We start from the raw sequence: 141,869 nt of genomic DNA, 5'->3' as shown, positions 1-141,869 counted from the left end.
TAATTCACTGCAGGAAGAACCAGTGAACGGGAACGTCCTGAAGTGTACGGCACTGCTAAATATCGTACTGCGATGTTCATATCATCAGCACTGCGTTGCTGCCACACCTAACGCTGACACGTGCTCCGTGCATCCGTACGGTGCCCATGCGCAGAGTCAGTGATGCAGTGCTCCATTTAAGGGTGAGAGAGAGAGAGGAGGGGGGAGAGAGAGAGTGAGAAAGACAGGGGAGAGAGAGAGGAAGAGAGCGAGAGAGAAAGAGAGAGAGGGGAGGGTGAGAGAGAGGGAGAGGAAGAGAGAGAGAGAGAGAGAGAGACACATTCTATATACACTATATGTGTGTATTATATATGTGTGGATATATATGTGTGTCTTTAATTATATAATGTATATTTGTATAATTTACTTACAGTATTATAATTAATGTTTATTATTATACACTAATATACATTTTATGTCTGTTATATTTTAATCTTCATATTCGCTGATATTGTTATTCTTCTGTCATTGTTGTTATAATTCTGATCAATACGTATTTGAAAATATGTCATGCCAATAAAGCATTTTGAATTTTGAATTTTTGAGAGAGAGAAAAGGGGGGGGGGGGAGAAAATGCCAAACCATCAAGCTCTGCTTTCACAAGATGGCTTCCCATCTCATGAAATAAATTCTCTCGTTTTTACTGTCTCCAAGACAAATCAATGCATGATTCGTATGTTCCCATGAAGAAAGCATAACACAGTTTTGTTAACATTTAATAAAAGGCAAGTCTTTGAAATATTAATTGCATGTTTAATTTTTTTTTTTTAATTATGCCTCCTCTGTGATATCAATACTGGTGAAACATACACCTACAGCTAAGTAGAAGCCCAAATTGATACTGTTTTCATTGCAGCTACTGCCATCCCCATTGCTGAATTAAATAAGCACAGTTTTTAAAGATGATTGTAAATGTCTGCAGCCACTAAATTCATAATGTTGATGGAGGAAAACAGGATGGCTTAATATCCCAAAATTATCAATAATAACGAGGTCATTTTTAGCAATACAACAACACACCATATTTGTTGTTCTGAAAACACATTTTAAAAAGCTTTAATGAATGTGATGTGCACTCTTCTTGAATGGTCTCTCTCTCTCTCTCCACATCTCTCTCCCCCCTCCTGTACCTCCCTCTCTCTCAGTGTATTTTGGCCAGATCACAGTTAACATCTTTATACAAAATCTATTAACATACAGCACATGCAATTACATATTCCTTATTCAGCAGAATCCAGAGACGGATTCTGATTTGTAATTATATTTTTCATTCAGGGAAACTTACCTCACTCTCCTGTGTCTTGCACTAATTATACCGCTAGACTGCTGTTTCACATATGAGCTAGGTACCTTCATTACGGGGACAAGATGGGTGGACGATCAGGGTTTTCCATTATTAAATATTAGCACCTGTTCCCTGGAATATCAGCCATGGGATATATTCCTGTGGAAATACTTTCAAATTTAAAAACCAGCACACGAGTTCACACGTGCAAATGGATCTTAATAATTCTGCAAAGCCTGCACTTAGTAAGGTGAATACAATGATTCAGAAAAAATGTAGATACATAACACAGAATTTACAGTGCATTACTGTTCTGTGTATTTTATTTGGTGTGGAAAGAGAGTTACACAATGAGAAAAAAAATAGCTTCTCCTGTATGCATTTTTAAAAATACATATATTTTCATTTTAAAAATGATTCACAGGATATTTTACTGGCTGAATACAAGACTAATGTATGATTTGATATAATCACCACAGCACAACATTTCTGCTTACAATGCATAAAAAGCTTTATATACTAGAGACTTTCCTTTTTATCTATAGAGCAAAACATGAAATTAAAACAGCTATGGCTTCTAAAACATCTGATTAAAGTAATCACTGCATGGATAACAAAATAATTTATTCAATAATTGTTGTCCCAGTTTCTAGAGTGACATAATTAATTTAACAGCTTAGAATTTGAAGCTTTTTTTCTGATACTTAAAAAAAAAAAAATCAATTATCAGGGCAATGCTCTGGCATGCCATTTTTATACACCTGAAATTGCTCTGTCTCTTAAAAATAAATATATGCTCAATGCAAATCAATCATCTATCATATAGGATTTAACTGAAATGTGATCTCTTAAACCTGTACAACCTGCAGGTAGTATCCAACAATTTTAAGCTCTCAAAATAAAAACAATATAGTCTACCTCCAAGTTGCTATGAATACAACCATAATTACTACTACTACATTGTTGCAGATGCTACTACTACAACTGCAGCACTTCTACTACAGCTAATGTTACTTATAATATGAGAAATGTGCATTTTCATGTTAAGCATTTATTTTCAGTTGATTTGCTGTTAATGGAAATTATGAAGGCGGTGTTGATGATGATTAGAATAACAATAAGGAGGATGTTAGTGATGATGGTGACTACTGAAACAGCATTTTCTTCAAAATGCTTTTTTAAAATGTCAGTTTAATTTAGGCCTTTCACACGATTTCCGTACTTATTTAAAATGAATGTATATACCGTACATTTATTCTAGCATAATCCAAATTTCTGGGGAAACCACAGTCAACTCTCAAATATAACGTTTCCTAAAACAAGTTAAAGACGTGAGGCCTATCGTTTACAAGTAGACCAAACCACATTTCCTCTTCATCGGTTTCTGCCCCAATTTCAATCCTTAGTTTTAGATGTATTTGCAGAGATAAATATGAAATATGGAATCAAGCGGATGAGAGACAGCAATGATAGGGTCGACTGTGCGTGTGTCTATTTTAAAACTTGCAGATTAAAATACTGACAGCTTTATGCTGCAGAAAATTGCATGCAAAAAAAAAAACTGTGATAGAAGCAGTACTGGTAGTGAGCTGGTTAGGCAAATAGGTTTGGACCTCGGGTGAAGGGTGCAAATCTGACAAACAGCCGTTGTACCCCTGAGCAAGGTACCCAGCCTCAAACGTTTCAGTAAACATCCAGCTGTATCTGTGAAAAAAATATTTCAAATCAGCCAATTCTGTTAATTACTATGGGTTAAGACGCATGACCATGAATAGGCAATATTAATGGAGTTCTGTTATATCTAAAATTTGTGTCTTTTGAGGTACTGACAAGGGGGGAAAAGCTACATTTAATATTTTATTGAAATATTTTGTAATATTTTTTGAAAAATAATATTTGAATTCCAAAAAATAAAATTGAATAACACAAAAAATCGGCAAACCTCTGTCAAAACAGCCACATACTTATTTCACAGGGAAGTACTGTTCAGAGTCTTTAAGAACAATACAGGATTATTCTTAATTTAAACAAAAAAATAAAATAAAATAAAAATACCCAGACATTTGACTGTTTAAATACTAAAAATGTGTCATGACATGCTTGAATACACGATAACTTTACTCAGAATTTAAAAAGTTAGGTGAGATTGGGTTTCAATTTGGGTTTGTCTGCCTGCACAGACTCGTTTGCTACTACAACTATGCCCCCCTCTGCCCCCCACCACAGAGAAACTGTATACATGCTGATGTGATCCCACACTAGCGAGGATCTGTATCGAAACAGTGTTTTGAAACCAACCCTCCGACGAGGGACATAAAGAGAAGTGAACCGCTATTGTCATTGCCAAATTTTCTGTTTCAGTCGCCGATTTGCATCTGAGAAATCGGCAGAATGCGGATTGAGCGAACTAAGGTAGAACAATAGGCCAAATTTCACACAAGCAAAGATTAACAGATTGTGTGAGGCTATTTCCATGCACACACACACACACACACACACACTCGCACAGAAAAACAACAGTACAGAGACAAAAAAGCCTCATGAAAACACAAAGAGTTTAGAACACAAAGGTCCTTATGAAATTCAGCATAGAACGAGAAACATTTTAAGGGTAACACTGAAGAATCACAACCAATAAAAACTGGCCCTGCTATCATAGGTGGGAAGGCGTGGCCAATGACATCAATACAACGCTACAGCATCACCCCACCCCCCCACCCCCCCACCCCCCCCCACTCCCCTTCTCCAGTGTAACCCGAGCGACGCCGCGGCAACCAAACAAGGCGCAATAATCTTTTAAACAGATACGCCGGAGTCAAGGGCATAAGGCGCTAAGGAGCGCCGCTCTATTCCGACAGATGGAAAACATAATCAGTTCAGTTAATCCTCTCTCGATAGATGAGCTCGCGCAACAAAAAAAAAAAAACAGAGCTTTTTTTCATCTCTCCGGGCCCGTGCTCAATTCAAATCATCCTCCGACAAGCCCCCCCCAAACGCGCCCCCCCACCCCCTCCCCCCCCGGACGCTATCCCTGCTATAGCACCACCCTAAGTGGCACTGACAGGTATTTAGATGCCATACCTCACGTACCCTCGTTGAGCGACGATACGGGGCCCTGCATCTGCCCGAGCGAGCGAGCGAGCGAGCGAGCGAGCGGGCAGCCGGGGTACGGTGTGTCACCGATAACGAACTCCGAAATCCTGGCGCGCCCACAAATTCCGCCATTTACATTAATTGATGGTGACAACGGACAACAATAAGGGCCTCGCTGAAACTTTAATATATCGGTGCGCTGGAGTCGAGGTGGACCTGGATCCCTCAGCTTCTGATTCATCTTCTGGGTGTTTTTTAAAAAAAAATGTATTTATTTTAATCTCCCCATCCCCAATCCCGTTAGTAATGCGGTGGTATTAACTGTGGAGTAAGTAGCCTTAGCGATATATTTGTGGTGCTTATTAGCGTCCAATTGAGCTTGAATCAGATTTGCCCCCGGGCATTTCTCGGCGAAAACAACATTAAATCTGTTTCTCGGGTCTACCCAGCCCATCCGTGATGCATCCACTGCTGCGACTGCATTTGTATTTTAATCGAAGGCAAATGAGAGCACTCAAAAAACACGAGGGCCGTCAAAATCACTTCTCCGCCGCTTCACAGAAAAAACTGTAGATACAATAAAGCAAATGCATTTTTTTATTTTTTTTTTGAGAAGTTTTTTTTTCTAAGGTCCTGCAATTACAATGCAAAAAATTACAATAGGAGTGAGCTGTGGTTTTGTTTTTAAGGCAAAAAAATAAAGAACTTAATGTTAGGGGCATGATGGTCCTCAAAATAAACAAAACATATATACAGATGGAGAACCTGAAGGCTAATTTAAATTGGTAAAGGGACCAAAAAATTTTCACTGCGTATAAAATTAGGCCAAAAACAAAAACAGACGATGGCTGACTTCACAGAATGATTAAGACAGTTAAGGAATCTCCAATCTTTAATGACAATCTTTACCACAACATACAACCAAAATGTGAAATCGTATCCGAGTACGTTTTATTTTTTAAAACATTTATGGCAAGGATATTTTCTCAGAAATACAGTAAATGAGAATGCTCTGTCATAACAATAATAATAATAATAATAATAATAATAATAATCCCATAGATTTGTTATTTATATTTAAGGCTATAACACTTTATGGCTGGTAATATCAATTGGTTCAGGTGAAATAATTACTGATGTTATGTTTATACCTTTGTGTTGCAAATGACCTGCTTTTAAAATGGCTTATTTTCCTAAATAAATAGGCCTTGTGACTAAGTACTACACTTCTGGAGAGAATTAATTCAACACGATTTGCTGTTAATGCATATAATAACTTAACGTAAAAATTTCTCCTTTCTTAGGAAAACACAACAGGAGCTTGACTATATTCAATAATTAAATATCTAGAAAATGGCCTTTTGTACTTCCAATGAAATATCTTCAATATGTAACACTGTACATTTCAGGAAATAATTCCTGAGTAAATGAAATTAAGAATAGTAATGAGAGACATCCATTATATAGCAAAATTAGTTTGGTTGTTTGACTCATTTTTTACCATAATTTTTAAACATATACATTTTTCCTAATCAAAAATTGAGACTACATAATTCCAGAATGTACTTTTTAAAAGATCCAGATATCAAATCAAAAACTGAAAATAAAAAATTAGGAAATCTAAAATTTCCCTGGTTATTTTCAATTACACGGGAAATGGTTGATGGCCAGAAAATTAATAATTGAGGGAAGAAAAGAAAATCAGAATAAGCCCGTAAAAATACAGTGATAAAAAAAAAAAAAAAATCTTCCTTTCAGGCTGGCAGCCATAAAGTGACCTCATGCAAATGAATGGAATTTACTCCAATCAGTCTGAAAATGCGTCGTTTCCTCCTGAGAGAAAGCCTAATGTCTGCGTGCAGAAGACAAGATGGAAGTTTCTGGCGACCTCTGAAGCACTTCCGGGTCACCTGTGTTTGTACGCGGCCTGGCTGGACAAAACCCGCACTCCACTGACTCCCGTTACGTACGTTTCCATAGAGACAGACCAAGGAGCATGTGCTCAACCCAACTCTAAAAGCTAGAATTTTCTGGAATCCAGTCTTTCAGCTGAGAAAAAAAAAGGGTGGGGGGGGGGGGGGGGGTTGCGGAGGGGGGGGGATGTTGGGAGGGCATATGATTGGAGGGTTGCGTAAACTGACTGACATTGGCAGCGCGGTCGACGATATCGCATCGAAAATGAAGCGAATCAACGCGGCGACGAAGCCGTCTTGACAAGTACTCAGTGCACAAAAGACAATAAAGATGGGGGGGGGGGGGGGGGGGGGGGGGGGGGGGGGGGGGGGGGGGGGAACAATAAATGGGGAAGGGTTCTCCAAACAAAACAATACAAAAAAAAAATCTGACCGAATGAAATTTTTTTTTTGCGGTGCGTGATGCACGCGGAGGCAAACAATGACAGCACAGCCATCTTAGTGCACAGGCACACGGACTTAACCTTCCCAATCAAATGGTGTCAGCGCCTGTTGCCGTGTCTGATAAGGGGATCGTTCCCGAGGCAATGTCACTCCCTCTCACAGTGGACACGGGACAAAAAAAGTCACCACGGGGGAAGGAAGGGGCGACGAATGAAAATCTCTCCCGTAAGAATCGTACGAGACTCTCGGACGGAGGGGATCCAGCCTACGCTTCGACGCAAATTTCACCGAAAGAGAAAAAATTGTTTCTGTTCCGTAGTAAAAAAACACAAAAAAAAGCGGCCGAATGACCTCAGCAGTGAAAAAGGGATGCTGCCCCCATGTTTTCATAAGATATTTAAGAAGGGGGAGGGGGAGGCGTACTCGGAGGTAGGAAATGGGCAACCATTTTTGGGGGGTAATGTCTTTGCTGATTAATCATAATTGCCCCTCAGCACGCCAAAAAAAAAATAAAAATCTCCTGCCTGAACAGTATCCTTGTTGCATTATTGATCTAATTTTATTTGTATTCATTTTTATTCTTTTTGGTTTGTGCCCCTCCCCCCTCCCCCCCCCCCCCATTTTTTTTTCTTTTTTTTTTTGCAGTGATCAACATCACAGGTCTCCATCACCTCTCCGTCCCTCTGTTCATCCATCACCTGCACGTCCGTTCGTTTTTTCTTTCTCCCCCAGAAATACATTCCAAACGCCCGTTTTTCTTTCCTCTGTCTTCCCCGGCTCGGTTTCTTTCCCACTCCCTCTCTTTCTCTCTCGCCTTGCGCACACACCCTACCCACTCTCGCCCATCGGTCACCCCCCTTTCTCACACCAATTTGTTTTCCCCCCGACAAAAAATACATTTTTTCAAATAAAATGATTGATTCATTGCGCAGGTTGGTTTTTATTTTTTTATTTATTTATTTTTTATTTTATTTAGAATTAGAGGTTGCTCTCCTTTATATTCCGTCAAAAGAAATGCAGAAAAATCTGTTTTCCAGCGAGCGTGTGGATGGCAGTGATAAGGGATGAGCTGGCCACTGGCTTTATTCTTTCCTACCCCAGGTCTTTCAGGGCTTTAATGATATTGGCCATGAGCAAAGGGGGGTTTAAAAAGGAAGAAAAGACAGCCCCCTGTCTTTTTTATTTTTCTTAATAGGTTAGCTGGGCCAATGCGAGCCTGTACACACATATCTGCGCCCCGCACCCAGCACATTACACCTCTATGCTCATTTGTCCTTAGCTGTATTTTTTAATTAGTGTTATTATTTGGAATGCTTTCCTTGAAAGCTTGTGGTCTTTTTAATATTCATTCACATTAATACTAAACTACTGGTGTATTTGTTGAATTGTGCCATTGCTTTTAATTCACTATGCACAGGTACATATTTGGATATCAAGGGGAGCCTATAAAAATGCAATTAACTACATTTAAATGTAATCTGTTGAATGACATATATTAATGTCAAATAAATGTGAATTTTTTGGGAGGAATACGTGCCCCTGGTGTGCACTGGGTAGCAGTGCTATAGGGTTGCATTGCTTTTGGGTGGTTTAAAATCAGTTTGCATAAAAGCAGCCATACATTTCTAGCCGTGTTCCACATTCATACGTTCACGGTCCTAATTTGTGAATACACAGATTAGGAAAGGTCTGTGTGTGTGTGTGTGTGTGTGTGTGTGTGTCACTCAGGGTCTTCACAATCAAATGGTATCACGAGAGATGAGAGGATTAAAGTCAACAAGCGAAAGTTTATTGTTATTAAACGGGGTTGGCAAAATAATAATAATTAGGCAGTAAACCGAAAGGTCACATCTATAAATACTTTATCAGGCCACTTAACAAAATACAGCCCATTCATCTTCCTTGGGATAAAAATATTGAAAATGTAGATAGCCTATCCTCGATTAATTTAAGAACGCTCATTAAATGTAACACGGCGTGCTATATATAATACAGAGAGAACACGCAGCTAAACGCAGATAAGGCCTAATATGTGACGAGGTAAGCTAGTTTAAACGATTACAGCGCAATTCCAGACCCCCCCCCCCCCCCCCCCCCCCCCCCCAGAAAATGACATACAGCAGCAACAGAAAATAAGGGTATAACATGCAACCTAGAGCTACCCCTTCTAGCCTTCATCAGTAACTGAAATAACGATTACATTTTAACTGAGCACGCTCAAGTATCATTTCAACTTTAAAATGAATAAATGATAAAACTCACCATTCAAGATGCTCTGGAAAAAGAGAATAGCCAATATCCACATGCCCCGCTCCTTTCAATCCCCGAGCTATGCCGTTTTCTTCTTTCTCCCTACTTTCTCCTGTATCCTTTTTTTAATGTTCTTCAGTTTGTCAGTTGCAAGGCTAGAACGTTGTAAAGCCAGGAGAAAGGCGTTCCAGTTTTCCACTGCCAACGTTCGTGCTGTCTTTCTGTCCCCTCCTCTCTCTCGCGCGCGCTCTCTCTCTGATCCCTCTTTGGAGGTCGTGTGTGCTCCCGTGATTGTCTTCGTTAAAGCTGTGATCCTACTCTTGCGCAGCTCCCGGTGCAGCTCCGCCGCTGGTTACAGCGTTGCCTGCGTTTCAAAGGCGCAGGAGAGCTTCGCTGGTAAGAGCGGCAGGCCAGGTGTGATGCTGAGTCAGACCGGTGCTCGAACAAAAAAAAAAAGAAAGGAAAAAAAAACGCCCGCACACATAAAAAACAAACAACAAAAAACGCATAGGCCTACAGGTGGGAATATGTGTAAAATGAAATATGTGTGTATAAACCGCAATAATATTTAATCAAAATGAAATATCAAATAAATGGATTCAAACAAAACAAAATAATTACATGAATAAATATTTTAATTAAAATAAGCAACGCAAAAGAAAGGAGAAAAAATGTATTCAGGAACAATTCAATAAGAGTGTGAGCCCAACCCAGATGATCTGAAGCTGCAGGAATAATTATTAGACTCCAAAGCCCGAGCCTCTTCGCCACCTCTCCGCATCCAGCAAGCAGCAAGCACGCGCATCTTCCCGTTGCTGGTCTAATCACATTGGTCCCTGCGCGAGCCCTCTCCGCCTCAGAGCATTACGGAATAACCCTCTGCTCCGCTCCTGCAGCCGCTTAAATTCTTCATTGCCTTAAAGGTGCAGAGGCGCACTAGCTCGCGAGGTGTGAAAACCAGAGAAAGGCGCATCAACCGAATGACAGAATAATGCTAATTATACTAATAACGCACTAAAATATATGTGCGGGCTACACACAGAAATGTCGCCAAGAGTAGTATTTATGTATCTAGTAAGACAGCAAGTAGACAAATACAGTATGAAATACAGCTATGGTGTATATAACGACACACACAGGCTGCATGCACACCATATTCATGTGAAACTACAGTTACACAAGTACACAGACACTGACACGAGAATCATCTTTGTGTGTGCGTGTATCTGTGTGTGAGTGTGTCTGTGCGCTTGTGTGTATGTGTGTGTGTTTGTGTGTGTGTGTGTGTGTGTGTGTGCGTGTGTGTTTAATAGGCCCTAGGACGTGTGTCATCAAGCTCTTGCAGGGATCAATTGATTGACCTTGACAAATTAGGGCAATAACCTCCACCACTGTAAGGACCAAGGCCACTGAATGGACAGCTATGGCATCTTTGTCCTCACGCTCATACAGAGAATAATACAGAGAATAATATATATAATACAATTGCAATATTAGCTCTCCAAATAAATTTACAAAAAAAAATCCTCTTATTTTCTGATGAAACTAACCCCCAACCACACACTTTTTTCCTGGAGGCTATTCAGAATGAATGTAAACATGCTTAGAGTCAGGAAGCCAAGGCCATGAAACAAAGTGCTGCATCTTCATTGTTAATTTAGTATTGCAAAGCAAGATGCAGCCGCACCATGTTAATTAAATGCGACTGAATTATCTTAAAGAACTGAAGATGTGGCGGCAAAGAAAGGAAGCAATGCAGTCCATGTGGTGAACCAGTATTATCTTAGATACTATACATGTGTTATTATTATTATTATATTATTTTTATAATTATTATTATGGCCTAGGTTCAAAGAAGATTGACCGAGTGCAAATTTTAATGCTGCATTAGCCTATTTATACAACCTGCTCCAGTCAGACAATTGTTAAGCTATTCTGTACTAGTATTATTAGACTTATAATTAGCTTATTAATGGTGTTTTAAAAAAAGAATTTAAAACAAAGCAGAAATGTTCCCATCATGCGTGCGGCTGCGGTGACAGATTGGAGAGGACGCTAAGCCGCGCGGGGCTAATTTAATCTGGCCCGGCCTGCTTTGTTTTTGCCTCTGGCCCGGCGAACGGCCGGCCTTCCAGCCTGTGAGAAAGCGCTGTCGCGCAGGCTTAGCGTCTGCGCCAGACCCCGCAACACGCACACGCCGCGTTCCAGAGGAGAAGACCCGTCACTGCTCGCCGCCGCTCGCCTTGTCCGAGGCGGTCAGGCCCCGCCCACCCGTCAACCAGCACAACCATAACCGTCGCGGCTCTGCGTTCCAGGAGATGAGCGGTTAAAGCATTTTTTTTTTGTTGTTGTTTTTTTTCATTTTCATTTGACAAGGACAGGAAGCGCAGCGCTTTCCGGAAAATGCTGAAATTGTTATTGAATACGTGCAGCCTTCTGTTAGTTCTGTTCTTCCCCTTTTGATTTCCCTTCGCATTAAACAGACCTACCTCACATTGAATGAAGGTAGCTTTCCCCCCGCATTTAGTCAAAGTGTAAAATTTTGTACTGTAACTCAACACATTCTCTATGGTCCTTTTGTATTGTACTATTTTTGTTGTTAATCGTGTCACTAATAGAATATGCTATCTGATGACGATGATATGTCACACAGGGTGAAAAACAGTGTTTGCTCATCCAGCAGAAGGAAGGAGGAGGATTCACCCTCTGCTGCTGAGGATTGCGTGAAAAAAAGTCTGGTCACATGATCACTCGTGAGAGGTGGCGCAACCAGGAAGGCTGGTCACCGCATGTGAGGGACAGTACGCTCTTCTCCTGGTTTCACCATCTGACCCGAGATGCCTCTCTCAATTTCCTCTTATTGAAATACACCAGGGACTGGACGTAAAAAACAAATAAGCCTGCTCATAGTATATGCTTATGGACTTTGCATAGGGCTGTTGGTTGTATAATACCATACTTTTGCAAAACGTATGCCTTTCACAGTTGCATTGATGTTTCAGAATTTAGATGTAATGCTACTTAATGTCGTCCAGCCTTTAAATGTGTTACATTACAGTACTGACATTTAGCAGATGCTGTTGTCCAGACCTAAACCAACTTTTTTTGCAATTTTACTGGTTTCCATGGTTAGACACTGTTAACACATTAACATATTCATTGCATTTTTAACAGGGGTGATGAGGTATGGCATCTCATGATCTCAAGGTACTTTATGTGCAGGGGAAAAACTCACCACCAACTACCGCCAACTTGTAGCACCCGCCTAGGGGTGTGGGTTTACTCCAATCAGCTTCTTGCACTGGCGTGGTTCTACTCCAATCAGCTTCTTGCACTGGTGTGGTTCCAAGAGTCTCTTCATCAGGGCAGCACCATCACCTCCATCTGCCACCCCGAACATCCTGCCCCGCCTCCGCCGGCCCCTCATTTGGCAGCTCCCTCCCATTAGGCGGGACCAATCGCAGGGGGTCCACCAGATCTTCTGGCTTATGAGATTTGAGGGCTGGGGGCACCCCATGGACAACTGGGGAATCAACCAGTGAAACCCAATCTCACGCTCCAACCTAAAAACAGTCAAGTAAACACAGAATCATCAACAGAATCGACAGCATTACTCGTAGTATACATAACTTACATGCACTTGTCGCTGCCCAGAATGACTTTCATACCTTGTGTTCACACAGGCCTCATTTACACAGCTTCCTACGTAATGGTAGATTGAGGTTATATACCTGCATATACATGTACAGCTGGTACAGCAGCACATGGGGCATGAGCCCAGAACCCCCTGGTTCCCAGCGGTAGGCCCGTTACCCAGTTTACACCAACTGATGAGTGGGTATCTGGTGAAAATATTCATGACACTCTGCTGCAATTTATCAGGTATAACGAACAGGTATGACTGGTCATAATATCAGGAAGTGCTGATGAAGACATCACAGACCAGAGTTGCAAAGTAGGGTGCGAGTTAACAGATCATCTGAACCAGTTTGGCCTGTCTCTCATTTCCATCCATGCAAACGCTCTATGTAAATGACTCCATTTCAAATTTCTTCTGAAAGCAAGCTGGGCCTTTCCACGTTTTACCGTGTGTGTTTTTGTTGCATGTCAAGCCCAACTGATAATGTACTAGGCCTTCATATATTTGTATTGAAGGCCAGTGAGGACATGGGAACACTGTAAAAAATAATTCAGCGGTCTTGTAAATTTGACAATAATATAAGATACACTGTCTGAATAAAAATGACTGAATATCACTGAAGAGATTATTTGAGTTGGCCATACCCATATGGTCATTTATTTACAAATACATAAATAAATGACCATAAGTCCAACAAGCAATTTTGTTATATAATGAAATTTACTTACTTGGAATGTATTTCATTATTAAGGTATAGATGGCCAGGTTTACAATTTGATTTAAGAACTTAAAGTTCTTATTAATTCCAAATCAAGATTATTTGTCATGTAGAACAACTTGAGAAAAATAAGTAAGATGTCTGCCGCTGCTCTAAAGTTACCACCACCCACTTTCCCAGAGTTCCATGTGGCACAGCGAGATTCCGACTGATTTTGCAAAACAAATGTTATTACAGTTCCATGAAAATGTTTTACAGTGTTACAGTAGTAAAGTCTGCTTAGTAACAGCGTCGGTGTAGACAGTTATTGAACTGCAGGTGAATTCACACCATGTCAGAGTCCACTGTGTGTGGGGATGGCTCCCCTTGCGTTGTGCTTGTTGAAAACGTTTCTCTCACCGCTAAAAGACGCAGTACTTAAGCAAGTGAACTTTGTCAGAACTGTCACAATCTTACGTATCATAAACCTATGGACTTTGAGTATTTAAAGATGTTTCACATAAATCTCAGGTACTCTAGTGAATTGAGCAGTTTACACTGATAAGATTGAGTAAGTTTTACTTTGTTTACATACTTATCTGTAACAACAATTCCAGTTGTACTTACTCCAATATTGAAAGTATAGAATACTCTTATTATTTTGTTTACAAACTCAAATGGATCAAGATAATAAGCTTCCTTAAACCATTTGAGTACTCTTATTAGGTTTAGGCTTGGCAATGGAAATGGTAGCTTTCTTCTCTCATTTTAAATAGAAACACCCAGGGTCTCATTTGTATCAGAAATGCCAGTTCTTTTTTTTCTTTGGTTGCCTCTCCTTCACACTTGATTGCTTGCATGTTTGACGGCAAACAGACAGAAGGGCAATGTCAGAGGAACACTGAAAACACATCAACGCTCCCTCTATTAACATCCAGAAAAAAAACCCAGGGCTAACGGAAGGGCTAACGAAAGAGGATAAAGACAGGCTGTGATACATCGACTATGTTGGTGCCAAACTGGAAGTACTGTAAAGGAGCCAATTAAAAGCTACTTGGAAGCACCAATCTTTACAGATGGTTTGCACAAGACAGGCCAACTTGGAATAACTGATTTTCCAACTTAAGAGTGCCATGCAGGGCAACATCTGGGAGACAGCATTTTGGTGGCAGAGGGAAAAAGGATGAATGGGGGGGGGGGGTGTGAGGTGGAGGGGTACAAGTGCTATCAGAGTGGGAGGGGGCTACAGTGAACACTGCGGTATAAGAGAGATCTACCATTATGGCAGACTGTGTACACCAGTCTTTCCTGAGCTTTCAATAAAACAGACATGGTTTAACAAACCATATGATAGCGATCCATTTCTGGGAAACTTTACATGGTTTTCCAAAGAGTGTGATCTTCTAGGCTGCCTCCACTGGCAAAACCGATCACTTAAGTGCTCCATGGTAAATTTGCTTCCAGATCATATTGACACTGTAGCTAGTCTGAGCTGCACATGTGTGGTCTTTGGGGTTAAATACAACATTGTTACAAATTTCAAGTAGTATTTCTGAAAATAAATAAATAAATAAATAAATAAATAAATAAATATATATTTTTTTTTTTTTTCAGGGGAAGTGAATCAGGTGCTTGTTATTAAGGGAAAGGGTTTAAGCTTTAAAATATGACAAGGCTCAAACTGACATGTTAAACACACATACTTCAGTTCTGTTCCCCAGTATTCACATTCATAAGAATTTAAACACTAGTGATACCCCTTTCATATTCCGGTTTCCTCACACAGTCCAAGGACAGGCAGGTAGGCTGACTGGAGACTCTAAATTATCCATAGGCAGGAGTGTGTGAGTGAATGGTGTGTGTGCCCTGCAATAGATTTGGCAACCTGTCCAGGGTGTATTCCTGCCTCTCGCCCAGTGCATGCTGGGATGGGCTCCAGCATCCCCGCGACGCTGATTAGGAATATGCGGGTATAGATAATGGATGGATGGATGGATGGATGGCATTCGTTTCATGAATTGTAATAAGAGTATTCAAGACTTCAGCACTTGAAATCTTGTGATTAATCTCCTCTCGGGGACAATCTCCAGGAGTTAATTTCTACATAGATAACTACAGATTACTGAATAATTACTGATTACTGGATAATTGGACTCCAGTGTACAGATGCATAAGTCATAAGACAGGGAAGTGGAATGGAGTTTAGAGTCAGCATTGATGTTTTATGTGTTAAAAGCAATGACAAAATTCTATTGGGAGACAGGTGTTTTGACTTGTCATAGTCCCTTTTCTGTGTTACAGCTGCACAATGTCTATGATTAAATTATACTGTGAAATTCAATACAAACAACCTCAATCAAACATTTAAGGCTTATGTTCCTGGCTGTAAGTGATATTCCGGTGAACTCATTCAAGGTGTAACTCAGACTATGCACAGGAGGACTTTTAGAAAGTGGTATAATACAAAATAATAATTATCAGGACCGTTTCCAAAAAAATGTGCATTTGGAACGCAGGAGAAGTAACACAGTTTTTCTCATCAAATATTTTTTCCAGCTGAAAAAAACATAATCCCTGCTTCCAGACTTTGATGTGACTATGGCTGGGTGTTTGTCATGGAAGTCACGGGTGTCACAGATTCCACGATTTTTGCATTTTGAGACAGTTTCATGACTTTCCCTATTTTTTTGTACATTTCCCTGATTTTTTTTGGCTGTTTGGGATGGTAACTTTCAACCTTACTGTAGCCTAGAGTGTGATTGTGAGTGTGATTTGTAAAGGCTTAAGCATTTTAACCATAATGCCAAATGCAGAAACAAAGAGTGACAATGCGTACAGATTCTGGGATCAGAATTCCTGTGTCAGTTGTTTGACGGCCCCTGGCAACAAGCTGAGCGTTCCTTCCGGGTTATGGTCACGTTGTCAGTGTCAACAGGCACTCCATCAAAACTACAAAAATAGCAAAGTACAACAGGTACCAAAACAAACTCTAATGAAATGAAAATGGGCACAAGGTAACCTTGTTTTATTATTTTAGTAATGCAATTTGAGCACGCTCTGTTTTCAATAACAGTGCTCTTACTTTCCATGCAGGACCGAAGCGAATGAAATGCCCCAGCCTAATGCATTCTGCTCGTATTTGTTCCTTGTAGCAACTGCCTGCTGATTTTTAACTTCATGCATGTTGTACAGTTGCGCATGTTATTTCGAATTTTTCCCAAAAAAGCTACAAATTAATTTAATAAATGAATGCTTTTTAAAACACAATTTTAAAACATGATTTATGCCACTCTTTTCTGTTTTCCGTGATTTTCAACAACTTTGCCGTGACTGCTCCATCACTTTAGCCAATATTTTCTGTGACAAACACCCTGCCTTAATTACAACCAATTTAAAAAATAAAAGATCTTGCCCCACAACAAAAAAATATGTTTCACTGGGTTTAATCGTAACATTGGCTAATTTTGATACATTTTTCCTTCAGTGTGAGTTGAGTGAGTTCATTTTTGTGTTCAATAAGTTGTTAATTAATGATAAGTAAGGCAATTAATGAGGCAGATGCTAAACCTTCAGAGGAAGCTTATAGACACTCCATATCTGATCTCTGTCAAGCTGTTCTGGAGAGACCTGGGTTGTGCAGCGTCACGCAATGCGTATGCCGTGTTGCGTTCCACGCGGTGGATTTCGCATGGTTTGGTTAACTCAACCGCTGTCTGAACAGGGTGGCTAAATACCGCTAAATGCTTCTGAAAGGGAGATCCCTGTCTCCTGCGGATTGGCTGCCGTTTGCATGGGGGTGGGGTTTCCAAGGGCACTTCCAGCTCCAGTCCTCGCCTGGAAGGTCAAAGCCGTACCCTTGGACTTTCGGCCACACGATTCAATAAATAAAGAACCCCACATGAAGGCCTTCAGTCGTCTTTAGCCATGAACTAGGAGTTGGGGGGTGGGGGGGGGTTCTGTAGGCATCGGGAGCCACAAACTGAGGATAGTGGGCGGGGCGGGTGGGTTTCATTTCACTGTCCTTTCTCTCTGAGGATGATGAAGGGGCTCTGCCGGAAGAACAGTCCTAACTGCCATCCGCTTCCCCTGAGCCTCCTCCACTATGGGGGAAGATCCAAAATTTTAAAGAGTTTTTATACGAACCCCTCTTATTTCTGGCCCTTGCCCCCTTTTCTCTGGGCTGCGCTTGATTCTGCGCCTGCCGGTGTAACTAAGCGCCCGTGCTCGCCTGCACGGACAGTCCGGGGAGGCAATTCCCCCCAGGCCGCGTGACCTCCTTATTTTGACAACTCTTCGTCTGAAGCGAGGTGTCTCTTACAACAAAAGCCCACCCTCCCCACCCCCACCCCCCCGCCCCCGCTGCACCCGGCGCGGTGTCAGACGGCCTCCTCCTCCTCCTCCTCCTCCACCCGCGCCGCTCTCAGGTTCCCCTCCGCCGCGCGGGCCGCGGGCCCAGAATAGCACGGCCCGGGGAGGGAGCCGGCGGTAAAGCGATCCCCTCTGTTGCCCCCAAAACAATGGCGCTAATGAGGACAAACAGTGCGGGCTGGTCAAAGTGCGGCGGCGTGTCGAGTTTCGGGGGGGGGGGGGGTGCGGGGCGTCCGTCCCGTCCCGACGCGGCACGGCACTTAAGGGCACGCCCGTGTCGCGTTACCGCCGGGGTCGCGTTACCGCCCGCCGCGCGCCGGAGCGATCCGCGGTCGGACCCCGCTCGATGGGAGGACACGCGAGCGCCCTATAAACACCGCCCTCTCGGCCGTGACAAGCGCTCGGCCTGCCGATACGCCGATACCCCTGCGCCATCGAGCACCAGAAACATGAAACGACTGTCTGCCTGAGGGCAGGCTCTGTATCAGTGCCCAGGTTCCGTACATTGAGTTTGCGAGGTCCGCCCATCTTGGAAACATGGGGATTCCCCATTCCCCCATTTGACAAGAAAGTGTCACGTAAATTCATTTTAGGTGTTCCAAGATGACGTTCGTTAATGGCTCAGTTCCACATGGCCTCTGATGCTAAGGGAAACTCCCCTAACAGATTCAGCCCTCAGCAGCGACTACGTCACTAATGATTAGGAATCCACGGCACGGGGACTAGCCTCATCCCACCAGCGGTAGGCCAAGCTTTATGAAAGCAACCCCAATGAGATCAGTCTTTCGTCTAAACTGAAAGAAATCTGATTCATCAGGCACAGATGTGTACAGTGCCAGATATTAGCAAACTGTCACTATGTTAAAAAATAGTGAGAGCCTTGCCTGACCAGAAGCAGAATAAAGATGGCCGACTTTTATGGTTCTGCAGACTAAGGTCTTGCTCAACTGCCTTGCCAAGTCATGGCATCACTGTGGCTACAAATGTAATCAATTAAGTGAAATCAGTGCATCTACATGGTGTGTCCACTGATCTCTAATCCGAGGTGGGGGGGGTGGGGGTGGTTTATTTCCCAGGTGCTACACACTACAGCATGACTCCCAAGAGCAGCGCATCACTGAATTAAGTTTTCGGTGCAGGGCCAGTTTTAATGATGAAGCTAGCCGCTGGTGTCTCTGTGACAGGTTTTAAATCAGCGTGGTGCATGGGACCACCTATCCCGGGGAGGGGGGGGGGGGGTGGTGAGGTGAACTGTAACCCCCCACCCCCCAAAAAAAAACTACACAGGGGCACCCAGATTTCACCAGAGGGAGAGGGAGTTCACGGTGGCAGGCAGAAGACAAATGACACGTTACAAAATCAACTGCTTCTTCTGTCAGTCATTAGCAGCCAACATCACACAAAATTGCGCTTGATACCTCATCGGGACACTCGGATCTTATTGCTGCTGCATTATTTAAGCCTGAAAGCCATACAAGGAAGGAAGAACCTCCAGAATTTAATAAGAATTAGAGCCTGTTAGGGAGAGTACAAGGAGACTTGCAGATCATAGACGTTCGAAATGGACACGTGGTCATTTGGTCTGTTATTTGATGATGCTGATGATGACAATTATGATTATTATTTTTAAATTATTTTTCTCTAAATTATTTTTTTCTCAGATTCTCATATTAAATGTGTCTCAAAGACCCACAAAGTCCACCATATTGGATTTTTTTCAAATTCTAATTTTTTGGAACTTCAAATGCCTCTTATGCTACAATAATCGACCGATTTGCTCAAAATGTGAAACACATGTTTGTGAAACACAGGCTCCATCAATATTCTATACAGAATTATATATACAGAATATTGATATGTTAAAATAAGGATTAATAAACAGCCAATAAATCTTGATGTGGGTGTGGTTTATCACAAACAAGAATTCTAATAACTTTTGAACACAAAGTCAGGTCGTCATGAAACTGGATATATTTCTTTGGCATATCAAACCAAGGACACATGTACAATTTGGTGTCACTCAGTCAATAGGTTGTGCTATTGCAGAGAAAATGTGAAAATGGCCATAACTCATGAACCAAATGACCCAATAACTTGAATTTGTTTATGCTGTGTCTTGATCTCAAGGCTAGACTGTTGCTGCATAAACATTCAGAAAACATGGCCACCATAAGCCAATCAAAATTCAACACTCATTAGCAGAATCAGATGAGGTCCAATCATCTCGAAATTTGGTAGATAAATACTACTAGTAATCGCGTACTAGCATGCAAAACTTGATGAGAATTGGGAGCTCCAGTAATTCATTAAACCTCTGAGTATTTCATCAAGCTTTTTTCTCACTCTGCACTACTGTTACAAGCTTTATTTCTCCATACATGTCTCGGTCTGGAGAACAAATTTGCCTGAGTTAGCCACCATGTCCACCATATTGATTTTTGGCAGATTTTTGGCAGTTTCGTATTTTTTCTTCACCGATTCTTCAAAAAAAAATTGTATACCCTCTTGGATCAAGCTCCATAAAAACCTGCACAGAATTTTCATATGTTCAAATATTCATAAATTCAAAAAATTCATAAATTCATGAAAAATCCTTTTAAATCTTGCTCAAGTGATCCATTACTTGCTCCAGTGATCAATTTCCTCATCTGGACCATATATCTGTATGTTATTTGTTGCCGCCATCTTGGACTGCTACCATTTTGGAAATGTCATTGGCCATTTTCATCTGTCCCCAGTTTTGGCCTAGCCACGAGGGTCAGACCTATTAAACTGGGCACAATGGTACAGGCTACTTTCCTTTCGCCACCGCATGATTTCCCCACTGGTTGGGTGCATGCTAAATGGCATAACATTGGCCATATAGAATGCTTGGATGTCATGCATTGGTGCTATATTTATTATTATTATTGTTATTATTATTATTATTATTTATTATCTGATGAAAGCCTGGGTGGATGAAATTTATTTTTCTAGATATGTTGGACACATTGCATTTTTTAAATGTAGCCTTTTAATGGCTGTAGATTTCACAAGCACTTTAGGACCAACACAGATTCATTTTCAAACAATAACTGAATTAATTTTACTATTTATTCTTTTAAATAATTTATTCAGTCTTTCTCTTTTTGATTACTGATTCAAAGTGCATATTCACATTCAGCAAGAATTTGTGCTTCTAAATTATGGAGGCAATCTCAGCTAACCCAGGGTAGATATATTTACTCTGGTGCAAATTATATAACATTTAAATTTAATGATGCACTACAAGCTGTGTGCAAAAAAATTAGCTCAGGTATTTTACTGCTATACCTTAAAAGTCTCCTGGAGCACCCACAGGTACCAGGTACCAGGTACCAGTGATAAGATCTGTATCTCCTTAAATCAATGCCAGCTCTCCTGTAGAATTGTGTGGCCTATAGGGTGTAAAAATGGTTACTGGCTCTCCTGTAGTACTGTGTGGCCTGTAGGGTGTAAAATAGTCACTGGCTCTCCTGTAGTACTGTGTGGCCTGTAGGGTGTAAAATAGTCACTGGCTCTCCTGTAGTACTGCGTGGCCTATAGGGTGTAAAATAGTCACTGTCTCTCCTGTAGTACTGTGTGGCCTATAGGGTGTAAAATAGTCACTGGCTCTTCTGTAGTACTGTGTGGCCTATAGGATGTAAAATAGTCACTGGCTCTCCTGTGGTACTGTGTGGCCTATAGGGTGTAAAATAGTCACTGGCTCTCCTGTGGTACTGTGTGGCCTATAGGATTTAAAATAGTCACTGGCTCTCCTGTGGTACTGTGTGGCCTGTAGGGTGTAAAATAGTCACTGGCTCTTCTGTAGTACTGTGTGGCCTATAGGATGTAAAATAGTCACTGGCTCTCCTGTAGTACTGTGTGGCCTGTAGGGTGTAAAATAGTCACTGGCTCTTCTGTAGTACTGTGTGGCCTATAGGATGTAAAATAGTCACTGGCTCTCCTGTGGTACTGTGTGGTCTATAGGGTGTAAAATAGTCACTGGCTCTCCTGTAGTACTGTGTGGCCTGTAGGGTGTAAAATAGTCACTGGCTCTCCTGTAGTACTGCGTGGCCTATAGGGTGTAAAATAGTCACTGTCTCTCCTGTAGTACTGTGTGGCCTATAGGGTGTAAAATAGTCACTGGCTCTCCTGTAGTACTGCGTGGCCTATAGGGTGTAAAATAGTCACTGTCTCTCCTGTAGTACTGTGTGGCCTATAGGGTGTAAAATAGTCACTGGCTCTTCTGTAGTACTGTGTGGCCTATAGGATGTAAAATAGTCACTGGCTCTCCTGTGGTACTGTGTGGCCTATAGGGTGTAAAATAGTCACTGGCTCTCCTGTGGTACTGTGTGGCCTATAGGATTTAAAATAGTCACTGTCTCTCCTGTGGTACTGTGTGGCCTATAGGGTGTAAAATAGTCACTGGCTCTCCTGTAGTACTGTGTGGCCTGTAGGGTGTAAAATAGTCACTGGCTCTCCTGTAGCACTGTGTGGACTGTAGAGTGTAAAATAGTCACTGGCTCTCCTGTAGCACTGTGGGGCCTGTAGAGTGTAAAATAGTCACTGGCTCATCGGTGAGTGTTCCTGGTTTGTGTGTGGCACAGCGGTGACTGGAGACACAGTTCTGTGATCACAAATCACAGGGAAATTAAAAAGGGAAAATTCGTCCTTTCTACAATGCGGCTCCACCGCAACGCTTTACACAGACTCATAATAAACAGAACAAGGTGCCGTTGAATAACAAAGGCTTATTTCAAATCAAGGTCACACGCTTTATCCTTTTAAAAATGTTGTTTTCACCCCCCCCCCCTTTGTAAAGGGACACCCCGGGGCCCGGCCCGTTCACGCGGTGAGTTATCGCCGCGTCACACGCGGCCGTGTCGGAGAATATTGAGCCCGCGCGACGGGAGGCGATATTTCACCGCTGCCCTTGAGAAGGGCTCCTCCGGCGTGACATTGGAAACAAGGAGACGGCGGACACGCCGCCCGCCCGCCCGCCTTAAAGGGGAAGCCCAGCCAGAAACGGCCCGTTCGCTCTCCCCCGCCGGCTATTCCTTCTGAAAAAAACGTCGCGTTCCCCCCCTTTTTCCTTTTCTCTCTCTCTCTCTCTCTCGGATTACGCGCTCTCTCCACGCGACCGAAGGACGGCCCCTTTCCTGCGACACCTTCCGTCAATTAGCGAACACCTCCGCCGAAACGCGCGGCTAGCCGGCGACGTTTTGCGATCGCGCAGCTCGGAAGTGTGATAACCCTGCGACAGCGCCGAGGCACAGAAACAGTGTTTTTACAGCTCGCGGGAGTGACACACAGTGTGTATCCAAACATATGAAATTACTCATTCTGAGCAGTAATTTAAGCAACATGCCAGCAGTGCGCATACAGCCCTCCCACCATCCTTCCATGTGTTCAGTGCAGGGGGACGGAAATGGGAACCCTCCTCTTGTTATTAGGTTTAGGTGCAACGAAAGGAAAATGTATTTTTAGATTTTATTTATTGCTGCTTTTGTATTTTTGTTGAGCTTTTTTTTTTCTCCTTTCTTTTTTTTCTTTTTGGTTGGGGGGGGGTGGTTGCCTTGCAGTGGTTCTCATTTCTGTCTCGTCTTGCGATCAACATCCCCTCACGTCTCTTTCCTTGGCTGACCTGACAGCTCCTCCCCCCTTCCCCCTCTTCCACAGCCCCGTCTCCCGGAGCAATCCAATTTCGTGACACCCCACCTTGCAGCCCGCAACCGCTGCCTGCCTTCTATTGGCTGGCCCGAAGGCAGGGAGCTACACGTCTGTAGCCAACCTTGAAGTGCTAAACTAGGGCGCTAAGGGGATGAGGGGAGGAGAGGATAGTGGGGGGGGGGAGAAAACGACAGGGAGAAGAATGAGGGAGAGGGAGAGAGAAAGAGAGAGAGAGAGAGAGAGAGAACATGGCAGGAACAAAAGCAGCTAAAAGCAAAAAGCTGTTTGATGCTAGTACCTGAGTCCGCCACCACCCCCACCCCTTCAACAGGCCGATTCACCCTGAACGCTGAGCAATAACGGCACTTCTTGCTCTTCTGTGCACCTTTATGTGCAAAGCATCAAATGGGGGGGGGGCATTTTCAGTAATAATAATAATAATAATAATTTTCAGTCCTGTAACTTCTCTCGGCTGTGGCTGAGACAGTTACAGTTTAAATACTGTACTGTACGTGTGTGATGTCACAGCCTTTTGTGATGTCACTCCCCTCCACCATTGAACAGCCCTGGAGCAGCAATCAAAGAGGCCACGAGCTCATGCCAGATGTACCTGCACGGCCACGATGATAATCTCGTGTTTGACTTCTCGGGTTCCCAAAACTCGGTCCGGATGCGGGGGTCGCGGCGTTGCCAGGCAACGGCGGTGCACAGCTGACCTTATCTGTGCAGTCATAAAAATGCATGAAGCCCCCCTCTGCCCCCACCCTTTTTCTGCCCCCACCCCCCAGCCCCCCCACCTCCCACCCCTCAGCCCCCACCTGCCCCTACCCCCACTTTACCCCACCACCCACCCCCCAGCCCCCACCCTTCAGTCCCCACCTGCCCCCTACCCCCCTGTGTGTGTGTGTGTGTGTGTGTGTGTGTGTGAGAGAGAGCGAGAGAAAGACAGAGAGCATATACAGCGTGTGTATTTGTGTCTCTGCATGTATGTTTGTGATATTTATTTTTTGCATTTCTGCAAGCGTGTGTGTGTGTGTGTGTTTGTGTGTCTCTTGTCATACATACATGCCTGTATTTCTGTGCGTGTCTTTTTTAAATTCCACATATCAATATTCATAATGTTAGACGTCTCAATCACTAACTGCCCTAGGACACAGCATTCCAGCGCGGCTCTCCCCAGCCTCAGAAAGATGCTCGCCAGCGTTCCGACTCAGCCAAGGACAATGCAGCAAGGGCTGCTGGGAAAATATCCTTTTTACACACAATGACCTGAAAAACTGCAACAAACAGACAATGCTGATTTCATATTTGACAGATGTATTAGGGATGCTCACAGATTGCACTGCTAGTACATTCTGCACTAGATTTTTGGCCAATATTCTACCGGCGACATTGGCACACATGGAAATATGAATTCCTAACCATAATATTTAACCCTAACTCTGACAATTAACCTCTGGCCATAACCATAATCTTAAGCCCTAGTCTCAGCTCTATAACCCAAATGGCACTTTTTTTGTTGACCGTCTTCAAACCTGTTTGTTGAAAGATTCAAATCAGAAAGAGAATCTTGTGGGACTCCAGTGGAGGTGAAATAGCTGACTGGGGCAAAATAAAGGGGCGTGACTGTAGGTAAGGGTTGCTAAGCTACGGCTGGTTGACGGGCAGCATGGACTCTCACTGTGAGAAAGCGGCAGCGACCGTAAGGAGACGCGGTCCGTGCCGTTCTGGGCGCGGCGCTTTTTAAATTCGGCGTCTTCGGCACGAACCGCAAGCGCCGCAGAGCCGTGCCTGCAGGGGGCGCAGACGCCGCCCCGCTGCCGTGGCAACATTCGCGCAGCCGCGCACATCTGTTCGAGCAGGTGCGGGTGGCGCGCGCGCGGCTAAGGGCTAACCGTAGCGCCAGCTGGGCCGCAGAGCAGGTGCTCCTAACCCTGGCCCTGGTGAGCCAGCTGGGCCGTAGAGCAGGTGCTCCTAACCCTGGCCCTGGTGAGCCGCAGGGTCTGCAGAGCAGGTGCTCCTAACCCTGGCCCTGGTGAGCCAGCTGGGCCGCAGAGCAGGTGCTCCTAGCCCTGGCCCTGGTGAGCCAGCTGGGCTGCAGAGCAGGTGCTCCTAACCCTGGCCCTGGTGAGCCAGCTGGGCCGCAGAGCAGGTGCTCCTAACCCTGGCCCTGATCACTCTCTCCTCACCTGGCTTCTCGGCTCTTGGTTTTAAGGTGGAAATGAAAGCCACCAGTCCGTACGACCCTATAGAACGAGGATGGGAGAGGGGGACTTCCTTAAGAACCGGGGGCCTTTGGAAGACCCGGACATTGGCCGAGAGGTCGCAGGCCCAACCGATCAGACGCCAGACAGTATGTTGCCATGCAAAGAGCACAAATGCTTTGCTTAAGACTGCTCTTGGTTTGTTTTCACACCGGGGAATTACAGCTTTGCCTGTCGAGGGCTGCACGAATGAAAGGATCCTGCAGTTCATTTTTCCTGCGCATTAATGCGATTCAGACGTGGGACTCAGGTGTCTTCTGTCACATCCACAGGGATCAGTCGAAAAAACAGAAAGCTGCCGCAGGGTTTGAGCCGATCATGAAAATCATTTGCATAGCAAGGCGTTTAAGCAAAATTTTCACATCGCAACCTCCACGGGACATGAAAAGCAGCCAAACGGGTCTGTCGGAGTCGACCTCCGCTCGCGACGCATCTTCTCGACAGAGATCGGCTTTTGATTGAAACAGTGTCGTGCAGCGGGACATGGTACCGAGGCGATTCATGTTGGGCCCGGACGCTGGTGGTGAGACAGGAGGGCTGCCGGCTGGTGGCGGTGTACCGGCTGTGCGTTTCTGAGGAGTTTCTACCGCAGCGGTCCTTCAGCGGGTGAAGGTGGCACAGGCCTGACGTGAGAGTGCTATAACTAGAGGTTAAAAACTGACGACAAATTGAGAGGGAATTTTAAAAAAATATATGAAAATACGTAGTTCAACGCAAACCAAAAGAGTAGGGGGGAAATGAAAGAGTAGAGAGGAACAGAAAGAATCATGACTGCTCAGCAGGCCTGGGTCAAATACGTATTTGTTTTGGATTCAAATACTTTTCGGTGCTCTATTGATCTTGCCTGGTGTAACTGAGCCTGTCTATAAGACCAGAAGGCGGGGTTTGCACTTTTTGAGAGTATTTCATTGGTTCCAATGCACCAGACAAGATCAGTAAAGCGTAGAAAAGGATTTTAATCCCAAACAAATACGTGTTTGACCCAGGTCTGCTGCTCAGCTTTGCTCCCGGGGTTAGGGGGCGGACAATGCGCCTCTGGAGGGGGGTGCTGTAAACACAGCGATCCTAAAGCAGGGGGGTGGAACTCCAGCGCTGGAAGGCCGATGTCTCTACGGGGCTCTGTGATTCCCTCCTGACCAGCAGCCCGTTCTGACCTCGGGGACGAGGTGTGCAGACACTTCAGCCAATCAGTGACTTAAATTAAGCACTTAAGTGCAGGAAGGCATGAAGAACCAGGAGACACAGCGGCCCTCCAGAACCCGAGATTGAGATCCCCGTCTCAAAGCAAGACCTCCCTCACTCAAAGTGAAATCTTGAACCGTTAACCCCACACAGACCCCCCCTCCCCCCCCCCCCATACTGAATCTAGAGGCTATGGCGGCATTTGCCTCACTATGTGGGGAAGACCTCCGTCATGTGTGGTTCTCTGTGTTCCGCTGCCCGGTGCGACAGGATCCGGGGCAGTAGTACTGCCACACCCGGCCCCGGCCCACGGACAGGCAGGTAGCCGGCGGCGGCGTGGGACCCACGAGGGAAGGTTAGGGGGCGGCGGCCGGGCGCAGAACGAGATTTGCGCGGGGCGCCATGTGCCGGGGTCATTACCGCGCGCGCGCGCCCTTAATCCCAGGCTGCCCGGCCGCTCCCGGGGCGTAATTACGGCGTATCCAGTATCCAGGGGAAACGGCGGCAGACGCGGAGCCGTCTAAGACCCGCATTAAGCGCTCAGAGACCTCAGAGTCCCGGTAATCCCACCCCTACAAACGGCCCCGCGATTACGGGGGGGGCACGCCCACAACAGGTGGAAGCCTGGGGGGGGGGGGGGGGGCAATGGAAAACAAGGTACCTGGACCCCCCCCCCCCCCCCAGTATGCCCGCACACACACACAACACACACGCACACATAACATACACTCATACATGCATGCATGCACGCACACACACACACACATATACACACACAAATACACTCACAGATGGATGCATTAGCACAAAGACACACACACTCACACACACACAGGCACACACGCACACATACACTCACTCACACGCATGCACACACACACAAATATACTCACACGTGGATGCACTAACACAGACACACTCACACACACACACGCACGCACACACACAGGCACACACGCACACATACACTCACTCGCACAGACACACATACGCTCACGCACACACACACAGGCACACAAAACACACAGACACACACACACACACGCACGCACGCATACACACACACAGGCACACTCAAAGTTAAGGGACGAAGTGCCACAACAGCTCAATCGAAGGCCCCCCAATCTGCTTCTGAGACAATGGAGAGAGAGAATTTCACCTGTGAGTACAACTGTGTCTCGCCCACACTCGTATTTCTGCAAGGCCGGGGTGACATACTCTACAGCTAATCCACTCTGAGACAAAACTGTGTGGGCCACCAATTGAAAGCTGTTCGCACGATTAAAAGGGTCTCCACGATTCTGTGTTTCTGCAAGTGCATTCCTGTAACTCGTACGTTTCCCTTAATAGTCAATTTACGTGTTTAGAAGAAAACATCAGGGAAACACATCGTTGTGGTAGTACATGAAAATAAAATGCGGTGTTTGTGTGTGTGTGCGCGTGTGTGTAGTTCAGCTAGCTGTCACTGTCTTGTGTAGTATTTATGTTGTTGTAAAAATGTTTGGTCAACAGATGAGTAGTTGGCACTTACCCAGCTAAGTTGCTGTTTTTTTTAAATTTTATTTTATTTATACAAGGAAGAATGGGCATAGTCCAAAAAAAGAGGAGTTTCGTGGGGAAAAACCACATACTAAATCGGAAAGGGGGAAATACTAGTGTAGTGGACACTAATTTTATTGGTTAATTGTGTTGCACTCCACCCTGATCCACATAACGTTTAACTGAATTAATCGCTTTGTTTCTGGATTTATCGGGGTGGAAAGGACTGTAGTTTATGTGATTTTTGTGTGAGTTGTAGTCCTCTCTGTGGGAGGAGCTCCAGATATAATAGGGGGCGGAGCCTCCATGCACTAACACTTTTCTTTTTGTTTGTTTGTTTTTTTTGCAAATGCCATCAATTGAAAGCTGAAATTTTAGGAAAAATTTAGTTTTTGTTATGTTATTTTCCTTGGGTGTGGAAGAACAGTTTCACAGTGACCGACATTCAGAGCGCTTAACATTGGCCTTCTCGTGAAAGCGGGGAGGCAAAGAATTCAGGAGCCTGAATCTCTGTTGGTTGACTTTTGGTGGTAATGTATTGTTTATTAATGCAATGTCCAAAAATATATTTTTTAAAATAGAGTATTTGTGTGTTTTTGGCATGGATAGCAACCCCGAGGAGCGACTGTGTTTAAATGTGTGATGGGGGGGAAGGATGGGGGGGCAGCAGGAGGGGGGGGGGGGGGGGGGATAAGGGGTCTCATGAATGTCCGTTCTGATGCGTCTCAATGCGGCGGGAGAGGAGGGGCCGTTATCCACCGCTCATCATCCTCCCCGTTGGTCAGCGGTAATTCACGGAGCTCTGTGCAGATTAGGAAGCCGTGTTCCAGCAAAGAAGATCTGCCGCTCGACAAACTGCGTGGGGGTTTGCTCCGTTAATCCGGCTAATTTGCTGTCAGTGCGTCGCAACCCCTTCCGCTCCAACAGGGGACAGACCAGGGACTGCAGAGCCCTCGTGTGGCCGTCCGCGGAACTGCAAAAACAAAACGCCGGAACATCACCGGATCGCAAAAACGCCACGTCCGCTGCGGAATCCCAAACGTCTGCACCGGTAGGAATTTTTTTGCCCGACCAGGGCCTGTTTCTTTATGGTGACAGCTGATGTGGCCAGCTTGTTACCACCCTGCAGTTCCATATGCATTGTGCTTAATCCAATAAATTCATAGTGCCATTTGGCTGTACTGTGGTTACTCAGCCTTGTTCTAAAAAGATTAAAGAGATTAGGCCTCTTTAGCTATACTGAAAAACACTGAGTGCGTAGCTTTTATGAATGTAGACCTAATTGCTGAATTATCTATAAATGTACATTTTTTACAGTGTTAAAATGAGGAGATAATCCATTTGGGTTTGAAATTCAGGCCTACTGGAACGTAGACCTTTCGGTCAGGTTAATTAAATCACTATTCACCCAGAACCCAGGTTTGCCACCGTTGTCTAACTGTAAACACTGACATGTTAAAGCTTCACTGCAGTGTGTATTTTACTATACTGAGAGGAGATTTTACCCTTCTAGCATCCATTTTTTCACTCTCCAATTCATAGAAAATCTGTTAGAGTTACTGTAAATGAACTCTAATTAATTAATTAATTAATATTAATTAATATTTTACTGTGTACAGTTCTCAAAGCCGAGTGCCAGTTCAGGTAGCCTTCATCTGATGCCGAGCATGCTCTGTTCAGTCTCTGCTTGTGCAGACAAGCTTGCTTCGTCTGTGCCAGGGATCTGGACCCTGGTCTCTTTTCACGAGGAAAAGCAAACAAGCACAGATATAGAGCTTGCTCTTGGCAATTCAGACATTCAGACGCACGGCGCTGTCATCTGTGGCGGGTTTTTGCCGAAGCCACTTCATTCATTAAACTGACACTGTAAGAGAAGCAGCCTTGTAAATTTCTTCCGTTATTGATTGGTCGATCGATTGAAAACAGGACGCGTGCGCCTGCCAGAACTAAAAGAACGCAAAAACAAAAACAGTGCACACTCGCGCCATGAAATGATTCCGTTGTAACTGTTTGCATGCTAATTTCGGTCTGCTGTGCTTTTTATCTGGCACGTTGACGTGTGTTTTCTGTGGACCTCGGTGGAATTTTCACACCCATCCAGTACTGCATGTTTCACAGTCACCAGGGGCAGACATTTTGCCACTTATATTTATCAGGGGCTGAAATGCATAATTACTGTACATTGCTGAAATTTTTAGGACTCAGCTGGGGCTCGCATTTTTGCACCCACAAGGGTCAGGAACTTTTCTATCTCCAGGCGTGAGACGTTTTAAACCCCCCCCCAGAGTCTGAAATTTTGCTCCCACCTCTGGTTTAGAGTGCACACACCCGCCGAGGGGGTGGAGTTATTTAGAGAAGCGACAGAGGACGGGGTAGTAGCCCATGTGACCCGGCCTTTTCCCGGTGGACCAGTCTCGGACACCACAGAGGGGGGCGTGGCCTTCCCGCTATCCATCAAGTTAAGTGTGTTACACAGAATGTAACTGCATAACGCCGTGCAGCTTTCATGCTCGCTGGTCGGACTGTGATGTCATAATAATGGAATTACGGCATTCCGCTCACTTACAAACCCTCAGCCATTAACCTCTGACCCTCACTGCAGCGAAGCAGTTTACAGGCTCTTCTTCCTGTGGTGGTGAAGCCCAGCGTGTGCGTCTGAGTTTGGGAGGAGCTGAGGACGGGGGAGGGGAAGGGGGAGAGGAGCGGCCGAATCGGAGCCAAGGGCTACGTAGGTCGCCAGCGGCTGCAGGGACTGAGTGACATTCATATCTGGTATCTGGCCCCACCCACCCACCACTCTGCTGTTTTCGCGACGTTCGTAAAGAAACGGTCTGCAGAAATAAAGGCTTTCCATTGCAGCTGAATAAAGAGGCTCCATCACTAACTGCAGCATCTTATGCTCACTGTCATTTCTCCTGATGAGGAGGGGGGGGTGGGGAGGTTGTCTCTGCAGCCCCCGGCACTGGTGTAATTTTGGGTCTCCAAACGGTCTGTCTCAGCCTGCAGAGGACGGATGGGTCACACGTGACATCACAAAGGCCTTTATGTGAGGGTAAAGGCCCGGTCATATCCAATCAAGTGGTTACCCTTTCATTTGAATTGGGGAAAGAACACTAGACTCTTTTGCTTAAGCGGGGGAAGAAAAAAAGTCATTCAGCATCAACTGACCTACAAAACCAGCAGAGACCGCCCCCCTTTCTTCTCTCACATCTTTTTTTTTTTTCCACGCCTGTCATGCCTCCTAATCTCTCTCGTAGTTCCAAGAAGCCGCAAGCTCGTGACGTAAAACATCGACCCCTCCAGCTTTTAAAAGAAGAGAGAGAGAGAGAGAGAGGAAAAAAAAAAAGAATGGATAAAATAAATAAAAAAATCCGTAACTGCCTGGCAACGAGCTGGCCTCCCCTCATTGGCTGGAGGGCCGCGAGCCGGATCGTACCCCTCGGACCGGATTCCGCGCGCGGGTTTGATTCGCGGGCTCTGCCCGGTGACGGGAGGCAGGGAATACTCGGGCCGTGCGGCTTATCAGCTGAGGCGGGGGGGGGATTACACGCGGACTCCGTTTATTTCAGTCCGCACTTAAAAGCACTTGGATCACTTGGGGAAGAAAAAAAACACGTTGATGTGTCTGCGCGTCATGTATGACCCTGCGAGAGGGGAGGAGCTTCCAGCTCTGACGGCCCTGCTTCCTGTGGGTCCGCACTACACTACTGGTCCTGACCTTAAAAGATGAATCATTTTAAAAATAAATTTCATCACTGAATTTTCCTTTTCTCCTAATTTGAATTGAATCACATTAGTGCCCTTCTGCTGATTCCAGATCAGCGGAAGTGCTGATTTCAGATCAAGAATCTGCTGATTCTGGATCAGGCACCGCGGTGATTTCAGATCAGACACGGCGCTGATTCTGGATCAGGGGCTGTGCTGATTTCAGATCAGGCACTCTGCTGATTCTGGATCAGGTGCAGTGCTGATTGAGGATCAATGCCTGGTTCTGTTTACCGAAGCATCCACTCACACAAATTCTTTTATTCTGCATTTAAAACCGTTTTTGTAGTTCAATTTAGCTCTACTGTATCTACCACAAATGACGCTAACCTTTTGTTCAAGTCGCAAACTACTGGGGTACCTTTGCGTTTCTTAGTAACCCAGTGTAGCTTTTATGTATGACTAAAAATAGAATACACCAATTTTTCATGATATGTATTCACAACAAATGTATAACTGCTCTGTTCCAAAATGGTATATTAACTGGAAATATTAGGCCTGGATTCTGCTCAAAGCCTGGAGCAGTCTCAGAAAATGAGCTGTAACACAGAGGCCTATTACTGCGAGCACAAATCAACCCTTATAAACATTCATAATCTCAAAATCCTGTTATTCCATGCGAGCACATTGCATTTTTTTCACATTTAAATTCTGCTTAGTATCCCAAATGTTTTAAGTTAGGGGTGCACTACAAGTGGCAGCTCCGTTTCAAGATTTTGTGCCAACTTCTGCTCTTAATCATTTAATTAGCTCAATCATATCTTGATCTGACATTTGCATAAGCACAGGCTACATCTTGCAAGTGTATCCTAAAGATTTCATGGTGCTCAAGGATAGGAGTGAACCAGAATTTACAGAACTGTCAAAATCTAAAACTAAACCAGCATATAGAGAACATAGTGCTGAAATTTCTACATGCTGAAAACAAAATGTACAAAAATACAATTTGATAAAAGCTAAGAATCTGCACTTTAACCACATGTGAATTGTTTGATTGTGAATATAAAATTTAGGAGTACAGAGCAATATCAGGGAAAAAAATACGTTTTTGTCCCAAACATTATGGGGCTCACTGTATACACAGTAGGCTATTTAAGAGAAATCATCTAAATTTGCCCAGTAATACTATACGATTGCCTACCGATTTAGAAAATCGGGTTTTGCTTTCAACGATTTTTTTCATTTCTTATTGTTGAACATTACCGTGGGCAATAGCAGGGACAACAGATAGAATTATCCTTCTGAATCCAGTCGAAAAACGCACTGCCACAACTGCAGATGGTCGCCGTACTGCAGCTCAACATCTATGCAAAAGAACATTCCACACGCGCCACCCTTTCCCGATCCCTGCGGGAAAAATGTTGCGCTGGCGATTCGTCATATCCGTCATGTGACTTTCGGGCAGTTCCGTGTCCCAAATAAATAAATAAATAAGTAGTGAAACTTTTTCCAAGTTATCTGAAGGTATGTAGCCGTTAAGCAGGAGCTGCTGCAGATGTCTGTTCGACGGGTTAGTTATCCGAGATCGCACCCTGACTTGTGTACGGCGGAACTCGGAATGGGAAAGTTTAAAACAACGGGACATATTGTGATCCTGGGCTCCGAATTGTTCTTCTGGATTTAGCAAACATTATTTAGCTAGTTAACTCTGGAATTGACCGTCTGCTTTTAAAACGTTCGCAATGCCAAACAGTTATGAGATGAAGCTCGTTTTATGGGCATTCTGGCTTTATTTATGCACCGGGACGTCAAACACGCTATATACAATTCCGCTTAAGATTTTTGTTGGGAAGTTCAATTCTTCTGTGAATGTAGACTGGAGCCATTTGAACCGAACCGAAAAGTCCGACAATGGCCTTTCTCTGGCTTCTGATCCAGCTGGACTAGTGAATTTTTTGGACATGGTGAATAATTTAAAAGGAGATGCGGGTCGCGGATATTACCTGGAGATGTTGCTTGGGACTCCGGGTCAGAAGGTAAGGCTACTCTGAAATCCGGGTACTCGCGTTCCTGTTTTACTCCCTAAAGCATCGGAATTCGGAAACATGCTACTCATTAATAGGCTATCATATGTACGAATTCAGGCCAATTGCTGTTTATTCTAAAATTATTTTACTGTGCAATTCTGATTGCGCCAATAGCAATTTGTCACAGTAATTGGACACAGTTGGCATGGTGCCTGATATTAGTAATAACTAACCATTTCCACGAAATCCCCACGTAATATTATCTAGCATTGGACAGGCACATACAGCCTTTTCTGCTTAGGCCATGGGGCAACAGGGTAGAAACTGAAAATGCTGATAAAGGAATCCGAAAAATAGCAAGTAGTGTGTTTTATGAACGCACTGTTGATTTTGTAGTTGAAGTTTACGCTGATGTTTATTGAACATACAAAAAAGCCGTGTGGGCTATTACGTGGGGGACGGCGAAGGGGTGTCCTGGTCATAATCCAAAAATATTCTATTCCGTTTGTGTTTGAATCTGCGCAACTCCCGATACCACAGAAGGACAACTGTAGGCTACTTTAAGATGTCCTAGATGACAAATTAGTGAAAGAACGGGAGAATACGTAGCCTATATGTTTGGTGCGTATAGTAGGCTATATGTGTTCTGCACTGGCATTAGCTACTTGCCATTTCAACAATGCTAATTATTGAGGACAGGCAGAGAAAGGGAGATGGCGAGAGGGGGGCCCCGTGTTGTGCTTCTAGCCTCGGCTCACATGAACTCACATGATGCTCCTTGGGCCTCTGGGTCGGCAGCTGATGGAGATTATTCCTGAGCTCAACACAAGACGGGAGTAAGTCATGCGGACACAATGGCCGACGATTGTGCTTTATGTCGGCCAGGCCGCCGTCGTTCTCTGCCCACCTCTCCGCCTGTGTAGTATGGCACATCTGAACAAAAACAGCTCTTTAGCGTACAAAATGTCAAGCCACACACGCATACAAAGCTCTGTCTAAAAGTCACTAATTAAATCTAGGCCTGTCGGTTAAACTTATTGATATAAAAATGAGGCCAAGTTACAGCGAACGATATCTGCTGTCTTAGCTCACACAAATTAAACAAGCTCTATTCCAAAGCAATGCTGCCCAGTGTTTCCTAAATTATTTCAACTTGGTCCTGCGTTCTTTCATCTTACCATCTGAAGAGAATGTGGTCATTCAAACTTTGTGTGGGTTAAGCATCAAATAACAGAAATTGCCTCATGAAAGAAGGCATCATTTAAATTAATATTTTTAATTCCAGAAATGATACTTGGTTGTTAAGTTAATATTACAAAATGTGCAAGTTCTTGTATATTTGCAACTTAAAATAAATACAGATTGCTAAATAGATGCTGCAGATAGATGGATAAATAAATTGATAGAATACTTGTAGGCCTATATAGTTCTGAATCTAGACTTTTGTTTGCCTTTGGAGTCTGTTATTTGTCAACATGAGACCCAGAGCTGTGCCAATGAAAGTCAAAGAAGCCATTATGAGGCTGAGAAATAAGAAAAGAAGAAGAATAAAAACAGTCAAACCGGCCAAACCTTAGGCTTACCAAAATCAACTGTTTGTCACATCATTAAGTTTTTCCTTGCCACTGTTGCCTCAGGCTTGCTCCTGTGGGGGTTTAGGCCAGGGTTGTCGGTAAAGCGTATTGTGACAACTGCTGTAAAAGACGCTATACAAATAAAATTTGATTTGAAGAAGAAAGCGAGAACTGGTGCGCTTGATGATAGAAGAATTATCACCATAATGAAGAAAAACCCCATAACACCTGTCAACCAGAAACATTCTTCAGGAGGCTGTTTCATTATTTTCATATTCAACAAACTTGTGCAACTTGTATAGCTTAGAGTTTTTTTGTATTAATATATGTGAATTTGTACATGTAATAAAGCTGAAATGTTATCAAAATAATTCAGATTAAACCTGTATCCCTATAAACCCCTGTGCCACGCTGTAGCTGGTTTCAAATCAAATCAAAATGTATTTATACAGTGCATTTCATAAACAGTCGTCACAACACGCTTCGCAGACAACCCTGGCCTGAACCCCCCCCCCACAGGAGCCAGGTGTGGGGCAGCCTCGGCGCGTAAGCAGTTAAATTTCCCCTCTTTTGCAAGCGCTCCATATTTAATGGCGTCCTGAGATGGATAAGTGCCGGAATGCCAGTTATTCAGCGCTAACGAGAGCGATAATGTTAGCCTGGCTGGCGTTTCATAATTCATTAGCTACAAGCTTAATGTGTCATGTAGGCCTAACGGCCCCGCGAGCGCGACCAGCGTTTGCTTTGGCACCGCTCCGCTCGCCTCCCGGCTGAACCGAAACCGCTAGTCCGCGCCGGCTATCCGGTGCGCCGCCGCTGCCGCGCTTGCTCCCCCCCCCCCCCCCCCCCCCCCCCCCCCCCCCCCCCCCCCCTCCCGCCAACCGCGGTACGCGGCTCCTCGCCCAGGACCTAGCCGCCGCCGCCGCGAGCTGGAAGTGCGTCAGGAGACGCCGCGGCGGGGCTTCCCCTCGGCTGACGACGCCGCCGCCGTCGCCGCCGCCGGGCGCGGCGAGACGGGGGACGCGAGCCAGGAAGCGGAGACCGGAGCGCGAGCCGCGGCGTAATTAAGGGCCCTCGTGCTAAACGAGGCGGCATTCAAATGAGCCGCTAATTGCCACATCTGTTAGCCCGTTGGAGAGGCTTGGAGGTGTCGGCGCGGCGCCTCACATCTGTTAATTGGTACAAACAGGTAGCAGATGCGCTCTCCGCGACTGAGCGGCTGCCAATTAGGGGGCGGTGATTAGAAGTGCGGGGGGAGGGGGGAGGGGGGGAGAGGGAGGGGGGGACCGTGCCGGAGCCGGCAGAAGCTCTGCCAAAGCGACGGAGAGAGAGAGAGAGAGAGAGAGAGATTCTTTCAGTTCAGTCCCAGCTCCCAGCATGCACCAGGCACGTCTGACGCCACTGGAGGTCGATTTAGCCAATCAGTGCTTTTAGAATTTAAGGATAACCGCCACCGTAGCTTGAGGACAGAGCCCCTTTAAAGGCCTTTTGGGGTGTGGTCTTTGCATTTTTTATTTACTTTTTTGCTTTTTGAGATGAATAGGAAGATTATTCTGGTACACTTGTAGATGTCTAGTTGCATGAATTCATGTTTCTTGCTCCGCCGGTTTAGCCACTGGATTTGACTGGGGTGGGAATCAAACCTTGACTTCATCGTCAGGATGTAGATTCCTAGAATATTTAATTTTACCCCAACCTGCCACAAAGTTTGATAGATCATGTGACCGCTCACACAGCCCTAATCTGTCCACCAATTACTAATTTTCCGTCAATTTATAGCTGATTTCAGGGACTCACCAAGATACTCCGCTTCATAGTCATAAAATGGAACGTTTTTCTATTTCTCAAGAATATTCCAATTTGATTCATCTGATAAAAGTTAATTAAGGGATGTGCCCGGAGTTTAAGAAACCCTGATCTATACTGTAAAACAGGGCTGCCCAGCCCTGTTCCTGGAGATCTACCGATCTGTAGGGTTTCACTCCAACCCTAACAAAGCACACCTCATTCAACACCTAGAGCAGGGCTGCCCAACCCTGCTCCAGCAGATCTACCATCCTGTAGGTTTTTCATTTCAACCATACTTTGGCACACCTGACTCTACTAATTAGCCGCTCACTGAGATCTCTAGCTGTTGAGTGAGGTGTGCTTTGTTAGGGTTGGAGTGAAACCCTACAGGATGGTAGATCTGCAGGAACAGGGCTGGGCAGCCCTGCTCTAGCTGTTGGATGAGGTGCTCTTTGTTAGGGTTGGAGTGAAGACCTACAGGATGGTAGATCTCCAGGAACAGGACTAGGCAGCCCTGATACAACATCAGTCATGTTACTGACCTGAAACTCCTGTAGTTAAGAAGAGGTGATGGGAGGAACTGAGTCTGTGATGAGTCTGGAGAATCCTCCATTGAAGTGTCCAGTCGGTGTGGTAGCAGACCTGACTGTGGACTGAATACAATTTTGAATGGAAGTTATACATCAATTTAGTCCTGGACTAAGCTTAATCAGTCTCTGACAATGGCCCTAAATATGACCAACAGGCAGTAACCCAAATTATGTAATTATGTATGTAAATTATGTCATGTAATGTCCTTTTTTGGGAATCTGCTGATGTGCTGATGCCAGAGAAATCATCCTCATAGCAGTTCGCAAGTCCTGCTCTCTTAGCACAGTGATGGCAAATGTGGGGCTGTACAAGAGTGTGAATCTTACTTCAGAAGATAGTTGAGTCACATGCTCCCAGACAGTATTTTAACATTGTGCAGTGTACTGCCGTTTACTGTGTAAGCTCAGTATTGCAAGTACCTGCGATTTGATTACTTCCAAATGTTCCTCAAACCCCCCACCATCCCTGCTTACAAATTTTCCAAATATTTGCCACACCCATATTTCCGTTGGAAATCCCCTATCATTGACTGTCATGCATGTTTTTCTCATTAGTTTGGAAAAGATGAGGCCTTCACACATGAACATATACATTTACTTTGTATATAAAAAAAAAAAAATCTCATGCAGTGAATTACCTACAAATACATTTGGGGGGGATTTCACTGTCTGGCAACCCTGGTAAGTCTCAGTGTGACAGTTTGGGTGGCTTGGTTTGTGAACCCGCAGACCTGGATCATTTTGGTCCCTTGCTGTACATCGGGCTCTGTGATTGGTCGATGAATGTTTATGACGCATCCCCATTGGTTGTTTTGCAGGTGAATATACTGGTGGACACGGGTAGCAGCAACTTCGCCGTGGCAGCCGCCCCTCATCCTTACATCACTCACTACTTCAACAGAGCTCTGTGAGTACCACCCTGACCCTGTATTGCTGCACACACTGGAAGACATTGCACCATTCGGCACCTAGGCTATCAGAGGGCATTATGCTTACCTGTCACAGCTGAGCTTTTATCTGTCGCTTATCCCCTCTGGAAAACGTCCATCTGCGCCAGAAACATTTCTGCAAATGCTGCTACACAGAGATAAAGACCGGTTGATTAATCGACTGGTAGTCAGCCATGACCAGGGTAATTAAACATAGCCGATGCCTTTGAAGACAAAAAATGGTTTCTGGGATGTTCACAAGCATAGCTCGCCTATCTGCTGTGGTAAGAAGATGCTCGCTGTTCCACGTTAAGGTTTGCGGGTGTTGAGTTACCCAGGGTTCCCTGGGTTACCGCTGCGTTCATGTCCTCCTCCTGGCACGTTACCGACTCTCCGCTGTCTGTGAGAGACGTGACTGGAGAGGAATAAAATACGAGGGAAGCCTTTTTTTAAATCGCAAAAAAGATGATAGATTTAATAAAGGGGTGTCGGAGTCTTCCCCGAAAAAGACCAGCGTGGGTGCAGTCTTTAGTTTGGTAAAACACCAGATTTGACCGAGTGAATCGTGGTCTCTGCTCAAGGCTCTGATTAGGTCAATCGAGTGTTTTAGTGTCAGGCCAGAACAAAACCGAGTGTTCCAGCCCTTCTCTCAGCATCTTTATCTGTGGCTTAAACGTCCATTTATTTCTGTCCAGTCCCAAGGTAAGATTGGACACCCTTGATTAAAAAACTTGTGACACAGCAGAAAGTTTTGGGCCAAATGCACTCAAAGGCTAGCTTTCAGATACAGTTGAAAATGCGTGGGGACTGTCTTGCACAGAGCGTAACATTAACTCGGACTCTGGCCGGTGAAACGTATCTCAGTGGTCCTCGGCCCAAGCTCCTGGAGACCTGCAGGATCGGGCGGGTTCCCCCCTCATTCAGCACTTAATTTTTAGCCGCTCGGTTAAAGCAGTTGACCGCTAAACCGATCGCTGATTTTTAGCGTGAAAACGGCCGACCCCACAGCTCTCCAGGACCACGGTCGGCAGACCTTCGGCAAACGTCGCCTGTTCAGCGACCCGGAAGGTTCCGGGTGAAGTTCCGCCTCGGTCCGCCCGAACGTGGTCGCGGTCGTGTAAGTGACGCCTGCGCGGTTCTGTCGGCAGCTCCAGCTCGTACTCGTCCAGCGGGAGGACGGTGGCGGTGCGCTACACCCAGGGGAACTGGGCCGGGGAGCTGGGGCAGGACGTCCTCTCCATCCCGCAGGGACCCAGCGGCTCCGTGGCCGTCAACGTGGCCGCCATCCTCTCCTCCGACGGCTTCTTCCTCCCCGGCGTCAACTGGCAGGGCATCCTGGGACTGGCCTACTCCACGCTGGCGCGGGTAACAGGAGGGGGGGGCCCGCTCTGTCCTTCTCTGAATCTGAATTTTGAGAAAAAATGAATCAAGTATTGTATTAGTGAAGCTCTTTTGAGATAAAGTGATGCAAGAGATGATACAAATGCTGAAGAAAAACAAAAAAATACTAATTTATACGTAGAATGCGTATTTTTTGCAAACTTAGTTTCTATACTTGTTCTGATGTGCAGTGTCCTACTCACTAGATTCCCCATTGGGAAGGTGAGGCGTAGTGCGGGATTCAGGCATGACATGGCAACCCTGGTAATGGATACCCGTGATGAGGAGAGTCCATGGCTGAATATTCAGAGCCTGAATGGCGGAACGCTCCAGCACACAGGGGCCTGCGTTCATTAACCCTGATAATAGATTTATGTCGCTATAGGTCTGGGTGGAGCTGAAACCAGGAACTGTTCTGGTGCTCCAGAACCCGGGTTGCCTATCCCTGGTCTAAAGAGCAATACGTCATGGGGATTGCTGAGGTTATCAGTGAGCAAACAGACCGGGAGCAGGATCTCTGACTCACCGTGCCAGACCCGTGCTGTTTGCACTGCCCCATGAACCCATCTACCTCCAGTCATTGGATACAGTGTAAATGTAGAAAGTTGTGTAAGTCGCTCTAGATAAGAGCATCTGCTAAATGCCTATAGTGTAGTGTAATATACACCGGCCACTTCCTGCCTCTGAAAGTCCCAAGGCAAACCCAACCCCGGTGCCCTCCCCACACACGCAGTCTGCAGCCTCCGTTGCCCCGTGAAACAGTAGCACCCGGGACTTCCTCCCAATATGTGCAGTTATGAAGGCGCAGTAAGGGCTGGAGGAGATGTTCTTCATTTTTATTTTTTTTGTTGTTGTTGGTAACGGTTTGCCACTCTTCCCTAACCAGCTGTGTCTCCTCCACCCTGAAATCGTTTTTGAGATGGTGAATCTCGGGCCTGAACGGGGGTTCTGTCTGCAAACTGTGCGTGGCAGACACCCCAAGTCACGCGGCGTTTTGAGAAGTTTTTTACTTTTTTGTGGCACAACGGGTCTTGGGTTCGAAAGTTTCGACTGTCAGACTTGCAACTGTAAACTAGAACGCGCAGAAGGTTCTTATATAAACTGACATTCTGCAGACATGTTTTAAATATTTTTTTTAATGTTTTAAATATTAAATCTGAACTGAATTTGGATACAGAGTCTCTTTAGGTCTCATTGTGCTTTGTCTTTTCTAATTGTTTTTGTAACTATAATTTCAGCGGAATGGAACTTTTTTTAACACTAATTTCAGTGGCGCTCAAACTTGCTGTTTAGTGTGAAGTTTAAAAGGAGAAGAGGGGGAAAAAAAGTGCACCTTCGAGTGGAAGTTAAAGTTAAAGGTCGCAGCGCGTGGCATTAGGAGACCAGGGCAAGCACGCGGTTTGCGTCGAGGGGGCGTGGCTGACCTCTGACGTCTCTTCCCCGATTGGCCGCTGTCGTTGCAGCCGGACAGCTCGGTGGAGCCCTTCTTCGCCTCGGTGGTGCGGCAGACGGGGCTGCCGGACGTCTTCTCCCTCCAGATGTGCGGGGCGGGGGCCGCGGCCGGGGGCGGCGAGGCCGACCCCGCTGGAGGCAGTCTGGTGAGTGGTCAGGAGCTGCGGAAAGAGGGGTTAGGGGGTGTGTGGGGGGTGGAGCAGGGGGGGTCTCCCTCAGCCGCAGGCCGCGCCTTGCCTGGGTACAGCGCTCCCATTCTTTCCGGCCGACCAATCACAGCGTTCCCACTGTTCTGTGGGACGAAGAGTTTCATAATCGGGTGAGAAATACGGATAAGTTATTATGTACGTGTGTTATTTAATATACAAACACGCATACACACACCACACACCACGCACACGCAGCATAGCTGCATAATTCAGAGCTTAAGCACCCAACACAAGACCAGCGAGCGCTGTGTGTCCCAGATAGGGTCTCCAATCCCAGGATTCGACGCCGTCTCAAACGAACGATGTCCCCCCGTTTCAGATCCTGGGTGGCATCGAGCCGACTCTGTACCGGGGGTCCATGTGGTACACCCCGATAAAAGAGGAGTGGTACTACCAAGTGGAGATCCTGAAGCTGGAGGTCGGGAACCAAAACCTGAACCTGGACTGCAAGGAGGTAAGACTCAATTAATCAACTCCAGAATTAAAGACTATTCAATAATTTAAGACTGTTTACTTGAGGTACCTCATGATGTTACCATCAGTTTTGAGCTGAATGTTGATTTCCTGGTTGTCCCATTGGCTGCGGTGTCCCTGCAGTGTGCTGTGCTCTGTGCTGTGCTCTGTGCTGTGCTCTGTGCTGTGCACTGTGCTGTGCTCTGTGCTGTATGTGTGTAGGCCTCGGGCCTCTGAAGCTCTGCTTTGCTCTCGCAGTACAACTCAGACAAGGCCATCGTGGACAGCGGGACCACGCTGCTCAGGCTGCCGGAGAACGTCTTCTCCGCCGTGGTGGAGGCCATAGCGCAGACGTCCCTGGTACGAGTGCGCCCCCCCCCCCCCAAACCCCCCCCGCGCCTCCTCCCTGCGGAGGCCTGGGGTAGCAGTCGCATGACCACCGTCGAGCCTGCTTGAATTCACCGGGAGCGTGTGGGGGAAGAGCAACTGTGTGTTTCAATGTTCTGTGGCTGCTGTTAAAAAATTTAAAAAAAAAAAAACTAGATAGACTACAAACAGCAGTAACTGTCACACTGACTGACTGACTTCTGCAGTAACAACAGTTTAACACAGAAAGGGTTTCAGTGGAGGAAAGTTTGTTTATCTAGGATCAGCTTACACTGTTTTCCCAGGACAGAAAAGGTTGTGACGTGAACATGCAAAACCTGATCCTGCTCAGACAGCTTAAGTTTACAGACCCGAGTCTTACCGTTCGTGCTTTGAGTGTGTCTATCTGTGCATGTTACATTACATTACAGGCATTTAGCAGATGCTCTTATCCAGAACGACTTCCACGTTTTACATAGCATTTACACTGCATCCATTAATACAGCTGGATGTATACTGAAGCAATGCAGGTTAAGTACCTCGCTCAAGGGTACAACGGCAGTGTCCTACCAGGGAATCGAAACTTTAGGTTACAAAATCAGTTCCTTACCAATTATACTACACTGCCGCCCCCATTGTTAACACGGGGGGGGATGCAGTAACATGGTTGACCCAGGAGAGTCTTCTGGGTACTCACTCTTCCGATGTTCGTGCTGCTGCTCCAGATACAGGACTTCTCAGAGGGCTTCTGGATGGGCACCAAGCTGGCCTGCTGGCTGAAGGGGGAGACGCCCTGGAGGCTCTTCCCCAACCTGTCCATCTACCTGCGGGCCACCAACGCCAGCCAGTCCTTCCGCCTCACCATCCTGCCCCAGGTAACGGCCTGCTACGGGGCCCTCTGCTGGTCACCACCCTGCAATGTCTACATTTCTCTTATTTAACATATATTTTCAACATCACTGGGCCACATATCCAGGGCTTGTTGGTCATTAGTTTTAGGCCATTAATGCCCAGATTTTTCCCAGAGATTTCTTACATAAGCATCTATAGTCATCCAAAAAATAATCACAGATGGAAAAAAAGTGGTAGAGACTACAGCAACTTCAGTTGCCCGTGGGCTTAAATGGGAAAAGGTTTTGTTTTTTATATGTTGACTGTGCAGTACACAAAGCAGCCAGAAGATGAAGAAGTGTTTTCTTTAACAAGGTCTTGGGGGAGGCAGTGCGGTTGTAGCAGTTAGTCGTTTCTTGAATATAAGCTGTCTGATAAGTCGACGTGTTCAAAGCGATTGAGAGCGACGCGTTTCTGTGGCCCCTCCCACAGCTGTACATCCAGCCAATCGCGGACATGGAGGACGGCCTGGACTGCTACCGCTTCGGCGTGTCCTCCTCCACGAACGGGCTGGTGATCGGCGCCACCGTGATGGAGGGCTTCTACGTCGTCTTCGACCGCGCCAGCAGGAGGGTGGGCTTCGCCGTCAGCACCTGCGCAGGTGAGGAGCGCCGTTACCGCGACGACCCGGCGTCCCACGCGCCCTTCCCCGGGCGCGAGGAGAGGACCCGTTTTTTTCGATTGGCCGGCAGCCTCGGGCAGACCCGCCTTGCCGTCGCTAGGTCGCGCACGTACCTCGCTGGAACCGAAGCTTCGTTTTGAAAGTTGACCCCCAGGGAAACCGTGTTGTAGCTCAGGGCACACGGCTAAATCCACAAAGCGATTTTGACTTTCATTCTTACAGATATCAATGTGAATTGATCCCCGGTGAACTTTCCACTGGGGATCAACGGGGTCATTTCATTGCACTTGAAAAATGAATTGAAGAGCCGCTGCAGGGAGAAGCTCTCGTACATCTCAGTAGATGCTAAGTGTCGACTCGTGGGGCAGCGCTGGGCTCTGATTGGTTCCCTCCCTCCCTCCCTCCCTCCCTCCCTCCCCAGAGAGCGGCGGGGCCCCGGTGTCGGAGATCTCGGGGCCCTTCGGGGCGACGGACGTGGCGTCGGACTGCGCGGGCGGATTCCCGCTGCGGGAGCCCTGGCTGTGGGCGGCGTCCTACGCCCTGATGGGCACCTGCGCCCTGGTGCTGACCGTCCTGCTGCTGCTGCTGGCCTTCCCCTGCCGCTGCCGCCGCGGCAACAGCCCCGGGGAGCTCACCGACGAGTCCTCGCTCGTCCGCAACCGCATCAAGTGAGGGAGGGAGGGGGAGGGGCCTGACGGGGCCGGGGGGGCGGAGACTGAACACGCCTCGGACCACTCCTAACAGTCCGGACATTCTCCATACAGCGCTGACGATCTCTGGCTGAACGCAGATGACATCACAAGGCAGGCGCTATCCCTGGCGGAATGCCGTTCTGACAAGTTAGCGTCACCCGTGCTACGTTCCGCTGCCCCCTGGTGGCGCGCCTGGGAAACAGGCCCCTTTTAATCTCAACACCGCAAACCTGTGAAGCGGTTAGCCTTGGCTGTCAGCGAACAAACAGGGTTCTCTCTTTAAAAAAAAAAAAAAAAAAACACCTCTGCTTGACCAGAATTTTGTTTCCCAGTTACATTCATTCAACAGTCATTTTTCTTGAAGCAATCACACAGGTTTGCACACAGCTACCCTCTCCATTTTATGGAGTCGGGTGTGTTAGAGCAGGAGTCTGCTACCGTGTCTCCCAAGAGTACAGTTCCTTTGTGCCTTCAATCTCATTGTCTTTGAATGTTGGAATGGCCTTGTCAGAGCATTCCTTATTGCTTTACAAAATTGTACTATAATGACTATCCAATACGTATTTATACTAAGCACCGCTAAATCACCTCCTCTTTGTGTCATTTTCGTAATTTATGTGAGCGGTATAATACTTTTTTTTTTTTTTTTTTTTAGCTGAGCACTAATTAAATCTCTTGCACTACTACAAGACATAACGCCAAGCCAGCTCGGTCACAGCCGATGTGTCAGTGTGTGAAGGAAACGGAACGTTAGGAAGGATGAAAAGTGTGTTTTCAAAAATGTAATATTTGATACTGTAGATAACCATTGTTCATGTTTTGTGAACTGCTCCCAGATGAGAGAGGACAACGTGCTTGTATACACTGCTTTAGAAGCGTCAGCACCGTAAAAGGTCACTTTGCTTTGTCGTGTCTGTCTGTCGTTTCTGGAGATTCCCAACGCATAGGAAAGTGAGCGGGAGCCATCTCCGGTGTTTCTGCGGGCCAGAGAGTGGATGTTTAGCTCCCAGAATGCACCTGCCGGGCTAGGATACACTGGTGTAGAGTACAGTCCCATGACTTTGGGACATTGTGCTGCAGTCACCATGGCGACGCCGTGGCGACGCAGTGACGCTACAGGAGCGCAGCGCTAACCGCAAATCCACGCGCTCGCCCGAGCCAGTCAGAAGCCGGCCTTCTCCACGGCTACGTGGGGGGGGGTCTTCCGCTCACAGAGCTGAACTTGCTCCTGTTAAGAGCTGGGACATCTCAAATCACCGTGCGTGGGGAGTGTAGTTTTATATCGCCGATTACATTAGTGAGGGAAACGCTGTTCCTCAGATATATCGCACTGTTAACCGCCTGTGCCTTCTGTGTGTGTGGACCGGTGTTCGCGTTTTCACACCTGAAATGCCGATGTTAATGATGTCATTTGTACTTTAATGAGATTAATCTCGCGTGTACTGTAAACCATTCTAACCTGGCCCTCGAGGCCTGCAGTACTGCTGGGTTTCATTTCTACCCGACAGTTAACTGATCGGTTGACGCCACCGATTGGCCAGAGGTTTAACTCGCCTGCTGTCCCGGGTTTTAAATTACTCCCGATTGGAGGGTAAGAATGAAAACCAGCAGCGCTACTGCAAGGCTCTACGCTGACATTTTTTTCCCCTAGGAGCACATGCGCTCCTAAGCTGAAGGATTTAGGAGCTCACTACTGCACCCAGATTTGTAGATGTGCTCCTCAGTTATTTTTACGGCTGGCACGCGCCGCTTTTCGGGAGCGAATGGGGGCGCTACAGAACCCCCCTGCTGCCGTGGGGACCAGATATGAGCATCCCAGCTCTAAGTGCTTCCTATAATCCAGCACCAGTCATTCCAACAGCAGTAGATTTTTAAAAACTGGAAAATATGCAAGTTGTGGATTTTACTGACATTCTGTCGACGAGTCGTTCCCCGTCCATTTTTATTCGCGTTTGATTGTTTCGTATAAGGTAAGGGTGTGGTCGTGATCAAATGCACGAGCAGCGATTGTCTCTATGATACGCCGTTTTGCTGTTGGTTTCCACGGCGCTGCACTCATGGAAACACAGCCCTGTCCTGATAAGCTTCGCATTACCCCGGTGTTCCTTTTCTGATTCTAATGTCAGACGTTGGAACCCCAGTCGCATGCAGCACGTACCCACGGCTCATATTGAAGGAACTGTCAAGATATGGCAACTCGCAATATTTCGGCAAATATACAAATGACTGAGACACACGCACGTATATTTTTTACGCTGCTATGAAATATTTGCCATTATATTTTCAGAAACGTGTCCACCTGTCTGGTGCAATGTGTTCTCTGTGTGGAAGAGGCGCAGTGCACACTAATGCATTAGAACAGGATTCCCTTCAATGACATTCCGTCCATCCACAGACGAAATATGACCCAGGCGCTTGTGGGTAATAACAGGCCCGATGCCGTTAAGTCCAAACGAACCGCTAACGCTGGTGTTCGACTTTGTCCCGGGTGAGGAGAGGATCTGTTTTTTAATTCAGTTTAGCCCAGGTTTGTTGGTGTTTACATAAGTAAAGGCAGCATTATGGAACTCCCTGTGGAGTTGGAAATAAAAGCTAGATTTTGCAATTGAGATCAAAATATCTTTTGTTCAAATGAAGTACCAATGACAACAGTTTCCTCTGACCATCTCAGAACTTGTGATTTTTTTTGTGTGTGTTTGTTTCTGTGCCAAAAAATGGATTGTAAATTATGTAATACATGAATAAAAGAATAAAGTGATTATTAACTGTATCAACCTGTAAGTTTTTCTGAAATTCTCATCTGTCTGTGGGTTAAAAGGGCACACCCCCACATCTTAGTCCAGCAGACCAATATTCTGTCCTCTATAGTCTGCCCCAGATGTTGAATGAGATATTCAAGCATTTCATTTTTCATCTTTCCAACAGCGCAGAAATTTAAATTCACATTGCAGTGAAAAAATATTAAATGATTGAAGGCGCTTATTTTGAAGACACTTGGTCACTGAATTTGTCCCAACGCGTTATATTTATACTGCAATTTAATGATAGTTTAATTTCTGAAATTTTTTAACATGCGTAGATCTTTATATGAAAATACCAATAAATAAGTGTAGACAGTGTTAGTTATTTGAAATGTAGCAAAGGTGGTACACTTCAATTGTGAATCACATTTACATTTAATGTATTTAGTGTATTTACATTCAACAGTCCATTGATGGAGGGAAATATTTAAACTCAAATCTCTCTAGAGTACACACGAGAATAAAGTAAACAACCTACTTCATCTAAAAGAAATGGAAATCTTAAAAAGATATCAGACTTTCTGGAGTTTCTTTGGCAATTTGTGTGCGGTGAGATCCAACAGGTTTGTTCATCTGTAGTTCTGTATAAAAAAAACAAAAACAAGAAGAGATTCAAAAACAAAATGCATTCAGACCACCTCCAGCAGACATTTTTTCTTTCTGCTTGACTTGACGTGCCATGAAATGGTGAGTGCTGAAACCCACCACCCTCACTCCACAGGTAAATTTACCTGCATTTGTTCGTAGATCCAGCCCAAGAAGGCTGGCATGTTGCCATAGACACCGGGTTTGTTGGGCCTGGCACAACCGAAGCCCCAGCTAGTGTCCCCTACGAGCCACCATACAGACGCCTCTTCTGTCACCAGGGGTCCCCCACTGTCACCCTGGGAAGCACAGTAAAAATAGTGATGGGGGAGGGGGGGTTAATTATATTAAAAATCAAAACACAGTGCCGTGAAAAACACGGCAGTGCCCCTTTCCTGATTTATTGTTGCACATTGTCACAGTGGTTTCTTTAGACAAAATGTAATAAACTGAAAACACATTAAAAACTATTTCATTTATTTCACGAAAAGCTTATCAAACACCCATATCACCCGTGTGAAAATTTGAATTGTTCCGACTGCACTCAAACATGGAAACACTTGCCCAATATGGATATAAATGGACTTAACGTTTATCTGCCACCAAGCCCAATTAAACCCAAATGTTTAGTTTTCCTTTGCTTTACTTGGCAGGCAGACAGAATTTAAATTCAGAAATTGCTTCAAACTGTAACTGCTGGACCGCAACACAAACTAACCGTGTAGATTTTTTAATACAGGAAATTGGGAAGGGGGCAAATACTTTTTCACAGCATTGAACAGTTGTTCTGGAATATTCATTTTTGAAAAAAGAAGGACAAGAACGTTTCAGTTGCAACACATTGAAATCAGAAAAGATCTTGGACTTATACTTTTCCAAAGATTTTACTTTTGATTACACAAAAATGGTTACCTTATAGGTAGCCGTTCTGGAGGAAAATGGGTTTATTACATACATCAATACATTAATATTAATTACAAAATAATATAGTTTTACGTGCCAGGTAAGATTTGTGTGAATATGTGAATCGTTTCACAATGGTGGTTCCTGTTCATATGAAGTGTCAAATTCATGTTGAAATGTTTTACCCCTTGCGTAAGATAAAACCACGAAAGCAAACATCGCCCATTTGATGCCCCGCCCACTCAAATAGGAATTTGAACTTTCAGGCTGGTATTCGACAATTCACCTTTGCATAGTATGAGGGAGAAGAATTGCCTTCTGGGAGTGTAATGTGTACAAACTCAATTTTCATGAGTGTTCAGAGAACATACACATGACTAGTTATTAATTATTGTTATTAATCTTCAGCTGAATACACCGCTCTCTGATGTATTCTTTGTTACTCGTGTCACAGGAGCACTGTGACAGATGATTGGGCGCCAGTCCTCTTTACAAATGTTACGCTTTTCAGAGACCACTTCAGGGAGCAGCATACAGCGCCTTCGAAAAGTATTCAGACCCCTTCACTTGTTCCACATTTTGTTACGTTACAGCCTTATTCTAAAATTGATTAAATTCATTTTTATTCTCATCAATCTGCACACAATACCCCACAATGGCAAAGTGAAAACAGGTTTTTAGAAATTTTTGCAAATTTATTAAAAATAAAACACTGTGGCAAAAATGTGGAAAAAGTGAAGGGGTCTGAATACTTTCTGAAGACACTGTATATTTGCTTTGTACTTCAGTTGGAGTCAGCACTTGTTGGCACGCCACTTAAATTTAGGCGGCTGCCTAAGAGATGCACTTACCAAAAATGAGTTAGTAGGGTTCCATGCTACTAATAATACCACCTTTCGCTTTTCTGAGTATTTCCACGCTACGACAACGCTAGGAAATTTACTTGTTGCCGCGACGGCCCAATCGGCTGCTTTGACAGCCTCCATTGCCCGCCGCGCTTTGACACACGTGACGACTCTCGTCGGAAACGCCCCCGCCTGAAATTCGGAGCGCCGCGAGCGTCACACGCTCCTTCCTGCGGTCTCGTTTAAACACGCGTAAAACCGCGACCCTTCGACGGAAACACCCGGCGCGTGCACCTCCGGTGTCGGAGCGCACCCTGCGCGGGCGTGGGCGTTACCTGGCAGGAGTCCACACCGCCCTCCAGGTAGCCGGCGCACACCATGGTGCCGGCGATCGCTCCGTCGTACACCAGCGAGCTGTTGCAGAGCGACCTGTCGATCAGCGGAACTTCGGCGTCCCTCAGAAACTGGGAGGAGGGTCCTGGAAGAATGAGGAGCGTGAGAGAGAGAGCGGGAGTCCTCAAACCACCTGACACCACCACCTTCTTAACGAGCGACATGGCTAATTAACATATACCTGAATGCTCGAACATGGAATAAGCAAGTTTTTTACTTTCCTTTAAAGCCAAAATATGGATTTATATCAGACCTGGGACAAATACGTATTTGTTTTGGATTCAAATACTTTTCAACACTTTACTGATCTTGTCCGGTGTCTTGGAACCAATGAAATACTCTCAAAAAGTGCAAACCCCGCCTTCTGGTCATATTGGCAGGCTCAGTTACACCAAGCAAGATCAATAGAGCACAGAAAAGTATTTGAATCCAAAACAAATCTGTATTTGACCCAGGTCTGATTTATATCTTGGCTTTATTCATTAAATACATTTGAAGCAGATAACCCATCTTTTATTTTTAACATTCCCAGTCCTCATGATGTCAGGCAGGAGAACCTAACAGTGTAGTATGGCTGCTAGAAAAAGACTGAATGACTGAACTACTGGCAACAGTCAAAACCTCTGATCATTCTACAGTGCTGTCATGAGAATGAGAAAGAGAGTTAGGTCTCATTTGCCCTGTAATGGGTGGAGCTATCAATCACTTATCACACTTAGCAACTTGAACAAATCAAAACACCTTGCCCAAACCGTAGTGTCATAGCATAAGCGATAGCATAAGACAGCGCCATCATTTTGGGTTTGTCTGGGAGTCATCCAAAATGGCGGCCTGCTTGTCGGCTGAACTGGTTTTGATTTATGGTGCTCGCTGACCCATTTCGCGTATGGCTCCCCATCCTGAAGTCCAGCACGTTCTGGGGGCGACGAAGTCCATCCCAGCGTTCGGCAAACACACGGGCTTCACGACATCTGCGGCACAGACAAGGGGCTGGTGACTAAACCTCTACCGTACTGCCGAGGGAACAACGAAAAATACCCCGACTGCACCGAGCGGTCCACCAGTTCAGGGTTCATTTTCAGATACTATCTGACCTCAAAAAGCAGATCCCGACACGCAAAAGTTAAATCATCACTGTATGTGTAAAGCGCTAAAGCAGACCTGGGTCAAATACGTATTTGTTTTGGATTCAAATATTTTTCTACGCTTTACTAATCTTGTCTGGTGTATTGGAACCAATTAAATACTCTCAAAAAGTGCAAGCCCCACCTTCTGGTCATATTGGCAGGCTCAATGACACCAGGCAAGATAAATAGAGCACAGAAAAGTATTTGAATCCGAAACAAATACGTATTTCACCCAGGCCTGGTTTTGAGACAGCAGCCCTGCTCTTGTTGCCTTGAACATACACGACCGCTCGTTAACAAGAACAGGCTGTCAAGACCATCTAGACTCTCAAGGTTTTACCTACAACCAGGAGAGCTTCCAGCAGTGTGTGAAGCCTGGTCTTCAGCACCCCAAGGGGCGCCGCCTCTACTAGACGGCCTGTCAAGCTGTTCCACTCGTTAAAAAGGCAAGTGAGAGAGAGAGAGAGAGAGAGACAGAGACAGAGAGAGAGAGCAAGACTGAGACAGAGAGAGAGCGAGAAAGAGAGAGACAGGGAGAGAGGGAGAGAGAGAGAGGCAGACAGAGAGAGAGAGAGGGAGACAGAGAGAGAGAGAGAGAGAAAGAAAGGGCACAGGGTGGGTGGGGTCAAGATCTACCTGACATTTTAAGTGGTCGACTCAGCTTCATGAGAGCGACGTCATTGGTCTGTGATGAGCTGTCGTACGCGTGGGAGATGAGGCGGGAGACGGAGCTTCCTGTGGCGCTGAACATGTCGTACTGGTCCAGGCGTCCGGCGTACACTGTCCAGTCACTCGGATCATTAAACCTACACAGCAGAGACCAGAGGAGCACGGGGGGAGGGGAGCAAGCCAGTCCTTACAGAGCTGCTCTCATAAACAAGTTCCATGCTGCACATACAGACTTCTAAAAATTGGGATAAAAAACCAAACCAAACAAAACAAAAACACATGCCATTCTTAAATAAAGGATGCATTTTGCATACAGTTTAAATATGAAGAGGGTTCTGATAATATATATATGCATGTATATTCAGGATTACCTCGCTTCTCTCCACAGTTTATGGACAATTGTACAGGAAGGATTTTTTTTTTAAAAACAACACGGAAAGGTTAAGTGTTTATTCACAAGGTTATTCACACCGGGCACAGACAGGGAGGAGTGCAGCGGTTTGTATGAACTCACGTTTCCAGGCAATGCGCTGCCGTCACTATCCAGTAGGGGGTGATAATGGACCCGCCGCACATGTGCGTAAACCCAGCCCAAAGGCTGACCTGCCACGGCCACGCCCCCTTGGTGGACACCTCCCCTCCCACGATCCGAGCCGGGGGGACTCGGGTACCGCAATCTGCAGGAGAAACAGGAAGTGACGTCACACCCTCTGGATGAATATCTGGCAGGCAGGAATATTCCCTGTAATTGTACAGATTTGATTTCATCACTGACCGACTTACTGGATGATAGTCTGAAATACTGATTGACTTAATGATTGTCAGATTCACTGAATAATAGTGCCTGCCAGATTAATTTGAGCCTATTACTGATCTATTGACAGATAGGATTCTTGATTTGTTAGTTGATTTGTTCACTTTTTTATTGGCTGGACTCCTGGTTTATTGACCCCTACATGAGAATATCTGGCAACTCCATTAATAACAGCTACACAACTCCCCCATAAGTGGTACATACACACTATATGATAATTCAGAAATGCTTATATCAATACCTGCACATAGACATATGGTGCATTATGTCACTGATGCAAACAGTGACATTGCCCTGGCATGTCATGTGACTCAGTATGCCTCCTCTGTGGTTATTGACATGCAAATCTTTTCAGATCCATGTAGGGCCTATGAAGGAGTTCTTTTGTTTTTATGAAGGAAAATTCATAGAAAGTGTTAGCACATTGTTTACTGTCCACTGTCTTCTACATGCTACTTGTAAACTCAATAAACGTGTTATCTCCTCCTCGCACAGTCAAACCTGATCTCAGAGGTCAGAAGGAACAGAAACGAGACCGGACAGGACTTACCAATGCAGCGCAGTGAGACGACGAGATTGGCAGGACAGGATTCGCTGAGAAGAGGAGAGGCTTTGTTAGGACGATCTACACCAATTGTCTAACCCGCTTGGTCCTGGTCGGGGTTGGAGGTCGGGGGTCAGGGGTCAGGGTGGCGAGGGCCGGGGGGGTTATCGTGTATGGGCAATTTGGACTCTCCAATTAGCCTATCCTGCAAGGTTTTGGACTGTGGGATCGACAGTGCTACCCACTGCACCACCATGCCACCCCCCCACCCCCTAATTAATTCTCGCACATTCATGCACACACAATGTCAAAATGGGTAACATAATTATTTGAAAGACACCCATTAGAGGGGCATGTTCAACTATGATGCTGTATTCTGAGATGTAGAATAGCACCAGGTACTCCCGTTACCAACCGAGGAATGCTGCAGTAGAGAGCCTCACCTGCTGACAAGGTTCTGCTGCAGAATGAGATCAGGGTCTGACCCGTATATCAGCTGCATGTACCCGTCAGCGTCATAGAAGCCGACCTCTTCAGAGGTCACGTACGTCTCTCTGTGGAAAAGTGGAAAAACAGAAAAACAAATTTCATCATATCGCTGTAAAAAGTAAACGTGTTTAGAATGAATAAAAATAGCTCAACGTAAGAAAAATTACCTGCCACCGGCCAAAAATTACCTTAGATGAATTATTTAATTATTAAATAAGATTTAAAACAAAGAACATAATGTTAAATTAGAAAATAGTCTTGCTAGGAACTTGTAAACAACCGGCGGCTAATTAGTTACGGAGAGTTTCCCCGTTCCAGTGTATGTTCTGTAATAATGATCACATACATAAGCCTGACACGGCACAAGGCAATTACCCAGAAACAGCGTGTAATACCACTGTGAGTAAGCCAGGGACGCCGGGTGACAGCGACCAGAGACAATAATATTTACCACAAGTTCAGAGACCTCCTACAGGGCCTGTGACAACGTACCCGGCCGCCCAACCCACCCCTCCCACTCCCCACTCCCCTCGACGGCAGCCCTGATGAAATAGCTAATGTGTGGAACCGCTGTTATGCAGTAGCGCTCGCTAGGTAAACAACAACATCGGTGACAAGAGCAATGGGAGACTGAAGCTTCGTGAATTCCTGGACCCCAAAATCAGAGGGCGTCATCGGCCTGGACTACGGAGTGAAGCCCGCGGGCAGGCTCACCGCAACACTGCGTCCCCGACCACCGCTAGCGTCAGAGAAGCCCCCCCGTCTCTGATCAGGGGTCATTACCGCAGAGCGACCCACATTTAAAACAGCACGAGCGGCAGTAGGACTGACAGTTACCAGTTTCAAACCGATTCTCTAGCGCAGAGCGACGGAACCCACCTGTCGTATCCAATCAGGCCGCACGCCGCCGTCCCGAACCGCCCGTCCCAGCCGCTGGAGCACACGGGCCTCCAGGAGCCGCTCGCGCCCGTGTACGCCTGCAGGATGAACTGGGGGCCGTAGAGCCGCACTGGAGAGCACAGCACAGCCGAGAGGGGAGGTCACTCTCTTACAGAGTCACTATCTCTCAGAGTCACTCTCTTTATGAATCACTCTGTCAGAATCACTCTGTTTCAGAGTCACTATCTCTCAGAGTCACTCTCTTTATGAATCACTCTCTTACAGAGTCACTATCTCTCAGAGTCACTCTCTTACAGAGTCACTCGCTTTCATAATCACTCTCTTACACAGTCACTCTCTTTATGAATCACTCTCTTTCAGAGTCACTATCTGTCAGAATCACTCTCTTTCAGCGTCACTCTCTTACAGAGTCACTCTGTCAGAATCACTCTCTTACAGAGTCACTCTCTCTCAGAGTCACTCTCTTTCAGAGTCACTCTCTTACAGAGTCACTCTGTCAGAATCACTCTGTTTCAGAGTCACTATCTCTCAGAGTAACTATCTTACAGAGTCACTATCTCTCAGAGTCACTCTCTTTATGAATCACTCTCTTTCAGAGTCACTCTCTTTATGAATCACTCTCTTTCAGAATCACAGTATATCAGAATCACTCTCTTTATGAATCACTTTCAGGGTCACTATCTCTCAGAATCACTCTCTCAGAATCTCTCTTTCAGAATCACTCTCTCTCAGAATCACTCTCTTTCAGAATCACTCATTCTTTCTTTGTCATTGTTCATTTTTGTTCAGCTAAAAATATGTGATGAATTCTGAATCCAATTCCACTGTAATCACGAGTGACACAATGAGTAAATTTAAACAGATTCGCTCACAGTAAAAAGTAATGAAACCCATTTAATGAGCAAATCACTTTTCTGTGACACAGCCCTAATTAAAATGCAGTAAAAAAGGCAGGAGGCTCAGTATTCATTTCATCATTTTAGATACTGATAAAAATGTCGCTAGATTAACTTTGTTTTGGTGACAACAATGATAATGGGACTACAATTATGTGGTAGGACAAAGATCGCTAACTTCATTACGGTTATCATTCACGCAGATGATTTTAGTTTCATAACTGTTTTTGTTACCACAAAAAACAACTCATGAAAGGGTACAGCCATTATAATACACTGGAGCGGGTGGAGCATTCTGAATTAATGCTAATTTAGATCCACTCGCAAAAAATGGGACAAGAAGCAAACAAGTTAGCATGGGGTTCTCAAACTTCCCAAGACACCCCACTTAATGAGAAAAATACCTTTTCTGTGACACTTCCCCTTTTCAAATGTTGCCTTAAATGGATTAAAGCACTTAATTATGTCCTAACATATGCCAAAAACACAGCACACTGTTTATCCCGTGAGCCACACAAAATGTGTGTTGTTTTTATACTTCGGCCTGAAAACCACTGCAGTCACCAGGCCTACCAGTGTGACAACCTCACACCAACAAGGTCAATCAAGTCACACCAACAAGGCTTGATTGACTGACTGAATCCCCGCCCCAACCCCCAAAAAGTCATCGCAGGTGGCAGTAGACAGTGGACTTACAGCACTGTGCCTCGTCCTGCGCCCCCGGACAGTCAATTACCCCATCACACCACTGGGAGGCGCTGATGCAGTGACCTCCGCCATTGCAGGACAACCCGGAAAGACACCTGGAGGACACTAAAGAGACGGTGCAAGAGAAGGATGGGAAAACACACACACACACACACAAACATACACAATACCTCCAAAATAAATCTATACAAACAGATGCAAGCAGGTGATATTACATATGGATTACATACATAAAAATAGGCTCAGGGTGGCAGTGTAGTGTAACAGTTAGCATTACATACTGTAAGAACTGGGCCTATAAGGTTTTAAGGACACTGAATTGTACCCTTGAGCAAGGTACTAAACCTGAATTGCTTCAGTATATGTCCAGGCCTATACAGTGTTGTGACAGTGTATGTACACTCCCTGAAACATTTTGTCCTTTTAGACATAATGGATATTTGATTTTCATTTCAATAATATTGATAGATAAAGGTGAACTAATTTACTGAATAAGAGAACAAAATCACACTTTGCAATCATTTGTAATATGCAGATAATGCACGAATAAAGTTTGCCAGACAACGCCTAGGTGAAGGATAGAAATACTGGGAGAGTGTGCCGTGGACAGATAAGTCAACAGTAGAGTTGTTTGGCCATGATGCCAGAAGTCCAGTTTTGCATTAGGGGCCCTTGAACAGAAGAAGTGTACACCAGCCATAAAGCATGGTGTTGGGGGGTGGGGGGGGGTGGGGGGTGGGGGGGTGAAGGTTATTATGGCTGCTTTGCTGCCTTGGGGCTTGGCCTGCTTTCCCTTGCTAAGACGAAAACGAATCCCACACTGCACCAGAGAGGACCTGAGGAGAACGTGAGACCTCGGTTTAAGCTGAACCGAAAGTGGATCCTGAGAGAAGGACAATGATGAAAAACACTTATCCGAAATAAGTGTTATGGGTTCACTTGTTTTTTTTTTCCATTTTTTCCACAAATTGGATTTCTGTTGATTTTTGTTGAATAAATAATTGCAGAGTATAATTTTTTTTATGTTATTTGTAAAATTAGATTACCTTCATCTGCCAATAGTGTTGACATGAAGATCAAATATTCATACTTCCAAATACATCAGAGAAGACAAAACTTCTCCGGGAGTGTACTGACTTTTCCAATGCCCTGTAAAGGGACACTATGTAAAATGCAAGAACTGTGAAAGTTGCTCTGGATGAGAACTTCTGCTAAATAATTTGGCCTGTAATGTAAAACAGTTCAAACAGACGTACCACCTGCCCTGAAACCAGGCTGAGATTGGCCAGGCCGACTGCCTTCTCTCAAAGAAAAACCATTTAAACGTGATGCATGAGAACACCGCAAGGTCGATAAGATGGAGGAGGAGCGCGACAGTGCTGTACTCACAGAAGTACCACAGCAGAACAGCAGCAACCACCAGGAGCAGCAACACGCTGACCAATCCGGCCCCAAGCCATTTAAAGCAAGTTGTATTAACTCCTGAGAGAGGGGGGGAAGCAGAGAGAAGAGAAGAGGAGAAAGAAGGTCGTGCTTGAACATCAAACCACTGGTCACCAAGGAAACCTGAATATGCCCCACCCAGGCTCTGCCACGGCTCTTTTACTGGACACGGTGAGGGTTAGGGTTTCCCCCAGACTAAACCCCAGACTGAACCCCAGCAGGGTTTCCCCCAGACCGAACCCCAGCAGGGTTTCCCCCAGACTGAACCCCAGCAGGGTTTCCCCCATACTGAACCCCAGCAGGGTTTCCCCCAGGCTAAACCCCAGCAGGGTTTCCCCCAGACTGAACCCCAGCAAGGTACAAATTAGAATTTTTATTTTTTGCAATGACCACATTTAGAAAAACAAGACCAGTTTAAAACCTAGTATATGGCTGGACCTAACACACGTGATCCGGCCGACCAATGGTGTAACTTCATAACTCAGCCGACCAATGGTGTAACTTCATCACTCAGTCAGTCACTCACAGACATTCGCGTTCGTAGGGCTGGCCCCGCTGTTGCGGTCCAGCCAAAAAAATGTGAATAATAAAATATGAGTTGCTTATACTTGCTCATTAAAAACAATTATAATAACCATGTGTTATAGATTCATTCATAAAATCTCTAACGATGGAGCAGTTACCTTTTCTGTACCGCGCTGGTGCTGCCTGCTCCGGCATAGGGCTGCTCATGGTGACGCTGGTGTCAGCCGGGGCAAGGGCAGGGGCAACAACCGGGGCAACAGCAGAGGTAACAGCAGGGGTAAGAGCAGGGGCAACAGCAGGGGCAGCGGCAGGGGTAAGAGAGGGGGCATCAGCAGGGATAAGAGAGGGGGCATCAGCAGGGGCCAGAGCAGGGGCAACAGCAGGGGCAAGAGCTGAGACACTAGGGGCATTGTGGGGGATGTACTGGGGCACGTCAGAGGGGCGGTCCTGGGACAGCTGGGGATACAAACTCGTGGATGGGTTGAAGGGAGGGGGCCTTTCCTCTACTTCCTGCTGGAAGCCATGGTTCACAAAGCAGGGCCCAGAATCCTGCTAAAAACGACATGTGTAAACTGAGATTCTCTCAGCGCTCAAACACAACACAACTAAGAAACAGGAGGAGATTTACACTTTGGACACAGAAGTACACCATCCTCCAAAATGATTCACACTCCTAATAATGATTTACACCGCTGATAAAAATTCACACTCCTAATAAAGATTCACACTCCTGGGTAAAAAAGCTGCATAAAACACAGAATGCTGTTAATAATCCATATTGAATGCTCAAAAATTGTAAGTAATTTTCTAGTTATAACTGCTCAGAGAGTTTCGTTTTCAACAGTTTGATAAATTGTTAAGAGGCAAGAATGCACCGGTGAGCTCAGCAATAGCAAACAATCTGGTAGACCACAGATGACCACTGTAGTCGATGAGAGACCAATACTTTCAATTGTGAAGAAAAACCTCCTTTCAACTGTCAAACCCATTGGACGATGCTGCACCTTGCAGTAGAACAATAACCCCAAACACACCACTAAATCAACCAAGGAGTTTTTCATTACCAAAACTCCTGAAAATGGTCTTGACTGGCCAAGTCAATCACCTGACCTGAATCCAACTGAACATGCATTTCACATGCTGAAGACAAGACTGCAGCCAAAATGCCCCAGAAACAAACAGGAACTGAAGATAGCTGCAGTACAGGCCTGGCAAAAGCATCACCAGGGAAGATACCCAGTGTCGGGTGACATCTATGGGTCACAGACAGTCATTGACTTCAAAGGATTTGAAACCAAGAACTAAATATGACAACTTTAAGATTATGCTAATCATAATTATGCTCAAATTACCTTCTCTGCCTAAAATATGGGGGATTATGTAAAAAATTCCTACATGGATTAGCAGATATGGATATAAATACCCTTAAATTACATCTGAGAGTCTGCACTTTAACCTCATATTTATTGTTTTATTTCAAATTCAATGTGCTGGAGTACAGAACCAAAACAACATAAATTGTGTCAATGTCCCAATACTTTTGCATTTAACTGTATATGCATGCACTTGAGGGGTAAAAGCGATTTATTGTTGATTTACATATTGAAGTTTTTCACAAAATAAAAATAAAATAAAATATATAAAAGAAGAAATTTACCCCATTGGTGGTCATAGTTGTACTTATGCCGCAGGTCTTGGCCTAAAATTATTTGTGAAGAAATAATTTCCATTAGTTTTCAAAAGGCAATAGTGAATTATTCATATTTGGAGAAAGCGTGGTATCAAAGAACATCAAGAACAACCTGCTATCTACTACAAAATCAATGATAACAGCTTTGATTGGTCACAATGTAGGTTACATGTAATAGTCAGCTTGTTATAGTACCAAGTCTGTGCTGTTACAATAATGAAGCTGAATGCTTCTGTCGAAAGACAGAATCTTTACTCATTTTGCAATGCTGGATTCATACCATTGTTTCAGGAATGACAAATTTCATGAATTACTTGTGCGGGCTATTAGGACAAAAACATCAACGAAACACTGGCGATCAAAACTCTAGGCTATACATAAATCAATCATAGCAGTAAAATATGGATGGCCATCAATGAAATAACATAGCAGCCTAATGAAAAAAGAATCCAGTAGCTACAGTTTTACCGTTACTGCCTGCTGCTCACACACACTGTGTGACTCCAGAGAGAAGTGGAAAGTCTTACCTCCAGCGAGCTATGCCTCCATCTGTCCTTTGGAGCGGAATCATCCCCGTAAAAGTCCGCTCGTGTTGTGCAACAGGGTGGGCAAAGGAGAGGTCTGAGCTGGTTCTAGGCGTGACATTTCACGATCAGCCACTCCTCTGCGGAACAAACGAAGCGATGCTTCGCCCCCAAGGTTCCGCGGCACTTTCATTGTACTGAAGTGGGTAGGCCTACAGTACGTGTTTGCTCTTGGTGCTCACACTGGACGTATGAGAAGAGTCAGGTTAAAAAATAATATCACGACAATTAAGACGTACGAAAGGAAGGAATTTGGAAGCGCTTTCAAAAATAGCGGAGAAACCAAGGAACAGTACACATTTTTTTGTCCTACTGTAGTAAGAATTAAAGTTGTTTCAAGCTTATTCACACAGAAAATTAACAGAATTCCACTAGTCATCGGAATGAATTTGTATTCTGTACAATGACAACTTATAACAAAAAAAAAGTTTTGTTTTTCCCCGCCCAATACCATCCTTTGTTGGGTAATGAAGAATTTTTATTTTTTTTCTCTCTAATGTATGGCCTGCCCAGTATATTCATCCTGCTGAGGCACTACCTGATGCAGCGATTCACTCCTACCAATGTCATACCAGTGTCAGCTGTGACCGGATGTGTGGTCCAGCCCATTCACAAATTTAGGAGGGAGCACATCTAGAATCAGCGATCACTGAGGCGCAAGCATTCCTGCTTTCCTGGCTTCTAGTATCAAATTCCAATCGGACCACACATACTGCCCCGGGCCGTAAACGTGACTTCCCTCTCCTCCTCCCTTCGGATAAATGTCCAAAGCCACCATTTTAGACATCTCAGGGGCGACACAGCTCAGGAGGTAAGAGCGGTTGTCTGGTAGTCGGAGGGTTGCCGGTTCGATCCCCGCCCTGGGCTTGTCGAAGTGTCCCTGAGCAAGACACCTAACCCCTAACTGCTCTGGTGAATGAGAGGCATCAATTGTAAAGCGCTTTGGATAAAAGCGCTATATAAATGCAGTCCATTCAGTCCATCTCAACGCTTTCTTTTTAAAAAAAGTGACCTTCACTCCCTATTTGTCTCGTTTGTCATGAGGCATGCACCTTCAGCTGCTTTACACTTTGACAATATGACAAAAAAATGCATGCCATTCTTTCCGTGCCAGGTAATAAACTATTAAAAGCTAAAATGTCCAGTAAGTGGCAACAGCCTACAGTAAATAAACACTGTGCTGTTTTACACCAGCCATGTCCCCAGCATTAGGGGGCTCAGGGGGCTCGATTTATGAATTCATCCCATCAATATCCATCAGACCTGGGGCAAATACGTATTTGTTTTGGATTCAAACACTTTTCTGTGCTCTATTGATCTTGCCTGGTGTAACTGAGCCTGCCCATATGACCAGAAGGCGGGGTTTGCAGTTTCTGAGAGTATTTCATTGGTTCCAATACATCAGACAAGATCAGTAAAGTGCAGAAATGTAATTGAATCCAAAACAAATACGTATTTACAGGTCTGATATTTATACATTGATACAGCACACTACAAACACCAAATGCATGTACTGCAAATAAAACACCTTTCACTTTCCCTTACAAATTTTATTAGAAGTCTTTACAATCTTTTTGGCAAGTTGTTTTAAAATGATACATAAGGAATTCATTCAAACGGCTGTCAGACATCAAATGCTTACATATAAAAGACTGATAAGTTTATTTGTGAAAACAATAAACGTATATAACACATTCATAAGCTTGGTTGCATAAACTGCGCAGTATAGAGCTTTGAGTACGTTTTCACTAAGTGCACTTCAATGCAGTACTTGCATAAAGGTTTTCAAATTTACAGTTTCAAGTATTTCAATACAAACCGTTCATAGATTACAAATGGGCAGATAAATATAGATGCAGCATTTTGGGGATGGTTTTTATTTGGATATCTACTGCATTACTTACTTCATTTTCTTCATATTTGCATGTGGGTTCAGAAGGTTGAGAGGAAAGTCCTATTATGAACGAAACAGCATTTTTTCTTTACAGATTTGATAATGAGATGCACAATTTCTGTATGCATCTGCACCAAGAGGACTTCCCAGACCAGAGAAGGGGTGTGAAGAAAAAAAACCTGAATTTTTCCTGAGAGTCAGGATTCCAACAAGATGAAATTAAGATTCTGGAAGTATTTTTTTTTTTTTTAAACAGAAGGCACGTTTAAGTGTACTATGAAAATACTAACCGTACGACTGAAATGTACGTGGCCTACAGGCTGATTAAAGATGGATTACACTGACCGTTTCTATAAAAAAAAAAAAAAAAAAAAACCATCTTTCCACAGGTTGCACAGTGATGTTCAGAAGAGATGCAGCTCTTTTAAAAAGCAAACGGAACCGAGGGAGAAAAAAACAAAACAAAGCAGCAACAGGAAACGGCAACAGGAAGTATATGGAAGATGCTAGCGTTAGCCGCGCGGCGCCGTGCTAGCGGCTGCTACACCCAGGCCTGCCAGCCGGGGAAGAGGCGGCTGAGGTTCTTGGGGTCCATGGCCTGCTGGATGAGCAGGTTGACCTGGCCGCTCACGCTGAGCACCGCCCCCTCCTCCACCCCCTTCAGCTTCTCCTGCAGGCGGAGCAGAACCCGCTCCGCCACCTTGTTGAAGCTCTGCGTGTCGCTACTAGAGACACACACACATACACGTATGCGCACGCACGCACACACACACACACACACGTATGCGCACACACACACACACACACACGTATACACACACACACATGCACACGTATGCGCACACGCACACACACACACACGCACACGCACACACACACACATGCACACACACACGTATACGCACGCACATGCACACACACACACACATACACAAACACGCACATGTATACACACACGCACACGAACGCACATGCACACACACAAATATACACACACACACGCGTGCACACACACACACACACAATGAGATAAAAACTGTAACTTGGCCAATAAATCTGCAAACAAATATTTAAAATACAACAGATAACGCAAAACAGTCACAACACAGCATAAAATTCTCAAAGAAATACTTTCCAAAAGCATGTGTAACTTTTGACAAAGTAAGTAATTAAACCTTTTTTTCAAAAGGAAGCTCAACATAAAATACTGTACTACAGTTGTGCCAATAACACAAACACAGATTTAGGCCCAGATCGGACAACCACAACGGGCTTAAACAAGTTTTGAACCTGTGCTCTTTGCCAACATCTCTTTTTTCATTCTCGATAAGTGTCATGCGATCATGTGAGGGTGACCCGGGGCAGGTGGAGCGTACCTGGCCTTGCCGGGGGCGTCCAGCACGTCCCCCCCCGGGGTGGAGCTGAGCGTGGCGTTGAGCTCGGTCTGCTCCTCGTGCTGCTGCTGCAGGTGAAAGGCCTTCAGCGGGTTCATGGTCCAGTCAAACAGGGGGTCGTACAGGAGCACCTGGGGAGGGGGGGGCAGGCAAACAGGGAGTCATACAGGAGCACCTGGGGAGGGGGGGGGGGCAAACAGGGGGTCACACAGGAGCACCTGGGGAGAGGGGGGGGGGCAAACAGGGAGTCATACAGGAGCACCTGGGGAGGGGGCGGGGGGGCAAACAGGGAGTCGTACAGGAGCACCTGGGGAGAGGGGGTGGGGCAAACAAGGGGTCATACAGGAGCACCTGGGGAGAGGGGGTGGGGCAAACAAGGGGTCATACAGGAGCACCTGGGGAGAGGGGGTGGGGCAAACAAGGGGTCATACAGGAGCACCTGGGGAGAGGGGGGGGGCAAACAGGGGGTCATACAGGAGCACCTGGGGAGGGGGGGGGGCAAACAGGGGGTCATATAATGGCACCTGGGGAGGGGAGGTAAACAGGGGGTCATCAGGGGGTCATACAGGAGCACCCAGGGATGGGGCGGGGGGTAAACAGCCAGTATATATTATTCAGTATATTGCCAGCTCGAAGGGTTTAACTCTCTGCTCTGTAGACCAGACCCCTGCTCTGGGTGGGGGAGGGAGACCCAGAGTTTCACGGTGAACTCCAACTGGTGGGTTTCTGTAAGGTGAACTCTGACGGGCGGACTCTGCCACACCTCCACGATGGTCAGCAAGGCTTCCTGGGAGCTTCTCATGACCTCCATGGTTTTTTCACAGCATCTAAACGAGGCCAAACAACGATGAGAAGCCGCGCCGGAGCAAACCCACACACTCAATGTTCTCTCGAGCTCTGCAGCTCGCGCCCACGCAAGGAAGCCTTCATTTTAATATAACAGCGCTTACCTTCTGAAAACACCCTCCACTCCGCTGATACCCATCCCGTCCACGATGTCCCGGGACAGCCTGAAGGGTACGGTCTCAGGGGTGGGGAGGATCTTACCCTGTTCAAATGCCACACCTGGAAAGGGGGGGGGTCACAGGAAGTTCAAAAGAAAACATCATCCAACAACGAATGTTCCGACAGTTCACACTGACCATATTCGTCATCATATCAGCAATAATAGGATTCCTTTCAGGGTCCAAAAATTCAAGGACTCATAGAAACTGGTCAATATCACAAGAACTGCTGGATACAAATAAAATAATCAATCAATCAAACTTTATTTATAAAGCACGTTTCCGACAGCGGGTGCAACTCAATGTGCTGTACATAAAAAGACAGAAACAAACAGGGTGATTGAAGGATATTAAAAAAAACATTTAAGACCTAAGTACAAAAATAAAATCAAGATAAAAATGAGGGTAAACGGTAGCAGTGGTGCAACAACAAACACAGCAGACAAGGTCAGACAAATAACAGAGCAAATAGTTAATATAATAAGTAAAAACATTTAAAATAAATAAAAAATGAGAAAACTCCCCCAATATCCTAGCAACTGAGGGCTTCCCCAGGCTCTGAAAGCTGAATCCAAACACCATTCTGAGTAGTGCATCACCTAGTAGACTCACCTAGGATCAGTCTCTAAGGGCCTGTGTAATATGTATAAAACATGGAGATGACACTTCCAAATGATCCCCAAAATCACTCAGCAAAAGCCTTCGCGCATATTGAAACACCCCTGTCAAGAGTTTTGTTATTTCCAACAACCTCAAAGTCCTTGATATAATATTCATAAACCTGAAGATTTCAGAGACCCTTAAGGGGCGTGGGAGGCCAGGACAGACCTCTTCATCCTCCTCATCCTCCTCACCTAAGTCGATGTGCACGAGCTCGGCGCTCAGCTCGTCGATCAGAATGTTCTGGATGTGCCTGTCCCCGAGTCCGACGATGTAGCCCACTGGGGAGAGAAAGGTCAAAGGTCACGAGCGCATTGACATCAGAACAACACCGGCGCCGTCTGATGAGCGCGTCTTCTCAGCCGCTGGTATCACCTTCCGCAGACCAGACTGACCCCAAAGCACGCAGCCACGCCCACATTCCTAATAAACACGTTTAGGCGTTAAGGTTAGGATAGGCGGGGCCTGTGGTACCGATGGAGGAGGTGGCGACGCTGCGGGTGTAGGCCAGCCTTTTCTCCATCCACACCGCGGGGTCCAGGAAGCGCTCCATGCAGAAGTAGCGGAACACGGGCCGGAAGTTCTGGCACACCTCGCTGAAGGCCTGAGCCGTGTCCGAGCCGGACCTCACCGCATCCTGCGTGCGGCACGGGCCATGGAACACGGAACACGGAACACGGAACATGAAACAAGGAACACGGGACATGAAGCAAGGAACACGCAACGCAAAACGTGTAACAAAATCAAAGTTTAAAAAGCCTTGTCCGCTGATCTTCTGTGCATTTCGGCACAGGTGCTTAACTTAAGTTACTGATTGGCTAAACATATCGCACGCCTTGATTCCAAAGCATAAACTGGCTAGCCGTTGAAAGGAAGCGTTTGAAAAAGAGTTTGAAATCCCTTTTTTACTCCCTCTCTGCATCCTGACCCTGTTCTGGTTTGGAGACGGCTGTTTTTGGGCCCGTTACAATGCAGGTCACCACTCTGCAGAACTGCAGCCCTCTTTCTGTCACTCTTGTACCTGTTCTCTTGAGCTCTGCTCTGCTCTGCAGAGTCTATAAATCAATACCTGTATGTGACTCAATATAATGCTCAATGGCTCATTGATCTTAAATCACCTGAATTCAGACACAAGATCTTTTTGTTGATTCTGAGATATTCTCTGTCAACGGACTCTGTAACAGGCGTCTGTTTGAATTTGAACAGAAAATATAACGGACACAAACACTGGATGTGTGCCTTTTTGAGCCGTGGTGGGGATAGCTTAGCGTGGACCAATCACGACACGTAACGCTGAAGCGTTAACCAATCAAAGCCGGGGGTAGGGGGGCGGTGGGCAATCTCGGGCCTCACGTGCATCTTCCTGCGGCAGGCGAGGCTGGTCCAGTCGGCGGGCCGGAAGCGATGGTGAGCGCCCTTCTGCGGGTCCACCAGGAAGTCCCCGAGCGGCACCGTGCCGGAGCACCACTCCAGCACCCCGCTGCGCTGGGAGAAGGGCACCACCTGCCGAAAGAGAGCGCCCGCGGGTCAGCCTGTACCCGCGCCACCCCCCGCCCCCCCCGCCCCCTGGGCGGGACGGTACCTTGTAGCGGCGGATGTTCAGCTTCCTCTTCCGGGTCTCGGCGTTGCGCTGCAGGAGCGTGGAGCACATCTGGAACACCTGCTGCATGACCGCGTCCTGCCGCAGGTCGTCCTGGCCCTGCGGACCAATCAGCGCGGGCCGGCGTCACGGCACCGACCAATCGCAGCGCGGAATAACCGTGCTCGGGGGCCGATCGGCCAATCGGTGAACGGAACACTGAAGCGTGCAGCACATAGGCAAGCTGGGCAGAGTACTGAAAATCTGCGCTTGAGTAAAAGGAATTTTCCCATTTCCCTGTGGGAAAGCTGGCTATTCCGTCCCTCCCAGAGGAGTCACGCCGAGTGTGACAAGCGCATTCATCAGATCGAGCACAGAAATGAAGAAAAATGACTTCCCCTATTAACTCCTCAAATACAGCCGAGCCCTGTCATGGCCGAAACTCGACACACCCGCGGCTAACCATTAACCGGAGGACAGAGCGCTATATTCCAGTAAAGGCCGGCTATGCTACAGTTCTGACAGCTGTTATGCTCGCAAAAAAGATGTCAGGCTAATAATTAACACTGAGAACTTGCAATAGCGTCAGTATTGTTGAGCGCTCAAGACTTTCTGCAGGGTTTAGTTTTGTTAGAAAAGGAGTACAGTAAGCTCAAACACGCCGCTGACTGCACTCTGATTCTGCAGTTTTTCCAACGGCAAGGTCACCTTGCGGAGGACCACCAATCAGGTGCTTCTAAACAACGGTTGCCGTGGCGCGTGTTTCCTGTGACCTCACCTTGACCAGCTGCCGCCGGGCCTTGCCGTCGGAGCCCACGCAGTCGATGATTTTGGGGAGGTTGAGGCCCCCGGCCAGGTGGTAGTGAGGCCTGAAAGACTCGATGGTGACCAGGTCATCGTACCGACCAGTGGGGTCCACCTGCGCACACCAAAACACCAGGGGGGGTTAGGGTTTAGACCAGGGCTACACGGTCCGGAAATTATGCTAGCTGATGTCAATTCATTTTATTTGACGGGCTACAATGACACTTCATGAAAGAAAACTCCTTTTATTTGTATAACAAAACATTTCAACATTCTTGCTTAATTTTATTACTTTTTATTTATTTTTATACATTTTGGACTGAGAAGGTAAAAATGCCCATTAGGGGTGTAAATACTGATGTACTGCTGAAACAAAGGTAAGCTTTCCCCTTTAGTCTGTTAGAAATTATGATAATTGGACACCAGTGTCTAATTTAAATGTCCACTGGGGTTATAAGAACTTCTGAACGAGCCACTCAGCAAGCCCAGCTCGCTTACTGGTGCCTGCCTGTGGCAGATGGGTTCCCCCTCTGAGTCCGGTTCTGCTCAAGGTTTCTTCCTGCTATCAGTCAGGGAGTTTTTCCTTGCCACTGTTGCCCTAGGCTTACTCTCTGGGGGCCAGTTCTCTGTAAAGCTGCTTTGTGACAAAGCTCCTTTGTTAAAAGCGCTACACAAATAAAATTGATTGATCGATTGATTGAGAACATTAGTCTGCGCAGCGACTGAATAATTGTTTAGATTTGCGAGCCTGACTGGTAAATTAACAATATTTGGATCCAAAATATTTTGGATATGAATAAAATTTTTTCTAATGAATATGTTTATACAACTTTCATGCAGTACAAACATTTTCATTAGTAATGCACCTAACATCAGAATCTTAGCTCTAACCCTAATCCTCTAACCTTCCGAACTGCCAGAAGTGAATACTCAAACCAGTGATGTTGAGGAAGTGAATACTCAAACCAGTGATGTTGAGTATGTGAATACTCAAACCAGTGATGTTGAGTATGTGAATACTCAAACCAGGCCTCCTGCCTACCTTGATCTCCATTGTGGGGATCGCAATATCATCCAGGTCCTTAATTTTCATAATAGGCTGGTCAGAAGGAATGGGTATGGCTTCTGGAACAGAGGAAAGAGAAATGTTAAAGCTAGTCATGTGATCATGATTTGCAAGTCAAGAGGGAAACCTCACAAAGCATTTAGACCCAGGCTTCTCAAACTCGGTCCTTGTGGATGCTGTTTTTCTTCTCAGGAACATTCTCCAAACATTTTCCAATGGTGTGGTTTTCCCACAGTCGGCTCGAATTAAACAGTTTTCAGTTTTCTGTTATGAACATTTGGTTGCCTCTCAAACTGACACAGAAATAACTTCAATCTGTTCACTATTTTAGATTTGCTACCAAAGTCAAAGTCGACACCAAGGACCGACCGCCATTTTGTGTTCTGTTTTTCGAGCAGGGCTGGTCACGTACTCTTCTCGTTCTTGTGGCGGCTGGCGTCCAGGTAGGCCAGGGTGATGTAGGCGTTACAGAGCGCCTCCAAACCGCTCACCATCCGGCCTCTCTGCTTCCGGATCTCATTGATGATCCTGAGCGCCACGTCCGAACGCTCCTGGAACAGCAGCAGACAAAAACAACAGAACGACGGCCTCATTATTCTTTCGCTACAAGTTTTACGTCATTATCGGCGTTATTTGCTCCGTGTCCAACATCATTTTCACATTTCTTTGTTATATTTCTTGTCCTACATTTTCTAATCGTTTTAAATAAAAGCGCCACAAAATGGCACTTTTGAGATATACTGTAGGCGAATGATGAGCTAATATCGTCTTAACTGGCTGTTGTGTAAACAAATGTACACGTTATTATGTTCTTGTTTTCTAAATCCCCATCCATTAAAACGTCTCTCCGGGTATGAGCAAAACAAGGCTAGTTTTGAAGTTAATCAATGCAATACTTGGTGGAGAAAGGCTCCAGGTTGTTAATGACAACCTTTTGCACGCAGAAGTTCGCATTTATTTGCATGTATCTGTGATTAAATAGGCAGAGTCCTCCGCTCAGACCTCAGTAGCAGCCTGCTGACACCATCCAGGAAGTGTCTATCTAGCTCCGCCCACCTTATCACCCAGGAAGTGTCTATCAAGCTCTGCCAACCTTACCACCCAGGAAGTGTCTATCTAGCTCCGCCCACCTTATCACCCAGGAAGTGTCTATCAAGCTCTGCCAACCTTACCACCCAGGAAGTGTCTATCTAGCTCCGCCCACCTTGTCCAGCTGGGAGGGCTGTCTGGGGGTGCTCCTGGACAGTCGAGTGCGGGCGAAGTTCTCGTCCTTGTTCGCGTTGACCAGCGCCAGGATGATGAAGAGGGTGTGGTGAGGGTGGTCCAGCGATGCCCGGCAGATAAGCTGGGGGGGGGGCGCATAATGTTGTGTTAAGGGGGAGTGGGGGGGGGGGCGTATGTCGGTATTAACATGAAAACCGGTATGACACAGTACCACAATATGGATTTCGCTAAATCGTGGATACCGTAAGAAACTGTTTTGCTAAAAAAATAGGTTGCAGTACTTCCATGGTGGTACGTTTACTTTAAACACAGGACCAGAGTAAAGTCGAAGCCTGGGAATGAGCCTTTTGTTGAGCAAGAAGTGTACCCCATCTGGGACTGAAACCAGCAACCTCTAGATTATAAAAGCCGGTTTCCTCTCCGCCATTTTAGAGATGACGGCAGAGGACCTTCGGGGCCACCCTTCCCGGGAGCGGGCGGAGGGTCACCTCGTTGAGGACGTCGTGGAAGCCCAGGTCCTCGCCCGTCCCGCGGGGCACCTTGGTGCCCATGCGTGCGGCCAGCTGGTACATCAGGGGCAGGAACTTGTGGGACGGGATCTTCTCGACGGCCTCCTGCAACAGAGGAGAAACGGCACTGAGCACGTGCAATCCGAGCAGCCTGGTCTCCGAGCAACAGGCACGTGGTGGAGGGTGGTGATGCTACTGTGCTAAAATCATCATGTGGGGGCTCTCTTAAGCCACACACGGGCTGGGGTGTCTGTGTGTGTGTGTGTGTCTGTGTTTGTGTTTGTGTGTGTGGTCACCATTGCCTTCATGATGATGGAGTGTTCTTGACAGGTTCCTGAAATGGGGGGGCGTAGAATCATTGCATTCTCTAATCCCAGAGGGGTTGGGGAAGTGCTGGGGGAGGGGCTTGTGTTGGGGAGTGGGGGGAGAGATGTACACGGTTTGTGTTTGGGGGGGTGGGGGAGCGGCAGGGGGGAGAAAGCTACACGGTTCGTGTTGGGGGGTGAGGGGAGAGATGCGCACTCTTCGGGGGGGGGTCGGAGGGTTAGGCGGCCCACCTCCACCGCCTTGTTGACGCTGGCGTCGTCGGCGTTGCCCAGCCACAGGGCCGCCAGGCGGAACACCCACAGGTCCTGGTCGGAGCCCAGCGCCAGGCACAGCGTGTAGTTCTGCACCGCCTTCAGCAGGAAGCGCCGCCGGTCCGCCCGCAAGCCCGCCAGCGCCCGCTCGTCCAGCGCCAGCTCCCGCTCCACCTTCACCGTGTACCTGCCGCCCGGGCGCCACGGCAACACCGTTAACCCCACCCACACTGTTAACCCCGCCCACACTGTTAGCCCCACCCACACCGCTAACCCCGCTCACACCGTTAGCCCCACCCACACAGTTAACCCCGCCCACACCGTTAGCCCCACCCCCACATTAACCCCACCCATACTGTTAACTCCACCCACACCGTTAACCTCACCCACACCGTTAACCCCGCCCACACTGTTAGCCCCACCCACACCGTTAACCCCGCCCACACCGTTAACCCCACCCACACTGTTAACCCCGCCCACACTGTTAGCCCCACCCACACCGTTAACCTGCCCACACCGTTAGCCCCACCCACACCTTTATCCCCGCCCACACTGTTAACCCCGCCCACACTGTTAGCCCCACCCACACCGTTAACCCTGCCCACACCGTTAGCCCCACCCACACCGTTAACCCTGCCCACACCGTTAGCCCCACCCACACCGTTAACCCTGCCCACACCGTTAGCCCCACCCACACCTTTATCCCCGCCCACACCGTTAACCCTGCCCACACCGTTAGCCCCACCCACACCTTTATCCCCGCCCACACTGTTAACCCCGCCCACACTGTTAGCCCCACCCACACCGTTAACCCTGCCCACACCGTTAGCCCCACCCACACTGTTAACCCCGCCCACACTGTTAGCCCCACCCACACCGTTAACCCTGCCCACACTGTTAGCCCCACCCACACTGTTAACCCAGCCCACACTGTTAGCCCCACCCACACCGTTAACCCTGCCCACACCGTTAGCCCCACCCACACCGTTAACCCTGCCCACAGGCCTTCCGCCGGTGCTACATTACCATATAGCACATCCACTGCCACTGCTACTGTCCCTGGGCTCACAGCTTTCAAAGCTGAGAAAGCTGGGGGGCAAAGTAGTATAATGGGCAAGGAGCTGGTCTTGTACCCTAAAGGTCACAGGTTCGATTCTCAGGTAAGACAGTGCGGTTGTACCCTTGAGCGAGGTACTTAACCTGCATTGCTGCAGTATATATCCCGCTGTATAATTGGATGCAATGTAAATGCCATGTAAAACGTTGTGTAAATTTCTCTGGATAAGAGCGTCTGCTAAACGCCTGTAATGGATCCACACTGCTGAACCGACCCCCACCTCTTTTCAGTTTCGTCTCACGTACACAGTTATCGCGTGGCGGTCCGTTGCTGAGCAACCGGTCACTACGGAAACCCACCTGTTGGTGTTGACGTTGTGCTCCTTCATGAGGTGCACCTCCTCCTTGGCCTTCTCCAGCAGGGCCTGCTTGTTCTCGAACTCGGACGACTTCATGTAGTTCTCCATGCTCTGGTACTGCGCGTCCGAGAACCGGGCGAGGGACAGGTAGGCCTGCGTCTTCTGGGCCAGCAGACGGGCGTCCTCCCCGCCGGGGTGGTCCTCGATCACCTCCACCGCCTGCCCAACATGGCCACACGCTCACCGCTTATTACAGACTGCACAGACTGCATTCACTGCATTCACTTTCATACTTGTTTTTCTGACTTTTATTTTGATATTTTTGAACTTTTCAAAGTCAGGGTTTAATATCAGAGAGAGTTATCAAAATGGGCAACGACTCCATTTTAATTTAGTCCCGTTTTCTACTAATTTCCAGGATGGACTAAACTGAAATTAGGAGACTTTCTTTATGAAAGAGTGTCCTTAGTTTGCTTCTAGAGGCCCTAAGGCTTTGATATATGGATGTACTTCACACTGTTTAAACGTATTTCATGTATTTAACGCATTACTGCTCAGACTGTTTCCATGTAAAAGCCCCATGTTACTGCCCTACAGCTCTTATGTGGCTGGTCTATAAACTTAAGGTGATGATGTCAGAGCGAGTGCCCCAAAGGTGGGCGGGGCATTACCTTTTCCAGGTACGTCTCTAGAATGACACCTGGGCTCTCCAAGCAGGTCTCTGCCAGCCAGCTGCCACACAGCCGCAAGCACTCTGCGTACATGGGGCTCAGCGCAGGGTTAAAGTCCACCTGCACAGAGCAGCACACAGTCAGCACACACACAGTCACACACAGCTCACACACAGCTCACACACAGACAGCTCACATACAGTCACACACACAGTCACACACAGACAGTCACACACAGCTAACACACAGTCACACACAGACAGTCACACACAGCTAACACACAGTCACACACACAGCTCACACACAGTTCACACACAGCTCTCACACAGTCAGCACACACACAGTCACACACAGCTCACGCGCAGTCACACACACACAGTCACACACAGCTCACACACACAGTCACACACAGTCACACACCCACAGTCACACAGTCACACACTGACAGCCCACACACAGCTCACACACAGCTCTCTCACACACAAAGCTCGCACACACAGAGCAGCACACAGCTCACACAGTCAGCTCACACAGTCAGCACACACACACACAGACAGTCACACATAGCTCTCACACACACAGTTCACACACAGCTCTCACACACACAAAGCTCACACACACAGAGCAGCACACAGCTCACACAGTCAGCTCACACAGCTCACACACACACAGTCAGCTCACAGAGAACACTCAAGATTAAATTATGTACAAACCCAAAGACCACAACACACACTGTATCTTACAAAAAAAATCAGTTTTTTTCCCTCACACTCAACCTATGAGGCAAATGTTTAATCGGCTCAAGGGTAAACTTTGACACATTGTCTTCAAAGCCTTTAAAGATTTTTTTTCTGAAATGTACACACTGTCCAAACACAATGGACATACCTTTCCAAGTGCGCAAACGTTTCCAGTCCTGAGGCCATTTTTCCAGTGATATACAAACAGACCTCAGCTGCAGTCACTCAGTGGAAGAATGTGGGTCAACGCAATCCTCACCTGGTTTTTCAGTGAGCCACACCTGGTTGCTAGGCGCCTCTCACCTGGTCGCTTAGCGTCTCGATCATCTGCCTGAGGATGCCCAGCGCTAGACTCTGCTCCCGCTTGGCCCAGAACACCTGGGCCTCCTCCAGTTGCCATGGCGATGTGCCCGTCCCAGCGCTGGGCCTGCCGTGCTGCTTCATCTGAAACACCGCCCTCTCCGCCAGCTGCAGGGGGGTGGAGCCGGGCCAGAACCAGGTCAGAACCAGGTCAAAACCAGGTGAGAACCAGCTCAGAACCAGGTCAAAACCAAGCCAGAGCCAGGTGAGAACCAGGCAAGAACGAGGCCAAAACCAGGCCAGAGCTAGGCCAAATCTAGGCCAGAGCCAGGTCAAACGCATTGAAGTACCTGGCCTCATGTTATAAGACCATTTCCTATTACTCACTCCAATACTGACACACCGCCATTCAAATCTGACTGTGAATCTGCCTCCTGCTAGCCTCCACACTTTAATATTTGAATATCTTATTTACCATCATGTACACAAATATGAATATATGGCTTTTCACCAAAATCTCCAAAAAATTAAAGCATATATTAGAGTTAAATTTCTGTCATTTTAAAGAACTGTCGAGGCACTGATGATGTTGTCCTAAATTTTGAAGACCTTCAGTTGATTTGGGGAGTTTGTGGACCCATAAGTGGACTTGGGGGTTTATGGACTCATCAATGAATTTTGGGGAGTCTGGGGACAGGTCAGTGGAGTTGGGGGAGTTTGTGGACAGGTCAGGGGATTTGGGGGAGTTTGGGAACCCATCAGTGGATTTGGGGAAGTCTGGGGACAGGTCAGTGGATTCGGGGGAGTTCGTAGACCGGTGAGTGGATTTGGGGACCCGTCAGTGGATGTAGGAAAGTTTGGGGACCCGTCAGTAGACTTTGGGGAGTTTGTGGACAGGTCAGTAGACTTTGGGGAGTTTGGGGACTGGTCAGTAGACTATGGGGAGTTTGGGGACAGGTCAGTAGACTTTGGGGAGTTTGTGGACAGGTCAGTAGACTTGTGGGGGTTTGGGGACAGGTCAGTAGACTTTGGGGAGTTTGTGGACAGGTCAGTAGACTTTGGGGAGTTTGGGGACAGGTCAGTAGACTTGTGGGGGTTTGGGGACAGGTCAGTAGATTTAGGGGAGTGTGTGGACCGGTCAGTAGACTTGGGGGAGTTTGGGGACTGGTCAGTGGATGTGGGGGAGTTTGTAGACCGGTCAGTGGACTTTGGGGAGTTTGGGGACCGGTCAGTAGACTTGGGGGAGTTTGGAGCAGAGGTTTCGGTTGCAGGCGGCCCCCCCGGCGGACCCCGCCGCCCTCACCTGGGTGCGCCCGGCGGCGCGGGCGAGCCTGCAGAGCTCCAGCAGGTGGGAGGCGAGCGCGGCGCGGAGGCCCTCCCTCCGGCCGGCGTCCCGCTCGCGCAGGACCAGCGTCTCCTGCGCCGCCGTGCGGAGCGCCAGCACCGGCTCCAGCAGGCCGAAGTCGCTGTCGGCCAGGAGCTCCGAGTGCCGCCGCCAGCGCCCCAGCACCTCCGCCACGCCCAGCTCCGTCAGCCCGCTGCGGGGGAAACCAGACGCCGCGGAGACATCAGACCCCGCGGGGCAGGGAGGAGCCAGAGAGATTTGGCTCACAGTCGCCCCCTGGAGGTGGAACCTGATATTTATCGAGTGGCGTATCTCTGTATCAGTGGTTCTCAAATTCGGTCCTGGGGGACCACTGTGTGTGCTGGTTTTCATTCCAACCTCAACGGCAATCCCGGAATTTAAACAAGCTGTTCATTTTTCTTAATTAGGTGCATTTCATGTTTTAGAGCTGGGGTTCCCGGTCTTATCCAGAAAGGGCCAGTGTGGGTGCACACGCCTGATTCTACTAATCAACCACTAGAGTCTTTGCTAAGCACAGTGATTAGTAGAATCCGGTATGTGCACCCACACTGGCCCTATTAGCACCTAATTAAGAAAAATCAACAGCTTGTTAAAATTCTGGGATTGCAGTTGAGGTGGAATGAAAACCAGCATACACAGTGGTCCCCAAGGACCTAATTTGAGAACCACTGATATGGAGATATGCCATCCAATGAATATCAGGATTCACCTCCAGGGGGCGACTATGAGCACTAAAACTGGATTGAAAAGAGTAGAATTAATCGGGGTCAATGGCAGTTTCCCACGAATAATATTCAACAAACGAGTCTATTACAGGAACCCCCTTTTATTAGACTGACCTGCAGCAGAGTTCTCCCACGCTCTCCAGCTCGCTGATCCTCTGCAGGTCACACAGAGCTGGATACAGAGAGGAGACGGCCTCCAGACTGTCCCTGCACAGAGCCTCCACCTCAGAGACCCTGCAAACACACACACACACACACGCACGCACATACACACACGCACAAGCACACACACACACACACGCATGCACACATACCAAACACACCCACACGCACACACACACACCAAACAAACACACACACACACACACACACACACACACATTGACACATATACACACAGATACACATATACAGACACAACAGCACACAGACACATGCAGTTAGGGATTCAGGGCTGTGTACTGTACGTGTTGTGGTGCAGACGGTGAATGGTTGGCGCTCATTCGTAAGCGGTAAAGCTCTGGTGTACCTGGTGTTTCTCAGCGTTTGGCTGAACGCAGAGAACTCTTTATCCCTCAAAGCCTGCAGGGCGTAGAACACCGACTCGTTAAAGCCTGGGTCTGCTTTCTCACTCCTGAAAACCAACACGGACAAACCAAACGCGCGTCCTGTTACGCTCAGACCCAACGCTTCGACAGAACGGTCAACCTCCCTCCCGAATGCGCACGCACACGCCCTCCTCACCTGTCGGACAGGTGGCAGTCCCACTGTGTGTTCCTCCAGGCCGCCTGGAACTGCAGCTCCCTAAGCTCCGCCCCCCAGTCCGCCCCCTCGCTCTCCAGCCCCCGCAGGTACGTCACCAAGGTGCCGCACAACCCGAAATTCTGCAGGGCCTGTAAGGGGGGGGGGGGTGTCACAGTCAGAGACCACAAACCTCCCCTGCCTCCCCCCCCCGACATCACAACCACACCCGAGGTTACCTCCACGATCCCCACTTGTCGTGTGACGTCCGGGAGACTGGTGTGAAGGTCATAGGTCGCCAGGGCCTTCCCCCACTGAGCCTCATGTTCATACGTCCTGATCCTGCCAAGCACAGAACACGTTTACAATTTAATCCTTTGGAGAGCAGGTTTTTGGAATCTTTTTCAACATTCTAAGTCAGTGTTCTAGAACGCCATTGCTTTCAATTACAAGTAGCGATTGTTACATCAGCATTAGAATGTGTATACAGTATCACAATGGTCTTCAGTAATCTACACATCTATATTAAAAACTATATATCAGGGATCTCCTGTCCCATCTGGATCTCCAGAGCTGGAGGGCTGCAGCATTTGCACGTTCTTGGGATTTCCTTTGAATCAGCATCTAATTTAGGCCTTTGGAAACAAGGTGTGTGACCATTAGCCAATCAATGATTTCAATGAAATGAACACCAATAACCAGCAGACAATGCGGCCCCCTCTCGGGACTGGACACCGCGGCTCCCCAGGACTGGAGTTTGAGATATTTGCCCTACCTGCCACTACTTGCAAAAAGAGTCACCAAAAATTCAATTTTAAAGGGCCACACACTAAGGAAGGTTTGACAGTGATACTACACAATGTGTTACACATTACCTGGTCAGAGGACTGGCCATCTTGGCTCCCGCACACCCATACAGACTGTCTGGCTCTCCAATGCTCCTGTACACCTCAATCAGCAGGTCCTGAGGGGAAAGCAGTAGAGAAACACTGCATGAGCTGAAGACTTGTGTTAAGCTCAGACACACTGTAGAGCGATGTACTGCCACCTGCAGTCAGGTGATGCATTGCACCGTTACAGCCGGCTTTGGGTCTGTACAGAGCTGTAATGCGGAGTCGGGCCGCAAGCTAAGGGTGAGATGTTAGGCCAAGAGTGAGATGGGGGCGACATAGCTCAGGAGGTAAGACCGATTGTCTGGCAGTCGGTTCAAACCGGTTCAAACCCCGCCCGGGGCGTGTCGAAGTGTCCTTGAGCAAGACACCTAACCCCTAACCTCTAACTGCTCTGGCGAATGAGAGGCATCAATTGTAAAGCGCTTTGGATAAAAGCGCTATATAAATGCAGTCCATTTACCATTTACCATGTTAGGCTAAGAGTGAGATGTTAGCCTAAGTGAGAGATGTTAGGCTAAGAGTGAGATGTTAGGCTAAGGGTGAGATGTTTGGTTACGACTGAGATGTTAGGCTAAGTGAGAGATGTTAGGCTAAGAGTGAGATGTTAGGCTAAGAGTGAGATGTTAGCCTAAGTGTGAGATGTTAGGCTAAGAGTGAGATGTTTGGCTAAGGGTGAGATGTTTGGTTACGACTGAGATGTTAGGCTAAGTGAGAGATGTTAGGCTAAGAGTGAGATGTTAGGCTAAGAGTGAGATGTTAGCCTAAGTGTGAGATGTTAGGCTAAGAGTGAGATGTTTGGTTACGACTGAGATTTTAGGCTAAGTGTGAGATGTTAACCTAAGTGTGAGATGTTACACTAAGTGCAAGTTGTTAAGTTAAGAGTGAGATGTTAGGCTAAGGGTGAGCTGTTAGGCTGTAGTGCGTTTGACTGCCCTGGCTGAAGGATTAGAGGTGTAATGCAGAGTCGGTTGGTTCCACCTGTAGGCTGATGCCTGTGTCCTCCCCACCGTTCTCCGTGAGCCCGGTGATGGCGAAGTTCTGGCTGCCGTCCTCAAACAGTATCCTGCGGGACGTCCTGGACTGAGACCTGAAGAAACACACGGAAATCAGGGGCCCGAGCTAATCCGCTCTCCTCAAACAGAAAAGAAGGTTTTCTGTGCCAGTAAACATAAACTGAGGTCTTGTCCAAACAAACTGGAACAAAAAGTTTTCCTTCCTTTCCGTTTCCGAATCATGTTAAATGCACCTTCTGTAAGCTGCTTTGGCTAATTGTCTGTTACATATCTATATTGTAAATTGGAACAGGGCTTTTCCAGCACAGATAAATCTTTTGCGTGTACCCAAGCAAATATGTGAGTGACGAGGCAGAAGATAAGGAAGTTGGTACGGTACCACAGAGGTACGCGCCAGGAGAACGCAAAGGCAAAACAAAACCTTTAATCAATGACGTGTTCATCATGGGGCAGCAGTGTAGCACAGTGGGAAAGGAACTGGGCTCGTAACCAGAAAGTCATAGGTTCGATTCCTGGGCAGGACCCTGCCGTTGTACCCTTGACCTGTGCTGCTTCAGTATATATCCAGCAGTGTAAATGGATATGGATACAATGTATGGATAAATGGATACAATGTCAAATGCTATGTAAAAAGGTTGTGTAAGTCACTCTAGATAAGAGCGTCTGCTAAATGCCTGTAATGTAATAATAATTTAATCCTTATCATTAGGAGAGTTAAATGAACCCTGACCCAATAACGGGGAGCACCAAAGACCCTTCTCATGCCAGGAAAAACCCTGAAGGAGTTCAAACTTTAATGTTATTCCTGACTTAAATGAAGGCCAACCTGAGTTAATCATCAAATGTGTATAAACTTAAAAGCCTCTTGAGAAAGAGCTTAAATCGCGAAGGAAAACGTGGGGTGTGCATGAAACCGAACTGTGGAATCCGTGGAGTCAGCTGCGTGCGACACAGCGATGATATTCCAGCTCACAACCCCACGAATGAAGATTCCACCAGATGGGTGGAGCTCATCTTTGGAGAGGACGTGAGCAAAGTGTGTAAACCATCTAGGAATGCAGGTATTTCACCTTCCACCTCCCAGCCCCAGCTTCAGCTTCAAAATATTAGGAGTAAAGAATGTTCTGGAAATAACTCATTGTGCTATTGTGCTGTCCAATCCAAACACAACGTGCCACTCACTGGCCAATCAGAGAAGACTATACAGTGTTAGAACAAAGTGTAAAAGAATTCTCAAACACTGAACGCGGGGACCTCCTGATTAAATAAGCTAACGATAAAGAGGAATTCCTCTCTTTGTCCCGGTTATGAAACCCTGACACCTAAAGCAAACACGAAATACACAGCTAATCCAGCACACGCACCGCTACACCTCAGCCTGACCTTCGGCACGGTGCGGGTGGGGTTTCGCGACGCTAAACGAGGGTAGGCCCCGCCTCCTCCAGGCCTCACCTGCGGCCGTCCTCCAGGGTGGACTTGCGCCTGTCCACGTGGATCTCGGCGTAGAGCAGCGCGGTGAAGTGGGCGGAGCAGGTCTCGGCGGCCCGGGCCACCTCCAGGTAGTTCAGCTCCAGCCAGAAGTTAGCGTCGCAGACGGTCCCCTGGGAGGAGCTACTGCCGCAGACAAAATGATTGATTGGCGGACTGATCGGCTGATTGGCTGTTTGACTGTTTTATTGATTGAAAGCTGAGGCGTGTACATGGCACACGGCATCAGGAGAGAACGCGTTGGGGGACCAAATCACCACAGATCCTTAAACGAGCACAGCCAAGCGTTCTACAGCTCCTCTGACCCAATCTGGGTGTTTTTCCTATAGAGAGCGGGCTCATTTTTGTATTTGTGTCTGGTTTTTTTAGTTGTTTTGCACACGGGGACCAGCTGACCTGCCGGGCGGCGATCTCGGCTGGTGTCTCAGGTAGTCGATGACCGCCAGCATTGTGCGCAGGGAGATCTTGTCCACTGGGCCCTGGTTTGCAAAATCTGTCTCTCCTGTGGAAGGGTAAAATGCATTTTTAATATCCTTCTGAGGAAAAAGGAAGAGTTGAAAGGGTAGCAGGCAGGGTCAGAGTTCAGGAGAAAAGGGGGGGGGGGTGACAGTGTCAGCAACTGGGGGAGAGGAGGGAGGTGCACAGGGGTCAGAGATCAGGGAAGAGGAAGGAGGTGTTCAGGGTCAAAGGTCAGGGATGAAGAAGGAAACAGGCAGGGTGGGCGGTCATGGAGGAGAAAGGAGGCAGGGTCAGAGGTCAGCTGACCAGAGTCGGGGAGGAGGGGCGTGGTGGAGCGGCTGGAGGAGGAGGAGCTGCGGGCGCAGCAGGTGAAGAAGTCTCCGATGCGATTGGACAGCAGGGTCCTCCAGGAGCCATCCGTGTCCCGCAGCAGGACGTCGTGGACGAAGAGGGGCAAGGCTTTCTGGCAGAAGTCCGTCTTCACCTGTGTGCACAATAAACCAGCCAATGAGCAGTTCCAGTGTTGAACCACAGTTGAACCACAAACAAAAGTGTGGAAGTTCATTCAGTAATATGGATTAATCACAAAAACTACATTTTTTGTAACACAAATGTGCATTTACAACATATATGTAACGTTGTACACACTTAAATCAAGAGGTCCTTACCTGTACAGATACAGGGAGAGATGGACCCTTACCATGCATAGATACCTGTACAGGGGTCATAAGAGTGGGGCCTTTACCTGGCACAGGGGTCGGGACAGAAGTAGAGCCTCGCTCTGTACCCCCCCACTGTCCAGCAGCGCCAGACACAGTCTCCTCAGCCAGTCGCTGTGCTGCCCCTGCTGGGGGTCCCACAGAGCCGGGCTCTCCAGCTGCGCCCGGGAGTCCGAGCTGGCCTCCGGCACTCTCACCTCCACAGCCTGACAAACGGCAATAAGAACAGAAACCCTCACCTGCAAGGCCAACCTGCTGCCCGAAGGCTGGCATTACAGTCAGGAAATAAGCAGATGACAAACGTATTCATCAATAAACAAAAAAAACAAAAAATAGAATTACGTTACATAAATGCAATTCATCATCAAGGGTCACAACAGTCATACTCAAAGAGAATGGGAAGCAAAAAATAAATAAAAAGAAAAACAAAGAAAGGAGACAGACCTTCTTCTTGGCTGATCTGAAGGGGCAGAAGTAGACCAGCATGGGGTCCTTACTGTCTTTGTACGCCGCCCAAAACTCGAGCCCGGTCTGAGTGGCCAGGATGTCCCTCAGACACTGAGCAGCTGCCTGTCTCACCTCGATGCTACAGCGCAAACACAAGAAAGGGGGGAGAGGGAGAAAGGAAAAACAAGAGGGGCATTAATAGCTTCAATTCATTTTTTAACAGTCATGAATCATTTCATTGGACAACCTTTGTCACCCATTTAACCGCTAGTAGCAAGGAGATTAAAGGGAGGTCATGTTCACAGCAGAAAGGAAGAGGAAGTCACACCGGAGCTGCAGATTCTGGAGGGTGCGTGAGACGGGTGCGAGGGGCGTGGCCCGAATGCCGAGAGAGAGGCGAGCTTCCTGCACGCCGCAGAACCCGCAGTGGGGCATCCTGCTTATCGATGCCAAGTGGCCAACAGCAGGCTGCGTCACTGCAGCTCACTTCCTCGTCTCGTTGTGAGACGTTGCTCACTAGCGCCAGTGCGGCTGGCTCCAGTATAGGGGGTTTCAGCCACTCGTTTTAATGGAAGTCAATGGTAGCAATATGGTCAAAGTACAAAATAAAATTTTTTCCACAAGAAAAAGTAGTCACAATATGTGTTTTTTCTTTGTCTAATGTCTCCCCATATGCCCATTTGTTAAGTTATTGTGCTATTGGACAAGACGGTAATATTTTGTGGACAAATCAGGGACAGTTTGCATCACTACCGAATCACTGTATCCCATGCGCTTAGTGGACGACCGGACTACATGTCCCGACTGCGCCGTCTCAGGCTCCACTTTGTACAACATGGCGGCGCTCACAAACTACACTTCCCAGGCTTCAAAACCCTTTTCACAAAGCCAATGAGAGAGTCAATGGGTGACGTCACTGTGACTTTGTTCATATTTTTCTACAGTCTACGGTCAATGCACATCACTGTGAGTCACCGCGCGTTCTGCTAGCCTTACCGGTGGTGGGTGAGCGCGCTGTTCATGTATGTAAACAGGGTGAAGGCCCACCGCAGCTCGATGTCCACAAAGAGGTCGGAGGCGCGGGCAGTAACCCGATCCTTCCCATGGGGCAATGCGATGGTGGCGAGGTCCAGCGGCCCCAGCTCTCCCAGGCAGCTCCCAGCAGCCTCTGCGGAACACCACCACACACACACACCGCCCGAGGGTTAGAGGCGCTGTTTGATTCGCAAGCGGCCGCCACCAATCGTTTTCCAGCCTGTGACCCGGCCCACCACACATACCCAGGATATCCGCCCCTCCCGGGTGATTGACAGCCAGCTTGCAGAGCTGCAGGAGGCTGAGGACCAGCTTCACCAGCACACTGTCTGCAGGGTCCGCTGCAGCACGGAGAGAGATGCAGAGTAAGAGTCTGGCACAAAGACACACACAGGCACACACAAACACAGAGACACACACAGACACACAAACACAGAGACACACACACACAAACACACACACACAGACACACAAACACAGAGACACACACACACAAACACAGAGACACACAGAGACACACAAACACACACAAACACAGAGACACACACACACACACACTCACACACACACACGTACGCATACACGCAAGCACATATATGGGCATACACAACTGTACACACAGACATGCAAACATGTATGTAAACACATTCACAGACACGTAGCTCCACCCTCACCCTCACCCCCACCCTGACACTCGTGGAGCAGGCTCCAGCACCCCCACTCTCACCCCCACCCTGACACTCCTGGAGCAGGCTCCAGCACCCCCACTCTCACCCCCACCCTGACACTCCTGGAGCAGGCTCCAGCACCCCCACCCTCACCCCTACCCTGACACTCCTGGAGCAGGCTCCTGATCTGGCCCCTCTGGGTGCGCAGCAGTCTCCTCAGGTCCTTGAGCCCCTCCAGACGGGCCAGGGGGAGGGAGTCACAGGAAGACACCGACAGGAAGTACTCAATCTCCTGCGAGGACACACAGAGAGCATTATTAGATACAACTGCAATGAGCACTCCACTGCATTCAACAGCAGGGCGAGTACTCTGACTGTTGGGGCTTTCACGTGTCTGACAGTGAGGAAACCTGTGTGGCCACAAAGAATTATGGGATAGCAGTGGGACATATGCCAAGGCCATTATATCACAAAAGAGACTAGACGCTTTGCTTTCGCTTCTGTTTTAGCAGTGGAGTTTCAATCACTACTGAGTCATTAGAGGACAGCAGGAGTTCCAGTGGGGAGATCAGTGGTGGAGAGATTTTATTAAGTACTCTGAGTTTGATGTCTTGTTATGGTACAGAGTCTTTGATGTGGTTCTGTCCCATGAAGATGGTTTGGGATTTTAGAATATGGATGCTACATGACCCAAAGCAACCAGAGAAGACTGTAGGGGTGGTACAGGACACAGTGCAAACACAGGTAATTGTGGGATATGGATGGTACAGGGCACAGTCCAAACACAGGGGACTATGGGATATGGATGCTATGGAACCCAATGCAGAGGGCTGTGGGATATGCATGCTATGGAACCCAATGCAGAGGACTGTGGGATATGCATGCTATGGAACCCAATGCAGAGGACTGGGGGGTATGGATGCTATGGAACCCAATGCAGAGGGCTGTGGGATATGCATGCTATGGAACCCAATGCAGAGGGCTGTGGGATATGCATGCTATGGAACCCAATGCAGAGGACTGTGGGATGTGAATGCTATGGAACCCAATGCAGAGGACTGTGGGATATGGATACTATGGAACCCAGTGCAGAGGACTGTGGGATATGGATGCTATGGAACCCAGTGCAGAGGACTGTGGGATGTGAATGCTATGGAACCCAATGCAGAGGACTGTGGGATATGGATGCTATGGAACTCAATGTAGAAAAGAATGTGTTAGGGTTAGGTTAGGGACGCTACAGCAGGTGTTACCTGTCGGAGGGTGAATTCCCCTGTGCTGTATTTGAGCGCGTGCTGTGCTTCTCGCAGCTGTCGGAAGGCGGGGCGATCTGGGAGGGGCTCCAGCAGCTGGATGGCCCTCCTCAGGTGCTCGTTGTCCTTATTTTCCATAATCAAGAACTGCAGCAATCTGAGGACCTGCACGCTCATACAGAACAGGAAATTCAGCAATCTGAGGACCTGCATGCTCACACAGAACAGGACATTCAGCAATCTGAGCACCTGCATGCTCACACAGAACAGGAACTTCAGCAATCTGAGCACCTGCATGCTCACACAGAGTGCCATCAGAACGTGATGTCACAGCCCCTTACCTGCTCTGAGATGGCTGGCTGGTCGGTCACCTGTGTGGTGAGAGTTCCAACAATGACCTGCAGGTGGCTCTCCAGAGCATCCTCACAGAACAGTACAGCTGTCCGGCACACGGATTCCAGCAGGTCCAGGCACAGCGAGAGGCTCCGGGTAGTGACTTCGTCTAACTGGGCCGGGCTGGGTACAGGCAAGAGGAGGGGCAGCACCGTTAGTATCTACTGTTACAGCATTGCAGCATCTTAATGGGAATGAGCTGTTACAGTAGTGTAGCATCTTAGCGAGATTCTACCGCTACAACACTGTAGCATCTTAGCGAGATTGTACCGTTACAACACTGTAGCATCTTAGCAAGATTCTACCATTACAACACTGTAGCATCTTAGCGAGATTCTACCATTACAACAATGTAGCATCTTAGCGAGATTCTACCGTTACAACACTGTAGCATCTTAGCAAGATTCTACCATTACAACAATGTAGCATCTTAGCGAGAATCTACTGTTTCAGCACTGCAGCATCTTTTATTTTTTAAATTTCATTTTATTTATTATACAAATGGATATAAAAAAAACTTTGGCCCTACTCAGCAAATTTACTGGTTTGCAGAGGGTTCCTGTCCTGCAGTGGTAAAGAATCTACCACCTCAGTACTGCAGCATCTTAAAAAGAGCCTACCATCACAGCACAACACCGTCGTAACCAGTATCTACCATTACAGCACCATAGCATCTTAAACTAAATCCAGCATTAAAGTACTGCAGCAACATCAGAATCTGTCAGTTCGGCACCTTAAACATTGAACATGCAGAATCTATATAATGGAAACGTAGCATCTGAGCCACTGTGTAAAAGCATGGCTGCATAACGATATATCTTCCTCCTTAAAATCCTAGAGCGCTCGCAGGCTGACAGACAGACCCCGGACAGGAAGTGACCCGCGCGCACCTGCCGTTGATGTGGTGGATGAGCGTGTAGACGACGTCTCTCAGGACGAAGGCCCAGGCCCCGCCCAGCCCCTCCTTCACCTCGCGGAGGAGCAGGCCCACGAACAGGCGGTACACCAGCAGGATGCGGTGCCGCTCGTAAGCGTTGGTCGTCTCCGCCACCTTCTGGCAGACCGCCAGCAGGATCTTCTGGATGGAGATCTGACCCCAAACAAAGGGGGGCGGGAACAACACACATTGCAGTCATCGCACGCTTCGTACAAGGGTGGTCGCTGTGTCAAGATGAACAACTGAAACGTTGCATTTATATCGCACTTTTACAGACGCTCGAAGTGCTTGGCAGTGATGAGAGGGATCTCACCTCGCCCACTACCAACGTGTAGCACCCACCTGGATGATGCACGGCAGCCATCTTGCGCCAAAACCCGGACCACTCATTAGTTGAGGTGGAGAGGAGGAGAACTATTTTTGTTTAGCCAATTAAATCAGGGGATGATTAGGAGGCAGTTTGAGAGAGCCAGGTTGGGAATTTAACCAGGACATCGAGACCCCCCCTACTCTTTGCGATGAGTGTCATGGAGTCTTCAATGACCACAATGAGTCAGGACCTCGGTTTAATGTCCCATCTCAAAGGAGGCATCTCCTACAGCACAGTGTCCCCATCACTGCACAGGGGCATTGGGGTTTAATCGACCAGGGGGAAGAGTGTCCCCTGCTGGCCCACTGACAACACTTCCAGCAGCAACTTAGCTTTCCCAGGAGGTCTCCCATCCAAGTACTAACCAAGTCCATACCTGCTGAGCTTAGGCCATTCGGCAGGAGCGGGGCGCATGGACACCCGTGTACCGTGAGAACGCGTTTCGGGCAGGACTCACCGGGGTCTTAGACAGGATGGCGACCAGAGACCTGCCGCTGCTGCCGTGGCACTTGCTGAGGTAGTCCAGCGTGGCTTTGATCACGTACGAACTGAAGTAAGGAGGGTTCGGGGCTGGATCCAGTTCCCTGAAAAACACATGCCATACATAAATCCAAAATGTAGCCCCAATTTTGCACTTCCGTGCATGCTGACAGTCATTGCTTGTTGCCAATCTGCAGTCCACCAATTGCATCGTACAGTCAGTGTGCTGGCAGCCACCATCAAGAGGGGTCAGTATTGTGCAGTAAAACAGGGACAAACTTTCATACGAAAACCCCCTCCCTTCCCCCCAATCGCTACACAAACCACACGCAGCCCTACCGGCAGCCAAAGCCACCCCTGGCGTGGCTAAGATTCCACACCTGACCCATTTCTTACCCTATAAACCTGCGCAGGTCTCCAGACTCCTCCCCCTCCTCCTGCCCCGCGCCTTCGTACAGCGTCATCAGCAGCTCCACCACGATGTCCGCCAGGTTACTCTTGATCAGGCTGTCGATTTGCTGAAGGAGGTCAAAGGTCAGCAAAAACGTTAAACGTCCAGAGCGAAACAGCAGAGAATTATGGGATTCACATTGCCTCACTCTCCCCCCCCCCCCCCCCCACCCCCCAACACCCCAAACCAGACTTTTCCAGAACAATATTTTCTTTTCTTAAATGCCCATTAGAAAAGGCAGCAGAGGCAGGCAGGGCAATCGGACCAATCGCGCGGCAGGTCTGAGGCTCCGCCCCTCACCTCCTTGCCCAGGCAGCTGCTGTCCTTGAGCAGGTCGTAGACCCGGTGGGCCTTCTCCCTCTGCTGGGCGGCGCGACCGTCCTGCCCGGGCGGGGCGAAGTACGGCAGGATGTTGACGGTGATTTTGGGGAAGCAGTCGGCCAGCAGCTGCTTCCAGTCCTGCCCAAGCTCCGCCCCCACGGCCCTCACCTGCTCAAAGTCGTCCAGGTACACCAGGTGAGGGACCAGGACGTGGTAGGAGGACCTGAGGGGCCAGCGTCACACGAAATGGAGGGGGGGCGGGGGGGGCCGGGAACGCACACACAGTGACACCTTAGAGATCTTTCCACACAGATTCCGATTTCTGAATATTTCAATTTTCTGTGGGACTTTCTGAACACATCCACAAGTACAGATTTTAAAATTTTATTTACTCCACCTTTTTTTTCAAAAAATGGACTACACAGAATACAGACCCAACAGGTGGTTATAAATTTTTTTTTTTTAAATAAGAATGAACAGAGAAATAATTAGCAAATAAAAAAGCAACTGTCCCTAAAGAACCAAACATAAGGCGGTGAACATCAAGTAATTACTCAGCATGAACTTCCGTACGCATTGTTCATCGTTACCTAAAAATAGAAATATATACAAATATGCATATTTGCACATACAACTCGTTTGAATGAATACATGTTTTTTTAAATACAGAAATTGGTACTCACCTGTAGAACTCGTGGAGGGAGGTGTGGTAGAGCAGCCCGTAGGGAAACGACCCCAGGCTGTAGTGACGCAGCCACTCAGTGACCAGGTAGTGCAGGTGAGAGTTCACAAAGCTCTCCCCGCTCCTGTAGCTCAGCGCTCTCGAGACGCTCTCCAGAACCTGCCGGAACGCAAGTCCAGTCTCACTCCAAACTCCTGAGCAGGTTTTTAAAACTACAACAATCCAGCAAACACTTGAGGTGGGGTTAGAGGCAGGGTTAGAGGTGGGGTTAGAGGCAGGGCTAGAGGCAGGGGTTGGAGGTATGGGGTGGAGGTGAGGGGTAGAGGCAGGACTAGAGGCGGGGTAGAGGCGGGGTCAGAGGCGGGCTTAGAGGAGAGGGGTAGAGGCAAAGGGTAGAGGCAGGGTTACAGGCTAGGGTAGAGGCGGGGTCAGAGGCGGGCTTAGAGGAGAGGGGTAGAGGCATAGGGTAGAGGCAGGGTTACAGGCTAGGGTAGAGGCGGGGTCAGAGGCGGGCTTAGAGGAGAGGGGTAGAGGCATAGGGTAGAGGCAGGGTTACAGGCTAGGGTAGAGGCGGGGTCAGAGGCGGGCTTAGAGGAGAGGGGTAGAGGCATAGGGTAGAGGCAGGGTTACAGGCTAGGGTAGAGGCGGGGTCAGAGGCGGGCTTAGAGGAGAGGGGTAGAGGCGGAGCCGGGGCCTGGAGCTCCACTCGCCTTCTTGACCAGCTTCTCGTCGATCTTGTTCTCCTGGTAGGCCTGGAAGAGGGCGAACAGAGCCTGCTTCTCACACACGGGGCTGCTGCACAGCACCACGGCCAGGCTCTTCAGCAGCGTCGCTCGCCGGTTACGCGCCTCGTCCGGACGCTCCTCCGGCACGCCGCCTCTCTGCGGCACACCATCACACCTTCACTCACTCAACCGCCCATCCATCGCGGACAGCGTCGGGTTATGCACATTCAAGTGATTAGTGTGTGTCAGTCAGACAGACTGACATTAAGAGGTGAATCAAGCGCTTATTTACAGTTTCAATTATACTTTTTTTTGCTTTTTACTGCTCTGACTGAACCTGTTTACATGCTTTTGTAAATAGAAAGGTATTAAAATCAATGTAATGTAATGTGACGTAATCCAACGTATAGACACATATTTAATTCATTGTACCCAAGTTAGCCTGCAGGCCATCTTACTTTTTATTTGTAGTTTATTTGTATTGGAGCCAGTGGGAGAGGGTAGAGCCAATGGGAGAGGGTGGGGCCAGTGGGAGAAGGCAGGGCCAGTGGGAGAGGGTGGGGCCAATGGGGAAGGGCAGGTCTTACCTGGACCCTCATGCCATTCTGAGCCTCCAGGTAGACGTTCTCGAAGGCCTTCTGCTGCAGCTTCAGCGGAAGCATCCTCTTCCTCTCCGAGCCGTCCGGAGTCCACTCCAGGAAGAGCCTGCGGCCCAAACACACCCACATTCAGGGTCCAGCGGTGTGATTTTTATTTCCTTAGCCCACACATATCATACACTAACAGATAAAATGAATACCGTTTTATTCACACTTCTTTGGCTTTGCTATTTACACATACTTCCATGGACTAGTGTGTTACATAGCTACTGCCTTTCAGCCAGCAGTGGGCATTAGGTGAAGGGTAAAGGGGGTCGTCAGCCACTGGATGCTCATTTTGGGGGTCTCTCAGATGAGAGCCGGATTTGGGCAGTCATATGGGCGGGGCCGACGCGCAACCCACCTGTCGACCGTCATGGCGGCCAGCATGCGGACGTGGTGGTGGGCGTCGGCCAGGTGGGAGGGCAGAACGACGGACACGGGGAGCTCCTCCTCCCTCAGCCCGAGGACCGCCCACTTGCAGCGGGGGTCGGCCTATTGGGAGGGAGATGAGAGGCAGGGCGGAGCGGCAAATCAGTGACAAAACTCACGAGGACAAAAGCAGTGCACCTTCAGGGACGCAAACCTGCAACCCTGGTTTATTCAGCAATGCCACACAGGCCACAGCCGGCTCACCTCCAGAAGGGTCACCAAACACCTCACCAGACCTGCTCTCACAGACGCTGTGCACTTGCCCGTCTTGGAAAGAATGCTGAGGAGAAAACAAGCCCAAAGAGTTCAATATTTAAACGAAAAAACAATTTTCAGGTCAAGATAAAACTTGTCATTCACTAAAAACATGACTCAAAGAGTCCGTTTCAATCTATAGTAAATGTGGCAACTGGCCTACTTTTTAAAAATTTTGATGCCTACATGCTGTTTTTTTAAGTCTGGTTGTTCATTACTCACATAACTATTACGCTTGTGGCTCCTGTGACATGTATTGAAATTATCATACCCTGTCTCTCTGGATAGGAAAGACATAATGTCAGGAATCTCTAACCGGAAGAGTGCATTTTTCAGTGCATTCGAGTCCATACAGCTGGTTTCCAGAGCCTGAATTAGCTTCTTCAGCCTCTGTGGTGCTCCATGACGGGAGGTGGGAGAGGTGCACTGGGGTGAGATGAAGGGTGAGGTAAGCCGTGGTATTCACCAGAAGCCGGAGACGACCTTCAGCAAGGCCCCCTGCACGTCCCTCATGTCCTCGGCCTGGTTCTGGTTCTGGGCCCGGCCCAGACAGCGGATGCAGGGGAGCAGGCCCAGAAGTAGGGCGGTGCAGATCTCCTGGTCTTGCCGGTACAAGGAGCACAGATCCCTGTTGGCCGTGAGATGCAGCAACACTCAGTGACATTTGGCACAAGGATCCCTGGGAAATGTAGTCTCTCACACAAACGGATGTTCAACGTTTTGTTCACAAAAATGAATGTTGAAAATGTTGTGTCACACACAAAGGTATATCCAAATGATATTGTTTGGGAAATGACATCCACACAATGGTGCAAGGGAAATGTAGTCATTTAAATAATAGTGAAAAGGAAATGTAGCTTTAATTGGCATAGATGGTTTAGCCCAGTGGTGCCCAATCATGTGCCATGGTGGGACCAGAGCATGCAGGTTTTCATTCCAACCACTCACTACACCGGTGCCACCTTTGTAAGTTCCACAGAGGGCAACAGTGCCTCACTAAAATATGATTCCTAACTACGTCTGCAGACCAGAATCATTGAAGGTTTATGAGAGCCAGCCTTAGAGTATCTCGCTGGTGACAGTAGTGACCGTCGGCACACGCGCGGACGCTGTTCTTACGCCAGTGGGCCCAGGAGGGAGTCAAAATCTTCAGCCGTTAGAATCGTGTCTTCAGCAGGGAGCTCCTTCAACAGAGTCAGGTACTAGAAATGGAAAAACAAACAGGTCACGTCAGTGTCCAATCACACGCCGGTCCCATTTAAACTGATAGAGGGTGCTTAACTGCCAGTGTTCATTACAGCTCATATTACATATAAAAATGATTATTATTTTTTTTTAAACAACTTGATATATGGTTTAATATAAATCATTCACTGCAGTTGCCCTGCGATAGATAGGTGGCCTGTCCAGAATGTATTCCTGCCTCTTGCCCAATGCACGCCGGGATAGGCTCCAGCACCCCCCGCAACCCTGCTCAGGATAAGCGGGTATAGATAATGGATGGATGGATGGATTCACTCCAGTGGTCTAAAGTTGCATTCCTACTTTTCTCTATTGTAAAAGAATGGCTCTTCCCTCAGTATACTTATCTCTTCCAATGGCTTTAAGTATCTATGATTCAGATCTGCAGAAGTGGAACCATAGTGTACAATAACTAAGAATTCAAATAAATGTTAGTTAACATTATTTGTTCCTTAGGAACACAAAACATATCGATCAGTAAAGCTGTAAAGCCTTTTTTAATGCGCGGGGTTAACCCTTCCCATCATGCCGTGCTGCGCGCTCGCTCACCGTGTGGAGGTGCAGCGGGTTAGCGCGGTCGATCTGGTGGAGGAGCAGGAGCAGCCGCCTCCGGACCTCGGCGGGCCGGAAGGACAGGCCGTGGATGAACTCCGAGCGAGCGCACAGGCACAGGAACTCCAGCGCGGTCAGGAACGCCGCGTCCTGATTGGTCAGGAGCTCCGGAGCGAGCGTGCTCCTTACCCCTGCACGGGGCAACAGATGGCATGGCCGGATCAGTGGAAACACATCTCCCGTAGAATCTGGCGGTATATTAGTAACCATGCCCATTAGACCGGCACCATCACAGACGGGCACGGGAACAGATGGGTACAGTCCCACACAGGCGCATTCACAGACAGGCACCATCAAAGATGGGCATGGTCACAGACAGGCACAGTCACAGACGAGTATGGTCACAGATGGGCACGGTCACAGACAAGCACAGTCACAGACGGGCACATTCACAGGCACGCACCTGTGCCATACTGGGCGTCGCTGCCGTCGGCGCTCTGCCACTTCTCTGCGTTCGTGCCGCTGTGCCCCTCGCCCCCGTCGTCGAAGAGGTCGAGGTCGTCCTGGCGATCGGCCTGCGTCTGCGGCTCCTCCCAGTCGTCATCCTTCTGGTCGTCCTCGGCAACCGCGGCGCCTGGCTTGCAGGAGTTCGTCAGCTGGGGGATAAAACGCTATTAGCGCCAGATTCAGCCCCATCTCACAGAATCTCCCATGACACCGCGGTACCAGTAACCAGCAGCACCTCAAGTAATATCCGCCGATTCTACATCCGACAAGATTTAGCCTTTACCGGTCCACAATCTCACCATCTTCTACAGCTACACTCCGTTTCCATCCTTTATCCAGATTTTTAAATCACATTTTGCGTCAGATTTAAAGTTGTGTTTTTCATGGGCAATCTAAAAGGCACTGCCCCAGGTCCAGTTGGTTCCACATGCAAGGACAACTCAAGGCTTTTCATGAACACCCAGATGACCTTTGAGAAGCACTCTGAAACATGATGAGGCACCGTTTAAAATGAGATGTAATCCGTGCATCTTATCATGACTCAGGGGACAAAGTATCTTAATAGCGCTGAGTGGAGCATAGGCGAGGAAGAGGAAAAGGAGAAATGTGAGGAAGAGGGTGCTCCTGTCAGAGTAACGTGTACGCAGATATTACGCTGTCAGGCTGGCAGCACCACCGAACTCACCATCACTTTGCAGATTTCCGAGAGCTCGGTCAGCAGCCTGGACGGCAGGACTTTGAGGAAGAGGGAGGAGGCGGTAACACTCACGGGGTCCTGCGGGAGATAAGCAGAAACGCGCGTGACCCCCCCCTCCATTGGGACAATACTGATGATGATGATGATGATGATGGGGACAGGATGGCGGCGAAGGCCGGGTCTAACCTTTGACCCCCTGCCGACGCAGTCCCCGCAGAGCTGCGTGACGTCCCTGAGCGTGGAAACGGTCGCCGTCTCCGCGGCCTTGCTCTTCGCCATGGAGGCGAACTCGCTGATCAGCTGCGCCAAAGACTGCCGAAGACCAGTCACATCTTTCACATTAAACGCTGTTCAGGATTCAGGTGTTAAAGCAGGGCTGTCCAATCATACCCCAAAAAGGGCCGGTGTGGGTGAAGGCTTGTGTTATACCCCAGGACTACAACACCCGGTTCAAATAATTAACTAATTATGGTCTTCAACCAAGACCCTGATAAGTAGAATCAGGTGCCTTAGTGCTGGGCTAAAACAAAAATATGCATCTTATCAGTCTTCAGAGAAGACTGGACACTGCCGTGTTGAACGTTTAAAAGGCAACACTAGGGGGCAGCACTGAGCAAAACTGAAACATGAGGTGCAGGTGAACCCACCTTGGCCTTCTGGAAGAGCGGGGACCTGAAAGACTCTTCTTCAGTGAGGAGACCGGTGCACAGGTACCCCGCCAAAACGCCGGTGAGGAGGGAGCAGCCTCGGACCAGGCACTCTGGGGGCGTGGCCTGAGACTGGGGGGGGTGGGGGGCGGTGTCACAAAGCAACAGAACACAACTTCATCAGCAGAGCGGTCTTACAAACGCCAATGGAATCAGGAAAGTGTTTGTCTAGTCCTCACACTCACATCAGGGGAGTAGCAGTTGAGGAGGTGGTCGGCGACGGAGAGGAGGTGCTGCTCGACCCGTTCCCGGAGCGCCGGGACGGCGGTGAACTGAGCGTCCTCCGGGCGCGTCGCGGCCCCGCCCAGGTCCGCCGCGGAGGCGGGGGGCTCTTCGTCGAAGGTGAACTGCAGGTACAGGCTCTCGATTTTGGACAGAGAATCCTCACCTTCTGAGGCCGGGGTGTTCGGGCTCCATGTGCTTTGGGGAGGAGAGATAAAGAGGGACAGATTAAAGAACTTCAGTACTCAGAACCTACCCCTAAATGACTTACATTCTTCTGTTACATTTAATGTGTTTATGGACTCAATGTTGATATGCGTGTTTTATATTATAGGTGCGGCAGTGTATAATAATGGGTAAGGAGCTGGTCTTGTAACCTAAAGCTCATAGGTTCGCATCCCATGTTGGACACTGCCGTTGTACCCTTGAGCAAGGCACTTAACCTGCATTACTCCAGTATATATCCAGCGGTATAAGTAGATGCTATGTAAATGCTGCGTACATTGAGTAATTGAGTTCAGTAAGTCGCTCTGGATAAGAGCGTCTGCTAATTGCCTGTAATTTAATATTATGTAGTGATTCTTTACTGGAATTCAGGATATGTGTCCCATTGATTCCATCTTGGTGAACGCTCTCCCTCACCTCTCTGCTGATTGGCCCTGGAGAAACAGCATGCCTGCCCTGCTGTCCTTCAGCATCAACGACAAGAGGATTTTGGGAACCAGGAGATGTGGAAATTCCCTGTGAGGCAAGGCAGAAGCAAAACAATTACATCTACCTCCCCAGGAACATCACAGTTATGATAAGATATAAAAGGCTAGAGGATTCTTAAACATCGTCACATCAGAGAAACCTACTTATTATTCCTATTTTTATGATAATTAGTATTTTTATTAAGAAAAAACAGAAATGTGGTCATCACGGACATGTCATGGGGTCTGCAGAGGACGAGATGGGGTTTGGAGCTGTCCTCCATCTCCTCGCCTTGCTCATTCATCAGTAGCCAGCTGACGATAGCCTCCTTCAGACAGGGAGCCCCGCCCCCTTCTGGCCCCGCCCCCAGGCTGTCACAGGCCAGGTCCAGAGATTTCGGGACGGCGCATTTCAGCAGGAGCTGGGACAGGCACATCACCGTGGCGCTGCATCCGCCCAAATCAGGAAAACAACAAGCAATTGAATAAACAATAGCAAAAATACTGTCAAAATAAAAGCGCTGTCGTGGGTCCCAGGAAGTTTGGTTTTGAATTTAATTACTGAAACCAGCAGTGTAATACACTCACTGGACCCTAGTTGGGGACCCACTCTCTAATCCTGATGACTTCCGGACCCCAGGTTGGGACCCCAAACCCATACCCCCCCGATGCCACCACATCATTACAGACGCTCACCAGGAAGGTTTGCAGGCAGAGCCGGTGAAGATCTTCCAGAACTCCCTGCCGACGGGCACCAGCGCCCCCTGGAGGAGGGCGCAGAGGAGGTCCAGGCTGAGGGCCTCGGTGTGGGGCGAGCCGAGGCCGCGCACGGTCAGGGCCCACAGCCGCGCCCACAGCTTGCCCAGCTCCGCCCCCTGGGAGGAGCCCGGGCGCGGGCGCGGGCGCCGGGCCTGGCACCGCGCCAGGTCCCGCAGGCAGCGCAGGACGTACGGGCCCCGCTCGCCCCGCCGCTGCCCGGCCAGCAGCTGGCACAGTGCCGACAGCAGGGGCGCCAGCTCCGAGTCCCCCAGGGTGGACGGGTACCGCGACGCCAGGACCGACGTGATCTGCAGCCTGCGGGGGCGAGAGGAGGCCCGTCAGCCGGGTCGGGTCACGAGACGGGAACAGGAAGCGGGACAGGGACTGGAAAGCGCGGTGTGATGCTGAACAGGAATGCTGTTTCGCGAGCCTCACCACGGTATGATGTCAAAGTCGTCCTGGTTCGGCTGCAGGTGGTCCCGGATCACGTCCCACCCCAGCTCGATGCGCCTGCGCTTGCTGGGGGTCCCCTGGGTGCTGTCCTGCAGCGCCCCCTTCAGGTGGGGCACGGTGACCTCATGCATGCCATTGCCAAAGAGCTGAAAACGAAAGGAAAAACAGCAGCCGTGACAAGGGTCTGCACCCAGCGTCCGAACAGGCCCCTAGAACAGACACCTAGAACAGGACCCTAAAACAGGCACCTGGAACAGGACCCTAAAACAGGCACCTGGAACAGGCCCCTAAAACAGACACCTGGAAGAGACACCTGGAACAGGACTCTGGAACAGGCATCTGGAACAGACACTCATGACAAGCACCTAGGACAGACACATGGAACAGGACCCGAAAACAGGCACCGGGAACAGACACCCGGAACAGGCACCTGGAACAGGACCCTGGGACGAGCCCCTGGAACAGGCACCTGGAACAGGCCTGATAAAGGCACCTGGAAGAGACACCTGGAACAGGACTCTGGAACAGGCACCTGGAACAGGCACCTGGAAGAGTGGTGACTCACATCCCCCACTCGCTCCCGCCACACAGAGTGGGCGAACAGGACGGCGCGGGCGGCTCTCACCTGGTGACAGATGTCGGCGGTCAGCTCGATCAGGTTCTCCTTCACCGCGATGTGCCGCGACCCGGTGACGTACTTCCCCCGGCTGCCGATCTGGCCGATCTCGCCCACCAGCGCGTCGTACAGGCTGTACAGGAGGCCCTGCCACTTCGCCCAGTCCTCCGCATGGGCACCTGTGTGCCAGGCAAAAGCAGCGCGGGCACTGAAGGACTGGCAGCGCGGGGGCAAAAATGCCTCGGCGAGACACAGAGTGAGAGGCTATTCGGCACATTTCATTAGATGAGAATACACAGTTAATGCTGCAAATGCCATGCTACAGGGAGAGCACATTTAGAGAAGAACTCAAAACTCAGCACTAGACCCTACTGCAGACCAGACCCAGGCGAGGGGACCCGTTATTGAGAGTAAACCTGACAGAACCCCAGTTTTACAGCAGAACCCCGGTTTTACAGCAGAACCCCGGTTTTACAGCAGAACCCGGTTTTACAGCAGAACCCCGGTTTTACAGCAGAACCCGGTTTTACAGCAGAACCCCGGTTTTACAGCAGAACCCCAGTTTTACAGCAGAACCCCAGTTTTACAGCAGAACCCCGGTTTTACAGCAGAACCCCGGTTTTACAGCAGAACCCCGGTTTTACAGCAGAACCTGGTTTTACAGCAGAACCCCAGTTTTACAGCAGAACCCCAGTTTTACAGCAGAACCCCGGTTTTACAGCAGAACCCCAGTTTTACAGCAGAACCCGGTTTTACAGCAGAACCCCGGTTTTACAGCAGAACCCCAGTTTTACCCCCCCCCCCCCCCCCCCTCCTCACCTGTGGCTTGCGTCTTGGCCCCCTTGGGGTGGTGCACGCGCACCTGCAGGTGGAAGAACTGCACGATCTCCTCCTTGAGGGCGGGGCTGGGCCGGGTCTGGGCCCACACGCACAGCAGCGAGGGGAGGAGCTCCTCGCCGAGGCGACACGCCCGCGCCCGCCAGTTGGTGGCCGACGCCCGGAGGAACACGTTGAGGGCGGAGACCAGGTGCTCCAGCACGGCCAGGTGCTTCTCCTGCCTGTACGAGCCCCCCCCCCCCGCAAAAAGAGAGAGAGGGGTCAGGCCGCGGAGCAATGGGCAAGGTCTGCCGGAGGGCTCATCGCGTTACCGTGGCAACCGTTATCACATGGTTATATATTTAACGCAACCGATAGCAGGGTTGGAGTCCAGTTCATTCAAATTCATTCCGCTTCAATTCATAAATACATAAATGAATAGGTTCCTATCATGTTCTACGTGGATTCTTCAATGGAGGGACTGAATTTCAATTGTTTTCCTCAACTGGCTGAATAATACTCTTTTCCGAAACTCTGCCATGCGCACAGTTGGAATGCAGTAATTCAGGTTGTGTGCTGTGTTGGAGCAAGAAGCTTACCTGGCACTGCCCAGGGCTTTGGAGAAGAAGCTGAAGAGCGTGTGGGCCAGCCCGTCGGTCTGCAGACAGCAGCCCTGGACCACGGCGTGGATGATCCGGCTGAGGAGGACGCGGTTGATGGCTCTGGAGAGGCCGTTGAAGAGGCCGCAATACAAATCCAGCAGCTCTGCACATCAAAGAAAACACAGGCACTCAAGAGGACTGTCTGCAGTCCCCACACAAGGCACAGGTGGCCTGTAAACAGGCTATGTCTCACATATTTTCCATTTAAACACCTGAATGTCTGCAGAGGTTGTGCTTAAGAACCTTGACACTAAAACAAGGGTTAGGATTCCCAGCCTCCTGGTTTTAAGTTTGATTCCTTAAACACAAGGCTACACTTGCGAAGAACTCCCATCAATAAATAAGCACTTTTATTGAACAATGTTAACAGTACTAACTGTGCCACTGCTGCTGGGTGATCTCACACCAGTACTTGCGGATGGATAGGACGTCTTTCAGCAGAATGCTGCTGTAGTCTTCCCCGTAGGCACTGGAGGTGAAGGAACCGCCCAGTACGTCCACGATGTGCGCGAGAAGATCTCCGCATTTTAGCCTCGGACCTCCTGCAATAACGACAAAATACGTTTTTTATATATACAGGCACCAATGCCTCTAGCAGGCAGGAATAGAACGCAAAAACACGCGGGCGTCGCGCGCTTACGCTTGTTTGCGCAGCGGATGAAGTATTTGACCAGGCTGCTCAGCTCCTGCATCTTTTTGTGGCGGTTGGCCTGCGTGGAGGCTGACACGTTAGCCTTGCCCGACTGCAACAGCTCTGTCTCTTTCTGGAGGTACCGCTGCAGATACCTTCCAGAACAGAAAAAGAAAACTTTTCATACATTAAATGCACAAATGCAGCAAAGCTTTCTATGGCAAGATGTTAAACTGAGGGACAAAACGCACCATATAATGCGTAACTAAAACGAAGTGACACTGCATAAAAATCTGTAAATTGCATTGCAATGTTATGTACCTAAATACAGTGTCCCATGTGAGCTGTTTTGATTGTCTGGACGCTCTGTTTCCTGACACGCGATCCAGTTCCTCCGCGGTTTCGGAGGAGCGGATGAGTCGTCTGAATCGATCCATCTCTTTCTGCAAGGTGAAGGAATGTAGAGTATCTGCCGTTAGCACGTGCAGATTAAAACAACACATAAACATACTTTCGTTAGTTTTTTTTCTACAGATCTGCGCATGGCGTGTACCTTCCTCTCCGTGGCCTTTTCATTTCCCAATCCACGGCAGCAAATAAACAGTTCGTCAAGTACCAGACTCATGATTGCACTGCAGGGCAAAGATTCCACTCCGCCGCCCAACACCTCACCAGATGTCTTCGAAACAAAATAGAGAGGCAAGACTAGGCCGTTTACGGTGCTTTGATTTTCATTCAAAGTCATACATAGCTTGGTTCCAAGACACCTATAACGTTACTGTAACTTTACCCCAAAAAAAATCTTAACTAGCTGGATCTATACGGTTGTCAAATCAAACAAGACAGCTTGTTTTCAATCATTCTTTATGGCTCAGTTAGATGGCCAGATATTGATAGGTGAGATATATAGATCTATATAGACCTACAGCGAATAACACTAGGGATGAATTGTAAGCAAAACGTAGTTGTACCAACAAGCTAACCAGTACAGGTTGAGGTCTAAAAACAATTCGATTAAGTTCAACCACTCTGACTGTTTGTTATTTGCATAAATTAACAGTTTACATACATTGTTTTGCGCTCCCTGTTGCAGTTATTATACTTCAACAGCTGTCAGAATCACAGCATTTTCAAGCGCCACGAGAAAATCCAATTGAACCCGATTGTACTTCCTGTGACTGCAAACAACGCGTATTTCAAAATAAAAGTAATTTTAACGCGCTATACGCACCAGGGGCTTTAAACTCAGTCCTGGGGACCCAATGTGTATGCTTGTTTTGTCCCAACCATAATTGCAGCTCCTATGTAAATAATTAGGAGCTGTGGGAGCAGTGAATTGTTAGTAAGACACTGTCAACCGAAGGATCATTCACCCTCTTAGGGTTATATACTGTAAGCAGCACTATCACCCTGTATCAGTATCGTTCTCTGCTGAAGCTAAGGAGGTTATGCAGGGTAATGCTTGGATGGGAGACCTGTGAGATGGGATGTGATAAAATATATGTAATAGTGTCTAACTTATCACTGTTGTAATACTCCGTGACTTTTAATTTAGTAGAGGAGTGGACTACGCGCTCGCCCGTGGTCGCCAGTTAAGAGGAATTTTTGAGGTTTCGGGTTTTGAAAAAAATATATATTGGGTAAGTTTCTGATAAAGTAAACATTGGCATTAATAGTAAACGAGAGATTCAAGAATAAGAAATGGGATATACTCCTGAAAAATTGCGTGTGAGTTGGGAAATAGGATATGATACCGAGGAAATATTTCGGAGAACAAAATCAGCATCTGGCAACCAGTGGTCCCGTGTAGGATTTCTTCCTCCCGACGTCTTTTCAATAAATTCCGCGCCATTTCGAAGGACAGAGAGATGCAACACTAATATTTATCGGTAGCCAAGCGGCAAGCTGCCAACCTGCTGTAACATAGTTAGATAGATTTAATTCAAATTGCACCTATAGCAGACAAAAGATAAAATAATCCATATAGCTAAGTAATCAGTTATGTTGCTGCCGTCGGACGTGGCGAGGCTTGTTTTAGGTAAGTTAGGTCGACAATCCTGAAACTTTAGCTAAGCTATTTAGGCTATTGCAAGTGTCAATTGTCTGTATAAAAGCGAGCAGTCATGTTATTGTGTCAACAGTAACGTTAGTTATGTAAATGACAAACTGTTAATAATAATTAATGTTATCCTTGTAAAATAAAATGATCGGGGGTTAAATCTTGGCAATACCGCTATTAAATAATAATCTGTAATGCAAAATCTATTTTGTCCATGCGGTGACCTTTTTTGTAAGTGTTTTGTTTACATCACGAAAAATAACTATCTTACATTAGCTAGCAATCGATATAATATATAGGCTAAGTACTGTGGCTGTTGATACCTGTGCATATAGGTTCTGCTGTAGGACAAATACAGATTTGTAATTAGTCATTTTTGTAAACCAAACATTTATTGTTCATTTAGTTTCATTGCATACGTTGCTAACACTGAAAGGCTGCACAGTTGCTAACACATTGTTAACTGATGTATCATAAATAATTGCATGGTCTGAAATAATACTTACCCTTTCGCGATGCACGTTTTAAAAGGATACCTTCAGCAAGAAGGACTGTGTGCCACTGTTCAGGCGTTCGTCCTGGAGAGCCCGAATTTGAAGGAGTACTCGAGTCACAGCCGAATCCATGGGCCAACTTCTACGTGCGTGTTTGTGAGTAGACTTACTTATGTAAAATACCCTGCAGTTATAATAACGTCACACAATATTTTTTCCATATCATTTTTGTGCACACATGAGATGAACGGTCGAATTCTGTCTGGGAAAGCTGGTTGTCCGCATTAGACAAGCTGTGTTTTATTATTATACAGTATTAAATTCCCCTACACATTGTATTATGAAATAAAACTATGTCCACACCAATTGTAGTATTTTTTTTTTATATTTCAGTCCTTGTATGGAAAAAATCTATCAACAATTCTGACCGAATATGTCGCAAAAAAGGCTACAGGTAAAGTTGTGATGGAAGAATACATCCTATACGTATACTACAATATTAAATGACAGAATTCTGCTATTACAAAATCATGAAATCATTTTCCCCCTCAAAGAATCATGCCAAGAGATTGAAGTACCAGCCAGGAAGATATCACTATGGGAAAAGTTAGATGTCACACTCAACCAAATAAAGTATGTAAATTGTTTTTTTAAAGAATAAATTATAGAAGTAGAATTTTCACTTGCTGTATGCTAAATGTATGCTTTTGTCTTTGTTGCTGATAAACATATCTAGGAAAACTGTGAAAATGGAAATTATCATTTGATATCAACAGAAATGCCCAACCCCCCACCCCCACCCACATACACACACACACACACACACACATACATACATATGCAGACACACATACACACAAACACCCACACCGCACACGCACACGCACACACACACACCTTAATCTGGACTTCCAACCCTTTCTTCTTACTGGGAAGCTTTGCTTCTTGAAATAAATGCCAGTGGTGCTGACATATAGGATGAGGTTATTGGTGCAAAATATTCTTGTTGAGGGGCCCAGGGATGAAAGAATACCCCCACTGAAGTGGAAGAGTACTGGTAAAAACAGTGCATGTGCAGTTATGTCTGTGGGTGACTCCTCTGGGTGAGGCCACACACGTTAGCGTTTCCATGCCGACATTGCTGATTCTCTCGACAGGTGTCTGCAGAGCTTTCTGACTCTTCGTGAGGACCAGAGATGTAAGCTTCATTTCACAAATCTCTACATGACATCTGAGCCCATATTCATAAAGCACTGCTTCATTTCACGAATCTGTACATGACGTCTGAGCCCATATTCATAAAGCACTGCTTCATTTCACAAATCTGTACATGACATCTGAGCCCATATTCATAAAGCACTGCTTAATTTCACGAATCTGTACATGACATCTGAGCCCATGTTCATAAAGCACTGCTTCATTTCACGAATCTGTACATGACATCTGAGCCCATATTCATAAAGCACTGCTTCATTTCACGAATCTGTACATGACATCTGAGCCCATGTTCATGAAGCATCAGTAGAAGTGCTGATCTCGGATCAGTTCTGCCCTCTTCGCATCCCAATCCATATCCTGACCATTATGAGCTAAAATGGCCACCTACTCCTTGATCGCCATTCCTTTTGAGGCGTTTTACTAAGACAGGCTCGTGTGCTCCAGCAGCGGTGTGGGTTTTTGCCCAGATTTTTAATGCTTTCATTCATTTTACATTTCCAACATTAACAAGTCAAGCAAACACAATAACATTAATAACAATAGCAATAACTACAATAATAATAATAGTAGCCGATGTCGAGTGTGTAACGTGCGGCTTCGTCTTACAGGCTGTAAAAAGGCTGCGTCCGGAAAGGAGGCGGAGTCCAGGACATCAAAGATGAGGAATATGGCCGAGCCCAAAAGCAGCAAACGCAGGAAAATGGCGCACCCCATCCCACGAGCTTCCAGGCTGGCTGAGCCCCTTACCCCTTCGTTTCCCTTTAGTGTTTCTGGACTGGAGACCCAGTCAGGCCCGCACCCAAAGGCTCAGTCGCCCGTGGGGAGTATTGCATCCAATGGTGGGGGGCAAATGAGCCCGCCTCCGTGCGTTAGAGACGCCCGCCCCGTGCCAGCAGGGGGTGGTGCACCAGGCCCTTTGCCTCTAGAAACTGGAACTCACCCAGATCCCAATGAGCCACGAGATTCCGAATATTCCGCTGAGATTCCCAGGAATCCGGCCCCGGCCCTCTACCAGTCGGGTGTCCAGGAGGGCCTGCGTATCCCAGAAGGCCGCGGTGGACAGAACCACCGGCTCTCTGCGCGCTCCACGTCCGGCTCTGAGACTGACCCGAACGGGCCTCCCGCTGGGGGTGGCGATCCGGGGGCGTCGGGTAAAAGCGGGGCTCCACGGGAGGACGGGGGACAGTCGCGTTGCCAAGCGGCCGTTTCTCCCTCCGAAAACACTTCGGGAACCGGGGGAACCCGATCGCACTCTACTTCCTCTGCCACGTCGGGTCAGCCTGCATCGGGGTGCCCCCTGCCCCCCATCAAAAACACTCGGCCCTGTGGAAGAGAGGCCCCGCCCGCCACGGAGGGGTGCCCGCCCATTGCACCCGACGCCACGTCCCCGACAAGCGTCACCTCGACAGCCTCGCCCGCGCCCCCGCCCCCCCGCTCGGCCTCTCGGGCTAACCCCCCCGGTGTAAAGCCTGAGCCCTGTAAAACTGTCACCGGTAGTGACACGGACGATGGGAGGAGTGCCTCGTATCAGATTGTGAGCACCATTCCAAGCACAGAGGCCTTCGGCACTGCAGAACACAGCGTGCTACCTGGAGACGGCCACCAGGGGGCGACTGGAACAACGGTTACTGGTAAGAAGGCAGAAGAGTGAAACATGACTGCACATTAAGTGGTTCTGCATTTCTCCTGATTTGCTCAAATTCCTTTCAGCCTCAACACTCCAGGTATCGCCTGTTCAGCCCACATTGCAAAGCATCATGGACCAGAAAAACGTGGAGGAGTTCACGGTGGTCCCCAGTCAGGTACACTTCAGTTCCATGTTTGTACGTGCTGACAGGAATACCGTTTAGTCTGCGTGTGCATATTCCTTTCTTTAATTACATTTTTGTCTGCGCAGATATTAGTGTCGCCAGCTCCTTCCGTACAAAGCCCGGTGAAGCCGAATCCCAGAACAGAGGCTTCTCAAAAGCAAGGGACACACAACGGTGAGCTTTTTGTTATACTGGTGCAAGAAATCACAGTACAACGAAAGTGATCACTGAGGCAGCTTATTAGCATGCTAACAAACAAAAAACATATGTTTATATAAGTATTAAGAATAATTCATGTATTTGTTCAGTGGGTGAGGTGAGAGAGTGGTGCTAGTTTTAAGGCCACAGTTCATTTCAGGCACAGCGGTGGCACGCTCTCCAGATTCGGCCACGGAGCGGGGACCTGCGGCGACCCCTCGGTCGGGGATCCCCTCCGGCCCTGGGCCCCAGAGCCCCAGGAGGATGCTGTGCTTCCAAGTGTCCGGCAGGAACGGAAAAACCCCAAAACTCAGCCTGATTGGTCAGTGTGCCAGCGGGCCCACCTTCTGGTGGATTAAACCTCCAGTTTCGGAAGGCACTGGAGCAGTGGGAACCTCGGGGGCCCATGTCCGCCCTCCAGAACGTCTTCCCTCGGTTTGCCCCCAACAACCTTCTGAGGAGAGCAGCGTCCTCTTCAGGCAGGTGGCAGAAGTACTGCGGAACATTCAGGAACAGAGTCCCAGCCCGAGCCCATCCAAGGCTCCGCCCCCTCCCAGTAGCCCCGCCCAGGGGCGTGACCCGGAGAGAGAGTCCGCATCGCAGCACCTCCTGCGAGACTCCGCCTCCCCGGGCGGCCCCGCCCCCCGCTGCAGCCCAGCCGCCGACGCGGCCGCCCGCGCTCTGATGGTCCTCTCCCGTTCCGTCGTGGCCCGGACCGATACCCCGCCGAAACGCAGTGACCAGCAGGGGGCGCCCCACGCCGGTCCAGGGAGGAGGCGCCTGCAGCGCCAGCTGCTTCCTGGCCCCGCCTCCGCGAAAGAGCTGCAGCTCTCGACCAATGGGACGAGGGTCAAGGTAAGGAGCGGGCGGTTAAGTAACATCACCAGAGTAAACATTCGTTTGTGTGGTGCGCGCTGGGGCAAACTGGCGTAGATCAGTGGTCCCCAAACCTGGTCCTAGGTGGCCAAAAAGGGTCTGCTGGATTGTGTTGACACTGAGCACTTGCAGTAATTTATCAGTGAAATCATTGGATAATACTTCACTTCACTTGGTTTTCTTGAAACTGGTAAAAAAAAAAAAAAAAAAGAACCCAGTAAAAATGTTGTAGCCCTGTAGGATATCCGGGACCTGGCTCACATAAGAGCTGCCAATTGGTCCAAAAACCAGAGTATCCTATTTTAAAAACAACAGATATTTGAATATTTTCCGGTATTTATTGCAAAATTGCATCATTAGGCTTGATGCTTGGCCATGAATACCTCTTGGGCTCTTCCTGTAATGCATGTTATGTCCACAAGGAGGCAGCCACAAAGGCAAAATAAGGCATTGTACTGCCGCTGCACTATTATACATATTTTTAAATGAATCGGTTAAGTGCATAAAAATCTATTTCAAAAGCAAATATTCAAACCATTTTAAACAATTCAAATGTTGTTTTTTTCATATTCAAAGAGTATTTGAATATCATTCCAAATATGCAAATGTGTGGCACACCCCGTTATTGCTGCTTGCGCTTATATTTGAAATGTTAATTATTGTTAAGCTGCCGCTCTGACCAATAACTTGCACCCCCTCAATCTGATCAACCAGCGACAGAAGATACTACTGGAATGCTTCCCTGACGACGTCGATGTGGACAAGTTCCTGTCTTGCCTGCATTACGACGAATAAGGCGAGCGGTATTTAGGGCTCTGCTTCCGATTGGGTAACGGCATTGCCCTGGACACCCTTTCTCCTCCTCTACCATCCTATCCCAGCGAGCTATACTGGACTCAAGGAACCAAAGGCAGGGGTTGTGTTCCAGAACCAACACTTGCATTCTCCCTGGAGCACTCAAACAATAGGGGTGTTTGTCAGTGACATATCAAGTACAGTTCCAGAACTCAGGTGTGCACATGAATTCCTCAGATAGTCAGAAGACAAGTCCAAAACTATGATTGGTTAAAATCACCAAGGCATTGATAGTCTCACATCATGAAGTCTCACTCTTCCACGGATACCGAAAAAACTGGCCAGTAACACTTCACTTTATTGGAAGGTTTTGATTATGTACTTGGATGTGATTCAGAAAATATTATTAGAATGCAAAAAAAATGGATTGTCTTCCTGAGAATAATGTGAGAAATGTTTTTAAGCAGAACTTTAATGAAAATTTTCCCCATTATTTCATCTTTGTTTAATTGTACTCCCTCAAGCATATGTTCCATTTGAATTGTGGTTGAGTCTCTGGTTATGCTAGCCCGTGGAATGCTGCGGCTTTGGAATGCAGGACATTTCAAAATCAGCATTTTACACTTATTAATTTGTGTTCTGATAAAAATAACTATTTTTGGCTGCTCACAGCAATAACACAATACATTTGTGTTGTTTATAATTTTGTGATGACACTTGTAACAGAGACGGGATAAAATAAAACAATGTTTTAATACTGATCAAAATGCATTTTGGTTTTAATTTACTCATGTTGAGCAAGCTAGCGTGAGAGTGAGACATCTAACAGGGTTTCATGTCTGTAAGTCTAAGTCATGGAAATTGTCCTTGAAAAGTCCTGGAAAATTATTTCCTAAAATGAGTGGAAACCCTGATCTAATTTTCCACTTTTCGTTCAAATGAACAGCTTTCCCTTTGGGCATCTCATCATACTACCTATGGCTGTGTAAATATTATGATCAGTAAACACAAATGTCAGACACCAAAAGACCAGAGAAACAGGAGTTGCTGTGGTTCAAGTCTGGGTCATGACCCGCTGTACTCTTTTAGGAGTTAAGCTATTAAATCCAGTTCTTTTCCAGTTGGCAGTTTTTGTAAAATATTTTTGGGCCCTAGGCCTTTCTACATACAGTAGAAAACCGTTTTTATCCCATAATGAAGGGGAGGCAAGCAAACATTGAAAAGTGAAAAAAATGTTAATTTTTAAATGAGTAAAAATTATTTCAGCTGTAATCCACTATGTAAGTGGATTACAGTATTTTATACAATGCATAACTAAACAGGTGTTATTGAAAGTATAAGGAGTCCAATGTTTTAGCAAAAATCATACGTACAGTACACGTAATTTAGCTTGTGCCTCTGCCTCCTGAAGACCACGAAAGTTGTTTCATTCTGGCAAAATGTGTTCGTTGGCCTGGCTCTTTGTGACTTCTGAGCTCACCAGTGCTCTCTTTCTTCTTAATGATGTTCCCCACAGTTGATTTTGTTAAGCCTAAGGTTTGGCCTATGTCTCTGGCCTGATTTTTAAAAATGATTTTTCAGCCTCATAATGGCTTCCTTGACTTTCAATGGGACAACTCTGTTGACAAATGCCAATAACAGACTCCAAAGGCTATCAAAAGCCTAGAATCAAAACTAGATACTGAAAGCTCTCTTATACCTGCACTGAGGAAGCAATTGAACACACCTGACTAATCAGAAACACCTGTGAAGCCATTTGTGCCCAACCTTACTGTGCTTTGTAGTGGGTGGACTATGCCTAAAAAGTGCCGAAATTTCTACATGTTGAAGCCAAATGTATTGAAAACACCCCTAAATAAAAGCTGATAATGTGCACTTTAACCACATGTGCATTGTTTTATTACAAATCTAAAATTGTGGAGCCAAATCAAGAAAAAAAAATGCTTTTGTCCCAAACATTATAGAGCTCACTGTGTCTGACCGTGTGGATCTTATTGCAGACATTGGTATGACCATCTTTCCCAATCAGATTGTGCATCTTCATGCCATCATGCCATCATACGCCGGTGGCTCTCTGGCCATGATGTAGCCTACGTGACAATAGACGTGCTTTCTATCACACCTGTCACCTCACATCCATAATTCAATACAACTTATTTATGGTTGCTGTGCCAACGTGAAAGCCTTGCCAACAAAGCATAGAATTTGTAATCCACGGAACCTTGAAAGTTCAGCAAACTCAAAAGTGCTATTGTAATTAGTTAAGAATTTTTAATTGGGAGAACCAAAACGTTTTGGTAAACTCTATTATGTCCAGATATGTGGATATTGAAAATTCTTGCTCCTTCTGTGCATAATGAAACTTCTGTTCTTTTTTTTGGACAGATTTAGGTACTCACCTCTTTTATGCTGCCAAAGGAACGTACTCTTTTATTATCAATAACATAACCAACAAACCCCTATTGTGAACGTATTTGTTTATTTGCTAAATTCTTTATCCAAATACAAAAATTTTCAAATTCCCAACCCGCCACCCTTTTTCATTGAAATGACTTCACTTCTCAAATTTCTTCAATTATTAAAAAGCAAAAAATGTAATAGATTTATAAATCATTATGGTAATATCCTTGAAGAAACTCAACAAACAATGTATTTATTTATTTATTATGTGTTTCATATAATTTTCTGTTCAATTGTAAATTTGAATTTTATTTACATTTATGAGTTATTGTGTATTAGCCTACAGTACATTCCTGAATCTGTTTGTACAGCAGATTTTATTCAATAAGGCATAGGCTAAAAAGCGATATACAGGTCTATTTTTGTCCTTTTTGTAAATCACAGCAGAAATAATTAGGCCTATTGCTACAACATAAATTATTAATTATGATTTTAAATACTATATTTGCGCCACGATTTAACGCGTCCATGCCTTTTGTCAGTCATAAAGTTGGACAGCAACTCTTGTCCATTTTAAACTTAACACGTGTTGCAATTCATAACTTCATTACAGTTATTTATTAAATATTTTGAAAGCATAAGAATAATAAGTGAGGGTTTGGTTTGTAGCGCCATTTGGTCTGTTCTAAGCATGTATGCCACTGTTATTGCGGGTCTGTATTCTGCCTGCACCCCGACTTGTCAGGGTTCTGTGTTTTGTCTCTGTCTTTCCTTGTTGGGCCGCCAGATGGCGGCACTTCTGTTTTGTGTCCTGCTTGTACCCTGTGTAATTGTATGATTGTCTTCAATTGTTCAATTATTGGTTCTTGGTTGTCTCGTTTTCCCTTCCCTCTCTGTGGCCTGATTGTTCATGGTGCCCTCCTGTGTCTTGTCAGTGTCTGTTCTATTTAAGTTCCTTCTTCCTTGACTCAGGTGCTGGATCCTTGGTTGTGTTTGGTTGCATGTGTCTCCGATCATGTTCCTGCCCTGTGTGTTCCTGCCCTGCCCTGCCCTGCCCTGCCCTGCCCTGCCCTGCCCTGCCCTGCCCTGCCCTGCCCTGCCCTGCCCTGTTCTGTTTTCCACGTGCTTTTGGATTTTTTGGATTTTCTTTGTTTCCAGTGTCTTTGAAGTTTTTTCCTTGTGTTTTTTGAGAGTTGCCCTGCGAGGCTTTTTGTTCCCTTTTGTCCTGTTTAAAGTAAAGTCTTTGTTTCAGTTACCGTTTGGAGTTTTGTGTTTTCCCTCACTCTGCGTTTGGGTCCTAACCCTCCACTGCACCCTGACACGACTATTTTACCTGCCCGTTTGCTCACAGAGTCCTTATTAACTGGGTCACAATTTCTAGCTATCCATACAAATCTAACTTTAAAGCCTCAAGACTTTTTCCGAAGGGAAGGTCTATAGACATTGATTTGACTGGAAATTCTGAATGCGAGTCACTTTCTGTACTACAGAAAAGTGGTTTGTAGACAGCAGTTCAGCGTCTATACTGTCCACTTAAAAAAGGGCAACATTAGCAGCTTGAGTGTTTTTACTGCTACGTTTTGTAGGCTGATTGTTTGCTGGATACGTGGAGAATGAACGTGCACAAATGTAGCCTATGTTCCAGTCGCTGCTTGGTGTACGTCTGATTAATTGTTTGGTAAATTGATGTTTTGCTAATCGGGCAACATTTTATGCAAGATATACTACCATATGGAGACTAGTAAGAATCCCAAATATTCCCAAAAAGGCTGCCCTGTCAATGAGAAGCCAATAGCCAAAAATAGAATATTATTTAGATATTGATTATAATACTTCTTGATAGTGTTAGTGTCTCATATTACAATAATAAAACTAATATGAAGGAGTTTATTATATATACTTTGAGGTCAAAACATTACATTTCCAAATGCAGCGTAATAGCTTTTGATTATTTATTCATACGGCGAAACTGATCAAAATGTCCAGAATTCACACAACTGCAAAACACCGATGGAGAATATGGTTTAGTAGCAGTCCAGCCAGCCATAGTTTAAAAGAACACGGATGATTCTTTTTGTGCGGTAGTGGTACTCAGTCTGTCGTGGACCATCAGAGAAATAAAGGTAACCTGTAGGATATATCAAAATGCAGGATATATCAAAACAAGGCCTTACACATGAATGCTTTCTTCTTTTTTTTTCAAACAACAGGTCAAACAAACATAGCAGCTGTCTGGTTGAATTGTCCTGGGTTGAAAATCATTCACAGAGAAATACCAGTTTACAATGGACTATGTGCACTCTCTTATAAGTTAAGGAACACAGCATTAAGTATAAGTATATACATCATTTTGATAACTAATTAGTCTCTAGACTAATTGTCCGAGCATGTTTGAATGATGTATAGAGAGTGTGAGAGAGATATTGTATTGAAAAAATTGAAAACTAAACATAAAAAAAGATATTTTAACCATTAAAAATTCCCTCCTGTCAATTTATCTGACATAAATTTACCTCTTTTTTAAGTTTGTGTATACAGTAATATATGTGCTTACCATAGTTCTCAAAGGCAGCATCCACCTTTAATCCAATTCCAGGGAAGTCAAAAAATATGTATCGAGGATATCCTGGATCCATCTTGCCTGTTGTCTCATCATAACTGCAACATACGCCAGGGGTCCATGATCAATACCAGAGACCAGAATCAACATACAGTACATCTGAAGTTGAACATGCTAAATCCACACAGTATTTTTTAAAATTTTGCCAGGACTGTCAAGAGACTAAGGATTTATTGTTTGCATACTTTCCTCCTCAGGGAAATTGGTAGTAACACTAATGGCAAACTATTGTGCTCTCTAAAATCTAAACCCTCACCACAACTTCAGTAAAGACCAAATGCAGAGTGGTCAATTTTCTGTAAGACACAAACCTATGGCAGGAAATCCAGGGAGCAATAATGTATACAACTTTATATCCATACTTTTTTCTTCTTTCACTCAATTTGGAATGCCAAATCATGAAGAGTAATCGGCATAAATGTCACTGTTAGCACTGTTTTCTGGTCACAAAGTGTTCAAAACAGAAGTGTACTGACAAAAATACCAAGGACTTTAACCTGCAGACCTTTAAGGGACCAAAGTCCATTACTATTTAAAAATGCAAAGCATGCCATGATGTGAGCGTGTAAAAAGCCCAGCATGTAAAGCAGGAGACGTGAAACATGAGGGTACTGAGCGGGGCTGACCTGTAGTACTGGTTGTTGACAAAGAAGAGGGTCTTTCTGGTTGTTGACAGATGGACAGCTGCATCGATCTTAGTCACCGAGGAGGGGAATCCAAGGGTGGATATGGATTTGGGGTAACCGGGGAGGGTTCTGTAACCTTTTACTCCCCAGTATTGATTGCCTGCAAACAGCAACATTTAATTAATTTATTTTTTAATGAGAGAATATCGAACATCAAGGGTACGAGCACAAGTGTATCTAGAAATTATGTTTATAACTATTTGTATTTTGTGGGAGCGGTATGTTCGAATTTTCTGGATTGTTACCTCACAGACGCTAGAAATATTTTTTTTAAGTATGCACAGATGTTTCTGATTTCTCACAGTTGAATGTGTGGAGGTTCGGTGTGCCGTACCTTGAAAAAGATAGGCAGTGTCCTTTGTCCTGATTTCATAAGCAGCGTCGACGTAACTAATCTGAGGCCAGGTCTGTTTCACTTGCCTTAACCTCACCCCGGTGAACCAGGTACTTTTCTTCCAGAAGTATCTGCAAGTCAGCATCGTGAAATAACAAAAATATTCAAAACAAAAATACATTTTGGGACACGGCTACATTTGGCATGGGGTTTTAGGAACAGCTGTGTGAGTAATACGCGACTTTTTCTTTGCTACGAAGCTGTGAAGACATTCGCACGCGACTCACCCGTTCTTGAAGAAATAAAGCTCACGTCTGATGGTTGTGGCAGCATCGAAAACCAGGTCCCGACTGCACTGCTCATCTTTCGGATTGGGCCCGGGGACTGGTCTGGGATCTGGTTTGGGATCTGGTTTTGGATCTGGTTTGGGATCTGGTTTGGGATCTGGTTCTTCGGGTTCTTCGGTATCTGGGTCCGGTGATGGTTGAGGAACTGGTTCAGGCTTCGGCTCAGGTTTGTCTGTTGGTGTCCGTGACCCTTAATAGAAGTAAAGAAAAGGTGGGGGGGGGGTGTAATTGTATGTTAGCGCTTCCTAAAAGCAGCCCAAGGGCCCATGGGATACCTGCCTTATAGGAGTGCACACGTTTTTGCTGCAGTGCTCCTGGGGTTTGGGTACTGGTGGCGCAATGGTAATTCCAGCGGGACAAACGGTCATTACAAATTGGGAAAAAGTGGGAAAATGTTTACGCAAGATTAAATAAACACTCGGAACCATTAACGATAGCCAGTGAGTACATCTTCACTCATTGAATCATGTAAGAGTACCTAAGAAAGAGTTTATAAGTCTGTTATAGAAAGTCCTTCTTCGGTGGGGACCAAGGTCTTTGACTGAAAGGAGTGGGCTGCACTGTTTGGTAGGGAGGCCGGTGTTTACGTTCTGTTTGGGCTTTGCCGGCTAACGTAGAGACCATAGACTTCATGCATGCGTAATGGCGTGTATTTACCATACAAAGCCTGGACTCCCGCCTTGTCATCGTCCGGGAGCTTGTATCCGTTGGTGTCCACATACTGATAGGTGGGGAACATGAGCGCCTTCCGGTCCCGCGAGTGATCCAGTCCCAGGGCGTGGCCGAACTCATGAGCGGCCACCAGCAGGAGGTTCACACCTGTGCGCGTCGCGGCATTGGGAAGCAGTGTTGGTTGGGCCATAGCGCTGGGACTAAACTCAACCACTGCGCCCCCCCCCCACACACACACACACAACGAATTGGGTCGTGCTATCTGGGTCTTACCTCTGCGAGTCAGAGTCCACCCCTCATCCTCATCAAAGTGTGTGTCCCCTCCCTGGTTCCGTCCCGGCGAGTTGGCATGGGCAAGAACCCCACTGGGGCCGTCGAAGGGATAGAAGTCCCCATGATCTGATTTGGAGAAAAAAAAACGCAGGATAGACTTTTTATGCACTTGGCCTAGAACAGGGGTTGCTAATCCTGGATCTGAAAAACAAAAAGTTCTGCTGGTCGTCATAGTTACTGAGCGCTTAATCATTTAGTTAAAGTCAAAAGTCTGCATACATTTGAGGTTGTACTGAATGTGCAAAATTGCCAATCGGTATTATTTCTTCAGTCAAGATGAGCCTAAAGATTTAAATTGGTATTAACATCTTAGCATCTTATCTCTCCTCAATAAATAGTCACCACAACTTCATTATAGACCATCTGCAGAGTCACTAATTTATGGCAGGAAATCCAAGAAATAATGTACATTTTAGCAACTTCATTTAGAACGAAAACCAGTAGATCCTCGAGGACTGGACCAGACCCCCCGAGCGAGCGTAAATCAGAGTGCTGGTTTGAGCATGGGGGGGTCCGTACTCACCACCCCCTTTGAAGAGGATCATGATGTCGGCCGTGCCGCTCTGGATCTGCTGAAAGTTGAGTGGCGTGACGTCGCTGTACAGCTTGAAGGCCTTGGCCAGGGTGGTGTCCACCTCACTCTGGCTCAGATCCCGCGTGTACTGGGTAATTCTGGGGAATGTTTCATTTTTTTAAGTCAGGCTGCCAAACAATATCTAGCCATCCAATGAAAGTAGGGTTGCCTGAATATCAGTGAAAAACATGTTTCTTTTAAAATGATAAGTAATCTGCAGGAAATTCTGGGTCCAAGAGGAATCAAGGATTTCAAATACAGCCAAGATCAGAAGTGTAATTACACTGATGTGTGGCCTGTCACTTCTGTTAAAGATGCTGTGTATCAGTAATTAGCTAATTGGAGGGGCTTTCAGGAGTTTCGATGAATCCCTCAGTAGTTATGGCTACTGTCCTTCACTGCTACTGTCTTTTATAGCAAAGATTATGTTTTTTCCAGGCAACTGAATATGAACCAGCTACTTCATTTCAGAGTTCTTGCAAGCAGAGGCTGAAATCTGGAATATTTAGTTCAAAACGTTCTACCTGTAGGTGATGGTGGTCTTATCCCATTTCGGCTTCCCGTAGAAGTGCCCATATCTTGAGATGTCTGAAACACCACACCTGGACTGGTTCATTACCTCCAGGGTTTTTTTGTCCAGTTTACCAGTCACCTCCAGTCCAAAGAAGGACTGCATGGTTTCTAGATCATTCTTAAAGTTCGACACTGAGATTCTCCTCCCTGTTGAGTTTGTGGTCCCCACATCGCGGTAGAACTGGGACAGGTAGTCCTGCAAGATAAAATCAGCCGCAGTTGAACGTAAAGCCGGCTACATCCGATGGTGTGAAAATTGAAGGAAACAGGGTTATGACCATGGTTTGAGACCTGTTTTTGTAAGCTGAAGGCCACATACAGCTAATCAGAGCTCTGCTAAGAATTTGTCAATCCAATCAGATTTCTTGATCCTGTGATGTTCCCTCAGCATTTATATCTGAATCTATCTTTCATTTCAGCAAACATGTATCCATGGGCAACAAGCTGATTAGTGCATCCATGAAAATAGATAATATAAATCCATGCTGTGATAAAGGTATTTTCAAGTGACGTTGCACCACAGGGAGAAGCACAAACAAAACCAATCAATAGCACAACGTGTGATTATGTCAACCACAGAGTGCACCAGGACTAACTGAGGTACAGTTAAACATAAGAACTGAGAGGCTGCTCATAAGAAGGGTAACGGTGAGCCTGCTCAGAAGCTGAGTAAGCCCCCCTGCAGCTCCGACACCCAATTTCATCACTTGGGGGGCACGAATCAAGGGGAGCTCGGGAAGAACTGCCTGGCATCCCAAAATCACAGAGAGAGGTCTGACAGGGGTGTGGGCATTTAAATCACCCTGTATATTAAGAAAAGCCATTCCAGCTGGAAACCTCCAAAGGCTAGCACTCTAAGGAACTCAGCCCAAATGGAGAGAGTCAAATAGGCTTCTGACAGGTCAAACAGCAGTTAAGCCTGTAATCTCCTTGTCTTGTTTGTATTGTATTAAATTCTATGTTCTAATATTGTTCTTATGATTTGCCTAGAAACATTGTTTCTATGTTCAATATTTTATTTTTTTAATTATTATTAATGTAAGGCACTGTAAATTTCTCTGGATAGTTATAACATTACTAGTGTTTACTACAACTGTCACTGCAAATACTTATAACAACGATAACCATTATTATTGTAATAAAGTGTGTAAACTGTCTTAATGTAAAATAACAGCTGTAAAATCAATTTTCTGCACAGACAATATCCAGCTCACAGTATATGCCCACATACCTTCCCCTTTTTAAGCCCTTTTTGTGCCCTTCTGCAGAAAGCTGGAAAGAGGCGGAGGTGTGGGAAATGAAAGGCAGAGGCAGAGGTGGAAAAGCAGGTTACCTCAGCAGCCTTCTGGTCCTCCACGGAGGGAGCAACATCGGGACCGGGGGTGGGGGCCGCACGGCACAGCCCCAAAAAGAGCAGGGCCAGCAGAGAGGGAACGGTGCAGAGGGCCATGGCTCCAGAGAGGGGACGAAGGCCTGCCCGTCGTCTCCCTCCGTCCGGCTTTATATGCTACATCGGGGACAGGGGTGGAGGGGTGTGAGCTCCCTCTCACACAGGGGGACCAGAGCCTGTGTTTGAGTGGGGGAGGGTTGGGAGGGGGGGGGGGGACAGTGTTCCTGCAAACATCAAACAGATAGGTCCCTACCCTCAGAGGGAGGGTTTGGGAGGGGGGGGGCAATAATAGTGGTGTGTTTGTGTATGTGTGCACGCGTGTGTCTGAGTGTGTGTGTGTGTGTGTGTGAGAGTGTGTGTGTATGTGTCTGTGTGTACATGTGGGTGTGTGTGTGCTTGTGCCTGTGCTTGTGTGAATGTGTATGCATGTGTCTGTGTGTGTGTGTGTGTCTGCAAGAAAAATAGTGTGCATGGTATGTCTGCACAAGAGAACATTGTGTGTGAGCATGAGAGAGATAGAGTATTTGTAAATGGCAGAGTACATGTTTGGAAGAGAAAGAAATACTTTGTGTAAATATGTGCAAAAATCAGTTCAGACTATGTGCGTGACTATGTGATTAGTGTGTACTTACATCCAAATCAGTGTGTGTGTGTGCAAGTGTGAGTACAACCAGGTGTTTTCGTCTGTGTGTGCATGTGGGCGTGGGAGAGCAAGAGAACAGAGAAAGATTTATTTAATCTACTATCAAGCTAAATGGTGGAACAGTATGTTCACAAACAAACAGCAGTCAATATAATGATAGTGGAATCCTCCTCCATTTTGGTCCAAATCTTAAATCAACAGATCAAAGTGCATAATTACACTGGGAGCAGAACTGCTGATGCAACTAACTAATGGTGAAAGATCAGGTCTAACCCAGGACTCTGCAAACACTACAGATATTTGACTGGTGCCACATATCAGGATCAATTGCCTGATAACATCCCAACCATCCCAACAGCAAATTCCTGCCTCCTGTGTTTTAACCTCTGGATTCTATCAATAGTTTCAAGTAACTCTTAAATGCCAACATTAATTTGACTGACAATTAAATACCATTGTTTATTTTTTTCACAAACATGTTTTGCAAATTCAGCAATCATAATGATTAACAAATAATTACTTATGAATTAAAAATTAACACTGATTGAATCCAGCCTGATATTCAGTGTTCCTGGATTAAATGTTTATAATTAATGTGAACATTCACCAAACCATTATTGAAAGCAAATGTTCCATTATATCAGTGAATAACAACTGTTTGATGCCTGTACTTGCATTTAAAAAGACCGTATCGGTTGAAATTCACATTTGACATTGGTTTCATTAAATAACAATATTTTTAAAAGAGTTATATAACTGTTTTAAAGTACTGGGAATTACATATATCTGTGCTTTATCGAGGAAAGGCAATTACAAGCAAAAAATAATGCTCTATTTACAATTCACAAGTATGTTTTATGTTAAATAAAACATTTGTTTCAGTTTTCAGCATATTCTAAAGTTAGCATGAATTGGAAAATGAAACACAAGTGTCACACTGGCCTTTCTCACAGTCATACAAACGTAAGGTTAAACACATGAAAATTCAATGAGGCTACGTAAGAAACATCAATGTTAAAGACACAGTCGGCCTTTATTCCCAACTTGTTGTATACAATATAGGGCCTTTGGTCTTTGGTCTTTGTGCTAATTCAATAAAGAGCTCCCTCTCTTTTTTACATTCGGAGACATATTGATTTAGTTTCCTCCATCATGTCCTGTGCGTACGTCCACTGCATCCCGTCCGTCCGTCTGTCTCTCCGTCCTCAGCGCCATCAGCACCCCAGCCACGCGTTGGCCTTCACGGTGTAGACCACACGTCTCTTCTTCACCTCATATTTATACGCCTTCGCCCCACTGAACAGGTGGATGTAGCCTTTCGAGGGCGAAACAGACAGTACGATTTCACAATCACACGCTGAGCATGCCGCAAAATGCCTACCATACAAATAAATGTCCTGAAAGTCATTTCCTCACGCTCATTCCAGTACGGCGTGACCACTATGGTGGTTTAAATATTACAAAATCATTGTCTGTGGCGTTTATATGTACAAATTGTGTTCGAACACCTATAAACCCACTTGGTAACATGCATACGTGTTAGCCTAACATGATTTGACACACAGCACCCTAATTAGGCTGGTTAGGTTTAACGTACCTGACAGTTCAAAAGCTGCATCTATCTTCCCTCCAATTCCCGGCCAGTTTGTGGCAATACTCTTCGGGAACCCCGGATCCATGACACTCTTGTTTTCATCATACCTGGACACAGATTGAGAAAACAAACTTTAGCGGGCTAGATCCATCAGTGAATTTTATAATCCACTGGTGGGACGTGTATAGATAACACAGGAAATTCTGTAAATAGCATGGACATCAGCAGGCTTTACTTACAAGTTACGCAAGTGCGTGAAAATGCTGACTGTTTTACAAATCTTTTTTGTGTGTGTGTTATGCACACTAGCAGGATGTTCTACGGCCCTCTAGAGGCTGTCAGAGTAGCGTTTTCACTGTCAGGTGAGTTTAGCGTGTGGGCACACCGCTTACTGTACAGTATCTGCAAAGCCTCTGTCTCATTAATTGTATTTTGACTATTTTGTGATAAATGTTGAGGCATACATCTGTCCAGAGGTGGAAAATTAAGATTTCAGAAAGTAAAAGTCCTCCCCAGTATTTTGTTCCAATCACTTTGATTTGCTAATTAGGATTAATAATCCAATTCTTAAACCAGGAGGTAGAGCTAATTAATGAAATCAGTTGGGTGAGTCCATGGATGGAAGAAACACATGGTAGGACTTTTACTTTCTGACCGGTGGACTTTCCCCCCTGTCTGAGAACCTCTGTGTTAACAAATGCCCAGAGCGCTCTGAATCAGTAGATGCCCAAGCAAGTCAGTGGTTAAACGTCCCCTGTGTTCAGTTTCGCGTGATATAGGCCTTCTTGTCTTTTGTTGAATAACCTAGCTCAGAAGGTCCATGAGTTAAACCATTTTTGTGTAAATGAGCAAAGCATTCGGCTGTTATCTCAGTGAATCAGTCACTGTTGAAACATGTCAGACAAATTGTTGCCAAGCATTCAGTGAGCTATTCTTTAATCTCACAAATTTTGTTCTGTTCATTTCTTTAGGAGAAGACTCGTGTATAAAACTTGTTTTGCTTCCGTGTAATTAGCAACATGCAGACAAAATCAATAGATTATATAAAACATGAGTAAAATCGTTATAAACAATAACTTACACTTAATTCAAATTGCCTACTACTGTATATGTAATACTGTACTTTTCAATTTTGATATGTTAAACACGCTTATACTTTACCTGTAATAGACATCTCCCACAAAGAAGTAAGTCTTTCCATATTCTTCCATGTGTACAGCAGCATCTATTTTCCGGACTCTCTTTGGGAAACCAAAGTCGTATATGGAGCCATAATGGCCCCGCGTGTTCAGCTGTTGCACCACCCAGTATTTGGGGCCTGAAAACAAACAGGGCGAGAAGCTAGACGCTGATGAGAACCGGTAATCGCACCCGGAAACTCGCGAGAAACTGATGACCTCGTCAGATTTAGAAAACCCGCCAGCGCTCCACAAACGCACGCGCGCCGCCAAGCGGAACATGGGTCTCGCTACCGGCGCACGCTCCGCGTCTGTTTCCTCCGTTTCGGAGGTCTATAGCGCAGACGCTGCCAGGTACGAGGGTTATTATTAGCTGAGGGTGTGGGGTGAGGGTCAGAGATTTTCGCTTAATTCCAGCCTGGAGTGTGTTGTAAGAGTTAAGTGGTGCCTTGAAGCCCATACTTTACCCGTGAAGAGGTAGCTCACGCCCTTAGCAGGGACGCTATAGGCCGCGTCCACAGGTGAGCTTATGCCGGGCAGGTAGCTGCTGCTCGGGCCCTGTCTCAGTCTGTTGCGCTGCCCCGCCCAGGTCGTTCGCAGCCACACGTACCTGCACAGGTGTAAACCGTCAGGCGGCACTGAAGCATGCTGGGTAAGAACCTGGGAGCCAGGCACACATAAATGCCACCTTTCCACAATCTTCGTTCCTTAAACAAACTTTGAGAGTCTGACAGTGTATTTATCATTTGGCAAAATTTGAAAAAACAAAACATTTTAAATAAATTTCAATTTCAGAACTTAATTTAGGTAACCTGTACCACAGTACCAAAGGAAACAATAAGCAGCAGGGGGTTCTGGGTAATGTAAACAAATGATCTCTATCTGTAGTTTCACCTAAGAGCAGGGAATGGAATCCCAGGTCCTGGAGTGTCACAGATGCTTCTACATTTTCTTCCGTCCAAACTCTTAATTACATCAATTATTTTACTGAATTAATCAGGTGATTATTTGCTGGAATTACTCACAATTTCACTGTTCAGTCTTGGTTGTCTCCCTATGTATAAAAAGCATAATCTCAGGAAGATTATTGAAGCATAATTTGAAGATTACCAAACCAAGACAGAGCTCAGCAGTACATTACTTCTGATATTTAAACATATCTGTAAAGAGTGGTCCCTGTGCGTACCTGTTTTTAAAGAAAACCCTCTCCTGTCCAATCAGTGCCACTGCATCAAAGGATAAGTTAGGGTCGCACTTGTCAGGAGTCGCCGAGGTCTGCTGTTTCCTGGAGTTCGGGGACCCTTGGGAAAGAGAAATAAACACTTGTTTCTTCAACATTCATTTTCAAGGCCAGAGTGAGCTATAAGCTGAACACCTGTACAATGGCGTGATCCAGACAAGAACAGCTCAACACAAACATATAGAATGTAGGTTTGGGTTTGGATAGAGCAGACCAGCAGTTTTAAGGGTGAGGAGGATTTATTTTATGCCCCTGTAGTGTGTAGTTTAATCAAGAGCTCAGTGGCAGTGTGCTGGGTTTGAAAACACAAATTTCACACTGCCACCTTGGTATGATTATATGATTATATAAACCCTTCTCCTCCAAACCCCATACCATAGAGAGCCTGGATGCCCAGAGTGTCGTCCATGGGCAGGGTGTAGGGGGCCACGTCGTTGTATCTGTAGCTGGGGTACATCAGGGCCGAAGGGTCCCTGGAGTGGCCCAGACCCAAAGAGTGTCCCAGCTCATGAGCTGCCACGGTGAAGAGGTTATACCCTAAAAACAGGCCACCGTGGAGAGGTTATACTCTAAAAACAGGCCAGGGTGAAGAGGTTATATCCTAAAAACAGGCCACCGTGGAGAGGTTACACTCTAAAAACAGGCCAGGGTGAAGAGGTTATATCCTAAAAACAGGCCACCGTGGAGAGGTTACACTCTAAAAACAGGCCAGGGTGAAGAGGTTATATCCTAAAAACAGGCCACAGAGTGAAGAGGTTATACCCTAAAAACAAGCCACAGAGAGAGAGGTTATACCCTAAAAACAGTTCAGAGTGAAGAGGTTATACCCTAAAAACAAGCCACAGAGAGAGAGGTTATATAAATAAATAAATACAATTAAATGGAGTTACAAATATTGAATGGGATATTTTTACCTTGACCTTAATTGTAAGAAATTAAATTAAGGGTAAGAAATTCTGTAAAGATATCCAAAGGTATTTCAAAACTGAGATTCATATCTCAAACATACCTGCATATAGAACCCTGTAACTCAAAACTATTTTATGCTGCATGTCACAACGAGGACTAAAAACGCTCGAGGTTTCCGCAGCAATTACTGCTGCGAGGTGAAGCTGATGAGCGGGTGCATCTGCATGACTTAGCGCCACGGCGTGCGGTCCTGCCGGGCCCACCGCGTTAAAGGCGCGCCCTACCGTATCCGCGGTGTCCCACGGTCCAGATTTCGTCCTCGTCGAAGTGGATGTCCCCGCCCATGTCCTCCCCGGGTTCGAAGGCATGGGCCAGCACCCCCTTGGGCCCGTCGAACGGGAAGTAGTCTCCGTGATCTGTTAATGGCGGGGGTGGCGGAAAGGGGCAATATGAGGTGACGATGGCGGTGTTTGACGCACAGTTTGCGGGCTCTGATTGGCTCGCACGTCTACCAACAGCGGTAAAGAGAGCCGCGCTGGTGGGTTACCGCCCCTCCCCCCCGCCCCCAGAGCCCCCCCCCCCCCACCCACCTCCAGAGCGGAAGGAGATCACGATGTCGGCCTTGCCGCGCTCCACCTTCAGGAACCGCAGCGGCGCGGCGTCGCTCCACACCTTCAGCGCCGTGCGGAAGGAGGCCTCCACCTGCTCCCTCCTCAGGTCGGGTGTGTACTTCTCTATCCTGAGGGGGAACGGAGGGAGCACTTTAATACGCAGCCAACGCAGCATTCATCACTAATCAGTGTCGGGAATCAGGAAGTTAAATTAACAACTCCCGCGGTAAAGGTGTTTGGAACTAATTTCCATACATTTAAATACAAAAACGATTATGGCTTCAATAGATTAGAAGAATACTGCTTTGATAATGGTAGTCCCAGCAGATGTACCATGAGATAACCACAGTTGCCACGGCAGCATTTGTTCTGGTAGTTTTCAATCAACCAATCTGCACGTGATGGTGTGGGTTTCCCTGGCAGTGGGTGCGGGAGGTGGGGAGCGCACCTGTACGTGATGGTGTGGTTCCTCCACCTGGGCCTGTCCGGGTGGAAGCTGTAGTTCTCCACGTCGGGAACGCCACACCTGGCGGTCCTCATCTCCGCCAGCGTCGGCCGGTCCAGGCGCCCCGTCGCCTCCAGGCCGAAGAACTCCTGCATCTGGCGGACCGTGTCCCGGAAGGCCGCCGTGTCCCTCCTGCCGCGCGGGGCGCCAGACCCCGCCGGGGGGTAGAACCTCCTCAGGTACTCCTTCAGCGAGAGCGAGACCCGTTCAAAACGACGATCCGCCACTGTCGGCACCAGGGGACTGTGAGCGCTGTCCCAGTCTGCCATGTCTTTACAGAAACCGCTGTGGTTTACAGGGGACTGTGAGGGCTGTCCCAGTCCGCCATGTCTTTACAGAAACCGCTGTGGTTTACAGGGGACTGTGAGCGCTGTCCCAGTCGGCCATGTCTTTACAGAAACCGCTGTGGTTTACAGGGGACTGTGAGGGCTGTCACAGTCGGCCATGTCTTTACAGAAACCGCTGTGGTTTACAGGGGACTGTGAGGGCTGTCACAGTCTGCCATGTCTTTACAGAAACCGCTGTGGTTTACAGGGGACTGTGAGGGCTGTCCCAGTCGGCCATGTCTTTACAGAAACCGCTGTGGTTTACAGGGGACTGTGAGGGCTGTCCCAGTCTGCCATGTCTTTACAGAAACCGCTGTGGTTTACAGGGGACTGTGAGCGCTGTCACAGTCGGCCATGTCTTTACAGAAACCGCTGTGGTTTACAGGCACAAACTGCTAATGAAGAATCTTGATTACCTTACAAAAAAAGGTGGAACCTGATTTCCTTATGATCCTTGAATATTAATATTTAAGTTAAAGTATTGCTATAGTTTAAGGACCCTTCAAACTCCACCCCTACCCCAAGACCTTTTGCGCCATAAAAATACCATAACCTGAATGAGTACAAAAGGTATCCTGTCTTATGTACTAGTTCAGGTATTTTCATGGTCGTACCAAAACCTAAAATCCAAAAAAATACTCATTATGTATAAGTTTGAACTGCAGTATCTTTTTATGGTTTTAGGTTTTTCTTCTTCAAGCTTGTTATGAGTGTAATCTATGTATACACTCATAACTTTAGAGATGTGAGTATATGCTGGTGTATATGCTGGATTGGGAACATTGCCCGCCTGGTCTGGTACTATTACATAAAGCTCAACCCTCAGAGACACAGTGACAAGGAGCTGGAAATGCTCTAACTTTCTTAATTTATCTCAGTGTCCAAACCAACCTCTCCCTCCTGACAGGGCATCTAACTGCAGCAGTGACAAAAATCACCCAGGAATAACTTTAATACTCACAAGCCATCAAACAAATTTTATTCTCAATAAAGAAATGACACTGAACACATCAGTTTGATCGCATTTCAAGTAAACAATCCAAGCGACGGTGCGAGTAAGTCAAAATAACGAGTTCTAATACGCAAAAAGAATACAAAAAATTAGTGAAGAACAAGAGAAACGTTTCCACAGCTCCCTAGTGGTGACTGAAGGTAATTTGAAAAGTCTTCAAATTTGGTGCATAATACAATTCAATTAACTGAGGCTGCAACATATGCATAGCAGATGCACTTACAGCATAATAATTATTCTTTACTGCAATATATACTGTATTCAAGATTAATCACTTAGTACAGGTCACCCTTATTAATGGCCAATACGGTACAAAAATAACTTATTCTAAAGGTCATATTATGGAAAACAGGAAATTTGAACAATACATGAGACAAAATACTTATTACGAATCAATACACAACATAAAAGTAATAATCAATACAGTGTGTGCATCATTTATTACTAATTCATGCAAGCATACTCACTGTGAGTAAAGTTGAAAAGGACCTTGTAAGTTTACCTGAGTTGTCCTCTTTAAAACTGGGAGGGTCAGAATTCAGAATGGTTCTGTAGCCCAGAACCCTCTCAACCCAGCCCTCCTGAGGGGGGCACGTACCTCAGCGAAGCGGAGGTCCTCCCGGCTGATCCTGGTCTCCGGGGCGACGGGGAAGGTCCAGACGGCGTCCGCGTTCCCCAGCAGGTAGAGCGCGAGCACCCAGGGCCACATCCTGCCCTCCTTCAGCTGGAAGCGCGTCACTCTCCACCCCCGGGGGCTTTATAGCGCAGAGAGCGCTCCGAGGGGGCGGGCCCGGCGGGTCACATGACCTCAGAAACCAGCGGGTGGCAGAACCCGGTCGTTACGCCGCCTGCGGTTAGCGCTCGCCGTGCCGCAGCTCAGCTGAGGTCATGTCTCGCCCGCATCATCATCGCCGCGGGCGACAGCCTCTGCAGTTTAAAACTTTGAACCCATCACCCGCGGAGGAGGCTGATTGCCAGTAACTGGCTGCCATGTTGAGAGCAGGTAGTTGTTTCAGAAAGAGCGAGCCAGAACGTTATTGTAATAAACGCGTATGTGCTGCGTGTGCATGTGCGTGCAGGCACGTTCCTGTGTACACTACTATTGCTGAAGACCAGGATAATTCCCAGTCTCTCACACTGTGAAACCAAACTGCTTCTTTTTTTGTGTAATTTAAACACTGTTTAAATTACTTTTTACTATAAATTAATCAAAAGACAAAAGTATGTAGTCCCTACCTCTGTGTTTGAATTCTTGCTTTACTCTCAGCTACTGTGTCCGAATTTAACAGATATCAGTTACTTGACATGATTCTGAAAACCTGCCAACGCTTGAACCAGTTCTTTGCGTCCATAAGGCATGCTGGGATATGACCGGAAGGATGAGGAATATGGCGTGATAACCAATCAGACCGAAGATCCGACCTGTAAATTGTCCTCCATTTAAAAGTTTTATTACACCCACAAGCGACTGATTTTGGGAGGCGAGAGTGATGCCAGATGATCTTGGAGGATGAGTGGCTTCACTATCAGGGATACTCTGATTGGGTACTGATTCAATCAGAGTATCTGATTGATTGATTGATTAATGTCACTGATAGGACAGAGATTCCACTCACCAGGTCTAAATCAGTCCTTGATTAGAAGGGAGGAATGAAAACCAACAGCACTACTGGCCTCCAGGACCAGAGCATCCCTGTAGTAGAGCTTTAAATAGTGCTAGCATATGACAAATATATTTAGCACCATATTTTGAGAAGTATCACTGAAAATAATTCAACAAAAACATTCAAAATGACGTTAGAATGTTTATTTTGAATAAGCGATTGAGAAAATCAGCAGGATGTATTAGTTATATAACTGTGATAAAAGTTTTGATAAAATAAGTATCAGGAGTAGTCATTTAAACTTCAAAAATACATCTACAGGTTGGGGTCATTTCGATCTAAGCTTGGTGTGGCGTTTACTGTGCATTCTGGCATAAATTCGCAAACACGGGCTCATGCCTGGGCCTCTTCTTTAACGGGGACTCCATCTTGCACCCCAGCCAGCTGTTCGCTTTGTCCACCCCGGCGACGCACTTCCGCGACGCGTCATACTTGTACACCTCCGGTCCGCGGAAAAAATGGATGAATCCTGGGGAACAGAATCCGCAAATCAAAAATCTGAAGTTTATTTACAGCATATAGCACATTTTGTACAAGGATTTCTACGCAATGCGCTTCACAATAAAAATACATAAATAAGTCAAATTAAATAAAAGATGACTGCCAGCTAAAAAGGGCATTTTCAAAAACATTCTGATTAGACTCCCATTTGATTGTGAATATATGTTATAATGAGTTCTATAAAAAAAGGTTCTTAGTTTATTTCATGTTGATTTTAATTTCATGTTCTGTAAAGTTTTTTTTCAAGGTCAAAAAAAACAAAACAAAAAAAAAAAACATTCCATGCAGGTGGCTTACTATCCATAGAATAATGAAATGTCAGATTCATTATTTCATAATTCAAACTGGTTGGAAGCTCATGAATTCAGAAATCTTGGCCCCTCCCAGCCAGGAGGAAACCCCCCAATATTGAGCAAGCAGTGGCAATCTACTGCACAGCACCCATAGTCTTCTTGTCCTTAAATAACTTTTAAAAATCACTAATTTATGTCATGGTTATTTTACTTTTTCTTCGCAGAACTCTAAGGAATGTGGGAAAGGTCAGAGGTCAGGAAGGCAGTGGACATGGTACGCACCGTCTCTGTAGACGGCTGCATCGACTGGAGTTTTAATTCCTGGGAAATCATCACTGGTTTTCCGGGGGGATGAGTCCTCCATGGTCCTGCGATTTTCATCGTAGCTGGAAAAAAGATGGATCACACCGCTTTTCAATGCTTTTTCCCTGAATCTGGACGCTGTCGTGCTCACTCCGCATCGCTCCGCCGTCAGTCTGGGAGAGCAGAGAAGCGCCCGCTCTCCTGCAAAGCCAAGTGAACGGGCTCCTGAACAGCCACCACTTCTGCTCACGCCGTGATTCACAGTTTGGGCCACTGAATACACTCTATGGTCTGGTCTGGGCTCGCTCACACAGGGGAGTCGGGGGAAGACACTTCTTGAGTAGCGCGTAAGACCTGCAGGTGCCCGATGGACCAGCAGGGGTCACTGTTGTGCACAAAGAGACGTCGTCATTCCAGTTGGCTGAAACCTGCCTGTGTCTGGGTGATGCTAGAGCCAGGCGTGCTACCGCTCACATTTGGCACTGGCGCCATCCGGATTTGGTAGCATGAGACCCGTGCACCACAACAGTGGCTTGAAGCTGCAGTTGGTAACTTTGTCAATGTTTTCTCCCCCCGGAAGCATTTCATGTGGCCTCTGACATTTGGTTGTTTACAACCACATCGCGTATGATTAAAGAAAGATAATAAAAAGCCAACATGAAATGCTGCCTGGTTGCGATTGTTATTAGCCTTAAAAAGAACATTTGATAGCCATCTTTATGGTTCATTGCCCAGCCCTAACATTAAGAGCACTTTCCAAACCATGAACTGTGTACTTTCCAATCCAAAAAGTCGATGAATTTAAATTGTACAACCGTATCATGAAGCTTCTGGAATTGAATGGCTGTGTATATGATGTCGGGACCCTGCTTAACACTGCTCACCTCCAGTAAAGGTCCTGTGCAAAAATCAGGGTGTGTCCTGTGGTGTTGACGTGCACCGCTGCGTCAATCTTCTTCACCTGTCTGGGTAACCCAAATCTGTGGATGGGTTTGGGACGGCTTCGTACTCGGGACCCGTTCACAGTCCAGAAACTGGAACCTGGGGGTTTACACATGGAAGGGGGGGTTTGGGGGGGGGGGGGTTAATTTTAGAATGGGGATAATGGGTGGGGTATTGGGATAAGGTGTCAAAATTGAGTTTTTGGGGTTTGCAGGTGGGGGTTTAAGGTAGAATTTCAGACATTGGAAAAGGAGTGATAGAGAGGGATTTAAGGGTTAGGGGATTGGGATGGGGAGTTAGGGTGAGGTATTAGGGTGGAGGTTGAGAGCAGTTTTAAGGGATAGGCAGATTAGGATGGGGTGTTGGGGTGAGGTATTTGGGTGGACGTTGAGAGGAGTTTTAAGGGATAGGCGGATTAGGATGGGGTGTTGGGGTGAGGTATTTGGGTGGAGGTGTAGAGGAGTTTTTAGGGATGGTGGATTAGGATGGGGTGTTCGGGGTAGGGTGTTAGGAGGGGTGCAACAGGGGAGAAGAGGACAGGAAAGGCACAAATAATAATAAGCTCAGTGTTGGAACCGGCAGTAAAAGCGCACCCCTGTTTTAAAGCCCCACGGGCCCATTACCTGCAAACAGGTATAGCGAGGATCTGCTGGGAATGGAGTAGGCCGCATTTACGCCTGACCGGATTTTTGTCAGGAATTTCTGGACAGGGGCCGCTTTGTCATCATCCTGCTGATCGGGCTTCATCCACAGATATCTTAGTTGTAGTGAACATAAAAAGAACACAGAAAAGTAGAACAGTAGAACAGCAGTTATCTGATTTGACAGAGCACGTGCGGTTGGCAGTCCGTACTAAAGCTATACAAAATGAGAACTCGTGATATATCACAGCAAGGTAGAGCTGTTAGGCAAGACATCTAGCCATGCTAAAATTCACACTAAAACATGGATTTGAGCTCCATGTTGCTTTTATAAAATGGATCCATCTACAGACATCCTTAGACTCATAAAAGGAGGAAAAGATTGTTCTAAAACTTTAGCATAAGGCAAGGTTAGTCCTCCCACACACAAAAGTCAGTATCTGAATAAGGACAGCTCCATTCCCGGGTGGAGGTTGCAGAGTCCTCCCTACCTGCCTCTGAAGAACAGGACGGTCTCCCCCAGCGAGGTGACGGCGTCGAAGGCCAGGCGGGGGCTGCACTTGTCCCGCACGCGGTAGGGGAAACGCCGGCCCAGGAACCAGTTGTTGAAGACGGAGGCCCACGGGGGCTGAGCGCGCCTAGCTGGAGCTGCGGTGGCAAAGACAACACGCGTGTTTCCACTACATTACCCATAACTCCTGCTTTCTCTCTGCCTGTGATTGGTTCTCTTCCAGCCACTGCTTGTGCTCTGATTCATTTATAATAATTTATTATTCATATATAAATCAAACTGAATTTCATATTTTCAAAAAGCTTTTCAAAAATAACCATCATTATTTCTTTAATTTTTTTTAATAGTTCATTTTACACAATATAAATCGGGAACTTTAGAAATGTACCTGTTGGACTGTAGAGGGCGCCGATCTTGCTGGTGTCCTCTCGGGAGAGGACGTTATTGCGGTCCCTCTGTTTGTACGTGGGGTACATCAGAGACGCCTGGTTTCTGGAATGTTTCAGCCCAAGGGCGTGGCCGAACTCGTGCGCTGCCACCAGGAACAGGTTGAACCCTGAAACAAGACACGGGAGGATTTAAAAACAGCACAGGCATCATCGCGTGTTCGGGATGCATGTGAATATTAATCAGAGTGCTCAACAGTTAGCAAAAAGCTAATATGTTATATTAAGTCCCCATTAATGAATTTAATGTAAGATTAGCATGAATTTTTCAGGGTCTGTCCTTAATTAGCCATTACTGACCCCACTAAATTACTGACTCAGCAGAACAAGCTACCTTACCTAATGCTGAACAGCATTAATCCATGTTTGATGAGCTTCCTGAAGTCATTTGTAACAGGTGAGTCGTGCTTAATTTACGACCAGTACAATAAAATGACTCACTAATGAAATTTACAAGCCCTGTAACACAATAAATCTATTTTAGTAATACTAGTGCAAATAATGCTCATGTATTACAGTGATTACTGACACCACATTTTCAGTAGTTAAACCCAGAAAAAATCAGCTTACTCAATAATTCATCATTTGTTTTCTACTGACTGGTACCATTGGTTATTTTCATCAGTCATTAGTGCAGGAACACGGATAAAACTCTACTGGCGGTGGAGTAGTTCAAAGTCTCTGCCACTAGGGGGAGGTTTACCATCTGACCCGGTGGTCCAGCTTTCAGCGTCATCGAAGTGCGTGTCCCCTCCAATCCCGTCTCCGGGGCCGAACGCATGGGCCAACGTGCCCCTGGGTCCATCGAAGGGGTAGGAGTCTCCATGTGCTGATCCGTGAAACGGGGGGGGGGGGGGGGGGGCGGGGAAACACAATCGGGGAAGGGGGAGCAGTCACTTTACTAAAGAGTTAATTTATTCATTCAGTTCTAGCTGTTTCATATCAATATTGATGTGACACCATGAGAGGTCGGTTGGGTAGTGTCAACTATGTCAAGAAGTACATAAAACCAGGGTTTCATAAAAGTAAAGCTTTTAATTTCGTCATAGGGGTTGGAAAAAGGTTAACTCAAAAAGCTTCTTCATAAAAAAATGCATCAATGAAAAAAAAGGTCTCTTCGGCAATCAAAACACAAAGTTCTTGAAAAACTCCAAAAATTATCAGTAAGAGGAAAAACTCAAAAATAGTAGGTTTTACCAGGAGAGACCACAGGCAAGGTTTGTTCCACCACTTCTCGTTTGTTCACAATGGTGAAAACATAGGCCTCCCTTGAGGCAATCACTGTAGTTGATATCCTTCAGGTGTGCTCACCTGCACACAGACTCCAGGGGATTGTAGTTTTTTAGAGGGCGGCCATTTATGTAGTCTCAATCGTGGCCACCAGATGGGGACCTTTTTACAGTCTCTGATGGGGACATAGCAGTCATCAGCCAGTTAGTTTTGGTGTTGGCTGCAGCCACCCAGAGGGGAATATATCTTCCCTCGAGAACCCAACCTCTCGTGGTGTCACATGATTAGTACTAGAGCATGTTGTCCTGAGCCTTTGCCCTAGACAGCTGCCGGGTCTGCTGGTTTTTGTTGTTGCTCAGCATAATTGAACAATTAAGACAGTTGATCAGACAATTAATCTGGCTCACCTGGTTTCTTGGTGATAATTTGTTTACTGGCTTTAAGCCAGAAACAAAAAGCAGAAGACCTTATGGATCCTCAGGACCATAATTTAATTGACTTGTGGAGTGCGTACTGTCTAATCAGGTTTGTAGTAAATGTCTATGAAGCTGTCTGCTGTTTGGTGTTTGTAATTACCCATGATATATTTGCACATGGTGTTTGCCACAATGACCTCATAAGTCACTTAATACAAAAGCACTGGCTCAATTAATAAATATTATCATAATCCAAGTTTCGATTATAAATGCTTCCGTCATCCAGTTATGTTATTAGAGGCCGGCACCTACATCTTGTGGCGAAATCAACCAAGATGTCCGCCTGGCCGGAAGACGACTTGACGAACTTCAGCGGGCTGGCTTTGCTCCAGACGTTCAGCGCCGCTGCGATCTCGGAGTCGACCGTGTCGGATGGCAGGTCAGGGGTGTACCGCACGACTCTGAAAGGTCACGTTTCGACCACACATTACCTTTACTCGCTCAAGCAAATTATGCAGTGCGATGACACTGTACAGGGGTTTTCTTTTTAATCACTATCAATCATTACATTACATTACATTTATTTAGCAGACGCTTTCATCCAAAGCGACATACAAAAGTGCATATCAAGGTCATTGGAACAACTACAAAACACAGGTTCGATAAGGTACAGTACTCATTTGGTACAGTTATTCATAGCCAAGGACACAGTCCAGTTCACGCAGTGAACATTATTCTGACCTAACCTATGCTAAGTCAAACTAGGGGGAAGTACAAGCTACAACATTAGGACCATAATACAAAGTAAAATAAGCACTGGAATGGAGGTACATGTGGCATGAAAGAAGGGACTTTAAGTGAGAAATGATTCGCAATCATCGTTATCGCGTTTTTAGTTTATTTACTTGACGATTCACTTTAAAAGGACAATTGCACGGTTGCAAACACCAATGTACACGCACAATTAAAAGAGCATCAAGGATAGCACAAAAAAAAGTCACAGGACTTATTTCCATTGTATCGCGTTCTTAGCCCGCGTACGTGGCTGTTGTACAGAGCCGCAGTCCTGGCCCGGTCCTCACCTGTATGAAATGGTGCTCTTGGTCCACTTGCTCCCCTGGTTGCTGACGTACTCGTGGACGTCCGGCACGCCGCAGCGGGGGGACCTCATGACCTCCAGCGTCTCCGAGTCGAGGCGCCCGGTGGCGTTCAGCCCGAAAAAGCTCTGCATGTCCCTCACTTTGGAGGCGAGGGCGGAGTCGCTCCTCTTGCTGCGCCTCTGCGGCGCCACCTGCAGGTCGTAGTAGTGCTGCAGGTATTCCTTCACGTGGGCGGGACGGTGGAAAGACACAGATGAAAGTTATAATCGGCATAAAGTTGTCCCTCTGGGGAAAGTTAAACAGCGCTCAGTATTTATTTCTGTTTTGTTATTAACAGAATTAGTATATAGTTGTTCAAATTAATAATTTTAGCATATCCATCTCTGAAGCTGCTCAAATAGTGCCCCATGAACTGTGTGTATCGTGTTTCAGCAGATGAGTGCCTATAAAGATTTCATTATAAAATATGAACAAGAATGATCGCAGTTCCATTGTACTGGAGCATCGCAGAACATTCTGCCTTCGATTAGAATGATCTCCATATTCAGGGTGTGTCAGCTAATGACACACCATCTACTTGCAAAGCTGGATGTTAAGCGCTTAGTTTACAATCACGGTCTTCTACGTTATGTTTATCTGAAAGACTAGTCATTAACACAAGAATGTCCTTTTTGCTTTGTTGTGAGATTAACAGCTGAAGTTCATTTTCAAATCATGATCTGACAAGCTGATATTGTTGTCATGTAACCCAATCATGAAACTTGTGCCTTCAGTATTCTAAAGCTTGATATCTCTCTAATTCCCTGCCTGCAGATGTAACTCTATAATCTGAAGGTCAGTGTGTGTTTTCCTGAAGCTTTTGAGTGCCTTTCGAGTAGGTTACTCAAGAGTAAAACCACACTGTTCCAACTTGGGATTCAAACCTGCAGCTATCTGGCTGCAAGAACGGTCACATGGCAACAATGGTTCACCCCCTGCCGTCTGAAAGGAATGTCTGCCTGAACATTCAGATCAAACAGTATGCCATCAGAGGAATCTGCATTTAATTTCTGTATAGCATTTTAATAGGGTTTGTGGTCCCTCTTTGTGGATGAGTGAATGTGCATTTGTGTTATCTCTTTCATTGCTGAGCGGACACTCCCACAAACTTGGCTTTCACCACACAATCTTTGTCTACATGTTTATTATTTTTTTCTGGGGTGTATCTTCACTTCAGCGGGACGATTAATATATGCTACCACATCATAAATAGCAAAAAGAGAGACAAATATAACTGCCACTTAAAATATATCACATGACTTGCGCTTGAAAAATTGTAACATAATATTAGCATTGTAAGCCCTCAAAGCGCATACACACAAGTGAATGTCCTCTATTACCCCTCTTATAAGCAAGAATGGAGAAAGGGTGCATCTGCCTGCTGAGAGCTCCTCAATCTGTGCTCCAAGCCAATAAAAGGGTGCTCTTACTGTAGCCATGGTGAGTTCGCTTTGGGTCACTCTGTCATCAGCAGGTCCTGCAGCAGGTGCCAGGGGGTCCGGCTGGGCCAGGGTCAGAACCACGGCCCACGTCCACAGGAACAGCAGGCGACACATCCCCGATTCCTGACAGGTGAAACGTCCTGACAATGGCTGACCTGGGCTAGGTTAGGAATTCCGCGGAGCTGGTGTCCTGGTTAAAAAACAGATTGCCTTATAGCTTGTTATTGTGACTCATTTAGGTGAAACTGAGAAAGACGCAAAACTGAAGCATGAAATTTGGGAGGGGTTAAAGGAGAGAGGGGAAAAAAACCAGCTGCCTGCATTGTTTTTTTTATTCCAAACATTCAACAGGACTTCATTAATTAAACATGAAATCAGAGGGATAAAAACATGATGGTTTATGAGAGCATTTAGCCCAGGAAAAGTGCATACATAGTATGCATATGAAAATGATTTTTATTCTGAAGAAGATGTGCGTGCCAGTAACTGTGACACACATCTTTTTGCATTTAGTAGTCCATGCACTTCTCTTTGCCAACATAACAGCTGTGAGTCTCCTCTTATAATGCTTGATGAGGTAGGAGAGCACATATAAATGCATGAGGCCATTCCTCCATACAGAATCTTCTCAGATCCTTCAGAGTCCTTGGTCCTCACGTGTGGACTCTCCTCTTCAGCTCACCCCACAGGTTTTCAATGGGGCTTAGGTCAGGGGGCTGGGATGGCCATTGCAAAAGCATGATTCTGTGCTCAGTGAACCGGTTTTGTGTGGATTCGGAGGTATTCCTCGGATCACAGTCCTGCTGGAAGATCCAACTATGACCAGGTTTTAGTCCATTGGCCGAGGCAGCCCGATCTTGATTTATAATCTCCCGGTGTTTGATGGAGTTCATGATGCCTAATAAGGTTCCCAGAGCCTTTGGAAGTAAAACAGCTCCACATCACTGACCCACCACCATACTTCTCAGTGGGGATTAGGTTCTTTTCTGCATGACCCTGTCTCATTTTATGCCAAACCCACCTTTTTTTCAAGCATCATAAAGGTATATTTAGATCAATATCAACAATGTGGCACAGCATCAATTAAACTAATTGCATTACCTCTGGACGACCTTGTTTGACAATGCTGAAGAGCTTTGGAGCTTAACCGGTCAGAATGTGGAAGATCTACCCTGATTGTGACACATGAAACACTGCCGTATGAGTCAGCCATTTTCAGCCACAGTTCTGTTTGGAAGTTTCAGAAACATGTACTGATTACACACAGTTAATCCTAAAGAATTCTAAATGCTTATTATTGCATGAGCAAAAACAAAAAGGGGTTTGGTTATTTCACAAAGTGGGATTTGTCATAAAACAAACTAAATAAAAAATAAAAAAAATGACCAGCACTCTTGCAACTCAATATAGGTTGTAATTCAGTAAATCTCTGTTCCAATTCCTTTTTGTTTTTCCAGTACTTAAATGTATGGCTGGTTCAAAGGAAAGCAAAAAACCTACAGGGACTGCTGACCTCCAGGACATGCCTTTGAGAATCCTGCTTTAGAGTTTCTGGGCTTTTTTGACATGCTTGCTGGTGTATACCTTGGTTGGAAAACATTAAGATGGCCAGGATTCGTTTGTTAAACTGTTCAAGAACAGAACCGGGGTTCAAAGATTCAGTAAACTTTTAATTTACAACAGTGTTTGTGACAAAATGAGCTTGCTCTTGTCTTTAATCCTGAGTCAAAGTTTAATGAAAAGTTGATTAAATTGTGGGCCAAATATCAGCATCTGTGCTGGATCGGTGGAGCTGTTCATGAATGTCTGGGGAACGTATCAAACGGACACGGGATATGTGTCACCAATTCCTCCTGCTGACCCTTTCCTTGTGTTTCCGTATCTCGTCTGTGTTAATTGGCTTGGTTGTGATGCCTAAATGATCATTTCTTTGTTAGTTTTCACACGTTAATTGATTGTCTGCTTCCGTAGTGTCCCTGCTGAGTCTTAGTGCGAACTTTCCTAGTTCTATGGCTGTGTTTCTAGCCTCATGAGTATTTTCCCTGTTTCATCGTGTTCTCCTGTTTGCGTTTTCTTGGTATTTTTGTATCTCGGGATTATTATTATTATTATTAGTAGTAGTAGTACTTTTGCCAGTAAATTCTCATAAGATATAATAGGAGATGGTGGAAGTGAAATAACTCTTCATTATGGAAATATTTTCTTCGTTCTCCAAATACCGTAGTAACTGGTGGAAATTGTTCTAAAACGGCGAAGGGGGTGTTTTTCAGCATATGTTTCATAATTTTTTGCTAGAAAAAAAACTTTTATTTTAAGCATGGGCTCAAGCCTCCTGTATAGACGACTGGTTGTTAGTAGTTCATACCGCCGGTCTCCTGTAGATATTTATGGTAAATATTTTAGTGTAATTGAAAGCAAACACTGTAGGCACGAAAAATAGAAATCCTACGGAAGAAACAGGGGCGTTACAGTAATGTTTGCGTTAAAAATGCGCATCACCATGAATCTGACTCGCATACACACACCTACCTAGCATGTTTCAGTAGATGGTGGGGGACTTCACAGAGCTAATTCTGAGTACTCTCGATCTGTACGATGAGTGAGTATGAATATTTTTGTCCGTGGTATTTTTTTAGTCCACAACTTAAATATAATTTCCTTCTTTATCCTTTCGGTAAAACAACAACAACACAGTTTTCAATAAATAACACAAACAACCAAACAAGCACATGGAACAAGCTAGGGCGCTTTAAAATGTGCTTTAGGTCACACCACGTGGCTCATCACCACGTAAATGACAGCGCAATCCTCGTGTTAACTATGGCTGTTGGATCTTTAGACGAATCTGTTGCTTATGGGTTATAGGGTTTCTCAGCCGCGTAGGCATAAACCGGAGACGGCATGTCGATGCCGAGTGTTAGTATTGCTCAGTATCCCCTGTTGAGTGTTGATGTGACCATCCGCCCCACGCAAACCATTTTGAAGCAACAGATAACCTCAGGAAATACCGCGGCTTGCACAATGCGATGCTGTAAACATTGCGTAATTATGGAGGGAATCGTAACAGCGTTGTAAGCGCAATAGCTACGAACGTTCGGGTGGATATCGCAAATCCATGCGGATTTAATGGACGCTAATTGGACTTAAGTATATAGCTGTACGGGAGGTTTGTGTCAGAGTTAAATCACGACCCGTTGGGTCTATGTTGCAGTTATGCCAAATGCCTAACAATAGTCATTGACAATGCGCCTCCGGGACCCGGGAATTGGTACACGTGCAGCAAGCTACGTACTGACCTAGAACGGAGATGAGTGGCAGTAAATCAGGAGCCTTCAAATTTCCTGACCTCAGTCCTTTACCGAAATACCTTGTGCTGGTTTAAAAAAAATAAAAAAAATAAAAAAGTACAGCTCGGACAAAATTAATGCAAATTCGAGTTGCTCTACTGTATGAAAAATTCATTATATGAACGTGTATGCAAATGTGTATTTAATATTTCCATGAAGGTTTGTGGACATAATGCGAATATTTTGTCTCATGCACCAAACTGAGTAATTAGGGGAAAGGTATGTTTAATGTGCCTAAAATAAATATTGCAGGGATCGCAAACTGGAGGACCCACGCGTTTGAAACGTCAGTGTGTTTCAGCTTTATTACCTCTGGAAACAACATCAGCACAAGAACTGTTCGTCAAGAGCTTCATGAAATGGGTTTACAATGCTGAGCAGCCGTAGACAGGCCTAAGATCACCACATGCAATGCCAAGCGTCAGCTGGAGAGGTGTAAAGCACACTGCCATTGGATTGGAGCAGTGGAAACACATTCTCTGGAGTGATGAATCACGCTTCACTGTCTGCCAGTCTGACAGACAAATCTGGGTTTGGTGGAATGCATAGTGCCAACTGTACTGGCCCAAATAGTGCCAACGGTGAAGTTTGGTGGGGGAGGAATAATGGTCTGAGGCTGTTTTTCCTGATTTGGGCTACAGCATACAATAACATTCTAGAGAATTGCGTGCTTCCAACATTGTGGCAACAGTTTGGGCAAGGCCCTTTCCTGTTTCAGCATGACAATGCCCTCATGCACAATGCAAGGTCAATAAAGAAATGGTTTGCTGAGTTTGGTGGGGTAGAACATGACTGGCCTGCACAGAGCCCTGACCTTTACCCATCAAACACCTTTGGGATGAATTAGAATGCCAACTGCGAACCAGGCCTTACGCCCGACATCAGTGCCAAACTTCACTAATGCTATTGTGGCTGAATGGAAGCAAATCCCTGCAGCCATTTTCCAAAATCTACCAGAAAGCCTTCCCAGAAGAGTGGAGGCTGTTACAGCAGCAATGGAGGGTCCAACTCCACATTAATGCCCATGGTTTCGGAATTAGGTGTTTAACAAGTACATGGGTCCACATACTTTTGTAAATGTAGTGTATATACTTTGGATACTTACGATTTTGGATATTAAATAATAAATCTGTAAAATGTAATTACCTCAGTAGATTACTATTTCACCTTTTGTTTAAGTCCTAAAGGGAGGTTCACTCTATGGAGTCTTCTTTAAAATATATATTATTTCAGTTTTAGCGTATGTTTCTGATTGGCCCGGACAATTTCTGTGGCCAGTGAAGAATATTATTCATATTTATGTTCAGTGCCATCCCAGATGCACGGATAAGTCTTCTATACTGTACTACAGTTTCTGCAGCAAATTGTTCTATTCAGCTGGGAAAGGTACTCTGCTGCCACCTACTGCTAACTCTGTACAGTGCAGCAGGTCTACAGTGTCTACTGGTCTTGCGTAAGAACAGTAATATTTTGTTGTTCATATGTGTCAAAATTAAATTAATACAGCATATAATTTATACCTTTAAGTAATAAAAAGGATAATAATCAATTTCCTCTCATCACCTCAAAGAAGGGAAGAAACTGCCTTCAACCACCACCAATGTAAAGCAGCAATTTTCATTGTGCAGCAAACACGTTTACACAAAAGTAAGCACAGGCTTATGATGTGAGCATATAAAGCACAGGAACACAGACCACTCTGTGAATTCTGAAGTGTACAGAACCATCTTATTTGCTTGAGTTCAAGCAAATGCCTCCAAACTCATGGGACGATGCTTCATCCTACAGCAAAACTGGTCCCAAACATGCTGCTAAAGCAACAAAGGAATTTTTCAGAGCCAAAAACTGGAAAATACTTGACTGGACAAGTGATGCCCCCGATCTGAATCCATGTGAACATGCATTTTCTATGCTGAAGAGAAATCCTATGGCAACTAGCACCCAAAACAAGCAGGAGCTGAAGAGAGCTGACCTGGCAGAGCATCACCAGAGCAGACACTCAGCACCTGGTGCTGTCTGTGTGTCACAGACGTCAAGCATTGCATGCAAAGCATATGCAACAAAGTACTAAACATGACTAATTTAATTCACATAACACTAATATGTCCCAAACATTATGGTGCCTTGAATTGGGTGACTATGGATACAAAGTGCTGTAATTTCTACATGGCGAAACTAAAGTGTTTACAAATACCGTTAAATACACCGCACGTGAATTATTTTTATTACAAATCTAAAATTGTGCAGTGCAGAGCCAGATCAAGGGGAAAAAAAAGAATGTTCTTGTCCCAAACATTATGGAGCTCACTGTAAGGGCTAGGGGTGTGCAGAGACGTCATTATCTGTATCTGTATCTGTTCAACTAACAAAATTATCTGTATCTATATTCGGATAGAAGACAGGAAGTGGGCGTGGTTTATACAGGAAGTCAAGTTAAATTTAACTGGGGGGCCATTTGACAATAAGAAACTGAAATAATATATAAATGGAAAGATTCTGTTTTGCACTGGAAATAGAAACTATTTACAGTAAAGATATATAGAAAAATGTCCTTCAGTTGAAGGGAATAATCTTAAATTCCAATTATGCTGTGTTCGCGTTTCTTGATGTGTTAACAGTTCGCTAGGGAAACGTGAATTACAACTTTTCAACAGTAATTACATAACAGTAATACATGAACTTTTTTGCCTGTTTTATTTTTTCCCCCTACTGAACTAAGTTTGGATAGACTGCAAACCATCTGATGTCCTCATATTTTCCCTTGGTGGCAACTGGACGTAGTGTAGCACAGTGGGTAAGGAACTGGACTTGTAACCAAAAGGTCGTAGGTTCGATTCCCGGGTAGGACACTGCCGTTGTACCCTTGAGCAAGGTACTTAACCGAAATTGCTTCAGTATATATCCAGCTGTATAAATGGATACGATGTAAAATGCTATGTAAAGTTGTGTAAGTCGCTCTGGATAAGAGCTTCTGCTAAATGCCTGTAATGTAATGTAACTGTTAGCCCACAATGAAAATCTGGATGGATTTCGTGTTCATTAGATAGCCAAGACCTATGGCTGATACATACAGCATGTATGTATCAACGGATGAATATTAACTGAAATACAAGGTAAAATATTTCGACTGGATTTTTTAAATGGAGGAAATTAACACATACGGCTGAAACTACAGGTTGTAAGCTTCATTTTCATGTATAGGTTGCGGGGGTTTGAAAGAAATCCAGCTGCCGCACCAGGCTTTTGTCTTGCTAGCCCCCGCACCTGACGTCTCCTCCTCCTCGATGCGAGAGTTTCCCTGAGTGATAGCCGGGAACGGTGAGCTAACGACCCCCCCCCCCCCCCCCGACCCACCGCCCCCAGATGTAAGCATCATGTTGTAACACACGCACCCGCCTAAGGCTTTGAATCCGCTGCAATAAAAAAATTTCTGCGCATGGTGTTTCTTCTGTTTGTGATAACTTGTCTAATCTGAGCCTGGTGCGCCCCCCCCCCCCCTCCCCCCTCCCCCCCCCCAGGTGTAAGCGTCATGTTTGTAACGCACGCACCCGCCTAAGGCTTTGAATCCACTGAAAATAAACATCAAAAAATCCCCCTTGAAGCTTCCTTTTACCGTGACTCAGTGCCAAGACAGCGATGAGTGATGGCCACAAGCCGGGTGCAAAGGAGGCCAGATATGTCAGGAAACAACGGTCCATATTTACCTAACTGAAGCCCCCACAACGAGGCTAAA

General features: G+C 46.5%; 8 protein-coding genes and 1 long non-coding RNA gene across 10 annotated transcripts in view; 2 read left to right on the top strand and 7 right to left on the bottom strand.

Moving 5' to 3' along the window:
• Positions 1–10,165, bottom strand: part of dscamb (Down syndrome cell adhesion molecule b) — a 144,783-nt gene extending 134,618 nt beyond the window's left edge. The window contains exon 1 of one of the 2 annotated variants that reach the window (XM_035385264.1): positions 9,037–10,165. In XM_035385264.1, the coding sequence (XP_035241155.1) occupies positions 9,037–9,079 (43 nt within the window). In that variant the 5' untranslated portion in view covers positions 9,080–10,165. The remainder of the gene's footprint in view (positions 1–9,036) is intronic. The other variant, XM_035385265.1, reaches the window with a different exon arrangement.
• A 23,373-nt stretch (positions 10,166–33,538) lies between these two features.
• bace2 (beta-secretase 2) lies at positions 33,539–47,832 on the top strand. Its single transcript, XM_035386027.1, has 9 exons — positions 33,539–34,125; positions 38,887–38,975; positions 40,146–40,362; positions 41,841–41,975; positions 42,358–42,492; positions 42,750–42,851; positions 43,583–43,732; positions 44,181–44,349; positions 44,792–47,832. The coding sequence occupies exons 1-9, from the start codon at positions 33,832–33,834 to the stop codon at positions 45,040–45,042; spliced, it is 1,542 nt and encodes a 513-aa protein (XP_035241918.1). The 5' UTR covers positions 33,539–33,831; the 3' UTR covers positions 45,043–47,832.
• Positions 47,833–48,266: 434 nt separating this feature from the next.
• LOC118210127 (transmembrane protease serine 2-like) lies at positions 48,267–59,007 on the bottom strand. The gene is made up of 12 exons (XM_035386015.1): positions 58,863–59,007; positions 58,126–58,218; positions 56,725–56,841; positions 55,112–55,241; positions 54,187–54,297; positions 53,750–53,793; positions 52,900–53,062; positions 52,353–52,522; positions 51,465–51,560; positions 50,532–50,674; positions 48,595–48,747; positions 48,267–48,444 (listed from the first exon to the last, which is right to left on the bottom strand). Exons 1-12 carry the CDS (start codon positions 58,909–58,911, stop codon positions 48,433–48,435), a joined length of 1,281 nt encoding a protein of 426 aa, XP_035241906.1. The 5' UTR covers positions 58,912–59,007; the 3' UTR covers positions 48,267–48,432.
• Positions 59,008–59,016: 9 nt separating this feature from the next.
• LOC118210128 lies at positions 59,017–61,098 on the bottom strand. The gene is made up of 3 exons (XR_004761810.1): positions 60,922–61,098; positions 60,362–60,403; positions 59,017–59,256 (listed from the first exon to the last, which is right to left on the bottom strand). It is a non-coding gene; the product is annotated as an uncharacterized LOC118210128 (long non-coding RNA).
• Positions 61,099–62,513: 1,415 nt separating this feature from the next.
• atm (ATM serine/threonine kinase) lies at positions 62,514–100,524 on the bottom strand. Its single transcript, XM_035385975.1, has 62 exons — positions 100,417–100,524; positions 100,185–100,306; positions 99,873–100,018; positions 99,610–99,774; positions 99,170–99,335; positions 98,574–98,812; positions 97,764–97,933; positions 97,121–97,284; positions 96,623–97,000; positions 96,161–96,373; positions 95,877–95,975; positions 95,198–95,432; positions 94,953–95,084; positions 94,492–94,617; positions 94,294–94,383; positions 93,565–93,757; positions 93,099–93,292; positions 92,427–92,509; positions 91,774–91,935; positions 91,257–91,332; positions 90,985–91,115; positions 90,570–90,687; positions 89,968–90,138; positions 89,259–89,416; positions 88,555–88,798; positions 88,200–88,321; positions 87,781–87,907; positions 86,907–87,106; positions 85,965–86,139; positions 85,624–85,788; positions 84,530–84,662; positions 83,948–84,043; positions 83,664–83,835; positions 82,665–82,806; positions 82,247–82,426; positions 81,808–81,985; positions 81,439–81,544; positions 81,007–81,168; positions 79,520–79,628; positions 78,524–78,612; positions 77,888–77,990; positions 77,652–77,800; positions 77,437–77,541; positions 77,022–77,141; positions 76,120–76,354; positions 74,820–74,984; positions 73,777–73,896; positions 73,107–73,324; positions 71,670–71,877; positions 71,092–71,217; positions 70,584–70,724; positions 69,792–69,930; positions 69,356–69,438; positions 68,288–68,428; positions 67,513–67,629; positions 67,284–67,433; positions 66,405–66,567; positions 66,125–66,211; positions 65,217–65,331; positions 65,030–65,093; positions 64,249–64,397; positions 62,514–63,594 (listed from the first exon to the last, which is right to left on the bottom strand). The coding sequence occupies exons 1-62, from the start codon at positions 100,486–100,488 to the stop codon at positions 63,414–63,416; spliced, it is 9,282 nt and encodes a 3,093-aa protein (XP_035241866.1). The 5' UTR covers positions 100,489–100,524; the 3' UTR covers positions 62,514–63,413.
• A 1,199-nt stretch (positions 100,525–101,723) lies between these two features.
• npat (nuclear protein, ataxia-telangiectasia locus) lies at positions 101,724–107,607 on the top strand. Its single transcript, XM_035385658.1, has 10 exons — positions 101,724–101,901; positions 102,454–102,572; positions 102,810–102,870; positions 102,971–103,049; positions 103,574–103,614; positions 104,243–105,265; positions 105,345–105,436; positions 105,532–105,619; positions 105,804–106,498; positions 107,234–107,607. The coding sequence occupies exons 1-10, from the start codon at positions 101,865–101,867 to the stop codon at positions 107,312–107,314; spliced, it is 2,316 nt and encodes a 771-aa protein (XP_035241549.1). The 5' UTR covers positions 101,724–101,864; the 3' UTR covers positions 107,315–107,607.
• A 3,979-nt stretch (positions 107,608–111,586) lies between these two features.
• Positions 111,587–117,369, bottom strand: LOC118208965 (collagenase 3-like). The gene is made up of 10 exons (XM_035383984.1): positions 117,187–117,369; positions 115,805–116,049; positions 115,230–115,378; positions 114,647–114,772; positions 114,359–114,520; positions 113,642–113,891; positions 113,355–113,485; positions 112,961–113,120; positions 112,269–112,372; positions 111,587–111,842 (listed from the first exon to the last, which is right to left on the bottom strand). Exons 1-10 carry the CDS (start codon positions 117,301–117,303, stop codon positions 111,739–111,741), a joined length of 1,548 nt encoding a protein of 515 aa, XP_035239875.1. The 5' UTR covers positions 117,304–117,369; the 3' UTR covers positions 111,587–111,738.
• A 950-nt stretch (positions 117,370–118,319) lies between these two features.
• On the bottom strand, positions 118,320–124,033 carry mmp20a (matrix metallopeptidase 20a (enamelysin)). The gene is made up of 9 exons (XM_035384288.1): positions 123,867–124,033; positions 123,398–123,546; positions 123,092–123,223; positions 122,274–122,435; positions 121,845–121,959; positions 121,126–121,268; positions 120,642–120,798; positions 119,484–119,587; positions 118,320–119,201 (listed from the first exon to the last, which is right to left on the bottom strand). The coding sequence occupies exons 1-9, from the start codon at positions 124,016–124,018 to the stop codon at positions 119,101–119,103; spliced, it is 1,215 nt and encodes a 404-aa protein (XP_035240179.1). The 5' UTR covers positions 124,019–124,033; the 3' UTR covers positions 118,320–119,100.
• A 3,020-nt stretch (positions 124,034–127,053) lies between these two features.
• mmp20b (matrix metallopeptidase 20b (enamelysin)) lies at positions 127,054–134,920 on the bottom strand. The gene is made up of 10 exons (XM_035384289.1): positions 134,778–134,920; positions 133,291–133,529; positions 132,521–132,669; positions 131,266–131,391; positions 130,505–130,672; positions 130,097–130,253; positions 129,588–129,721; positions 128,907–129,063; positions 128,002–128,105; positions 127,054–127,394 (listed from the first exon to the last, which is right to left on the bottom strand). Exons 1-10 carry the CDS (start codon positions 134,901–134,903, stop codon positions 127,222–127,224), a joined length of 1,533 nt encoding a protein of 510 aa, XP_035240180.1. The 5' UTR covers positions 134,904–134,920; the 3' UTR covers positions 127,054–127,221.
• Positions 134,921–141,869: the final 6,949 nt, after the last annotated feature.

Source organism: Anguilla anguilla, chromosome 12, assembly GCF_013347855.1.
Source record: "Anguilla anguilla isolate fAngAng1 chromosome 12, fAngAng1.pri, whole genome shotgun sequence".
Classification (NCBI taxonomy): Eukaryota; Metazoa; Chordata; class Actinopteri; order Anguilliformes; family Anguillidae; genus Anguilla; species Anguilla anguilla.
Note: the sequence above shows the minus strand (reverse complement) of the source record. Positions and strands in the feature narration are given on the sequence as shown.

Bases quoted from the DNA above. Each gene is read 5' to 3' on its own strand.
- bace2 (XM_035386027.1), top strand. From the start codon at position 33,832: ATGCCAAACAGTTATGAGATGAAGCTCGTTTTATGGGCATTCTGGCTT. The intron at 40,363-41,840 runs GTAACAGGAGGG...CTGTCGTTGCAG, and splicing joins CCTACTCCACGCTGGCGCGG to CCGGACAGCTCGGTGGAGCC. The intron at 44,350-44,791 runs GTGAGGAGCGCC...CTCCCTCCCCAG, and splicing joins CGCCGTCAGCACCTGCGCAG to AGAGCGGCGGGGCCCCGGTG.
- LOC118210127 (XM_035386015.1), bottom strand. From the start codon at position 58,911: ATGAGCAGCCCTATGCCGGAGCAGGCAGCACCAGCGCGGTACAGAAAA. The intron at 53,794-54,186 runs GTGAGGCTCTCT...TCCTCTTCTCAG, and splicing joins CAGCAGAACCTTGTCAGCAG to CGAATCCTGTCCTGCCAATC. The intron at 48,748-50,531 runs GTAACGCCCACG...TGTGCTTCCCAG, and splicing joins GCGGTGTGGACTCCTGCCAG to GGTGACAGTGGGGGACCCCT.
- atm (XM_035385975.1), bottom strand. From the start codon at position 100,488: ATGAGTCTGGTACTTGACGAACTGTTTATTTGCTGCCGTGGATTGGGA. The intron at 83,836-83,947 runs GTATGTGTGGTG...GGTGTTCCGCAG, and splicing joins GGGAGGGGCGGATATCCTGG to AGGCTGCTGGGAGCTGCCTG. The intron at 67,434-67,512 runs GTACCGTCCCGC...CTCTTTCGGCAG, and splicing joins TGAACATCCGCCGCTACAAG to GTGGTGCCCTTCTCCCAGCG.
- npat (XM_035385658.1), top strand. From the start codon at position 101,865: ATGTTGCTGCCGTCGGACGTGGCGAGGCTTGTTTTAG. The intron at 101,902-102,453 runs GTAAGTTAGGTC...ACGTTTTAAAAG, and splicing joins CGTGGCGAGGCTTGTTTTAG to GATACCTTCAGCAAGAAGGA. The intron at 103,615-104,242 runs GTAAGCTTCATT...TTCGTCTTACAG, and splicing joins TCTTCGTGAGGACCAGAGAT to GCTGTAAAAAGGCTGCGTCC.
- LOC118208965 (XM_035383984.1), bottom strand. From the start codon at position 117,303: ATGGCCCTCTGCACCGTTCCCTCTCTGCTGGCCCTGCTCTTTTTGGGG. The intron at 114,521-114,646 runs GTAAGACCCAGA...CGACGCGCACAG, and splicing joins GTGGACTCTGACTCGCAGAG to GTGTGAACCTCCTGCTGGTG. The intron at 113,486-113,641 runs GTGAGTCGCGTG...GCTGACTTGCAG, and splicing joins CTTTATTTCTTCAAGAACGG to ATACTTCTGGAAGAAAAGTA.
- mmp20a (XM_035384288.1), bottom strand. From the start codon at position 124,018: ATGCAGGAGTTCTTCGGCCTGGAGGCGACGGGGCGCCTGGACCGGCCG. The intron at 122,436-123,091 runs GTAGGGCGCGCC...GCCTGTTTTTAG, and splicing joins CGTGGGACACCGCGGATACG to GGTATAACCTCTTCACCGTG. The intron at 120,799-121,125 runs GTAAAGTATGGG...GTTTGTTTTCAG, and splicing joins CGTGAGCTACCTCTTCACGG to GCCCCAAATACTGGGTGGTG.
- mmp20b (XM_035384289.1), bottom strand. From the start codon at position 134,903: ATGTGTCGCCTGCTGTTCCTGTGGACGTGGGCCGTGGTTCTGACCCTG. The intron at 130,673-131,265 runs GTAAACCTCCCC...GTCTTGTTTCAG, and splicing joins CTGGACCACCGGGTCAGATG to GGTTCAACCTGTTCCTGGTG. The intron at 127,395-128,001 runs GTGCGTACCATG...TCTGTTCCCCAG, and splicing joins TGCAGCCGTCTACAGAGACG to GATTCATCCATTTTTTCCGC.